Source organism: Schistocerca cancellata, chromosome 8 (genome assembly GCF_023864275.1).
Source record: "Schistocerca cancellata isolate TAMUIC-IGC-003103 chromosome 8, iqSchCanc2.1, whole genome shotgun sequence".
In the NCBI taxonomy this organism is placed as follows: Eukaryota; Metazoa; Arthropoda; class Insecta; order Orthoptera; family Acrididae; genus Schistocerca; species Schistocerca cancellata.
This window is the reverse complement of record NC_064633.1, coordinates 260744847-260889025: the sequence shown is the minus strand read 5'-3', so window position 1 is coordinate 260889025 and position 144179 is coordinate 260744847. Positions and strand designations below refer to the sequence as shown.

Genomic DNA, 144179 nt, shown 5'->3' with positions numbered 1-144179 from the left:
AAAAAATTTTACAAAACGCCTACTGCGTCAAACCTTGGACATACAAATCCTAACTCTGAACATTATCTAACAAAAAACCAATTTTAAATGATTATATATCTTCTCTCATTTACATGCTAAAGTGTGGTCAGGGGCAGCAACCAATCTAACGCTATCACCACACGTCTGCTTCCTCTACGCGCCTAGCTGCTCCTCTTCCCTTAAAGCTGTCTGCACACGTCTGCTTCCTCCGGGCACCTACCTGCGACTCTTAGGTTTTTTACTGCACGCGTCCGGCTCTCTTAATCATCAAAGATCCTCCTACTCAAAGATATTATACTCGTTCCACCTTGCGGTTGGCAACTACCGACTATTTTCTGGAGCTACCCTGATCAGACCTTAGCACATACCTTTCACCATCTCCGGTGCTCATATGGAACAAATTGCGTAAGTGGTAGTTATTAATGAAATCAACATTATGCCTTTCTCACTTGTGAGACCTTTTCTACTTACGTCCCGTTCCTAATCCTTTACAAGTGGCAACATTTCTATATGTCTTTCTTCTATTCACAGCGATAGATTTGCATTTGGTGCCCAAAACTGGAACTTAATTTTTCCCAGCGTAAACTGTTCAACCATTAACGTATCAGAATATCTACCAAGATTCGCTGTCATATAATAATTACACTCCACACTGAACCTCTATAGTTGCTGAAATTTAATCACCTTGTATATTTGAAAACTATATGAATGATGTTGTTGTCATCTGAAGATTGCTATTAATCGCCCTTGATCAGCTCTCTAATACTGCAATCATAGCCGTTGTTTATGAGAACCGTTTCAGGGATCATTCGGTATCAGATGGCAGATAAAGCAGCAAGTACTTAAATATGGGGAGCGGCGCGGGCACAGAGGCAGAGGTGGCACGGGATCAGAGACCATGAAGACTGCCGCTTTACTGGTGCTGGTCCTAGTGATAGCTGCGGAAGGGGCGGTGCCTTGCCGTCGACCTCTTGTGGAGACGCTCGAATACAATGAGGATGCTGACTTGGATACGGTGAGTAGAACTTAAGCTGGATCGACGCAGGTGATACTCTCGACAACAGTAATTGGAAATATGTTGTTGCACTGTAGCTATGCAATAAAATATTGGTTAGCGAGTCCCTGTTATCTAAGACTACAATTGCTCACGATACTACCACCACTCCTTTATTTTTTCATTGCGAGCTACAGGATATATGTGATTACTTCAAGAGTTTTGCGAAGCACGTGACTGGTAACAACTGTTGGTAACAAGTGAATGCAGTGGGTGTTCGAGTATATGGTCTCCTAATGTGACAGCTTCCCGAAAGAAGCTCGATACTGTACCGCTTGTCTATTGAAAACCACAGTATCCAGAGACAGTGGTCATGTGTGTGTAGGTTGTGCTTGTGTGTGTTTTCTACTTCGGAAGAAGGCCTATTGCCGAAAGCTTAACTCTACAGCAGCCATTTCGTTGTGCTTGTCTACTACTCATCGTCTCCTCCATATGGTGAGAAGCAATCTATCCTTTCCATAATACTGTTGTTACTCCATCTTGGAATTCCAATTTTTTATTAAGCAACAAACGGTTGGTGAATGTTTTACGAACAGAAAGCAGTACGTAATACTTGTCGGTGAGGAAAAGAAACGAGTGTCCCATGGTGTCGTAACAGGATTACTATTAGTAGTAGGGGAGACATAGGGCTTGGAACACATTTCGAGCTTTCTCCTCCAGCCAGCCCTTTAATAGAAGTTTAATATACTTTCTTATCCCGTTTCTACTTTCTAATCCCTTTCCTACATTCACACTCATAAATTTAGGATAATTGCAGAATGTGGTGCCACACAACGTGGCACTACACAAAACTGGCGCTAATAACATAGGCACATAGGGAACACACACGACACAGATCTGTAAGTCCACGGTATTGGTGAGAAGTTGAGAAAACCGTCCCGAAACACATGCGCTACAGAACGACACTGTTTCCTGCGCATGTACCCCGACATCAATATGGGATATGATCACCATGCACACGTACACAGGTCGCACAACGGGTTGGCATACTCTGGATCAGGTGATAGAGCAGCTGCTGGGGTATAGCCTCCTATTCTTGCACCAGTGCTTGTCGGAGCTCCTGAAGTGTCGTAGGGGTTTGAAGGCGTGCAGCCATACGTCGACCGAGAGCATCCCAGACACACTAGATGGGGTTTAGGTCTGGAGAACAGGCAGACCACTCCATTCGCCTCATATCTTCTGGTTCAAGGTACTCCTTCACGATGGCAGCTCGGTGGAGCCGTGCGTTATCATCCATCAGGAGGAAGGTGGGACCCATTGCACCCTTGAAAAGGCGGACATACTAACGTAAAATGACGTTCCCATACGCCTGACCTGTTAAGTTCCTCTGTCAAAGACATGCAGGGGTGTACGTGCACCAATCATAATCCCATCCCACACCATCAAAACACGACCTCCATACAGGTCCCTTTCAAGGACATTAAGCGGTTGGTATCTGGTTCCTGGTTCACGCCAGATAAAAACCCGGCCAGAATCACTGTTCAGACTATACCTGGACTCGTCCGTGAACATAACCTGGGACCATTGTTCCAATGACCATGTACTGTGTTCTTGATACCAGGATTTACGGGCTCTCATGTGACCATTGGTCAGTAAAATGCACCTTACAAGTATCCAGGCGAATAAACCATGTCTGTTCAGTCGTCTGTAGACGGCGTGTCTGGAGAAAACTGTTCCAGTGGCTGCTGTAAGGTCCCGAGAAAGTCTACCTGCAGTACTCCGTGGCCGTCTGCGGGCACTGATGGTGAGATATCGGTTTTCTTGTAGCGTTGTACACTGTGGACGTCGCGTACTGTAGCGCCTGGACACATTCTACCCCTAATAACGTCATCAGTATGTGTTCTTTGAGTCATTTTCAACACACAGTCACCATTAGCACGTCTGAAAACGTCTGCACACTTACTCGCTGCACCGTACTCTGACATGCACCAACACACCTCTGCGTATGTGGACTGTTGCCAGCACCACTGTGCGACGACCGTAGGTCAAGTGCACCTCATGGTCATACCCCGAGGTGATTTAAACCCGCAAACCGCCCACCAGAGCGTCGTTTCACCATGTATCAGCATTATCCTTAATTTATGAGCATGAGTGTAGATGATGGCATAAACTTTTTGTTTGGGGAAGACTTTTTCTGAAATTACGAAAGTCAATCCGGAAAAGCAATGTTGTTCCAGGTATGGAATTATGTTCCAAGGTACAGTGTGATATTCTACCTAGGAAGAAATATTCTACTGAAATTTAAAAGTGTTGCAGTCGAGAAAGCTTTGTCAGTAATGTATTTAATAGTTTATCTGTTACATGATTACTCTAATATACACCAGTACTAAGTAAGTGATAGCAAATTAACTAGAACTATTACAGAAACTAATTACCAGCCAAATACATTTTGAAATACACTCATGAGCCAAACATTATGACCACCTGCTTCATAGCCTGGTTGCCCGTCTATAGAACGAAATACATCACTGATTTTGTGTATCAGGGATCCGACAGTTTGTGCAGGTAAGTGGCGCTAGGTGTCTAGCACAGGTCTCGTAATCTGCGAAAATGACGGGACGCTGATTTGCGTACACGGTGACGGCGCCCTATAGTGACTCGCATGGGTTCTATAAGATTTACATCAGGCGAATATGGACACAGAGACATCAACGTGAGTCCACTGTAATGCTCCTAAAACAATTGTAGCACGGTTCTGGCTCCGAGACACGGACAGTTATGCTGGTGAAAGATGACCTCGTCGAGGGAAAAGACATCAAGCGTTGAGGGATGCAGGTGGTTCGCAGCTGTCATCGTGTCTTCCAGAATTACCACAGGTCCCACGCAAGGAGAATGTTTCAGTAGAATAACACTGCTCCCCCAGCCTGTGTCTGTGGCGTGCTTGACGTCTCGAGCTGCGGATCCCGTTCCACATGCTGCAAGACAGATTCCTCAAATTGGAGCGCTCTTGCCGTGCGACGGCGTCCCTGTCCATATAATCTGCTAAATGCCCCGGTCTCACGCAGACGTTGGTACACAGCAGCAAAGGTCGTATGATGCGGGATACGGCGATTAGGATATTGTTGTTGATAAACCCGCCGTGCAGCTCGTCCGTTGTGGTGCGCTACGTAGTACGCACCAACCATATCAGTGTACTCACTCCAGGTGCAACGCTCCATTAGTAAACAGAGACAGTGCACTACTACACAGGTGGACAGCAGTTGCCTACAATTGAAAAGCGTAATACGCCCTCTAACAACTGAAGAGCGTAATACGGCCTCCACCGGTTTAAATAATCCTCATAGGAAAAAATGACATTAGGGAAAATTATTTGTTTTGACCTTCCCGCGGTTGCCCCCGTCGGAGGCTCGAGTCCTCCCTCGGGCATGAGTGCATGCGTTGTCCATAGCGTAAGTTAGTTTAAGTTACACTCCTGGAAATGGAAAAAAGAACACATTGACACCTGTGTGTCAGACCCACCATACTTGCTCCGGACACTGCGAGAGGGCTGTACAGGCAATGATCACACGCACGACACAGCGGACACACCAGGAACCGCGGTGTTGGCCGTCGAATGGCGCTAGCTGCGCAGCATTTGTGCACCGCCGCCGTCAGTGTCAGCCAGTTTGCCGTGGCATACGGAGCTCCATCGCAGTCTTTAACACTGGTAGCATGCCGCGACAGCGTGGACGTGAACCGTATGTGCAGTTGACGGACTTTGAGCGAGGGCGTATAATGGGCATGCGGGAGGCCGGGTGGACGTACCGCCGAATTGCTCAACACGTGGGGCGTGAGGTCTCCACAGTACATCGATGTTGTCGCCAGTGGTCGGCGGAAGGTGCACGTGCCCGTCGACCTGGGACCGGACCGCAGCGACGCACGGATGCACGCCAAGACCGTAGGATCCTACGCAGTGCCGTAGGGGACCGCACCGCCACTTCCCAGCAAATTAGGGACACTGTTGCTCCTGGGGTATCGGCGAGGACCATTCGCAACCGTCTCCATGAAGCTGGGCTACGGTCCCGCACACCGTTAGGCCGTCTTCCGCTCACGCCCCAACATCGTGCAGCCCGCCTCCAGTGGTGTCGCGACAGGCGTGAATGGAGGGACGAATGGAGACGTGTCGTCTTCAGCGATGAGAGTCGCTTCTGCCTTGGTGCCAATGATGGTCGTATGCGTGTTTGGCGCCGTGCAGGTGAGCGCCACAATCAGGACTGCATACGACCGAGGCACACAGGGCCAACACACGGCATCATGGTGTGGGGAGCGATCTCCTACACCGGCCGTACACCACTGGTGATCGTCGAGGGGACACTGAATAGTGCACGGTACATCCAAACCGTCATCGAACCCATCGTTCTACCATTCCTAGAACGGCAAGGGAACTTGGTGTTCCAACAGGACAATGCACGTCCGCATGTATCCCGTGCCACCCAACGTGCTCTAGAAGGTGTAAGTCAACTACCCTGGCCAGCAAGATCTCCGGATCTGTCCCCCATTGAGCATGTTTGGGACTGGATGAAGCGTCGTCTCACGCGGTCTGCACGTCCAGCACGAACGCTGGTCCAACTGAGGCGCCAGGTGGAAATGGCATGGCAAGCCGTTCCACAGGACTACATCCAGCATCTCTACGATCGTATCCATGGGAGAATAGCAGCCTGCATTGCTGCGAAAGGTGGATATACACTGTAGTAGTGCCGACATTGTGCATGTTCTGTTGCCTGTGTCTATGTGCCTGTGGTTCTGTCAGTGTGATCATGTGATTTATCTGACCCCAGGAATGTGTCAATAAAGTTTCCCCTTCCTGGGACAATGAATTCACGGTGTTCTTATTTCAATTTCCAGGAGTGTATATTAAGTAGCGTGTAAGCCTAGGGGCCGATGACCTCAGCAGTTTGGTCCCATAGGAACTTACCAGAAATTTCCAGTTTTGTACGTTTCGAGCTGCCGTTCACCTCGATGACGGCGTTTGTGGAGACAATCAGCGACGTAGTGTAGCAAAAATGTGATTCATACGAAGAGCCGACACGTTTCCATTGGTCGATGGTCCCATGAGTACTGCAATCGTAATTGACGACGTCCCTGGGTCAACAAGTGTACACATAGGGGTGGTCTGCTACGGAGCTTCATATTCAACAATGTAGGAGGAACGATGTACTCAGAAACAATTGTACGTGCACCGGCGTTGTGCTCTTTCGGCAGAGATGCTACGTATCACTATCTATCCTACTTGTCAGAGCAGACGAACCTCTGAACCTCACATTCTGTGAAGAAAAGATGGTTCAAATGGCTCTGAGCACTATGGGACTTAACTTCTGAGGTCATCAGTCCCCTAGAACTTAGAACTACTTAAATCTAACTAACCTAAGGACATTACACACATCCATGCCCGAGGCAGGATTCGAACCTGCGACCGTTGCGGTCGCGCGTTTCCAGACTGTAGCGCCTAGAACCGCTCAGCCACTCAGGCCTTCTTCTGTGAAGAGTCGTCGTCGTCCAACCATCTAGCACGTAGTGGTAGTTCCATTGTCCTACCTCCTTCCATAGATGCTCACGACTTAGCATGTGCACATTCAAAAAAATGGCTCTGAGCACTATGGGACTCAACAGCTTAGGTCATAAGTCCCCTAGAACTTAGAACTACTTAAACCTAACTAACCTAAGGACATCACACACACCCATGCCCGAGGCACGATTCGAACCTGCGACCGTAGCAGTCCCGCGGTTCCGGACTGCAGCGCCAGAACCGCTAGACCACCGCGGCCGGCTGTGCACATTCAAGCAGCTTCGCCATTTTCTGGATGCTCGTTCTGCGTAATAATAATCCTACCTTTGTGAAAGTCATTTATCTCAATGGTTTTCCTCATTTGTAGCCCATATCTTCGCTAGGGTGATACCCTGTCGGTGTCTTCTCCGCTTACATACTTTTGTTACCGTGTCACGTGCACACAACGCCCCCAGGTGGCAACCAACGTCGCGGTGGGCAGTGGTCATAAAGTTTTGTCTCGCAGTGCAGAAGCTACGGGAAAATACCACAAACTTTCAGTTTCAAGACACATAAAGTTGTTAAGAGATGAAAACAACTCATTTCGGTTGCAAATGACACAATTTCCCATGGTATTAATCGTCCACACGTTACATACTCTAACTAGTTTTAAAAATAAACTGAATTTTACTCAACACAAAGTTCTGTGACTGAATAATATATTCCAAATAGGTCTAACGTATTAAACAATACTTGAGTGCGTAGAACTGAAAAATTTGCAAATGATGCACAAAACACAACATGTATCACAACAACAAAAACTATAGAAAATGCCTGAAACTGCTTATGGCTGTCTCTAATGCTTCTTTCTTCATGTGATTCTGAAAACGGTCACCTGATTAAAACACTGATCAGGAAGCATCATTTGTTCCTAGGTGCACTATCCTCAAGGTAGAACATTCTCCCCTATTATCAAAGTGTTTGGTGATACTTCTGCGCCGGCCGAAGTGGCCAAGCGGTTCTAGGCGCTACAGTCTGGAACTGCGTGGCCGCTACGGTCGCAGGTTCGAATCCTGCCTCGGGCATGGATGTGTGTGATGTCCTTAGGTTAGTTAGGTTTAAGTAGTTCTAAGTTCTAGGGGACTGATGACCTGAGAAGTTAAGTCCCATAGTGCTGAGAGCCATTTGAACCATTTTTTTGATACTTCTGCGATCTATAAGAAAGCATCGTCATCCGCCGATCGCAAGGAAATGTAGGAAGAATTAGAGAAATCTTCCACACAAAACGCAGCTTTCTTTCGAAATGGATAAGTGGAAGAATGCTCATAAAATAAAGAATCTGAAGTATCCGGTTACAATGTTGCTGCTCAGCGTTTGAAGAACATGACATTCTTTATACAAGATGTTTCAAAGTCTTGGCGACAAACGTCTAGTGGTGATAGACCCCGTCATAGAGGACAATTTTTGTGATAGACAAAATGTTGACTGATGCTTACCACAGACGCTAGGCCTCCGTTAGTGCTTGCCGTCCCTGAGAAGGCGAGATTTAACCGAACTAGCATAGTCTACCTACCAGGTGTGCAGCACACTCCCTCAAAACATCTACGAGTAATTATCCAATGTGACCTTAAGTAGAATGACCACATAAAACATATAATAGGAAAAGCATGTACCAGACGGATTCATAGTAAGAATGTTAAGGAAACGTAATTCATCCATGAATGAAGTGGATTATAATGTGCTAGTTCGACCGATTGTTCATGTCTAGTATCTTTACCAGGTAGGACTGGTAGAAAACCTACGGAAGGTCCATCGAAGAGCGGTGCGTTCCGCCACGGGTTCGTTTAGTCGGAGGAGGAGGAGGATTTAAAAGTCCCATCGACAACGAGGTCATCAGAGAGGAGCACAAGCTCGGATTAGGGAAGGATGGGGAAGGACATTGGCCGTGCCCTATCACAGGAATCATCCCGGCATTTTTCTCAAGTGATTTAGGGAAATCACGGAAAACCTAAATCAGGATGGCTGGACGCGGGATTGAACAGTTGTCCTCCCGAATGCGAGTCCAGTGAGCTAAGCACAGCGCAAGCTCGCTCGGTCGTTCAGTCGGCTCGAGATCGCTACAGAGATTGCTCAACAAGCTTCATTGGCTGACGCTACAAAAGAGGCGCAGTGCATCACGGAGAGGGTTACTAATTAAATTTCGAGAGAGCACTTGCCGGGGAGAGTTGGGCCATATACTACTTCCTTACAAAAAGACCGCAACGAGAAAATTCGAAAAATTTGGGCTAATACACAGAATTATTAACAACCATTCTTTCCACGCGCCATTCGCGAGTGGAACAGGGCATGGGGGAGGGGGGGAGTCGTTTTGTGCCACGAGGGCTTAAGTCAGGGAAGTGCAGTAGGTGGTATAGCAATTAGCAGCCCCATCAGTCAAACAAATCAGTAACAGTCGTGCAAAATGATGGTCACGTCCTGCAGAAAGTGTCATCACTTCTGTCTCTAAGATGGTCGTAGGTTGTGTTCCAAAAACGAAGAGCATAGAGACAGAAGTGATGACACTTTCTGCAGGACCTGACCATCATTTTGCAGCTCAGTGCTCAAGCATGTACAGTGCAAACTGTTACTGATTTGTTTGACTGATGGAGCTGCGAAGTGCTATACCACCTACTCCACTCCCCCGACTTAAGCCCTCGTAAGTTCAAATCGATTTCTAAACTGAAGGAAACACTTCACGGCATTCGTTTCAGAACTGTTACAAATTCGTCGGGTAACAGACCTCGTCGCTCGAACTGTCAACACAACTGGCACTGCTAAGAGAATCCTGCGACTTCCACACCGCTGGCAACGGGTTATACACAATGCTGGTGACTACTTTGACGGCCAATAAAACTTTGAAACATGTATCTACTTTGTACGAGCTGTAAATAAATAGTTGCCACTATTAAAGTTCCAACCCTCGTATTTGAAGCCAAATTTGTAGATGTAAGTAGTAGTAGTAGTAGTAGTAGTAGTAGTAGTACTTCTAGATCCTTCAGTTTTGAGTTACGCTGAACGTTGTCGACAACAAGGATACTGATTGGCCCCACTACAATGAAGTTGTGGGAGACAACACCCGCTATAATCCAGTTATCATCTTCTATTTTACGTCTGCTCTCATTATTTTTCTCTCTGATGATCCTTCCAGGGCCAATAATTCGTTATGAGATGTCCCAGTAACCTGTTTCTTTTTTCTAGTAAAAGTCTTCTGTAGATTTCGTTTATACATCTGTTCTTTTCCCATACATCTGTCTGGTTTTGAGTGCCAACCTCTTCATCACAGAATGACACTTGCACCTCCAACGTTCTCAGTTATTTGTTGGGTATGTTCCAATCACTGTCTTTCTCTAGATTTTTTACCCTTTACAGCTCGCTCCAGTACCATGGAAGTTATTCCTTGATGTCTTAACACATGTCCTATCACACTGGCTCTTGTTCTCTTACACGTGTTCTCTCCTCTACAATTATGTGGTGAATCTTGCCATTCCTTACCTTATCAGCCCACCTGATTTTCAACATCCTTATACTGCGCCTAATCGCAAACGTCTAGATTCTTTTCTCTTCCGGTTTTCCCACAATCCATCTTCTCTAAAAGTACTTTTTCAGAAATTTCTTCTTGAAATTAACTCCGGTATTTGATACTTGTAGACTTCTTTTGGCCTGGAATGCCTTCTTCATCTGTACTAGTCTACTTTAAATGTTCTCCTTGCTCCGTCCGTCATACTTCATTTTACTTCCTAGGCACCACAATCCATTCATTTCACCCAATTCGTGGTTTCCAATTTTGACTGCAAATCAGTAACCTCATTTCTGCTGCTTCTCATTACTTTCATCTTTCTTTGGATTACTCTCTGTCCATATTCTACACTCATTAGACTGTTCATTCCATTCAGAATGTCCTGTAATTCTTCCTTACTTACACGGAGGACAGAAATGTCATCAGCGAACCTACCATTGATATCCTTTCACCCTGAATTTTAATAGCATTCTCGGCTCTGTCCTTCATTTCTGTCATCGCTTCTTCGATGTCTAGATTCAACAGCAGCGGAAGAAACTACGTAATCTCTTACACACTTTGGATATTATTATTTAGTAATAGAAATCTTTTATTGAAGACATTTTCCTTCACCTATGGCAATCAGATTTTGACATATTCCTCTGTTTGACCATTCTCTGTAAGCTTGTTCCTAGCTATTAAAATTTCTTTACTTCTTCCATTACTTTGTCGTACCCAGTCCTGTGTTAACTAAGTAGTTATTAAATCTTTGACGGAATACAACGTTGCATACGTACGGGAATTCTCAAATAAAGTGATATATTCAGAAAAATCATCTGATGTATAGAGAATTTATATTCTAATTAGACAGCAAAGTTTAAGTTTCATAATGAGCTCACTCAGTTAATATCTGTAGACGAGTCCGACAAAGGATGCGTTCTGCCACCATTGTTATTCAATTTGTTCTTGAGTGGATGGTGTTTATGTAGTTGGTTACATTTATAATATTTGGTCGTAGATCAAGCTTAAAACTAAATCTATATCTACCTGTACATGGATACTCTGCATATCACATTTAAGTGCCTGGCAGAGGTTTCATCAAACCACCTTCATAAAATTTCTCTATTATTCCAATCTCGTTCAGCGTACAGAAAAAACGAAAACTTACATTTTTCCGTGCGAGCTCTGATTTTTCTTATTTTATTATGGTGGTCGTTTCTCCCGATATAGGTCAGCGTCAACAAAATATTTTCACATTCGAGCAGAAAGTTGATGACTGAAATTTAGTGAGTCGATTCCCCCGCAATAAAACATGCCTTTGTTTTAATGATGTCCACCCCAAATCCTGCATAATTTCAGTGACACTCTCTCCCCTATTTCGCGATAATACAAAACGTACTACCCTTATTGGATCTTTCTCGATCTACTCCGTCAGTCCCATCTGGTAAGGATCCCACACCGCGCAGCAGTAGTCTAAAAGAGGACGGACAGGCTATGTAGGATATTAGTAGATCTGTTACATTTTCTAAGTGTTCTGCCAATAAAACGCTGTCTTTGGTTAGCCTTCCCATCAACATTTTCTATGTGTTCTTTCCAATTTAAGTTGTTCGTAATTGTAATTCCTAGGTATTTAGTTGTATTTACGGCCTCTAGATTTGACAGATTTATTATGTAACCGAAGTTTAACGGGCTCCTTTTAGCATTCATGTGGATGACCTCACACGTTTCGTTATTTAGGTCAATTGCCAATTTTTGCACCATGCAGAGAGCTTCTCTAAATCGTTTTGAAATTTGTTTTGATCTTCTGATGACTTTAATAGTCGATAAACCACAGCGTCATCTGAAAACAACCTATGACGGCACCACATATTGACTCCTAAATCGTTTATATAGAAAAGAGGAACAGCAAGGGGCCTATAACACTATTTGGGAGAGGCCAGAAATCACCTCTGTTTTACTCGATGACTTCCCGTCATTTCTACTAACTATGACCTCTCTGACAACAAATCACGAATTCAGTCACATAACTGAGACGGTAGTACATAAGCAAGAATTTCACTACAAGCTGCTTGTGTGGTACAGTGTCAAAAGCCTTCTGGAAATCAAGAAATGAGGAATCAATTTTAAATCACTTGTCAATAGCACTCAACACTTCGTGCGAGTAAAGAGCTAATTATGTTTCACAAGGATGATGTTTTCTAAATCCATGTTGACTGTATTTGAATAGACCGTTTTCTTCTAGATAATTCATAATGTTCGAACACAGCATATGTTGCAGAATCCTGTTGCATATCGACGTTAATGATACGGGCCTGCAATTTAGTAGATTACTCCTACTATCTTACTTGAATGTTAGTGTGAACCATGCAAATTTTCAGTCTTTATGTGCGGATCTTTCGAACGGTTGTATACGATTGTGAAGTATGGAGCTATTGTATCAGCTTACTCTGAAAGGAACTTGACTGATGTACAGCCTTGACCGGAAGACTTCCTTTTATTAAGTGATTTAAGTTGCTTCACTAGTCAGAGGATATCTACTTCTACTTTACTCATGTTGGCAGCTGTTCTTGATTCGAATTCTAGAATATTTAGTTGGCCTTCTTCGCGAAAGGTTGTGTTTAGTAACTCTGCTTTGGCAGCACAGTCGTCGATAATATTTCCATTGCTATTGCGGAGAGAAGGCATTGTGTGCAGCTAGCATACTTTACACACGACCAGTACCTCAATGGATTTTCTGCCAGATTTCGAGATAAAGTTTCGTTGTGGAAACTATTGTAAGCGTCTTGCATTGATGTCCGCGTTAAAGTACGAGCTTCTGCAATAGATCACTAATCTTGAGTTTTTGCGTCCGTTTAAATATGGCACGCTTTTTTTCGTTCTTCCTGGAACAGTGTTTTGACCCGTTTTTGTACCAAGGGAGATCAGCTCCGTCATTTGTAAATTTATTTGGACAACTTCTTTGAATTTAAGCCACATCTAGTTTACACCTACACTGTTAATTTGGAAGGAGTGGAGACTGTCTCTCAGGAAGGCGACAAGTGAATTTTTCAAATGGTTCAAATGGCTCTGAGCACTATGGGACTTAACTGCTGAGGTCATCAGTCCCATAGAACTTAGAACTACTTAAACCTAACTAACCTAAGGACATCACACACATCTATGCCCGAGGCAGGATTCGAACCTGCGTCCGCAGCGGTCACGCGGTTCCAGACTGTAGCACCTAGAACCGCTCGGCCACTCCGGCCGGTTGTGAATTTTTATCTGCTCCCCTGAACAGGTATATTTTTCGTTCATTTTTCAAAGATTAGGGCTTACAGTATTCAATTTCACTCCAACAACCCTACGTTCACTAATCCCTGTATCCATTGTGATGCTCGTCATTAGCTCAGAGTTAATTGTTGCCGAGAGGTCAAGCGTGTTTTCGCAACCTTTTGCTATTCGCGTGGACTCATGAATTAACTGCTCAAAGTAATTTTCAGAGAATGCCTCCAGCAGAATTCCGGATGATGTTTTATGCGTACTTCCGGATTTAAACATGTATTATCCCGACATATCGAGGGTAAATTAGAGTCACCACCAGCTATAATTCTATGAGTCGGGTACTTGTTTGAAATTAAACTAAAACTTTCTTTGAACCTTTCAGTAATTGTCTCATCTGAATTGGCAGGTCACTAAAAGGATCCAATTATTATTTTGTTCCGGTTGCCAATTGTGACCTCTGCCCATACTAACTCACTGGAACTATCTACTTTAATTTCGCAACAAGCTAAACTATTTCTAACAGCAACAAACACATCACCGTCAACTGTGTTTAGCCTATCCTTTCGGAACAACGTTACTTTCATCGCAAAATTTCGCCTGAACTTATCTCCGCCTTTAGCTAGCTTTCAGTGCCTGTAACGATTTAAGCTTCAGTACTTTTTATTATCGGTTGGAGCTCTGGTACTTTCCCAGCGCAGCTACTACAGTTTACCACTGTTATACCGATGGTTCCTATATCTACTTTCTTCCTGTGTTCGGCCTGCACCCTTTGAGACTGAAGCTATTTGTGCTTTCCGGAAACCCTCAAATTTAAAAAAAAACGACCAGTCCATACCACTCAGCGCCTGCTGCCAGTGTAACCGGCCCCTTCGTTGGTGGACTCCTGAGCTATCCAGCGAATCCCGAAACCCAACCAACCTTTGCCGCAAGTAGAGGAATCTGCAATCTACAGTGTCGCAGAACCGTCTGAGCCTCTGATTCAGACCTTCTACTCGGCTCTGCAGCAGAGGTCCGCAGTCGGTCCTGCCAGCATGTAGCCATTTTCACACAGAAAGTGTATCTTACTTGTGGAATTAGTGACACATTCTATTCCACGGCGATTTGCCAGGAATACGATCCTTGAGACACCCAAAAACTAAACTGAAGTAACAAAATTAACTGATATTCCTAGTCAAGCAAACCACGTGGCGCACTGTTTTCCTTGTGCAGATGGCACGAGATCGGCTACTACGACCTGCCGGCCAAGATCGACTACATCCTGGCCAAGACGGGCCAGAGCGACCTGTACTACGCTGGCCACTCCCAGGGCACCACTTCCTTCTACGTGATGACGACAATGCGACCCGAGTACAACGACAAGATCCGCGTCATGTTCAGCCTGGCTCCCGTCGCCTTCATGGACCACATGTTCAATCCACTCTTGCAAATTGTGTCGCAGTTCATAGATCAAGTGGAGGTAGGTATCACATTTCACCTTTGCTGGTCTACATTTAATACGTGGTACCAACAAAATGTTTTTGCTGTATATTGTAGTATTAACTGAAGTCTTCTTATTTTAAAGTTAACTAGCTCGCGGAAGCATCACTGAAATTAACATATGAAGTGATCTGAAATTTACATGTCCTTTAATCCTACGAAACAGATTCTCTGATGAACCGTCGTTTCTATTTTTGGCGAAATTCGCATCTAAATTATTTTAGTTTGTAAATGATTAAGACATACAAATGAAGCCTTAGTGCTTTAAAATTGACTGTTAGAAAAAGTGGGTGACTGGAGAGCATTTGACCGGTATGATTGCCTTTGCCAAAAAAAAAAAAAAAAAAAAAAAATAATCTGATGTGATATTCACTCGTTTACCTTCTTTTGGCTCTATTTAAGCTTTCAACACATGACTATGTCTGTTGACAAGCAGCAGCATTTTCTTGCCGGTGAACAGTTCTCCCTGATTTAACTTGTTTCTCGACATCGTTTTTCTTATCTGGCTCAATTCGATAATCACAAAATCTGCAGAATATTGATTTCGCACTTTTGTGGGCATTCACAAACGTGCGATCCATAAGTGACAATGCTACAGATACAGGGAGACAATGATTAAACTACAAGAAATAAAATTGTAATAATTTCTGAACGGTTTTCTTTAGGACGTTCAAACTTTACGCGTAATCGCGGAGCATGATTGGAATTAGTATTCACGGTACGGTTTTATTTAGCGACGAAGCCCACTTTCATTAGTTGAGGTTCGTCAATAAGCAAAACTGGCGGATTTGTGGGACTGAGAATGCGCATTTCGCTATCGAGAAGTCTCTTCACCCTCAACAGGAGACCGAGTGCAACGTCCAGTCACGGAATAGCCGGTGCGATATTCCTTGAAGGCACCGTGACTACTGAACGGCTCGTGAAGGTTTTATAACGAGATTTCATCCACATAATCCAAAGTGATCCTGATTTCGACAAGATGTGGTTCATGCAAGGCTGAGCTCGGCCCCATCGAAACAGTGTTTTTCGCGGCGGAGCATTTTGGGGACCGCATTCTGGCTCTGGGGTACCCAGAGGCCACTGGCGTGGGTCTGGATTGGATTTCATATTCTCAGGATCTGAAGACATGCGACTCCTTTTTTGGGGATGTACTAACGACAATGTGTACAGCAATAACCCATAAAACATTGCTGACCTGAAAACAACCATTCAGGAGGTCATCGATAGCATCGATGTTCTGACACTTGCGAGTAAAACAGAATTTCGCTATTCGTATGCGCCACACCATTGCCAATGATGGCAGGCATATCAAACATTTCGTTACTGAAATCACAATACCTGTAGTAACGTTTACAGGTTGAATAAAGTGTATGCATGCCGTAGTTTGTAACTAACTTACGTTTTATTTTCATGTAGTTCAATTATTGTCACCCTGTACAATCGACAGTGTAAGTGATGCAGAAGTAGAACCGAAAAAAACTCTAATCGGACGTTAGGGGAAGACTTTCGGTGTGATAGAAATACGTTGACAGGTTTTGTTTCCCGATCGCCATGGCGGGAGTTCGGCCACTATAAATTTTCATTACCCCGCGAGCTCTAACGAAGTAGAATTACCAAAATAAGAAAGCAATGAGGATGACACAGCACAAAGCATTCGGTAATGGCTTCCGCGAAATGACTTGTTGATGTTGACAGTGTCGTAAATGAGGCACTCGCATTCAGACCCGACCTATATATGATGCAACCGCAGTTTAACTAGCAGACAAACGTACCCATCTTTGTTCTAAGGTGGTAGTCATAGGTTGCTTTACGCGGCGAGTGCCTTCACAGACCGCTCATACTGGCGTGGCAGCAAAGCATCGAGCGCAGGTATGACTTTGCAATAGTTACTTCTTATTTGGCAAAAATGTTGTTACGCACGTTATCTTTTCCAACTTTTCGTCAGATGATGTGCAATACCAGAAATCGAAAATTGGTTATATTTTCGATATTTATACGTAGAGAATAAGGTTGTTTAAAACAAGTAAAATAGTTCACCGGATACAATTCCTAGCGGAACAGCATTTATCAGATAAATTTGCGTTTTCGCTTTTGAGAAAGAATTACCATCTAACGGATGGTTAGAGTTGTAGTGCAGCCACTTACAGAGGTCCAATGTGGCTGTAATTATTGTACGGCAGCGAAACTTGGTAGATACTTTAATGCATTAACACGGAACCGTTTTATGCTGGAAAAAAACTGGGTTTAATTTTGGCCAGCAGCTGTAAATCCGGCGTTGTGAGTACAAGAAAGACGTATACAAATATTTTCATGTGTAATAGATTAGGAATGAGACGTGGGCAGAGAAAGACAGCTAAAGAAGGTATAATTCGATTTTGCTCTCAACCGCTTACTGAAGTTGTTTAATATGAGCTCCGGAGACGTCAACCAGAGGCTGTACAGTCCCAGACTTACACCTGGTGGCCGGAATTGTAACTATTTTGTTTCCAGTGTAAATCAGTTCCACATTAACGCATTAGGATATCAGCCCAAACATCGTTGGCACACGATATTTACAGCCTTCACTGGACCTTCGTGGGTAGCTACACTTAAATTATAATCACCTGGTTAATTCGCATTTATCGCTAGTACGAATTTCTCAGCTCGCTAGCCAAGACATCGTGACAATGGCCCATCACGATTCTGAATACCATCTGGTGGTGCTGCGGAATCATGGCGGGGTAGGGAAAGTATGTAAGGGAAGCAAAGACGAATCGGAAATTATTCCAACGATGTTAATGCAGGAAATATGCGGAAACAAGCGACTTTGACAAAAGGCAAATTGTTATGGTCCCGTGCCTGGTAAATAACATCTCGGAAACGGCTAAGCTTGTTCGTGTGATACTGTCGTGAATATCTACACTAAGCTGACGGAGTTCATGGGATAGCGATGCTTACATATACAGATGGCGGTATTATCGCTTACACAATATATAGAAGGGCAGTGCATTGGAGGAGCTGTCATTTGTACTCACGTGATGCAAGTGGAAATTTTTCCGATGTCATTATGGTCTCACGACGGAAATTAACATACTTTGAACCCGGAAGTAGACGCAAGGGAAGTCCCATTTCAGAAATCGTTTGGGAAATCAATGTATCCAGATCCACAGTGTCAAGATGTGCTGAGGATACCAAATTTCGGGCATTATCTTTCACCACGGACGAGACAGTGGCCGACGGCCTTCCCTTAACTATCGAGGGCAGCGGCGTTTGCGTAGGGCGGTTAGTGCTAACAGACGAGTAACAGTGCGTGAAATAATCCCATAAAACAATGTGGACGTCCGTTAGTACACTTTGACGTTATTGGGCTATGACAACAGACGGCCGATGCCATACCTTTCCTAACAGCACGACATCGCCTGCAGCGCCTTTCCTGGGCTCGTGACGATATCGATTTCACCGTACACGATTGGAAAAGTGTGGTCTGGGCAGATGAGTACCGACTTTAGTTGGTAAAAGCTGATGTTGGGGTTCAAGTGTGGCGCAGACACCACCAATCTATGGAGCCTAATTGTGAACAAGGCAACGTGCAAGCTGGTGGTTGTTCCATAATCGTGTGGGCTGTGTTTGCATGGAATGGACTGGGTCCTCTGGTCCAACTGAACCTATCATTGACTGGAAATGGTGAAATTCGGCTACTTGGAGACCATTTGCAGCCATTCATGTACTTAGTGATCCCAAACGACGATGAAATTGTTATTGATGACAATACGCCGTATCACAGGGCCACAAATGTTTGCGATTGTTTAAAGAACATCATGGACAGCTCAAGCGAATGATCTGGCCACCCGGATCGCCCGACGTGAATCCCATCGAACATCTATGGGACATAATCGAGAGGCCAGTTTATGCACAAAATCCTGCACCGGCCATACTTTCGCGGTTAAGGACTGCTATAGACGCAGCGTGGTCCAATACTTCTTCAGGAGACTCCCAACGACTTGTTGTGTCCATGCTACGTAGCGCTGCTTCACTAAGCGGGACAGAAAGAGGTCCGACGTGGTACTGAGAGGCATCCCATGACTTTTGTCACCTCAATGTATGTAAAATGGTTCATTGACGATTAAACCACGGCTGCACGACAAGGAGTTGGACATCCACGCCTCATCACAGAACATCGAGGCCGGTAGCTTTTCCGCTCTGTAACTCTGCATTGCGGGCGATCTGTGGCAAATATACTGGTACAGGCACAAGTTATCTAGTGTACACCGCTCAGTACATACTGTTGAACGCGAGACGCAGCAGTAGAAGATCCATACGTGTTCACTTGTTGACCCAACGGCATCGTCAATTATGATCGTTAGGATAATCGAGACTGCAGCGTGGATTAATGGAAACATGTCACCTGGCCACTGAATCACGTTATATCAGGTCTATGGTCGTGTCCAGATATACCGTCAAATAGGCGTACGGCTGTTTCAAACAGCACGGTAATGAATCAGTCCGTGATGAATATCTTTTCCGACAGAAATCGGTGTTATCCATACGAGAACGGAACAGTACAGGGACTCGTTGGTATCTTCCGCCATGGACTATGCAGTCACATAAGCATCTTACAGGTAGATATGCAGATGGTTTTTCCGTAAAACTAACAATAGACTTTTGTTTTTCAGTTAAAAAAACCTAAGAGTTCATATTTACATTGCTTACCTATAAATCAGTGCTGAAATACTTATGCACAATTACTATTACCTGTTTAATGAGGGCTGTCAGCCTGAAATCCTGAAATAATTTCACATGACTCTTAATAAACATCAGGTGTAACAACACGAAGATAATTACACCTTTATCTTCGGACGGTACTTCTTTAAGGGCATTGATATCTGGCAAGAATGTGTGTAAAAGATTTGTGCATCATAATGACATCGATCGTTCCCACTCTCTGGGTCTCGGTTCTCTGCTGTCGACGTTACTGCTGTCAAGAGTAGTCGCAGAAGCGAAGTGTTAAATCCATGAGATTATGACTAAAAGAGTAACCCGTTTTTTGCAGGTGCTTCTTCAGATGATAGGAATGAATGAGTTCAACCCGAACAGTGAGTTCATGCAACTCGTAGGGGAACTCATGTGCAGTGACGAAGTTTTCACGCAGGATATATGCGCCAATATCATGTTCATGATTGGTGGCTTCAACGAAGCAGAACTGAACAAGGTAAGTCTACAAGTTTTGAATAGCGTTAAATTTCTTGAGAAGGTAAAAAGTTCGAGATACGCGCCATTCAAAGGACATTAAGTGTTGTTGTTTTTGTGGTCTTCAGTCCCGAGACTGGTTTGATGCAGCTCTCCATGCTACCCTATCCTGTGCAATCTTCTTCATCTCCCAGTACTTACTGCAACCTACATCCTTCTGAATCTGCCTAGTGTATTCATCTTTTGGTCTCCCTCTACGATTTTTACCCTCCACGCTGCCATCCAATAGTAAATTGGTGATCGCTTGATGCCTCAGATCATGTCCTACCAATTGATCCCTTCTTTTAGTCAAGTTGTGCCACGAACTCCTCTTCTGCCCATTTCTATTCAATACCTCCTCATTAGTTATGTGATCTACCCACCTAATCTTCAGCATTCTTCTGTAGCACCACATTTCGAAAGCTTCTATTCTCTTCTTGTCCAAACTATTTATCGTCCATGTTTCACTTCCATACAAATACTTTCAGAAACGACTTCCTGACGCTTAAATCTATATTCGATGTTAACAAATTTCTCTTTTTAAGAAACGCTTTCCTTGCCACTGCCAGTCTACATTTTATATCCTCTCTACTTCGACCATCATCAGTTATTTTGCTCCCCAAATAGCAAAACTCCTTTAAGTGTCTCATTTCTTAATCTAATTCCCTCAGCATCACCCGACTTAATTCGACTACATTCCATTATCCTACTTTTGCTTTTGTTGATGTTCATCTTATATCCTCCTTTCGAGACACTGTCCATTCTGTTCAACTGCTCTTCCAAGTCCTTTGCTGTCTCTGACAGAATTACAATGTTATCGGCAAACCTCGAAGTTTTTATTTCTTCTCCATGGATTTTAATACCTACTCCGAATCTTTCTTTTGTTTCCTTTACTGCTTGCTCAATATACAGATCTAATAACATCTTGGAGAGGCTACAACCCTATCTCACTCCTTTCCCAACCACTGCTTCTTTTTGATGTCCGTCGACTCTTATATCTGCCATCTGGTTTCTATACAAATTGTAAATAGCCTTTCGCTCCCTGTATTTTACCCCTGCCAGCTTCAGAATTTGAAAGAGAGTATTCCAGTCAACATTGTCAAGCCCTTTATACTTCAAAATCACATGTTTTCTGCTCTTCTGGGATGCAGCGTGACCGTGTCACCTGGTCACTCGCCACCGTGTGCCTCACTTCAATGTCTCGAGCACCCAGACGTTGTCGCTTAATTCTAAGATTTCACAGCCACTGGAAACGAGCTTCTAATATCGGTCTCAGTGAGGATACCGATATGGTATTCTACGAACTACACTGAAAGATATTATATCCACATTGAAAAGAATCGTTTACTTGCACTACAGTTCGCAACCGGAACATAAGATACAGGGGATTCACGAACAACTGCTGTCTCAGCGTTCCGTGGGGTCTAACACATCCTTAGGCAGACTGCAGTGACCACATTGCGCTCCGACAGAGGGGATATCGCCTTTAACTGATAACGAACTATAAGAGTTCGAAGCAGTCTGAAAAGGACTCGAAGAAAATGGTTTCGTCATTTAACACTTCAGACTGCTGTCAGTAACAACCATGTCAGAGCTATACACAGACTTAAAGTGAAGGCCCACAGAGTAACGGTAGTGCATCGACTGTTTTATTGGGTTACTTTTGCTCGACCCTGTCAGTACTGCTAGCAGCTGTGGCGGTCAATAAATGGTGAGGACGTTGCTGAAGAGAGCATTTAGCTCATGATGCACGGCTGAATTTATCAGGGAACATAAACTCATTGAACAACCAATGCTGGATATCCGAAAATTCTCAACATTTACATCAAGATCTTCTGCACTGAGTGAAAACAGGAGTGTGGTGTGCAATTAGTGTCTTCGTGCTTGCCCGGACCAGCAGGGTCGCTGGACGTCTCCCCATTTGAGAAAGTTTGCAGCATTTAGGGCAGGGCCCTCAAACCGGCTCGAGATTTTGACAATCTAATGCTCCAATTAGACATCCAACAACTCACCAATCAATGCGAAGCCGAATAACTGCTTGCATGAGAGCTACAGATGGACCAAAGCGTTAATCACTTGCTTAATTAGTGAAGATCTTTCTCTTGAATAAATCGTCCAATTTGTCTGGAACTGTAACCATTTGTTGGCTGAACATGTACATCTTCTGATTTTCTTCTTTCGTGGTGCTCTCGGAGTGCCTTCGTCGCTCTCTCGCCAGTGTGAACACCGTAAGGGATTTGATATTCGGGTGCATCACTGTCTGGACCGGTGCGCTGTGTGAACGCACCCTAAAGCCGTCGGCACACGGTCCGTGCTGTTGAACGTTAACGTTGAGCGTGTCTAGTCCAATGTGCTGCTGAACACTCAGGAAAGATGCGACTTGTGCATACGGAACGTGGGCCCCAACGTGGTATACACGATCGCAACGCACTCCAGCGGCAGTTGAGGGATGTTTCTAGTTCGTAAAACGCACTGTTTACTCAACGGGCGCGCGTAAATTTCCCACGTTAGGTCTTTTAAAACGCACATTTCCTCCATCGTCCACGAAAAGAAAGTACCACGTCCAATCAATAAGGAGACAGTTTTATAAAAGTTCCATTACAAACAGTGCGGTACAAATTTGGAATACTTCTCCTCATAAGATAAACATTATATCATCATTCCCACATTTTAGTAAAACCCGAAGGTCAGTCTTACTTTATCACTGTTCTTACCCAGTAGCAGAATCTTTGTAACATGTGAATTACGAAGCGTAAAAGAAAAAGGAGCAAAACATATTTATACAAGTAGCGCAAGCTGTCCTGTAGGTTAAGCTAACCGAACAAAGTCACCCCTCAAAAAAAGGTGAACTTACATTTACGAAACATCAAATATTATAGTATATACTTACATTAAACTAATAATAAACTATCAGAACCTAGTAAAAACGCGAATGTTAGGAAAAAAATTAGGAAGTGGCAAGACGCTAACCACCGCCCCAACAAACAAATCATTACGGCACAATGACGCTACGCATTACGCTACACAATCATCACACCACTGCTTACTAAACATTGTTTGTTACCCCATGCTGAAAACCTTAATCGTAAATATGTTCTTAATTGAAATTTAATTATAATAAGTTGTACCAAGAACAATGCGTTTTGGGTGGATTTTCAGTGTATCGCTGCCTTCAAATAGCCTACTCTCATAATACGCAAGTTACAATAATTCTTTTGCCACGAATATGATGTTTCTCATTATTTTATTGGAACGAATCTCACAATTAACAACGGGTTTTCCAGTGATTCTCAATTTGCTGGTGCTCAGGAACGGCATATATACATATAGGCTTGAAATGAATTCCAATATGGCGCCTCACAACTCTGTACTGAAGGGAGACGCTGTGCGTGTGACGTAGGTGGCGTTGCCATTGGTCAACGCTCAGACGCACCCTCACAAGGGAACCTCCCCATCGCGCACCCCCCCCCCCCCCTCAGATTTAGTTATAAGTTGGCACAGTGGATAGGCCTTGAAAAACTGAACACACATAAATCGAGAAAACAGGAAGAAGTTGTGTGGAACTATGAAAAAAGTAAGCAAAATTACAAACTGAGTAGTCCATGCGCAAGATAGGCAACATCAAGGCAACTGTGCGCCCAGTAACGTCGTGGCCTCGTGGTTAGCGTGAGCAGCTGCGGAACGAGAGGTCCTTGGTTCAGTCTTCCCTCGAGTGAAAAGTTTTATTTTTTATTTTCAGACAATTATTATCTGTCCGTCCGTCCGTCCGATGCGAGGTAACTGCGCCGTAGTATGGGGACGCTACACCTAAACGGAAAAATTTGAAAACTTTAAAAACATATGTTTTGACAGAGCACAGGGAAAACTGTGCGACTGTGAAACTGTTGCATTCATTTGTTGTAGTTTATGTGACAAACTCTTATGTTTTCATCACTTTTTTGGGAGTGATTATCACATCCACAAGAAAACCTAAATCGGGCAAGGTAGAAGAATCTTTTTACCCATTCGCCAAGTGTACAAGTTAGGTGGGTCGACAACATATTCCTGTTATGTGACGCACATGGCGTCACCAGTGTCGTATAGAATGTATCAGACGTGTTTTCCTGTGGAGGAATCGGTGGGCCTATGACCTTGCGATCAAATGTTTTCGGTTCCCATTGGAGAGGCACGTCCTTTCGTCTACTAATCGCACGGTTTTGCGGTGCGGTCGCAAAAAACAGACACTAAACTTATTACGGTCAACAGAGACGTCAATGAACGAACGGACAGATCATAACTTTGTGAAAATAAAAAATTAAACTTTTCACTCGAGGAGAGATTTGAACCAAGGACCTCCCGTTCCCCAGCTGCTCACGCTAACCACGGGATCACAGCGCTCTTGGGCTCAGAGCATCCTTGATGTTGCATATCTTACACATTGACTACTCAGTTTGTATATTTTGCTTATTTTTTTCATGGTTTCACACAATTTCTTCTTGTTTTCTCGATTGATCTGTGTTCAGTTTTTCAAGGCCTATGCACTGTGCGAACTTATGACTAAATCTGAGGGGGGTGCGATGGGGAGGTTCCCTTGTCAGAAAATCTGACGTGCCAGATATTGCTCTGCACGTTCGGAAAGACTCCCGAACGTGCTATTCCAGGCTATGACGTCAGACACTCGGCAGCTCAACGCTCAACGTTCGGATGCACGGTCAGTGTGCCGACGGCTTAAGGGTAGAAGGCTAGCGTCTTTCAAGGGAAATTTCCACTTATCAGCGCTCGGATTATCTGTTGCTTAGCCAATCAAAGTGATGTGGCGACAGACAAATCCAAAGACACAAGTCTTCCTTGTAAAGCAGACGGGGATCAGTAACTCTTCAGTCGTCTCTTTGCAGGCAGTAGCCATTACAAGACAATTCCTTCGTACGAACCGCCCCTTCCAGATGCCTCTTCGAGTAGACTTTGCGACCTAGGACCTAGACAATTTTTCGGCTGATTCGAACTTAGACGCAGATGTGAGTTTTGATACGAAACTAATTTTGCAGTTACTTCAGTCTTCACATGTAAATTAAAATGGTAGGATCAAAAGCGAGACGAACAGTAGAGTCATTTTTACTGAGATTCAGTAATTTCAAGCTTCATTCTGAAGACTTGCTTCCAATTTAAGGACCAAAATGGTTTCAATTCCGCCCATAGATGCAAATGCATACCATTCTGTAGAGATTTCTGTCTTTACACACCAACTTTTCGACAATGAAAGTATGACCTCCGGAAATACAACTGTTTTCTGCTGATTCGCATTTATTTAAATCAAATTCCAAGTTCTAAGTACATGCTTGCCAAGGTATTAGTTTACCATTCCTCAACATTTGTCAAAATACTTATAATTCTCCTTAATGTAATAAAATGAGTTAATTGTGTTTCGTGTTTAATTTCGTAGGTATCAAATTCTTCTTCGTCTTCCTCCTCTTCCATTCTTCTTTGGCTGGAACATGTTTCCTTCAGTACTTTCCAGTCTACCCTGAGTTTGTGACTCCATCTTTCCCCTGAACGGCCAGTATTTCTTCTAGGCTGGTGATTTGTTTCTTAGGATTTTCGCAATATTCCATTCATCCACACTGACTATGTGTTCGTTCCAGCCATGCTTTCTCTTATGTACTCGTTCATTAAAGGAGTCCACTTATCCTTTACTAATGCTTAAACTACTCTCTCTACTTCTCATTGTGTTCCCTGTAAGCCTTCGCAGAAGTTTCATTTCCATGGGTTCCGAAACTATTCTAGTTTTTGATCGTTCAAGTCTTGTGAAAGCTGTGTTATGTCATAACTGGTCTTACTATTGTTTTTTTATGTTCTTGTCTTTGCATATTTTCCTATATGTTTGTTTTTCCAAATACCTTACCGAAAAAAATTCAACACCAAAAAATAATTAATGTTGAGTAATGAAATCTCGGGAATACTTTTCCCTATTTCAGTGAGTAACACTGCAAGATCACAGGTAAATGTAAGTTCAACATTAGATATTGCAAATGAGAAATGCTGGTACCTTAATAACCGGTTAACCACAAGAATGTTGAATAGAAACATGCAAACGTAAATGCATTACGTTGCAAAGGTGCCAGATGTCAATTTGTGGTATCGAGTTCCATTCTAACACACTTCGTTGGTCTGATGTCCCATATATGCTCCAGAGTAGACAGATCTGGTGATCAAGTAGGCCAAGGAAACGCGTCGACACTCTGTAGAGCATGCTGAATTACGACAGCGTTATCCTGTTGGAAAACACCCCATGGAATGCTGTTACTGAATTGCAGCACAACAGGTCGAGTCACCAGAAAGGCGAACAAATTTGCATTCAGGGTGGGTGGAATAACCACAAGAGTGCTTCTGCTGTCACTCGAAATCGCACCACAGACTGTAACTCCAAGTGTCGGTCAAGTGTAGGAAGCAGACAGGTTGGTCACGTGCCCTCAACTAGTCTCCTTGTGACCAACAGAAGGCCCTCACTGGCATCAATGCAGAACCGGCTTTAATCAGAAAGTGCAAAAGACCTCCAGCCTGCCCTACAATGACCTCTTGCTTGATGCGACTGATGGTGCAAGTGGCAATGGGGTCAATGGAATACATGGTACAGGGCGTCTGGATCGGCCATTGAAATAATCGATTTTTAACAGTTCGTTGCGTCACTGTGGTGCCAACTGCTGCAGCTCAAATTGCTGCAGCAGACGCAGTACTATATGCCAAAGCTCCACGCCGAACACGATGATTGTCTCTCTCGACGGTGCCACATGGCAGTCCAGAGCCCAGTCTTCTTGCAACCTTACATTCTCGTGACCACCATTGCCAGCAATCCATGTGCAGTGGTTATATACCTGTCAGGTCTTTCTGCAGTGTCGCAGAAGGAACAAATTAAATTACAATGAAATGAACCCCCTTAGCTGCTTATAGGCGTTGACATACGCCAACGGGGACAGATGAAAAAGTGTGCCCCGACCGGGACTCGGACCCTGGATTTCCTGCTTACATGGCAGACGCTCTATCCGCCTGAGCCACCGAGGACACAGAGGATAGCGCGACTGCAGGGATTTATCTCTGGCACGCCTCCCGCGAAACCCACATTCTCAACATATTGTCCCGCACTACATTCGTAGTGCCCCCGCCCATTATACTCATTACTCGCGGCGCGTTGCCGATTCCCGTAAGAGTTCGGGCACTGTGTGTGCATTCGCACAGAAGAAGAAGATGGTCAAGTGGCCGGTGAGCCTTAACTATATATTTACTAAGATGGTATCTGTTCTTTCGGACATGTCCGAAAGAACAGATACCATCGGTGACCAAGCAGCTCGTTAGAATGAAATTACAATGAAATGAACATCCAGCTTTTCGTACCCTTGTTACACGACATCGTTCAAACACAGTGAGGTGTTGATAATGGCGTCTTTGTCGCCTTAAAAGCATTCTTGACTAACATTAACTCACCACGTCCTATCTCAAAGGTAAAAAACGTTCACGACCGTTACAGCGTGTATTTAAAGAAAACTTGATTTGCATCCACTTCGTGGTGCTACTAGCGCTACTCATATGCGATTGCCGCGAAATTTCAATAGCCATCATCTTGCAGAAGTAGAAAGACACCTACCAACTTTCAGTTATGTCGCACAACTCGTTCTTGGTATAGCCTTTTTTCCGTCCGTATAGTGCCATCTAAACATCCTGCTACATTGTTTGCTTTTGCTACATGCTTTCTAACTTCTTTTTTGACATTTAAACTGCTGGATGGTTGAGTTTGAAAGATTTAATTACCTGTTGAATAAGTTTTCCTTCCATCTCCAGCATGCGTCTAATCGTTTCCATAAGTATGGTCATATATTTTGAGCTGATATGACGGCATTTAGGTTTTTAACTGCCAAGATAAATATATGTAAAAGCTTATAAAGGTAATCTTCACTATTTGCCAGCAGGACTGCATCGTTAGCATACCAAATGATTTCTATTTCTTCATCCCCAATTCCGTAACCACTACCAAACAATACCTTCTTTGTCACCTAATCCAAGACTATACTGAAAAAAAGTGTTCATTCAGAGTCACTGCCATGCAGCTAGTTATGCTGGAAGTTGAAAGCTGGAAGCACGAACCAATCCCAGTTCTTTATTTTTGAGCGCAACGATTCGATTATGTCAGGTAAACTGAACCACTTTACGTAAGTCTAATTAACTTTGGAAGTATTCACCCCACTATCGCTTACAAGTAGAAAACGGTTTTTATGCAGTTTATCTACGTGGGACGTCAAATAAGTAATTAAACACAATACATACAGGGTGTTTCAAAAATGACCGGTATATTTGAAACGGCAATAAAAACTAAACGAGCAGCGATAGAAATACACCGTTTGTTGCAATATGCTTGGGACAACAGTACATTTTCAGGCGGACAAACTTTCGAAATTACAGTAGTTACAATTTTCAACAACAGATGGCGCTGCAAGTGATGTGAAAGATATAGAAGACAACACAGTCTGTGGGTGCGCCATTCTGTACGTCGTCTTTCTGCTGTAAGCGTGTGCTGTTCACAACGTGCAAGTGTGCTGTGGACAACATGGTTTATTCCTTAGAACAGAGGATTTTTCTGGTGTTGGAATTCCACCGCCTAGAACACAGTGTTGTTGCAACAAGACGAAGTTTTCAAAGGAGGTTTAATGTAACCAAAGGACCGAAAAGCGATACAATAAAGAATCTGTTTGAAAAATTTCAACGGACTGGGAACGTGACGGATGAACGTGCTGGAAAGGTAGGGCAACCGCGTACGGCAACCACAGAGGGCAACGCGCAGCTAGTGCAGCAGGTGATCCAACAGCGGCTTCGGGTTTCCGTTCGCCGTGTTGCAGCTGCGGTCCAAATGACGCCAACGTCCACGTATCGTCTCATGCGCCAGAGTTTACACCTCTATCCATACAAAATTCAAACGCGGCAACCCCTCAGCGCCGCTACCATTGCTGCACGAGAGACATTCGCTAACGATATAGTGCACAGGATTGATGACGGCGATATGCATGTGGGCAGCATTTGGTTTACTGACGAAGCTTATTTTCACCTGGACGGCTTCGTCAATAAACAGAACTGGCGCATATGGGGAACCGAAAAGCCCCATGTTGCAGTCCCATCGTCCCTGCATCCTCAAAAAGTACTGGTCTGGGCCGTCATTTCTTCCAAAGGAATCATTGGCCCATTTTTCAGATCCGAAACGATTACTGCATCACGCTATCTGGACATTCTTCGTGAATTTGTGGCGGTACAAACTGCCTTAGACGACACTGCGAACACCTCGTGGTTTATGCAAGATGGTGCCCGGCCACATCGCACGGCCGACGTCTTTAATTTCCTGAATGAATATTTCGATGATCGTGTGATTGCTTTGGGCTATCCGAAACATACAGGAGCCGGCGTGGATTGGCCTCCCTATTCGCCAGACATGAACCCCTGTGACTTCTTTCTGTGGGGACACTTGAAAGACCAGGTGTACCGCCAGAATCCAGAAACAATTGAACAGCTGAAGCAGTACATCTCATCTGCATGTGAAGCCATTCCGCCAGACACGTTGTCAAAGGTTTCTGGTAATTTCATTCAGAGACTACGCCATATTATTGCTACGCATGGTGGATATGTGGAAAATATCGTACTATAGAGTTTCCCAGACCGCAGCGCCATCTGTTGTTGAAAATTGTAACTACTGTAATTTCGAAAGTTTGTCTGCCTGAAAATGTACTGTTGTCCCAAGCATATTGCAACAAACGGTGTATTTCTATCGCTGCTCGTTTAGTTTGTATTGCCGTTTCAAATATACCGGTCATTTTTGAAACACCCTGTATGTTTCTCAAGCTGCGACATCGTCGCGAAAAACAGTGACCCGTGTATGTAATAAGTTTCCTTGAATTTACGTATATGGTCACAAATTTTTTTGTTAACAAAAAAATTTGTGATCATAGACGTAAATTAAAGGAAACAATACATATGTTTTTGGGTGGGGTCCGCATTTAGCAAAACACAATTTTGTTTTTTTATCCCAAACATGTTTCACTGCGGTTGCAGCATCATCAAAAATGGTTCAAATGGCTCTGAGCACTATGGGACCTAACTTCTGAGGTCATCAGTCCCCTAGAACTTAGAACTACTTAAACCTAACTAACCTAAGGACATCACACACACCCATGCCCGAGGCAGGATTCGAACATGCGACCGTAGCAGTCGCGCGGTTCCATACTGTAGCGCCTAGAACCGCTCGGCCAACAGCATCATCAATGCAATCGCATTGAAACATGTTTGGGGTAAAAAAGCAAATTGTGTTTTGCTAAAGGCGGACGCCATCCAAAAACATACATATTTTTAAAGCAAACACTGACAAAAGAGCTTCAACACCAAGATGATTAATGAAACACATTTTTTTCGTCTGCCATTTTCGATTGAAAAATACGGAATTTGTCGTGGGACTTCGTAGAATATTCACACTTCAGCTGCTATAGTTTCATGAATATCCGATACCTGGCAGTGCTGTATGTAGCCTTTAAAATGACATCTGTGACAGAGGTGGGTTACAAGCAGATAGCTGTCATTGAGTTTCTATTGGTGGAAAACCAGAGCATCGCAGATATTCAGAGGCCATTGCAGAAAATCTACGTCGATCCGGCGGTGAACAAAAGCACGGTGTGTCGTCGGGCGAGGTGTCTCTCATCATCGCTACGAGGTCGCGCAAACCTGTCGGATCTCCTGCTTGCCCACTGACCGCACACAGCTGTGACTCCCGTAATATTGGAACAGGCGGGCACACTCAGTCAAACAGCTCGCTGCACAACTGGACGTCTCCGCTGGTAGTCGTCACACACTCGTCAACGAGTTGGGGAACACAAAGGTGTGTGCACGGTGGGTTCCTCGCCGCCTAACGAGAAACGACTTCAGCGTGTTCGTCGCCACAGGAACGCAGACGAACTTTTCCTTCTCCGTGGCAATACAAGGCAATACTAATGTTATTTAATTTGTCTCTGATAGTTGTCCAACTCCCTTAGGGCAAAAGTCAGTGTTGCAACTCAAGGTGTTCGCCTGCATTTTATCTGATATGTGACCGTATCCTATTACAGACGATGCTGCCCGTGATTCTCGCCCACGCTCCAGCAGGCGGCGGTAGCAGGCAGTTCATCCACTACGGACAGGAGATCAAGAGCGGTGAGTCAACTGCTAGTTTACGTATGAAACTCTCGAGGGGAAGGAGATGGTACGCTGTCAGTAACGGCGCAGCTCGCCAAATATCAAGACTGTAGAACGTATCTTAGAAACCGTTCTGAATCGAGTGTCTTGAAGTGCTTCCTTCACTTTAGGAATCAAGTTGAAGTCACAGGGGCTTAATCTGGGGAGTGTGATGAGCTATACTGCACGTTGCAGCCCCATCCATGGAACAAATCAGTTACAATATACGCCAATGCGCCCGACAGTTGTCCTCCAAAATGATGGGCGGTGGAGCAGAAAATGTCGTTCCTTCTTTCCCTAAACTGGTTGTAGACCGTGTTCCAAAAATGAACAGCTGCTTTCTAGAAGACCTGCTCATCACTTTGCAGAATATGGCGCAATTTGTGACTGATTTTTTCGATCTGTCGGGCTGGTAAGTGCCGTACCACACACCACTGTCGCATGTATTAGGCCCTTGTGATTTCGATTTGGTGCCTAAGGTCAAGGAAGCACTTCATGGCATTCGCTTCAGAACTATTAAAGAGATTCGTCAGGCAACAGACGGCTCCACTCGAACTATCAACACAACTGGCTCTGCTAAGTGTATCCTGCGACTACCATGTCACTGGCAACGGATTATACACAAAGCTGGTGACTACTTTGAAGGATCTTGGATATTAATAAATCGCTTCAGCTGTGTCTAGTCCTTTACTTTTAGATAACTATCGGTTTCACACCACTAAAAGGCACATCTTTAGGTGATCTTCTGTATAACAATAAATCCAGAAGGAATAACGACCCTGAACCTTTCATTGATATGATAAATTATCTAAAGTTATTTTCAGATTTTTTCGAAAAATTAAGAAACTATTAACAACTTTTACATGACTATATTAAAATATTGTACTCACGTAACTAAAACATCAGAGCAAAAATGCTCAGAACTTCGGAATCAACATTCGTTGTCCGTCAAAACAAAACACCGTTAAAAGGCGGTATGTTGTGGAATAAACCAGCCAGATTCCAATATGGTGGAAAGGTCTTAAATAAATTATACCATAGTGAATCACTGTTAGGTGAAAGTAAATGAAAAACTATTAAAGTCTGAATTGCGGATATTTAGAGTAACTAATATCAGTTAAAACACCGAATTTTTATCAAACAAATTACCTGCATTGAGGTATTTCGATTTGGTCATCGGCTGTTATTTAGCTGCTTTAGAATGCCATTTACAGAAAGTGTCGGGAAGCAAGTTGAGCAGTGCTCTCGCATCAGGAATTGCAGTGTTACTTTCTAGGAGTTATCTCCCACAAACCTCTTCTGGCGCTGCGAAGAGGAGGTGGTTTTGACTTCCCGTACATTTAGTAACTCTGGAAATAATTCATAAAAGAGAAACCAAATGCGGAAACGTGAATCACACAAAAAAGCGGACAAAGTAAATATTTGCAAAACAGTGGATATACGAAGAGACTGGTTATACCAAGCAATTTTACGCAGTACAGACAGTTCCTGTCATGTCAGATCAGATTCAGCTTTCATTAAGCAGAAATTTAGGCTCCCTTCGGAACAAACGACTAAGTGTATATCAGGGCTTGCAAACGATCTTTGATTTAGCAATAGAGCGAACGTTTCAGTAGACCTGCATCACAGAGTTGAGAAGGATCCTAATCTTAGCAGTAGTGGAAAACACGTAGGCAGTTAAAAATGATACATTTGTGTTTATGATAAGGGCAAAACTGGAAAGTAAGTTACTTATGTCGCATTAACGGTAAATGTCACGGCAAAATAATTCACTGGAACTTTCAATCTGACGGTAGCGAATCAAAACTTCAGCCTCCCAATAAGATTGTTGTGTAGCAGACAGATCACTATGGAAGTCAACAAGTACAATGCAGTTGAAATGAGGTGATTTATTAAAGAACGATTGGAAAATGAGGAGTAATAAATGAGCTACGCGATTCCAAACATTCCGAACAAATTGTCGGTACGAGTTTGAAGTCCTTACTGTGCCCATCGTCATGGACACACCTCACAGCAGATACAACTGTTAAGAATTAAACTTGTCGCAAATTTATCATGTAAGGAAAGAAATGGTATAAGATCATCAGAGGTGAGACTCTATTGTAGAAGTGTTACGTCCTGAAACAGAAAAACAACGTTCAAAGGCTTAAATAAACCCATTGTATACAGATATATTTGCTGTACAAGGGAGGATTAGCAGCATAACATGTAAGTCGTAGTTTCGTGAAACACTACTGTGATAAGTTGCAGTATGCTTTAATGCCAGCTTCTGTTCTGTCCGCTTTCTGATGTCTTCATCATATTCCCTATTTTGTGAAAAGCAGTGTATTTCCACAAGCAAATGGAAAGAATATGGTGGTACGTAAAGTATGCGTAACTGAACAGGATACCTCAATGTAAGCCGAATTCTTGTACTGTATGATCATAAAATCAATGTAGGAGTGCTATGGTAAAGTAATTTTTAAGGCTGAAGTCTGTTAAGAAATTTAATTTACCCACAGCAAACCCAATAATTCGACAACGGGTGGTTCATATATGAACGCATGGTTTCGCAGCAACATGTCTTGATAAAATTCTCTCGAGCTTCCAGCCGCATAGAGTGGTTTAAAATCTACGAGCTTTCGTCCGAATACTCCTCGCACAGCGTTATGTGATGACTGTTTTTTTAGTCCTGCTATCGTCCTTATGTAGGCAAGCTGTCTTCTGTGACGCCACTGGTAGCCACTCCGACTCCACACAAGGTAATGTTTTCGTTGCACGCCCGCCGCACCCACTTCAACCTTCCGATTGCCGAGTCCCAAGTCCTGCTTAGCTGTTGACCGGCTTCATAAGGGTGTTGCCACAACCTTGTGATAACACCACCAATAAAGACGGCAGCTTACAGGTAAGTATGGCTCGCGGAACTCGGCCATCGGTAGGTTGAAGCGGGCGTTGGAGGGGGAACCAGTGACGTCACAGAAGGCAGCGCTGCTTTATAAGATCGGTAGAGGCAACGGAAAAACTGTCACCAGTTGACAATGATTGATGAGCACTCAGCCGAAATAACGTGGATTTTAAATCACTTGACGCAGCTGGAATGTCGAGAGAATTTTATCCACACAGTCCGTGTCCTATGCCTATGGAGTTCGAAGGACAGAGTTCACACATACGGATATACTGAAATTCTCTTCGAACTCGGACCCACAACGTGTGTATAGGTATTAAGTGAAGTTATTGTTCCCTCATCTGAGCGAAAATTGCACAATAGTCAGTATATATTACACAGCTCACTGATTTCGTTCAATGGCCGTTATCAAGTCGTCTAGTTGCAGGCAAGTTTGTGCCGAAAACGGCATTTTTAATGTTCCGTACCTCAATAGGTAAAAACGGAACCCTTGTAAGATCACTTCGTTGTCCATCTGTCTGTCTGTTAAGAACTGTAGTTGTCAGGTACGAGTAGACGTATCAAGCTGAAATTTATTTCACGTAGTAAGGTTCATGGTCTGCTGGCGGTGAAAAACATTTAAGTTCCTAAGTCAATGAATTCGAAACATAGGGCTATTTATATCACATACTTATTAACTTGCAAACTCACTCATCAAAACCTTTATGATAATAATTCCCATTGATCAAGACTCATAAATTTCGCAAGGAGCAACGCTTTGCAGTACAAGTAAAAGAATAAAATTAGAAAATTGCTAATTTTTCGTTATATCAGACGAACAAAATTTTTTATAATGTTATCCATCTGTCTGTTCATGTGTTAAGAACATTTTTCTCAGGAACGGGTAGACGTATCAACTTCAAACTCATGACACATACTACAGTCGCCCGTCCCTTCGAGGAGTAAAAAAATTAAGCACCTGCGCCAATGCCAGTAAAACGTACGGCCAATTATGTCATATTTTGATATCTTGTCAGTACCGATATCATAAAAAAGCAAAAATCCCAAAAATCGTCTAACTTCTCGATTCCTGGGGCGGATGGACTATCTATATACAATACATAATTAAATATGTACCGAACCATCGGAGCGCGAGTCTGTTCGCACTTACCCGGATTTTATGTCTATTCGCTTTGTACTTGCACAATCTCTCTGCATTTGTGTGTGTGCGTGCTCCGACATTCTGGAAAGGATATCAATGTTATATGTTTTACCGTATTTTCTTTCTGATATCTGGACAAATACAAGATATAATAAAAGTGGATCTATGTCTGTAAGTATGCTCCACATCCCTACCTAAACCACAGGATCGATTTCAACAAAACTTGTTGCACGTATCACCTACTGTTTGAAAATAACCACTGTAGCGATAAGAAGCACCTACCATCGAAAGAAGTGGGTGTGGGTATGAAAAAGAAGCGTGTCTCACGACGAGACGATATTCATCTAGCATTTTAGTACACACGTCAAAAACGTTATGGAAATGGAAGAGGATGTAGATGAAGATGAAATGGGAGATTCGATACTGCGTGAAGAGTTTGACAGAGCACTGAAAGTCCTGAGTCGAAACAAGGCCCCCGGAGTAGACAACATTCCATTAGAACTACAGACGGCCTTGGGAGAGCCAGTCCTGACAAAACTACCATCTGGTGAGCAAGATCTATGAGACTGGCGAAATACCCTCAGACTTCAAGAAGAATATAATAATCCCAATCCCGAAGAAAGCAGGTGTTGACAGATATGAAAATTACCGAACTATCAATTTAATAAGTCACAGCTGCAAAATACTAACGCGAATTCTTTACAGACGAATGGAAAAACTAGTAGAAGCCGACCTCGGGGAAGATCAGTTTGGATTCCGTAGAAATATTGGAACACGTGAGGCAATACTGACCCTACGGCTTATCTTAGAAGCTAGATTAAGGAAAGGCAAACCTACGTTTCTAGCATTTGTAGATTTAGAGAAAGCTTTTGACAATGTTGACTGGAATACTCTCTTTCAAATTCTGAAGGTGGCAGGGGTAAAATATAGGGAGCGAAGGGCTATTTACAATTTGTATAGAAACCAAATGGCAGTTATAAGAGTTGAGGGGCATGAAAGGGAAGCAGTGGTTGGGAAGGGAGTGAGACAGGTTTGTAGCCTCTCCCCGATGTTATTCAATCTGTATATTGAGCAAGCAGTAAAGGAAACAAAAGAAAAATTTGGAGTAGGTATTAAAATCCATGGAGAAGAAATAAATACTTTGAGGTTCGCCGATGACATTGTAATTCTGTCAGAGACAGCAAAGGACCTGGAAGAGCAGTTGAACGGAGTGGACAGTGTCTTGAAAGGAGGATATAAGATGAACATCAACAAAAGCAAAACGAAGATAATGGAATGTAGTCGAATTAAGTCGGGTGATGTTGAGGGTATTAGATTAGGAAATGAGACACTTAAAGTAGTAAAGGAGTTTTGCTATTTGGGGTGCAAAATAACTGATGATGGTCGAAGTAGAGAGGATATAAAATGTAGACTGGCAATGGCAAGGAAAGCGTTTCTGAAGAAGAGAAATTTGTTAACATCGAGCATTGATTTAAGTGTTAGGAAGTCGTTTCTGAAAGTATTTGTATGGAGTGTAACCATGTATGGAAGTGAAACATGGACGATAAATAGTTTAGAGAAGAAGAGAATAGAAGCTTTCGAAATGTGGTGCTACAGAAGAATGCTGAAGATTAGATGGGTAGACCACATAACTAATGAGGAGGTGTTGAATAGGATTGGGGAGAAGAGAAGTTTGTGGCACAACTTGACTAGAAGAAGGGATCGGTTGGTAGGACATGTCCTGAGGCATCAAGGGATCAGCAATTTAGTATTGGAGGGCAGCGTGGAGGGTAAAAATCGTAGAGGGAGACCAAGAGATGAATACACTAAGCAGATTCAGAAGAGTGTAGGTTGCAGTAGGTACTGGGAGATGAAGAAGCTTGTACAGGATAGAGTAGCATGGAGAGGTGCATCAAACCAGTCTCAGGACTGAAGACCACAACAACAACAACAACATCAAAAACGTTTTGCATCACACCAGTTCCAAGAACTCCTGCAGATAGTCGTCGACAGTGAATATTGTATCACAGATACAGTCCTTTATGACTGTTCAGAGATATCACCAAACCCGCCCAACGATGTAAAACACCATATATCAGCAGCGCATATTACACGGAGAGGGTTCGACAGCCGTTCAGTTAAAGTCATTCCATCAGGAAGGAGGCACACGGCTCGTGTTGTCCGTAGTTCAGCCATGCCTGGACTGTCAGTGCCCCGTTTCGATCACGTCCGCATTGTCACTTTGTGCTATTAAGGGCTCACAACAAGGGAAGTGTCCAGGCCTCTCGTAGTGAACCAAAGAGACGTTGTTCGGACATGGAGGTGATACAGAGAGACAGGAACTGTCGATGACATGCCTCGCTCAGGCCGCCCAAGGGCTACTACTGCAGTGGATGACCGCTACCTAGGGATTATGGCTCGGAGGAACACTGACAGCAACGCCACCATGTTGAATAATGCTTTTCGTGCAGCCACAGGACGTCGTGTTACGACTCAAACTGTGCGCAATAGGTTGCATGATGCGGAACTTCACTACCGATGTCCATGGCGAGGTCCATCTTTGAAACCACGACACCCCAGATGGGCCCAACAACATGCCCAATGGGCCGCTGAGGATTGGCATCACGTTCTCTTCACCGATTAGTGTCGCATATGTCTTCAACCAGACAATCGTCGGAGAAGTGTTTGGATGCTGCCCGTTCAGGCTGAACACCTTAGACACATTGTCCAGTGAGTGCAGCAAGGTGGAGGTTCTCTTTTGTTTTGGGATGGCATTATGTGGGGCCGACATACGCCGCTGGTGGTCTTAGAATTCGCTGTAACTGCTGTACGATACGTGAATGCCATCTTCCGACCGATAGTGCAACCAATCGTCAGCATATTGGCGAGGAATTCGTCTTCATGGACGACAATTCGCGTCCCCATCGTGCACATCTTGTATATGACTTCCTTCAGGATAACGAAATCGCTGGACTGTAGTGACCAGCATGTTCTCCAGACATGACCCTTATTGAAAATGCGTGGGATAGATTGAAAAGGGCTGTTTATGGACGACGTGATCCACCAACCACTTTGAGGGATCTACACCGATTCGCCGCGAGGAGTGGGACAATCTGGACCAACAGAGCCTTAATGGACTTGTGGATAGTATGCCACAACGAATACAGACATACATCAATACAGAGCACGTGCTACTGGGTATTAGAGGCACCGGTGTGTACAGCAATCTGGACCATCACCTCTGTAGGTCTCGGTGTATCATGGTACAACATGCAATGTGTGGTTTTCATGAGCAATAAAAAGGGCGGAAATGTTGATCTCTATTCCAATTTTCAGTACAGGTTTCGGAACTCTCGGAACCGAGGTGATGCAAAACTTTTTCCGATGTATGCATAATTTCAAACCTTTGAGAGAGTTCTTATCCCTTACTACATTTTCGCTCTGTTCATATAGCTACTGCCGTGTAGGGCATGGATTTTTAATTTATTATATTTTTAACAATAATTCTATTCGCAACATGTTTTGCTGTACTTGCAAAAATACCGTATATCGTTATGCAACAAATAGTTCACGACATATGACTTAGTAAACACTGGGCTGCGTAAAAACAAATCTGCAGACTCAAATTCCCTAGAGATACAAGTGAAATGATGTAGAAATATCAATGAAATATGTTAAATATACAGTGATGAAAGAAAAAATCGTAGCACCTAGAAAGAGTTGTGTGACCTAATCAAAGTTGGCAGGCGCGTTTCTACATCTGAAAGATGGTGTCCATTCAGATTTCGCAACAGCTGCATAAGAGTGGCGCTAGAGCGCCACTAAGAGTATGTAAACCTTGTTTTCCATTAAATACACGCTGTAACGGTCGTGATAGATATTTACCTTTGAGATTGGACTTGGTGAACTGATGTTAGTCAAGAATGCCTTTAAGGCGACAAAGACACCATTATCAACACTTGACTGTGTTTGAAAGAGGTCCTGTAATAGGGCTACCCATAAGCTGAAGCTTCTTCTTGCGATATTGCTGAAAGACTTGCCAGGAATGTAGCCATTGTACGTGATTCCGGCAGGAATGTAGTCACTGTACATGGCCGCTCGCAGCGGTGGTCACAGGAGTGTTCAGTAGCAAGAAGACCTGGCTCCGGACCACCGCGTGGTACTACCGAGAATGAGGGTCATTGCTTTCGGCGTACGGCTCTGGCGCATCGTAACAACATCTGCAGCAGCAGTTGAGCAGCAGTTCGTACCACAGTCATACGGCCAACGGTTACAAATTGGTTTCTTCAAGTACAGCTCAGATCCAGGAACCATATAGGGAGCATTGCACTAACCCCGAAATCAACGCCAGTCGCGACTTCAGAGGTGTCAATCGAGAGCTCACTGGAGGGCAGGGGTGAGGTCTGTTATGTTTTCTGATGAAAGCTGTTTCTGCCCCGATGTCCGTGATGGCTGTGTGTTGGTTACAAGGAGGCCAGTCTAGGGTTTGCAGTCAACCTGTTTGCGAGCTAGACACCTAGACACAGTGAACCTGCACCTGGTGTTAATATATGAGGTGATATTTCGTGTGATAGCAGGAGCGCTCTCGCCGTTATTCCACGTAACCTGACTACAAGTTTGTACGTTAATCTGGTGATGCGACCCGTTGTGCTGTCATTCATGAACAGCATTCCAGAGGGTGTTTACCAACAGGATAACGCTCGCCCATATACCGCTGTTGTAGCCCAACATGCTCTACAGGGAGCCGACATGTTCCCTTGGCCTGTTCGATCACCGGATCTGTCCCTAACCGAGAACATAGGGGACTTCATCAGAGGATACCTCCAGCGTCGTTTATTAAGCAACCAGGTATACTAGCATGGAACTCGGTGTCACAAACTGACATCCGGCACCTGCGAAACACAATGCATGCATATTTGCATGCTTGCACTCAAGATTCCTGCGATTATACCATTTATTAACGTTCCGACATTTCTCATGTGCAATTGCTCATCTCGCGTTTACATTAACCTTTGAACTTTCAATGTTAACCACTTAAATATGTTACCTAGAAAAAACATATTCTCTAAGTTTCATTACTCAACGTTTTCCTTCGGTGTACGCGAAATACATGTTACATGTACATATGTTTGCAAAGACGTGGGTAAAAAGCTCTTCCTGAACCACTGTATTGGTTTCAGCCAAACTTGGTAGACGTATTACTTAGTATATGGAAAGAAATACGTTGGGGGTAGGACCCAGCAACCTCCTACTTGGATGGGGCTATAATGTGGTGAGAGGTGGTGGGTGGGGGGGGGGGGGAGGTGAAGAGAAGGAGGAGGAGGAGGTGGACAAACAGAGAGGGTGAAGGAGAAGGACGAGATGGTCACAGGTGTGGCGGAAGAGGCGATGGACTAGTAGAAATGGAATAAATACATACCCTGACAACACCAGATACTGAGCTAGCCATTTCATAAGTTGTTAATTGCCTGTGTGGGTTAAGGTGGAACAAATCTATTAGAGTGTTGTTGCTTATCATGCTAAATTTTTGATTTTTATTTCGTCTAAGCCAGGAGTGTCCACCATTTTATATTATCTGGGCCACGGTATGAGGGCGAGAGAGAGAGAGAGAGAGAGAGAGAGAGAGAGAGAGAGAGTGGGCCACGGTATGAGGGCGAGAGAGAGAGAGAGAGAGAGAGAGAGAGAGAGAGAGACGGCAGGCGGTATGGCGGAACGTAGCAATAGTTTCAGATTCAGAATATTCATTGTACCATAACTTTACATAAACAGAACCTGAGGACTTTTTTACTTTACCGATTGTTTGATAGATTCTCACCTCTTGGGCCGCACTGATTTAATCGTTTTGAGATACATGGGGCCCGCGGGTTGAGGGTTGGGCAGCCCTGGTCTAAACTACCATTCATCGTGGAACAAAATTACTGAACTTGTGTCGAATGGATGGCAACATATAACTACCATTTGACTGTATGATACGCTTTATTACACGATCCAGATTTCAGCCTTACGCCATTATCAAGTGACACATATGTCAAAAATCGGCTGATTTGTGTGGAACACAAGTTTTCGTTAAAATGTCGAAGCTGCTCTTGCAAGAAATTTAGTTACAGCCATATTATCGAGAATATGTTCTCTCGTCGCGCTTACTCAGCCTGACAGTACTTGCCGCTTTACGGTACGCGCGTTTTCTGTTCCAGGTCACTTCCGCCAGTACGACCATGGAATGTTCGGCAACCTGGAGAAATACGGCAGCTTCTGGCCGCCAGACTACGACTTGAGCAAAATCACCGCCAAAGTGGCGCTCTTCTACAGCAACAACGACTGGCTAGCGGCTGTGAAGGTAACCTCGTACATCTCTGCTGCGTTCTGTTCACACACCTGCTCTCCTGCGGCTTTTTTGTGTTATCGCAATTGTGGTGGATGCTGTCAAATGGTTTTCAGAGAAAAGGTCCGTTAGCGGACAGTAAATAATGATTATCACCTAGCGAGGTGGCGCTTTGGTTACGATATTGTGCTCCAAATCTCACTCTAATCAATATTAATCATTTCCACCACAATACTCTGAATATTATCATTGATCATAACTTGAAAAGATGATTTTATAACACTTGTTCTGGCGGTAGCGTATCTTGTCGGACCAGCAGACAGTTTTATAAAATCTTTGCACTAGATAATGTTCCAATTTCCGGGAAGGTTCTAAGCTCCGCATGATTTTTATGTCTTTAGACTGAATCAGTGAACAGTTTGAACATTGTTATTTGAAGTATCAATATCTGAAATATCTTCTGAAGCAGATGAAGGATGAATGTCGTCATCACTGGTGTGGTTTTCATCTTCAGAAATATCCTCCTTGCTGTGAAATGCATTTACTAATGGTTCCAATTGCTCATCGGAAAGTACTCGTTTCGTCATGATAAATTACTACGATAGGAACATGAACTGCCTCTGCACACAACAATTGATAAAATTTAACTGTTAACGGCAGTGTGTTATAATAATTTGAACGCAATCAACGACTTGCATTGTTGTGTAATCTTCGCACATTTCAGCAATAAGGGATAAGATATTTACTTTGTCATAAAAAGCCATTATGCATATACCTCAGGCATGCAGAAATAAAAACTGACTATGATGATACTAGAAAGAGTGAAGACAGGGATGTAGTCTTTCGCCCCTACTGTTCAAGAAGCAATGATGGAAATAAAAGAAAGGTTTAAGAGTGGAATTAAAATTCAAGCTAAAAGTTATCAATGATAAGATTCACTGATGACATTACTGTCCTCAGCGGAAGTCATGAAGATTTACATGATGTGATGAGTGGAATGAACAGTCTAATGAGTACAGAAGGGGACTGAGAATAAATCAAAGAAAGACGAAAGTAATCAGAAGCAGCACAAATAAAAACAGCGAGAAATTTAACACCAGGACTGGTCATCACGAAGTAGATGAAGTTACGGAATTCTGCTGCCTATGCAGCAAAATAATTCATGACAGACAGAACAAGGAGGACGTAGAAAGCAAACTAGAACTAGCAAAAAGGGCACTCTTGGTCAAGAGGAGTCTACTAGTACCAAACATAGGCCTTAGTTTGAGGAAGAAATTTCTGGGAATGTTCATTCAAAGCACAGTACTGTATGGTGATAAACATGGATTGTGGGAAAACCGGAAAAGAAGAGAACCGAAGATTTTCAGATGTTGTGCTGCAGCCGATTGTTGAAAACTAGGTGGACTGATAAGCTAAAAAATGAGAAGGTTCTACTCAGAATCGGAGGGGAAAGTAATTTGTGGAAAACACTCACAAGAGGAATGGACGGGGTGATAGAACATCCGTTAAGTCAGCGCATAACTTCCATGGTACTAGAGAGAGCTGTATAGGATAAAAACTGTAGAGGAAGACAGAAACTGGAATACACCCAGAAAAAATTGAGAACGTTGGTTGAAAGTGCTACTGTGAGATGAAGAGGTTGGCACAGGAAAGGAATTTGTGGCTCATAAAACCAGTCAGAAGATGTTGTTTCAAAAAATTGTATTTTTACAGTCTGTCAATCTTTAAGCCCTCCGTGTCATACTGACCTGAGGAGAACAAGTGTAACAAATTAAGGTTTAGCAAGGGGGAGACAAGCAGTTCTTTTAATTTCAGCTGTAAGGTACACAGAATGTTTAGAAAAACAAATTCATCAAGTCTGGGGCAGTACAATTCATATATCAAAAATTATGGAAGAATAAATTCATTTTCGGATCAAGGTTTAAATTTAGATTTTCCACATTTTTCTTTAAGTGGTTAAGGCTACATCAGTTCTTTGAAAAGGACAAGGCCGAGTCTCTTCTCCGTTACTGTCTAATCCGCTTATGTGCTCAGTTTCCAATGTACGCACGACGGGGCAATAAATCCTAAACTCTCATCCTTGACTATTAGAGCCAAAGACTGCAGCAGCCCGATGAACAAAATTAAATTACTCCGAGCTTTCATTTTCAGTTGGCTATGCATCTAAGAGTTTGCGTAGATAGGCATACAATTTCCCTTAAGTGTACAGCAACTGCTATTCAGATGAATGAGAAACTACAACGATCAGTATACACGTATCTCAGTGAATTAATTTCTTATGTACAAACATTTTGCCACACTTAAATTTTTTGTACTTTTGCCAACTCTCTTCCCAAAACCACGGAAAACTTCTTTGATTTCTGCGCATGCGAAATCTGTCTTCACCAATAACTAAACAACTTTTATACACTAAAACAAACGTTTCTCTTATGTATTTTTATTTTTGAAGCAATCTGAATGGCAGTTTCTCACGATCATTTATCACGAATGTACGGCACTGAATCTATTTGTGATTTATTAATAAAATCCGATAGTCAACTTCGTTGTCAATAATTCTCTGTGATTTGGAGACTGCGACTGTTGATTACAAAGAACAAAAAGTAAACAGTTACCTGTTTCAGTTACTTTTATTTTCTTTTACGTCGCGTTTCGAGGGCTTGTACTTTCATATTCAGGTGGATCAATGGATTACATACAAAATTCTGTTCCTGGATATAGTCACTTGACCTGTAATTAAAAAACTGTTATGATTATGTCTCCTTTGGAAAACGATTCCGAATTTTTCTCCTTTCGAATCTCCGGGAGTATTTCCAAGGGAGAGGTGACTATTCGAAAAAGATTAAATAACCAACGATAGGGTAACAGTCTATAAGTCGAAGCGTGGAATGCAAGAGGGCTAAATATGATAGGGCAGCTAGAAAATCTGAAAAGGGAAAAGCAAAAGCCAAGTTTAGATAAATTAGGGATCACAGGTATCAGTGAAGTGAAAAGGAATGAAGATACGGATTTGTGTAAACGGAGTACGATTCGTCACGAATAAGGAGATAGTAGAGGAAGTTTATGAGGACAATCAACGGGTAACACAGTATGTAAAAAGGACGTGAAAATTTAATAATTGTGGCCGATTGGAAGACGTTAGTAGGGGAAAGAATTGAAGAAAGAGTTACGGAACAAAATGGGCTTGGTAGTAGGAATGAGAGAGGATAGAGACCGACTTCTGCAACAAATTTCTGCTAGTAGCAGCGAACACTTTGTTCAAGAATAATAAGAGGAGGAAGTACACTTGGAAAAGGTCGGAAGATACGGGGTGATTCCAGTTACAGTATGTTATGTTCAGACAGAGATTCTGATACTGGATTGTAAGGCATACCCACTTGTAGATATACATTCATATCACAATTATGATGAAGAACAGATTGAAGTACAAAGAATCGTCAGGAAGAATCAATGTGCAAAGCAGTGGGATAATGAAGTACTGAAGAATTATGAGACTTATTTTAAGTTCTGTAAGGCTGTAGATAATGCGATAATGAATATCACACTTCAACTGAAAAGGAATAGACAACAACAAAAAGGGCAATCGGAGAAATTGCACAGAAAATCATACATGCAAGGAAGCTAATTGCGAAGAAACCTTGTCTAACAGAAGAGACGAAAGATGGGAACACAAAAATGTCCAGTGAAAGACAAGAACACAGCAGTATAAGACACTTAGCTATGAAATTAGTAGGAAGTGCAGGGAAGCCGCGGCGAAATGGCTTTAGGAAAGATTTGAAGAAATCGACAAAGTAATAAAAAATGAACATCGGAAGTACGGACTCAGCATACGGAAAAGTCAAAACAACTTTCAGTGAAATTAAAAGCAAGGGCGGTAACATAAGGGATGATTTGGGAATTCCACTGTTAAGCGCATATGAGAGACCGGATAGGTGGAAAGAGCACATCGTTGGCTTGTATGAGGGAAAGGAATTGTCAGATGACGTAACAAAAGAAGAAGTTAGAATTGATGTCTAAGAGATAGGGAATTCAGTATTAGAGTTAAAAAATTTGGGAGACTTGCGATTAAGTAGGGCGGAGGAAATAGATGTCATTTATAAAATCATTTGCGGAAGTGGCAATAAAATTTGTTGTCTAGATCCTATCAGATCGTCAACCTACCAACAATCTTTGGGAGAAACATCGTTCATTCACTCCCGGAGATAGCGAGTGCAGATAATTCCGTGAGCTATCGAAAAGTCAGTTAAACAGCTCAAGCATCAAAGTTGCTGAGAGGAATAATATACAGAAGAATAGAAAAAAATGAGGAAATTTTAGATGACCATCAGCCTGTCTTTAGAAAAAGTAAAGGCACCGGAAGGACGGTCCTGAGGTAGTGCTTGATAATGGAAGCAAGACTGAACAAAGATCAAGACAACTTCACATGATTTGTCGACTTGTAAACAGTGTCTGACAGTGTAAAATGATGCAAGATGTTTCAAATGCTGAGCAAAATAGGTGTAAGCTATAGGGAAAGGCGGGTAATGTACAATACGTAAAAAAAGCAAGATGGAATGATAAGAATGGAAGACTAAGAATGAAGTGCTGTTTTGAAAATGTCGTAAGACAGGAGTGCAGGCTTTCAATCTATATATCGATGAAGCAATGGCGGAAATTAGAGGAAGCTTCAGGAGAGGGAAAGAATATAAATGATGAGATTCGCCGATGACATTGGTATCCTGAGTAAAAGTGAAGGAGAATTAGAGGACCTGTTGACTGGAATGAACAGGCTAATGAGTACAGAATATAAATTGAGGGGCAACTGAAGAAACAAGAAAGAAATGAGTAGGAGATTTGAGATTAGCGATATACTTAATACAAAAACTGATGGCCATTTAGTAAATGGACTTGAAATATGCAGCATTGGAAGCAAAGTAACACGTGACAGATGAAGAAAGGGGGACATGAAAAGCAGACTAGCACAGATAGAGACGGAATTCCTGATCAAAGAAAGTCTCCTAGCATCAAAAATAGAACCTTAAACTGAGGAAGAAATTTACTAGACTGTAGAAATACGTGTGAATCATGGACTGTGGGGAGCCAAAAAAAGCGTTTCACAAGTGGCGCTATAGAAGAATGTTGAAATTTAGGTGGAAACTAATGGAAAAGGTTCTCCGCAGTACCGTCGAGAAAAAGAACGTATTGGAGACCACTGACAACAAGGGACAAGAAAACAGGGCATCTGTTGAGACGTAATGGAATAACTTTCTTGGTTCTAGAAGGAGCTGTAGAGGGTTCTAGAAGGAGCTGTAGAGGGTTACACTGACTGCAGAGGAAGGCAAAGATTGCAATATACCCAAAAACTAAATGAGGACGGTGAACGACTCTGAAGCGAAGACGCTGGCAGAAGATACAAAGTGGTGGAGCGCCGCATTAGACCAGTCAGAAGACAGGGAGGAAAAAGACGCCTGCTGTCTGCCTTACACTTTAGTTGACGTCAGTGAAATAATGCGACAACGAGTGACACAAATACTAATCGCTAGCGAAATGAAGTGCAAGGAGTACAACTGACCTCATCCAGAAAAAGAAATTCCCATAGAAGCCACTGGTCCGCCTGAAGACGACAGTCTATGCCGTGTATAGGAGTCTTGAGAGAAGATAAAAGTGACTAAGATAACTGTTTTAATTTTACTTTTATACCCGGTACTCTCTTGCACTAACGTTCAACTGTCTCAAGTTTCGTTCTTCATTAAAATGTCTTCATTTTGTAGTTTCTTTTAAAATCCTTCCATAGTAACAACTTTAAGACACATTTTCTGAAGTTCCATTTCTGTCGTTAATATTTCTTTTACGTTTATTGTTGTGCTCCCGTACCAGTTTCATAAACTTCGTAAGCGGTGTTTTTTAAACCAGCTGCATTTTATTTTTACTTGAAGCTTACATTTCGTTAGTAAGAAATCAAGACCACTGTGATTATCTTGTATGTTGGCATCTAAAAAATCGTATTATAAGGAACAGCCAATTGAAAACCGAACATTCACCACAACGGGACCATGCAATGACTGCATTTAAAAGTAATATGTACACGCGTTAAGATATTTATCCCAATGGGACACTAGACGATCATTTACTATTTCATGGAACGCGGTCGGCTGCTGGCGGATCCACAATGGCACCCTCTGCTGCATTTCCTGTTCCAACTGAGACGGACGTGCAGGCACGTCTTTCTTCAGCACGCCACCAAATAGGTGACAATCACACGTTGAAGGATCAGGGCTGTACAGAGGATAATGTAGTCATCTCAGCAAAATCGCTGAAGCGTAGTCTTCATCCGATTGACAGTGCGGGGGCGGCTGTTAACGTGCAACAGGATGATTCTGCGACAGCATTCCGAAAGCTCGAGAGCAAACGGCAAGGCCAGCAGTGGAAACATTCCACACCTCTCCCAGCAAAGAAATTCTAATCTGTTAATACATTTTCCAGTAAGATCATGATGACTTTATTCTTGGACTGCAAGGCCCCTCTTCTCGTCAAGTTTCTCGAGCCTGGAACAACAATCAATGCGCAGCGCTATGACGACACTTTCCAGAGATCGAGGCCCGCCGTAGATTCAAAACGTCCTGGAATGCTATCGGAGAGAATGATCCTGTTGCACGATAACGCACGACTGCCCACTGACAATCGGATGATGGCAACACATCAGCGATTTTCTTGGGAAACACTTCAGTATCCTCTGTACAGCCCGGATCTTCAGCGGGTTATTTTCACGTCTTTGGTGAGCTGCAGAAAAACATGCATGGAAGTCGCTTTCAGTCGAACCAGGAAGTGCAAGAGTGGGTATGGTTGTGGATCCGTCGGCGGCCGACCGCTCTCTACGAAACAATAAACGATCGTATCTTCACCGAATGGATAAATGCCTTAATGTTTGTGGTGATTACTTTTGAATGGAGCCACTCAGTTGTTCCGTTTTGGCGGATGTTCGGTTTTCATTTGACTGCCTCTCATAAAATTCAGACAGGTGCTGTAAAACATCCTTCAATCCTTTTGTCAATACAATCGAAATGCACGCTTTCGAGAGCCTGAACAACTACGGCGTTGGTTGCGGGCTATTCACGTCGATATAGAGACTAACTGACACTCTTCTCTTTACCAACTGTGCAGTATGGATGTGTGTCATTAACGACCATTACTTAAAAGTTTTACTTTCCAGTTATTGAATTTTTTTGGATGTGCATTCAGACAATTTCTGTTTATTGTTGCAGGATGTGGACAGACTGTACGACAAGCTACCAAACTGCATAGGCCGCTTCCTCATATCGCTGGATTCATTCAACCACCTCGACTATCTATGGGCCATCCACGCTAAGGAACTAGTCTACGACAAAGTCATTAGCCTCATGCATAGATATTTGTAAATTGCTTCTCTGACGAGAGACGCACGCGTCTACATTCAAGAGCAGATGCAATAAGGATGCCTACGCACACGTTTGTCAGACAGAATATTTTGTTTAATTTCCAAGAAGAATAATTTCCAGTTGTATTGGCTTATGTATTCAGAGGTGTTATACTGTGAATTTAAAGTTTCTTACAAAAAAAATTTCGATATATGTTAAAAATAAATATTCCACTTTCTGTTCGGATGATGTGTCATACTTTCGTTCGCTAGGAGTATGTCACGGACTATTACATCTTTTAATGTTTTAAATCGTTTATCCACATATGATTGTGTTCAACGTAGTAATTATCAACCACTCGAAAACTTCTGATTATTTTACAACCCAGTAACAAATAAAAATTTTGTGTTAGCTGCATCGTCAACAAGATTTCATTTACTGCTACTGTAACCTGACCCGAAGAAATTAGTGGAGCTTTTTTCTACATTCGCAGTTGTCTTGTGAAAAGTTTCCTGAATTCCTCTGCTGTAGTCAATGCACGTTGCTCCCTTTGCAACAGCGATTATGATTAACAGCTTCATAACGCGTGGATTATTGAGCAGGAAGTGAACTTATATTAGCTGTCACCACATGCTTTAATCCAGGGTGTTTTCATGAAGATGATACTAAGTTTCAACGATGATGGAAGAGGGTGAACGTATCTGTTCGACGTAAGGAATCTGGTCATAGAAATAACTGTTTGGAAAGTTTCAAATTCATCGTTGAAATCCTGACTATGTTAAAATCTAAGTCGACACGAGTTCATAAGAGTTTCATTTATCATTTACAACAGCTGCTCAAAATGGCATCGCCATGAATAAACAGCAATAAAGGCTCAGAGTTCCGTCGTACCATTTCGAAGTACCTGGGGTTGTTCGAGCAACTTCGTAAGTAGCGAAAACTATAGACAGATCATTTGAAGGGATCGTTCACGAAACCGTACATTCTCTTTCTAAACATCTTTCAGAGAACATCTGATGTACATTTTTGCGAGGAATACCTGCCGAGTGGACTGGGCTTTTTATCAACCTGGAATCATATACCTGCACGGAAATCAACCGGAATATCTTCAAATAACGTGAGAAAAATGTTCTTCAGAAACGCAATCCACAATCAATCAATCATTGGTAATACCTGTCCACAAATCCACTAGAAATCTGCATTGATGGCTCTTCACAATAGAAGTAAGAGGACCTCCCGCCCATACATGTCTATCGCGACTACTGAGCGCTAACCCCCTACCCTGAAACAGGCCTCATGCAAGAAATATGCAAGTGCAGGAAAATATCAAACATGTAATCTTATATCACCAGTTCGACGGAAGGTTAAAAGGCCTCAAGATAAAGTTTAAGAGAATGGTAGAGGTGTAGCTACTGTTCCTCATTGAACCTCGTGGTACCAATTTCCAGTGCAACTGATCGAATGTTGACTGAAAGCTCCTCAACCCAGCTAGCAAACACACTCTTCCACGTCGGGAATCCGTACTTGCACCGATATTATCCGTTTAACTCCCTACAGATTCAGTTTGTCTAATCATGTAAACTAGGAAGCACACAGAAGACATGCTTGGATGTCAATTTAAGTTCTTGAAACTTCATGGCAGATTAAAACTGTGTGCCCGACCGAGACTCGAACTCGGGACATTTGCCTTTCGCGGGCAAAGTGCTCTACCATCTGAGCTACCGAAGCACGACTCACGCCCGGCACTCACAGCTTTACTTCTGCCAGTACCTCGTCTCCTACCTTCCAAACTTTACAGAAGCTCTCCTGCGAACCTTGCAGAACTAGCACTCCTGAAAGAAAGGATATTGCGGAGACATGGCTTAGCCACAGCCTGGGGGATGTTTCCAGAATGAGATTTTCACTCTGCAGCGAAGTGTGCGCTGATATGAAACTTCCTGGCAGATTAAAATTGTGTGCCCGACCGAGACTCGAACTCCTCGAACCCCCAGGCTGGTAGCGTGTATAAGGGGCATAAACAGCGACAGATGTCCTGAAATCACTGGCAAGGACATAGAGATACCACGTGTTCGTGTGAGACAGGTCAGCACCCGACAATCTGTGCGTCTGTACTTGGACGGCTGACCGGATCGTGTACTACGCAAATATGTGGAGTATTACGATACCGTAGTGGCCCAATGCTGGACTGGTTGGGACCTTGAGGGCAGGAATGCCCGTCTGTAAGCTTCCAGTCTACGGCGTATGGCGACCAGAAAGGAGGAGCGGCGTGCAGTGCACGAAGTACATCGTAGCCCACTCACATCTGCGCCTGCCATTTGAGAATAAATGATGGACTCCCTGCGACATTGTGCCTTACCTCGCACTATTGCTCGGAGACTAGCAGCAGCGAGCATTGGGAATTACCGTCACGTGCTCGGGATGCCGTTGATGCCACAACACAAACGGCTGTGTTTGGAGTGGAAGCATCGACTGCTGTCTCAATGTGTTTAGCGATGATTCGCGGTTTTGCACGACCCTAGATGACCGTTCTTGGCTAGTCTGGCGACGACCTGAGGAGAGAGACAGCGGTGTTACTCCTGGCCTCACAGTGTAGGAAACCATCGAGTATGACTTCAGATCACTGCTGGTGAAGACTGAGGAAACAGTGGCGTCACCGCGGCATGTCATGAACATCTGGGGGCTTCATGTGTTACCTCTCGTGCGACAGTATCGCGGCGATAATTTTCAATGGGACAATGCTAGCCCACACGTGGCATGTGTCTCTGAACCGTCAAAAGTCAATTAATAATAATACGCAATAACATTATTAAACCCTCATTAAATAATAGAGAGAATAAAAATAAGTACTTTAAATCGGACAACGCTGTCACAGTGCCAGTATGTAGACTAGCAAGGACCCGTTACAACAGCCGTGGGCCAGTTTGCTCGGAAGAGAATACAACACGTTAATCACACGCTTCCCAACTGAATCAGTGCATGACTCCAGCCTGGATGGGGTGCAACGTCACACTAATAAGTGCGCTCATACTGCCGAGTTCTTTGCAAATCTGACTCGATTTTGGATTCACTGGCTTAACATAACATACCTTGTCAACTTGTGAGATTTAATTTCGTTTCTTCTTGCCCTTCTCAGCGCTTCAATTTTTTTTTGTAAGTTTGTATATGCAGTTCCTGTCCACTGATTCGTAACTGAGTAGAACGTATTTTCACTAATGCTGACCGACTGTACATTTCAGATTCCAAAGACAGACTTCTTTGTTAGAACTATTGACCAAATATTCACCCTGAGGTAGATATTGGGAAAAACAAGGGAATACAACGTAGAAAGGGGCCAAAGTAGAGAACAGCTCAAATATTTGCTGATTTTAAAGCGGCATAAGACACAATAAAACAAAGTAAGATAACAAAAGCCATGAATGAACTCGACATACCAGTATGTAAAGCAGGTTTGCAAGGAAATTTAAAAACAAGTTTTGAAACTAACTATGGACTGAGGCAAGCTGATATATTCTCATGTAAGCCTTTCTACAAAGCACTAGAGAAGTTAATACACTGAGGTAACAAAAGTCATGGGATGCCTGCTAACATCATGACGGATGTGTAGCAACTCGAGCGGGCGTGGACTCAAGTCGTTTAAGTCCCTGCGGAAATCTGAGCCATGCTGCCCCTGTAGCCATCCATAATTACGGAAATGCTGCCGGTGCACAATTTTGTGCCCGAACTGATGTCTCGATTATGTCCTATAACTATTCGATGGGATTAATGTCGAGCGATCTGGGTGGCCAACTAAATTGCTCGAATTGTCCAGAATTTTTTTCAATCTAATGGCGAATAATTGTGGCCCAGTGACATGGCGCATTGTCATCTATAAAAGCTCTGTCAGAAATAACTGCTTATGGTCTCCAAGTAGGTGAACATAACCATTTCCTTACAATTGTCGGTTCACGTTGACCACAGCATCCAGTCCATTTAGTATAAACCCAACTCATACCATTATAGAACCACCACCAGCTGGCACAGTGCCTCGTTGACAACCTGGGTCCACGGCATCGTTGGATCTACGCTACACTCCAACCCTACCGTCAGCTCCTACTAACTGAAATGGGAACTCATCTGACAACGTCAGGGTTTTCCAGTTGTTTAGGGTCCAACGGATATGGTCACGAGCCCAGGACAGGCGCTGCAGGTTATGCAGTGCTGTTAGCAAAGGCGCTTGCGTCGGTCGTATACTAACAGAGCCCATTACTGCCGAACTTCGCCGTACTGTCCTAACGAATACGTTCACCGTACGTCCCATATTGATTTCTGCGGTTATTTCACGCACTGTTGCTTGTTCAAAATGGTTCAAATGGCTCTGAGCACTATGGGACTTAACTTCTGACGTCATCAGTCCCCTAGAACTTAGAACTACATATACCTAACTAACCTAAGGACATCACACACACCCATGCCCGAGGCAGGATTCGATGCTGCGACCGTAGCGGTCGCGCGGTTCCAGACCGTAGCACCTAGAACCGCTCGGCCACTAGGGCCCGATCTGTTGCTTGTCCGTTAGCGCTGACAACTCTAAGCAAACGCCGTTGCTCTCAGTCGTTAAGTGAAGGTTGTCGGCCACTGCGTTGCCCGTGGTGAGAGTTAATGCCTGAAATGTGCTATTCTCGGCACACTCTTGAAACTGTGGATCTCATAATACTGAATTCTCTAAATATTTTCGAAATGGAATCTCCTATTCGCTTTGCACCAACTACCACTCCGCATTCAAAGTCTTTTAACTACCATGGTGTGGCCATAATCGCGTCGGAAATCATTTCACATGAATCACCCGAGTCCAAATGACAGCTCTACCAATGCACCGTCCTTTTACATGCTGTGTACCTGTTATTATCCCCATCTCTACACATGTGAATATCGCTTTCCCACATCTTTAGTCGCTCTGAGTAAGGACGACCAAGAGTTCGATGCTTGGATGACATTCAAGACGACCTAAAAATATTACCGGTGACAGACGGAGATGCAAGGCGTTGGTCAGGGACGAAGGGAATGATGTTCTAGAGCAGGACAAGGCAATTCAGGGGCAGGAGAGGCAGGAAGAATTTCAATAAGTGTAAGCAATTTGCGTCCGCTGATTTCGTAACTGGGTACGACACCTTTCCACAAAGGATGACTGTATATTCGTACTTCAGTTTACAAGCAGAGACTCCTTTGTTACAGACCGCTGGACCAGAACTGCCAATGTCAGTATATATGTATCACGCCGATCACCCAACCTCCCCCCCTTCATACTGAAGCGGTAGGGGAGCGCTAAGGTACTGGGATTACAAAATTATATACTTGAAGAGCAGTTTATTTTAATAGCAAATAAATTGTTTACAGATGGAAAATACATAACTTAACAGAATGCTGGTGACTAGTGACTAAGGCAGTTAAAACCAAGTCTCCCTATGTTAATAAATATAATTCTTCGAATGTACAAATGTAAGATGATAACTAAAGAAAGACAATCTAGATCACAGCACGTTGGCGAGCACAAAAATAAATTACCAAAATAATTTAAAGTATTAAGCAGTATCAGGAAGACTTATTAATTGCCATCTGATGCGACTCGTTGACAGCAGTTATGGGTTAAGAACATCAATGGGCCAAACCAATAAGTACACTTAGCCACTGCATAAACGGCTTTATGCCCAGTGATAAATGCCTATCACGGTATTGCCACAATAAAAGTATTGACCGGTTGCAGCAAAAGTCGTTAACAGACAATTACAGGTGAAGAACATCAACTGATGAAACCATTAAGTATACTTAACAGACGCACAAACGGCTTACTGCCCAATGCAAAATGTAGTATAAAAGTTTCACTAAGGAACACGATGCCTCGACCATAAAGATCAGTCTGTGGCAGCACTGACCAATCTCAAGTGAACAACAGTACACCATAAAGAACTTCAATAGCGTTTAAGACTGATGCAGAGTAAATGGATCAATGTCCGGCAGCTACGTAAACAAGCTTTAAAATTTGTCAAGACACTTTAGGATTTACGTGAAGTTTGATTAAAGTACCATAAAATCGTTAGTAACTATTTTTGAGGGATCTTAAGTTTACGTGTGAAGATGCCTCCACGGGTATATAGGTTATCAGCCTTATGAAGACAGTGAGCTTTACGGCGTAGTGGTCAATCAGAACACTATATACAAGGCGTGAACCTCAGGTGTGAGATAGAGAAAGCAGTTGCATTGAATCCTAAGGAAATAAACAATAATTATAAAGGTTCCGTTATCGGTACCATACACATTTGTAAGACAGAACATGAAAGTAAAGCAAACGGTTAATACCAAGGTTTACACGTAGGAAATAGCAGCAGTGGCCGACCAAATGTACGCAAGGAATGAGTCAAGCCCAGCGGGCAGAAACGGCAGACAAGCGAATCACAAGATAATTACTACACATGCGGCTGTTTTGGAGAACAGTTAATAAGTTGTAATACGGATAGCCAGCTGTCTTACCAAAATAGAACCCTTTTCCACAGATGTGTGAGGAACTTACATTAAAAAAAGATTTTGTGAATGCCACAAGAAGAACCAAAGCTTAACTGAGGACCCCTTGCGGGTTCGCTTCTGAAATCAGTAGATAAGGCTAATGTGCCCTGTCACACACACAATGGAGCAGAATTAAACACTATTGCAACAAAATACATATAAATAACACAAGTGTATACATTGAGATTCAATTGCCATTCCCTGCACCATGCGTCAATTCGTTGCAGATCCTGCAGCATTTCCGTACAATTTTCCATTGTTACAACCCCTCGATATACTACAGCATCATCCATAAAAAGCCTAAGTGAACTTTCGATGTTATCCACAAGGTCATTTATGTATATTGTGAGTAGAAACGGTCCTACGACACTCTCCTGCGGCACATCTGAAATCACTCTTACTTCGGAAGACTTCTCTCCATTGAGAAAGACATGTTGCGTTCTGTTACCCAGGAACTCTTCAATACAATCACACAATCGGTCTGATAGTCCATATGCTCTTATTTTCTTCATTAAACGACTGTGGGGATCTGTATCAAACGCCTTGCGGTTGTCAAGAAACACGGCATCTACTTGGGAACCCGTGTCTATGACCCTCTGAGTCTCGTGGACGAATAGCGCGAGCGGTGTTTCACACAATCGTCTTTTTCGAAACCCATGCTGATTTCTACAGAGTAGATTTCTAGTCTCCAGAAAAGTCATTATACTCGAACATAATACATGTTCCAGAATTCTACAACTAATCGACGTCAGAGATATAGGTCTATAGTTCTGCACATCTGTTCGACGTCCCTTCTTGAAAACGGGGATGACCTGTGCCCTTTTCCAATCCTTTGGAACGCTACACTCTTCTAGAGACCTACGGTACACCGCTGCAAGAAGGGGGGGGGGGGGCAAGTTCCTTCGCGTACTCTGTGTAAATTCGAACTGGTATCCCATCAGGTCGGCGGCCTTTCCTCTTTTGAGCGCTTTTAATTGTTTTTCTATCCCTCTGTCATCTATTTCGATATCTACCATTTTGTCATCTGTGCGACAATCTAGAGGAGGAACTACAGTGCAGTCTTCCTCTGTGAAACATATAAATAACACAAGTGTGGCAAGCACCGAATGCGTTAAACCCTGTGTTAACGAAATACAAAACACCAAGGCATAAAACAAGTTCGGGAAGCACTGAATGCATTGAACAATATTCTAATAAAATACAAAACACCAATGAATAACAAGGCTGGCGAGCACTATATAGGTACTAGGCGAGAAGAAAAGTTTAGAGCTGACTTTAAAGAAGATACTGACAGAAAGCGTGTCCTGACTATACAAACAACCAAGCCACAGTATACATCAACGTGGGCAATAACGAAAACATGAAACTGTAATCCACGTTCACCAAAAAGCGCTCGTACATGTCCAGGAAACCAGCTAAACACGGCCTGGCAGAAAAATACGATCACCTTCGCTCACAACAGAAAATCAGAGTAACGACCATACGTACAACCTAGACGTGAAATGAACCAGGTAGCAGTGAGTCAACAACAAAATTACTGCCAATTACAAAACACCTCGCCATGTAGTCCATAACATGGGTAACAATGGTTCCCCGAGGAGGTTCGCTTCCTCCAACAGCTGACTAGATGACAGTTAAACTCCAACTGGTATGTTGGCGCCAAGAACACGTCCGCCCGTTGTTGCTACGTTCGGCGCAACAGAGCACCCACATTTCCTAGGGAAAACTAGACCTCTAACTGTCCGCATCGCGGCCAGGAAGTACTTGCCCACTGCTTGCCGAACATGTCCCTATATCACAGTTCAACTCTCACTCGATGGAGACTAATAGACTTCGAACGCGGAATGGTCGTTGGGGTTAGACGCAGGGGACATTCCATTTCGGAAATCGTTAGGGTATTCAAATTCCGGGGTCCACAGCGGCGAGAGCGTCCCTACAATACCATATTTCAGACATAACCTATCGCCATGGACAACGACCGAGAGCAGCGGTGTTTGCGTAGTGTTGTCAGTGCTAACAGACAAGCAAAACTGCGTGAAATAACAGCAGAAACAAATGTGGAACGTACGACAAACGCATTATTTAGGACAGGCGGCGAAATTTGGCGTTAATGGGCTATTGCAGAAGGCGACCAAAGACCGGCGGCAATGTAAAAAAAGCTTTAAAAGTAGTGAAGTTGCTTTAGGATTTACATGAAATTTGATTAAAGTATCATAAAATCATTAGTAACTATTTTTGATGGAACTTAAGTTTAGTGTGAACATACCTCCACGGGCAGGTATTTTACCAAGCTTATAAAAACAGTGAACTTTACGGCCCAATGACTAATCAGAAAGCTATGTTCAAAGCATGAATTTCATGTGTGAGAGAAAAATCAGTTCCGTTAAATCTCGAGGAAAACAAAGCGTAAATACCACATCAAAAAATGGTTTGCATCACCTCGGTTCAGAGAGTTCCGGAACCCTTACAGAAAATTGGAACAACATAAACATCATTTCCGCTCTTTTTATTGCTCGTGAAAACCACACATCGCATGTTGTACCACCATACAGCGAGACCTTCAGAGGTGGTGGTCCAGATTGCTGTACACACTAGTACCTCTAATACCCAGTAGCACGTCCTCTTGAATTGATGCATGCCTGTATTCGTCGTGGCATACTATCCAAAAGTTCATCTAGGTACTGTTGGTCCAGTTTGTCCCACTCCCCAACGCCGATTCGGCGTAGATACCTCAGAGTCGTTGTAGGGTCACGTCGTCCATAAACAGCCCTTTTCAATTTATGGCTAAATGGTTCAAATGGCTCTGAGCACTATGGGACTCAACTGCTGTGGTCATCAGTCCCCTAGAACTTAGATCTACTTAAACCTAACTAACCTAAGGACATCACACACACCCACGCCTGAGGCAGGATTCGAACCTGCGACCGTAGTAGCAGCGTGGCTCCGGACTGGAGCGCCTAGAACCGCACGACCACCGCGGCCGGCTTTTCAATCTATCCCACGCATGTTGACAGGGTTCATGTTAGGAGAACGTGCTGGCCACTCTAGTCGAGCGATGTCGTTATCCTGAAGGAAGTCATTCACAAGATATACATGATGGGGGCGCTAATTGTCGTCCATGAAGACGAATGCCTCGCCAATATTCTGTCGACGTGGTTGCACTATCGGTCGGAGGATGGCATTCACGTATCGTACAGCGGATACGGCATCTTCCATGACCACCACCGGCGTACGTCGACCCCACATAATGCCATCCCAAAACACGAGGGAACCTCCACCTTGCTGCGCTCGCTGGACAGTGCGTCTAAAGCGTTTCGCCTGACCAGGGTGCCTCCTAACACGTCTCCGACGATTGTCAGGTTGAAGGAATATGCGATACTCATCGGTGAAGAGAACGTGATGCCAATCCTGAGCGGTCTATTCGGCTTGGTGTTGGGCTCATCTGTACCGCGCCGCATGGTGTTGTGGTTGCAAAGACGGACCTCGCCATGGACGTCGGGAGTGAAGTTGCACGTCATGCAGCCTATTGCACACAGTTTGAGTCGTTACACGACGTCCTGTGGCGCCACGAAGAGCTTTATTCAACATGGTGGCGTTGCTGTCAGGGTTCCTTCGAGCCACAATCCATAAGTAGTGGTCATCCACTGCAGTAGCAGCTCTTGGGCGGGCTGAGCGAGGCATGTCATCGACAGTTCCTGTCTCTCTGTATCTCCTCCATGTCCAAACGACATCGCTTTGGTTCATTCCGAGACGCCTGGAAACTTCAGTTGTTGAGAGCCCTTCCTGGAACAAAGTAACAATGCGGACGCGATCGAATCGCGGTATTGACTGTCTAGGCATGGGTGAAGACAAGAGGAGGCTTTTACCTCCTTCTTGGTGGAATGGCTGGAACTGATCGGCTGTCAGACCCCATCAGTCTAATAGGCGCTGCTCATGCATGGTTGTTTACATCTTTGGGCGGGTTGAGTGATATCCCTGAACAGTCAAAGGGACTGTGTCTGTCTTCAGGACTTCTGGGAATTTTTTTGATGTGTGTATAAAGGTACCCTTATCGGTACCATACACTGCTGTGACACAGAATAAAGCAAACGGTTTATCTCTATTGTTACCATTAATTACACAACAGCCGTGCTGACTAAATATACAGAAGGAATCAGATAAGCTCAGCGGGCAGAAGGGATAATTAAACAAATCTCAAGATAATCATCACACAGGCAGCTAGTTCGGAAAACATTTAATAACAAGTAATGCTGATATTCTAGAACCAGGTGGTCGAGTGTTCTGCCAAAATAATCCGTTTTCCATACAAGTATGAGGAACTTACATTAAAAGTGAATTGGTAATGCCACAACAGCAGCCAATGGACACAGTGAGGACACCTGTCGAGTTAGCTACTGAATTCAATAAATAAGGCTAGTGTGTCCTGGAACACACATACGCGAGCACAATTAAACACTATTCTAAAAAAAACAAAAAAACAAAAAACTCATGAATAAAACAAGCTCGGCGAACACTGAATGGGTACATTCTATTCTAATAAATATGAAACACCAATGAATGAAACGAGTTCGGCAAGCACTGAATGCACTGAACACAATTGTAATAAAATACGAAACACCAATGAATATAACAAAGCTTGCGAACACTAAATAGGAAACACGCGAGTCAAATAGTTTTGAGCTGACTTTACAGAAAAAGCTGACAGAATGCGCGGTCTTGAGTACACAGACAACCAAGCCACAGAACCTAGTAACATGGGCAGTAAGCGAAAAAACCAAACAGTAATCCACGCTAACCACGAATCCCTCACACATGTCCAGGAAATAGCTAAACGCAGCCAGACAGAAAAATGCAACGAGCGCCTCGCTTAGAACATAAAATCAGAGTAATGACCACAAATACCACCTAGAGCAGGAACGAACTAAGGAGTAATGAATCAAGAACAAAATTACTGCCCATTACAAAAGGCTTCACCATGTAGTCCACAACAGGTTAAGCAACAGTTTCCCGAGAAAGCTCGCCTGCTTCAGTGGTAGAGTAGCCGACAGTCAAACACAAACCAGAGAGGTGGCCAAGCTCTGCCTTGCAGGTATGTTCGCCCCAACCGAGCGCTCACACATGTTAGGCGATTCCCCGAGTAAGACAGGCCGCGGCGGGTACGCCACGCCACGTGACACTGCAGGTCTTACGAGTGTCAGCAGCCGTCCACGGCGGAGAGCAACCAACTATTTCAGAGAATTTTAGTAACAGCTGACTGCGCGTTTAAATGCATGCAAATTCTCGATTGCACAGAAACAGAATTGAGTTATTTAATCGGTGCTTTTTTCAATTAAATATTGATTTCCTGTCCTGCAAGGACACGAGAGTTTCAAACTGTGGCGGAAATGGCTACAAGTGTGACGTATATGTCGTTGGCCCCAGTGCTAAGTAAAACTGCTAGCTGTTATTGCACCGTCCTACGCTGCTCACAAGCTCTCTACCGAGCAGGTGTCCTCCGCTATCGCAGCAGTAGGTCAGAGAGAGGCACAGGGCAGATACAAATCGTTACTGAGTGACAAGGATGTCACGTACACATGCCATATCTTTTATTTATGCATTTATTTTACCTGCGAATATTAGTTCCTTCTTGTCTTTTTTTACGAGCGTTGAATGAAAAGTAATGCCTCCACCTTTGTTAATTGGGTTTGGATGGGAATATTTTACTACATCAAATGTAGAAATAATCCTTAGAATATGATCTTTAATTACCAATATTCACGTTTCCACATAATCACCAGCCAGTTGGATACATTTCTACCAACGATGAACAAGTTTTCTGAAGCCGTCATGGAAGAAGGCGACACTGTTTCCGCTACCACAGTCTCACAGTTCTCTCAATGTCTTCATCAGGAGCATAATGATGTCCCCGCAGATCGTCTTTCATTATGGGGAACAGAAGCAAGTCAGACGGTGCTAAATCTGGACTGTATGGAGGACGCCGTACGGTGGGGAGATTCAGTCTCTGAAGTTCTGCTGTGGCGGCACGTAAAGTAAGTGGTTTGGCGTTGTCACGCGGCAGGAAAACATTTCCCTTTTCCTTTCAGACCCTTGTTAGCCGTCGTTTCAGAGTTCGCAACGTTGTGATGTAACGCTCTGAACTTATTGTTGTTCCACGATCGAGGAAATCAGCATTGATGACACCATTTGCGTCCCAGAACACTGTGGTCATGATTTTTCCTTCTGAGTGTTTCGTGTTGAATTTCTTTTTCTGGGGCGAGTCTTTATGTCGATATTCCGTAGACTGAATTTTCATCTCTGGGTCGCAATGGTGTACCCACGTTTCGCCCCTGGCACAATTGAACGGAGGAACACCTTCATTCTCGTAACGCGAGAAGAGTTCCCGGCAAATTTCAAGTCTGTGCGCCTTCATTTCAGGAGTCAGCATCTGGGGTGCCCATCGTGCACAGATCTTCCGATAACCAAGCCAATCAATAATGTGACCCATACGTTCTTATGAAATGCCGATTGTGCTTGCAGTTTCTGTCTGAGTGATACGACGATCGTCCTGAATCAATCTGTCAACACTTCTCCTGTGAAGATCGGTGGTTGCTGTCACAGGACGTCCAACTCTTTGTTTGTCACGCAAGTCAGCTGTTCCCCTCCTCAACATCTTTAAACTTACTCACCCAGCGACGCACAGTACTCACAGTAACACAATCACCATAAAATGCTTTCATTCTCTGATGAATCTCCTTTGGGGTGACACCTTCTGCTGTCAAGAATTCAATGACTGCCGGTTGCTTAATCGCATTGACCGACCGTCTGCGCAGGGTTCCATACTTTACACCGTAACAACACAATCGTTCAATGCTAAGGCTTCCTGCCAACTGGAGCTGAGAAAAGAGGCTGCGGAACAAGCCAGTACCTGCCGCATATCAATGCTGCAAACTGTTAAAGAATTACGAAGTTGGAGGCATTACTTTTCAGTCAACTCCCGTACATCTAATCAGACAACTTAGAGAGGTAACATATCAGTGAATGCTATAATAATAGTAGTAGTAATAATGTGTGTAGATAACTTTCAGTGAGGTAATAGGAGTTAAGGGGTAACATATGCACATATGCAGATGGACTTGGTATCGCGTACGCAAGATACAAAAGGGTAGAGCATTTGTGGAGCTGTCATCTGTGCTTAGGTGACTCACGTGAAGAGGTTTCCGACGTGGTTACATCCGCACGATGGGAATTAACATACTCTGAACACGGAAAGGTAGTAGGAACTACACTCCTGGAAATTGAAATAAGAACACCGTGAATTCATTGTCCCAGGAAGGGGAAACTTTATTGACACATTCCTGGGGTCAGATACATCACATGATCACACTGACAGAACCACAGGCACATAGACACAGGCAACAGAGCATGCACAATGTCGGCACTAGTACAGTGTATATCCACCTTTCGCAGCAATGCAGGTTGCTATTCTCCCATGGAGACGATCGTAGAGATGCTGGATGTAGTCCTGTGGAACGGCTTGCCATGCCATTTCCACCTGGCGCCTCAGTTGGACCAGCGTTCGTGCTGGACGTGCAGACCGCGTGAGACGACGCTTCATCCAGTCCCAAACATGCTCAATGGGGGACAGATCCGGAGATCTTGCTGGCCAGGGTAGTTGACTTACACCTTCTAGAGCACGTTGGGTGGCACGGGATACATGCGGACGTGTATTGTCCTGTTGGAACAGCAAGTTCCCTTGCCGGTCTAGGAATGGTAGAACGATGGGTTCGATGACGGTTTGGATGTACCGTGCACTATTCAGTGTCCCCTCGACGATCACCAGTGGTGTACGGCCAGTGTAGGAGATCGCTCCCCACACCATGATGCCGGGCGTTGGCCCTGTGTGCCTCGGTCGTATGCAGTCCTGATTGTGGCGCTCACCTGCACGGCGCCAAACACACATACGACCATCATTGGCACCAAGGCAGAAGCGACTCTCATCGCTGAAGACGACACGTCTCCATTCGTCCCTCCATTCACGCCTGTTGCGACACCACTGGAGGCGGGCTGCACGATGTTGGGGCGTGAGCGGAAGACGGCCTAACGGTGTGCGGGACCGTAGCCCAGCTTCATGGAGACGGTTGCGAATGGTCCTCGCCGATACCCCAGGAGCAACAGTGCCCTAATTTGCTGGGAAGTGGCGGTGCGGTCCCCTACGGCACTGCGTAGGATCCTACGGTCTTGGCGTGCATCCGTGCGTCGCTGCGGTCCGGTCCCAGGTCGACGGGCACGTGCACCTTCCGCCGACCACTGGCGACAACATCGATGTACTGTGGAGACCTCACGCCCCACGTGTTGAGCGATTCGGCGGTACGTCCACCCGGCCTCCCGCATGCCCACTATACGCCCTCGCTCAAAGTCCGTCAACTGCACAAACGGTTCACGTCCACGCTGTCGCGGCATGCTACCAGTGTTAAAGACTGCGATGGAGCTCCGTATGCCACGGCAAACTGGCTGACACTGACGGCGGCGGTGCACAAATGCTGCGCAGCTAGCGCCATTCGACGGCCAACACCGCGGTTCCTGGTGTGTCCGCTGTTCCGTGCGTGTGATCATTGCTTGTACAGCCCTCTCGCAGTGTCCGGAGCAAGTATGGTGGGTCTGACACACCGGTGTCAATGTGTTCTTTTTTCCATTTCCAGGAGTGTACATGCATGGGGACATTCCATTTCGGAAATCGTTAGGGAATTCACTACTGCGACAACTACAGTGTCAAGAGTGTGACGATTACAACAAATTTCAGGCATTACCTCTCACCACTAACGACGCAGTGGCCGACGGCCTTCAGTTGACAGGGAGTTAGTGGGTTTGTAGAATTGTCACTGCTAACAGACAAGCAACAATGCGTGAAAGAATCGCAGGAATTAACGTGGACCGTACGACGAGCATATCCGTAATGACAATCCGGCGAAATTTGGCGTTGATGGGTTATAGCAGCAAACGACCGACGCAATTGCCTTTGGTAACAGCAAGACATCGCCTGCAAACCATCTTCTGGGTTTGTGACCACGTCGATTAGACCATGGACGACGGGTTCAGTTGATAAGAGCAGATGGTAGGGTTCGAGAGTGGCAAAGACTCCATCAAGCCAGGACAAAAAGTTGTCAAGAAGGCACTGTGCAAGCTGATGGTGGATTCATTACGGCGTAGGCAGTGTTTACGTGGAATGGATTGGGTCCTCTAGTCCAACTGAACCTATCATTGACTGGAAGTGGTTATGTTCAGCTGCTTGGAGATCATTTGCAATCATTCATGGGCTTCATGTTTCTGAACAACGTTACCATGTCACCGTGCCACTATTATTTGCATTTGGTTTGAAGATCATTCTGGACAATGATTTGGCAACTCAGACCACTCGACATGAGTCCCATCGAGCATTTATGGTACAGAATCGAGAGGTCTGTCTGTGCACAACATCCTGCACCGGTAACACTTTCGCAGTTCTGGACGGCTATGCAGGCCGCAGGGCTCAGAATTTCTCCAGGGACTTCCATCGACTTGTTGAGTCCATTCCACGTCGAGTTACTGCACTAGCCTTGGCAAACGAGGTCCGACACCATATTATGAGGTATCCCATGACTTTTGTCATCAAAGTATGCTATAGCAGTGTCAGTGTTATTAACTTCGTATGAAGCAGCTATGTCGTAACGAAACATGTATGGCGAATGGGAGTACTGATAGACTAAGAGAAAAGCACAGCGGTAGCATGGAAGAATTAAATCTGCCAGTTGGGGTGGCCGAGCGGTTCTAGGCGCTACGGTCTGGAGCCGCGAGACCGCTACGCTCGCAGGTTCGAATCCTGCCACGGGATGGATGTGTGTGATGTCCTTAGGTTAGTTAGGTTTAAGTAGTTCTAAGTTCTAGGGGACTGATGACCTCTGAAGATAAGTCCCATAGCGCTCAGAGCCATTTGAACCATTTGAACCAATTAAATCTGGCAATTTGCCATATGAGTGGTTACACACAAGGCCGCAGGATGTCTGTGTCTTATCAAGAAAGAGAAGTAAATAATAGCGTGGAGGTAACAGACTTCTGTTTGCTGTGCTCCATCTCTAACTCATCTCAGAGTAGCATTTGCAACCTATGTGCTCGATTATTTGATGGATGTCTTCCAGTCTCTGTCTTCCTCTACAGTTTTTACCGTCTACAGTTCCCTCTGGTGCCATAGAGTTTATCCCCTGATGTCCTGTCATCGTCTTGCCTTCTCGTCAGTGTTTTCCACACACTCATATCCTCGCCCTTTCTGCGGAGAGTCTCCTTATTCATTACCTTATCAGTCCACTTAATTTTCAGAGTTCTTCGGTTGTACCCCATCTCAAATGCTTCGATTCTCTTCTTTTCCGATTTTCCCACAACCCATCTTCCACTAGCGTATAATGCTATGCTCCAGACGTACATTCTCAGAAATTTCTTCCTCGAGGCGTGTGTTTGATACATGTAGACTTCTAGCTGCTTTTTATATCCTCCAAGCTCCGTCCGTTATGGAATATTTTGCCGTGTAGTTAGTAGAATTCTTTAACTTATTTTCGTGATTAAAAATTCTGATACAACGGTTCTGGCTATTCTCATTTCTGCTACTTTTCATTCCTTTGTTTTTTTTTTTTCATGGATTTATCCTGAGTCCATATTATGTACTCATCAGGCTAATCATTTAATTTAAGAGAATCTAAGTCTTTTTCGCTTTCACTGAGGACAGCAATGTCATCACCAAATTTTATCATTGATATTGTTTCACTTGAATTTTAATCTCGCTCTTGAACCTTTCTTTAATTCCGTCACTGCTTTATCAATGTATAGATTGAACAGTAGGGGGTAAAGGCCACATCCCTGTCCTACCTCCTTATTAATCCGAAAACTTGGTTGTTGGTCTTCCACTCTTATTCTCTTGGCTTCTGTATATATTGTATATTACCCATCTTTTCCTACAGCTTACTCTATTTTTCTAAGAATTTCGAATATCTTGCATCATTTTACGCTGTCGAACTCCTTTTACACGCTCAAAAAGTCTATGAACATGTGACTAATTTTTCTTCAACCTTGCTTCCATAACTGCATCTCTTCTGCCTTTATCTTTGCGATACACCAACTTGAATAGTTATATTGTTGGCACCTTCCCCAATGATTCTAGAAATCCCGATGGAATGTTGCATACGCTTCTGTCTAATTTCTTGTCAAGTCATCTAAAGCTCTTTTAAATTCTGGTGGTAATACTGGATCTTCTATTTATCCCCTGTCGACTCCTATTTCGTCTTCTATTATATCACCAGAGAAGTCCTCTCTCTAATAGGGGCCTTCAATGAGTCTTTCCACCTATCCGCCCTTTCCTCTGCATTTAACACTGGAATCCCGATTCCACTGTTAATATTACCGCCCTTATTTTTTATATGCTGGTCAATCCTTCCGACAATCGTGCCTATTTCAGTTTCTTCACATTGTTCTTGGAGCCATTTTGCCTTAACTTCGCAGCACTTCCCATTTATTTCATTTCCAAGTGATTTGTTTTTCTCTGAACATTTCTGTTCTTTCTTGTTTCGCCGATCGACTGAAGTATGTCAGCCGTTGTCCACGGTTCCTTCGCAGTTGCCTTATTTGTATCTATGTTTTTTTTCAGTCTCTTTTACTGCCATTTCTAGAAATGTCAATTTCTGTTGAACTGAAACGCACGCTGAGTTATTCATTATCGCAGTATATACACTACTGGCCATTACAACTGCTACACCACGAAGATGACGTTGAGGCAGACGCGAAATTTAACCGACAGGGAGAAGATGCTTTGATATGCAAATGATTGGCTTTTCAGAGCATTTACACAAGGTTGGCGCCGGTGGCGAGACCTACAACGTGCTGACATGAGGAAAGTTTCCAACCCATTTCTCAAACACAAACAGCAGTTGACCGGCATTGCCTGGTGAAACGTTGTTGTGATGCCTCGTGTAAGGAGGAGAAATGCGTAGCATCACGTTTCCGACTTTGATAAAGGTCGGATTCTAGCCTATCGCAATTGCGGTTTATCGGAACGCGAAATTGCTGCTCGCGTTGGTCGAGATCCAATGACTGTTAGCAGAATATGGAATCGATGGGTTCAGGAGGGTAATACGGAACGTCGTGCTGGATCCCAGCGGCCTCGTATCACTGGCAGGCGAGATGACAGGCATCTTATCCGCATGGGTGTAACGGATCGTGCAGCCACGTCTCGATCCCTGAGTCAACAGATGGGGACGTTTGCAAGACAACAATAAACTGTGCGAACAATTCGACGACGTTTGCAGCAGCATGGACTATCATCTCGGAGACCATGGCTGCGGTTACCCTTGTCGCTGCAACACAGACAGGAGCGCCTGCGATGGTGTACTCAACGAACCTGGGTGCACGAATGGCAAAACGTCATTTTTTCGGATGAATCCTGGTTCTGTTTACAGCATCATGATGGTCGCATCCGTATTTGGCGACATCGCGGTGAACGCACATTGGAAGCGTGTATTCGTCATCGCCATACTGGCGTATCACCCGTCTCGGTCACCTCTTGTTCCCATTGACGGGACTTTGAACACTGGACGTTACATTTCAGATGTGTAACGACCCGTGGCTCTACCCTTCATTTGATCTCTGCGAAACCCTACATTTCAGCATTATAATGCACGACCGCATGTTGCAGGTCCTGTACAGGCCTATCTGGATACAGAAAATGTTCGACTGCTGCCCTGGCCAGCACATTCTCCAGATCTCTCACCAATAGAAACCGTCTGATCAATGGTGGCCGAGCCACTGGCTCGTCACAATACGCCAGTCACTACTCTTGATGAACTGTTGTATCGTGTTGAAGCTGCATGGGCAGCTGTACCTGTACACGCCATCCAAGCTCTGTCTGACTCAATGCCCAGGCGTATCAAGGTCGTTATTACGGCCAGAGGTGGTTGTTCTGGGTACTGATTTCTCAGGATCTATGCACCCAAACTGCGTGAAAATGTAATCACATGTCTGTTCTAGTATAATATATTTGTCCAATGAATACCCGTTTATCATCTGCATTTCTTCTTGGTGTTGCAATTTTAATGGCCAGTAGTGTATAATCTAAGAGAACTTCAAGCGGATCTCTTCATTCATTAGTACTTCAGTATCTCACTTCTTAGTGCATTGTTTCTTCCTGACTAGTCTCTTAAACTTCAATCTAATCTTCATAATTACTAAATTGCAATCTTTGTCTGTACCCTCTCCTGGGTACACCTTACAATCCGGTATCTGATTTCGGAATCCCTGCTTGGCCATATAATCTAGCCGGAATCCTCCCGTATCTCCTGGCTTTTTCCAAGTAAAAGAACAGAGTATTCGCTATTCGTGATTGATATTTATTGCAGAATCCAGTCAGTCTTCCTCCTCTCTCATTCCTGCTACCAAGCCGATATTCTCCCGTAACCCTCTCTTCTAGTATTTCCTCTACATCTGCATTCCTGTCCGAAATGACTATTAGATTTTCATCTCCCTTCACATACTGAATTATCCGTTCAGTATCCTCATCGAGTTCTTCCATCTCTTCATCTTCAGTTTGCGATGAACTGTTGTTATCGTTGTTGGTTTGATGTCGATTCTCATTAGAACAAACGTATCACGGAACTGTTCAGAGTAACTCACTCTCTGTCCTGCCTTCCTATTCATAACGAATCCTACTCCATTGAATTTTCTCATTTTGAGGGTTGAAGGAGAAATTTGTTTTACTTGCTAAGAAAATGCAACGGCCTAGATCGCTTAAAATGTTTGTTTAGAAGCAAGGTCAGCACTGGCCGTAATTTTGATGATTTATTAACAGCAAAATCGATTTCCGATCGCATAAAGATCATCTCCAGTGCTGGAAGTTAAACATTATACATAGTGATCAGTGAATAAGAAACAAAAGACCACAAATACACCTCAATATAAACCAACTGTTGGTAAGACCATACATTTAGCGTACTAATTAAAACTCGTAGGCACTGGTGTCTAGTTATTATCAGTAACAGAAGCTATGAGACGATCACGATAACTGAAGCCGCTGTTTACATTCACCTACACAGCAGACCTCGGTGTGACAGGGGCTTGGAATGCCCTCTATGTGACATGTGTCACGTGAAGACTTAACGTTACTCTATTTGGCAAGAGATTAACAAAAAATAAAAAATGTGCACCTCCAAATTATTAATTGAATATTCCAAATTCAAAATTGTACATTAAAAACGTATAGCAAAAAGGAAGGGAGAAATGCACGTCTTGCCAACATACACTGGCTTGTTATTTTCAAAACGAACTTAAAAAAACATCCAAGAATAAAAATCAACAGGTAAATTATAAGGTGTCAGATTACAGGACTAGTAAAAAAGAAAATTATACAAATAACAGGACATCAAATATAACAGAATTCGTTATAGCGCAGTAACCGCCATCTTGTTTGGGAAGTTAGAGGTGCAAGGTTCTTAATTTACGTAAAATATTACGTTGAAACCAAGAATTTAAATACATAAATAGTGGTGATTGGACAATATGTGCCACGATTTAACAGGTGAAAATGTCATGAAACAATATTTTTTATAAAAGAATTTTTAAGGTGCAGACTAACAATTTTTTATCGTATTTAACGATATGATGATGGACACATCTCATTCGTCCCGTCTGGACGTGATAGCACATTATAACCGTTTCTGAGGCTTAATTACAATAAATCATCGTAATTATGAAAATACGAATGATATAAAAGCACGCTGTGGATGCAGAGATCATTTAGCGCACTCATCAGTAAGGACTTCTGTTACAAATTGCAAAGAATTAGTGATATGTTGGCTAGAGACATAACTGTACGAAATAAGCTATCCTAGTAGAAACCTCCAGTACCACACCTATTATTTATAGAAACAATTTCCTCACATGACGCAGACAGAACTTGGGTACAAGGAAACAGTGTTCTCTTTAAAGTATAAAAGCTTTGTCCCAAGAAATACGGTTATAATGTGTTAACATGTCCGGACATGACGAATGAAATGTGTGATCATCACGTCGTCAAATACGATAAAAATTGTTAGTCTGCACCCTAAATTTTTTTTTATAAAGAATATTGTGTTTCATGACATTTGGCTTGTTAAATTGGGGCATATGTTGTTCAATCACCACTATTAATGTATTTGACTTCTTGGTTTCAACGTAATATTTTACGTAAATTAAGAACTTTGCACCTATGACTTCCCACGCCAGATGGCGGTTACTGCGCTATAACAAATTCTGTTATATTTGATGTCCTGTTATTTGTATAATTTTCTTTTTTACTAGTCCTGTAATCTAACACCTTATAATTTACCTGTTGATTTTTATTCTTGCATGTTTTTTTTAAGTTCGAATTGACAATAACACGCCAGTGTATGTTGGCAAGATATGCATTTCCCCCTTCCTTTTTGCTATACGTTTTTAATGTACAATTTTAAAACTGAAATATTCAATTAATGATTTGCAAGTGCACATTTGGCATTTTGTGGTAAGCTCTTGCCAAATAGAGTAATGTTAAGTCTGCACGTGACACATGTCACACAGAGGGCGTTCCAAGCCCCTGTCACACCGAGGTCTGCTGTATAGGTGAATGTAAACAGCAGCTTCAGTTATCGTGATCGTTTCATAGCTTCTGTTACTTCTAATAATTAGCCACCAGTGTCTACGAGCTTTAATTTATACGCTAAAGATATGTTCTTACCAACAGTTTGTTTATACTCGGGTGTACCTGTGGTCTTTTTTTCTTATTCCTTGATTGCTATGTGTAATGTTTAACTTCCAGCACTGGATTGAAAATCGATCTCGCTGTTAATAATTCATCAAAATTACGGCCTATGCTGACCTTCCTTCTAATTTTATTCATCATATGGTCGTTGTGCCCACACCACTCTATGGAGTCGCCAATCAATAAATATTTCTTTGTTTAAGATAACTGGTTTCCGCAGACTTAACTGTCATCTTCAGATCTTAAATATCTGTTTGTTGTCAAACGTGTTCATTTTACGCTGGACTTCACCCTAGGTTGTCAAGGGGATAAAATTCAGCATCCTATAATATTTAACATGCTGATTTTTATCCACTTGACAAATTGGCGTGTGTTAAAATGAACCCATTTGACAACAAAAAGATTTTTAAGATCTGAAGATCACAGCAAAGTCTGTCAATACCAGATGTCTTAAATAAAGAAATACACAGAGGGGGCAAAGAAACTGGTATAGGCATGCGTATTCGAATACAGAGATTCGTGAACAGGCAGAATACTGAGCTGCGATCGGCAACGCGTACATAAAACGACAAGTGTCTGGCGCAGTTGTTCGGTTACTGCTACTACAATGGCAGGTTATCAAGATTTAAGTGAGTTTGAATGGTATTATAGTCGGCGCACGAGCGATCGGACACAGCATGTCCGAGGAAGCGGTTAAGCGGGGATTTTCCGTGCGACCATTTCACGAGTGTACCGTGAATATCAGGAATACGTTAAATATCAGATCTCCGACATCGCTGCGGCCGGAAAAATATCCTCCAAGAGCGGGACCAACGACGACTGAACAGAATCGTTCAACGTCACAGAAGTTCAATCGTTCCGCAAACTGCTGCAGATTTCAATGCTCGACCATCATCAAGTGTCAGCACGCGAATCTTTCAACGAAATATCATCGATATGGGTTTTCGAAGCCGAATGCCCATACGTGTACACTTGATGACTGTATTACACAATGTTTTATTCCTCGCCTGTGCCCCTTAGCGCCGACATTGTACTGTTGATGACTGGAAACATGTTACCTGGTCGGACGAGTCTCGTTACAATTTGTATCGAGCGGATGGACGTGTAAGTGGAGACAACCACATGAATCTATGGACCCTGCATGTCAACAGTGGACTGTTCGAGCTGGTGGAGGCTCTGTAATGGTGTGAGGCGTGTGCAGTTGGAGTGATATCGACCCCTGATACGTCTAGAGACGACTCCGACAGGTGTCACGTACGTAAGCAAGACCTGAATCCATTCATGTCCATTGTGCATTCCGTCGGACTTGTGACACTCCAGACGTCGAGAATTGCTACAGAGTGGCTCCAGGAACCCTCTTCTGAGTTTAAACACTTCCGCTGGCCACCAAACTCCCCAGACATGAACGTTATTGAACATATCGGGGATGCCTTGCAACGTGCTGTTCAGAAGAGGTCTCTACCCCCTCGTACTCTTACGGATTTATGGACAGCCCTGCAGGATTAGTGGTATCAGTTCCCTGCAGCGCTACCTCAGACATTAGTCGAGTCCACGGCACGTCATGTTGCGGAACTTCTGCGTGCTCGCGGGGGCCCTACACGGTATTAGGCATGTGTACCAGTTTTTTTGGCTGCCAGTGCATTCTATCTGATCCAAGCTGTTGAATTGTTTTTTAAGTACTCTCGACACATCATTTTCTGCTGCTGTTGGTATTACCCTATACTTAACTGAGGAGTTTTCCTCTTTCCATTTCACTTCACTGTTCCTCTTTATATCTTGACTGAGCCTCAGCATTTCCCTTTTTCTCTACCACGTTCAAAGTTTCTGACAATCCACGCCCTGACTCGTAGAAGTTTCTCGAGCCGGGAGGTCCTCTTGACCTCTTCATACAGTTATTGATGACCATCAAATTAGCGTGTCTCGCAGTTCTAAAATCTGAATTTGCATACATGCAAATTAATGTCATTTCGTTAACATCTTGCACTGTCACGCAAAGTATGTAATCGAGTGCTACGCACCGACATGTGCATGATCGGGAGTAGGATGCATCCATATCGTAGTTCTGTTCATTTCACATACGAGGTGAGTGGAAACTTTTATGATGTGAGGAGGCCAGCTGCTCACAATAGCAGGAGGTGGGGGTCAATCGGCCACTGGGAACTGCGTAGAGTCCCGACCCGGGGCTGAGGGCTTTCTCTTTTGATGTCGGAGGTCAGGGGCCAGAGCGACGGACACTCGCTATTTTTACAATGGCTGGGAGCAGTTTTATGGGGAAAGCCTCATCTTTTGGGCAGAATAGCTCCAGCTCGGTGCCACGGCTGTGCTGTTGTCTGGGAAGTTTCGGGGAATGGTCGACAAGCTCCATGGGATAGCCGACAGAATGGCGCTACACGTCGCTGGAAGTTAGATTGACTACTCTCAAATCGATACACAGCAGGCAGCACGAGAAGCTGCAGGTATTAAAAGAGTGAACATGATGGGGATAGTACTACATAAGGGAACACCAAGGCTTAAGCAAAATATTTAAGAATTAGCTAGTCAGGAGAAGAAAGCATTACTAAAATATAAAGCCAGTTAAATTCAAGACGATTATACGGAGTATAAGATCATTAAAGTTTAAGTCAAGACGATTATACGGAGTATAAGATCATTCGTAAAGGGTGAAGTTGGATATTCTAAAAATAAAAGATGATTTTTGGAACCGGTAGGCAAAATATATGGAATGAGGCCATTATGGATCACAAGAGAAAGTATGGTGGTTACTCGATAAGCAAATGAAGGATATTAATGAAAGTTCAGATACACAATGAAAGAAAAATTCAGTGAGAAAAGGCGTATCAGTCTGGAACTGCGCGACCGCTACGGTCGCAGGTTCCAAACCTGCCTCGGGCATTGATGTGTGTGATGTCCTTCGGTTAGTTAGGTTTACGTAGTTATAAGTTCTAGGGGACTGATTACCTCAGATGTTAAGTCCCACAGTGCTCAGAGCCATCAGTGAGAAAATTATTTTAAGTTACAGTGTAAGGACGTAAGAAAGGTGGAAACTGAAACGGTTGACCAAATCATAGAAAATGACGACCAGCTAGATTTCTCATTGCGGGAAATATGCTTTTCAATCAAAATACAAAATAGAAAATTTCTAGAGCCAGATGGCATATGTAATGAATTAATAAAATACTGATGGTGGGTGTTATATAACAACCTCATACTTCGTTTAACAGTATCGTGAACGAAGAGAATCGAAAAGAAGTATTACAATTCCTGTGTATAAAAAATGAGATAAGTATACCTATTAGATAATGACCAGGGAATTACCTTAATTGATAACACCTTGAAACTGTTAACTCAACTAGTGTGAGACAGAATGCAGAATTATATAGAAATAGCGTAAGAACAGCAAGGATTCAGACGAAACAGAAGCACAATAGATGCTATTTTCGCTTTCAGACAGATTGTGGAGAAATCCATAGATTTTAATAATCGAAGCTACCTGTGGTTCGTTGACTGGTCAGAAGCCTTTGATAGAATTACACAAAACCTTAATCAACGAGCGAGTATCAATGTGTGTAGTGAAAATCATTAATAAAACGAGAGTTAAAACTAACGAAGGATTCACAGATGAAATTATACTAGATAAAGAAATTGAACAAGGAGACACATCAACCCCACTTCCGTTTAACTTAATAATGGATCGTACATGTCATTGATGACATATGAAAGAACAGGGCTATAAGATTAGAAATAAAGTGGTAAATATTATATGTTATGCTGATGATACTGTGCTGATAGTAAATAATGAGGATGATTTACAAAGTTTACTTCAGCCATTTAACGAAACAGCTAAGCTATATAACATGGAAATCTCATCTAAAAGAACTAAGAGTATGGTAATATCAAAAACACCTATACGATGTAAATTAGAAGTAGATGGCGTGTCAATTGAAAAAGTGATAAACTTTAATTATCTAGGAACTGTTATCAGCAACTATAAAGACTTAACCATGGAACTGAAAAATCAAAAATAATAAAGGTAGCCGGATGGCTGCAAAATACGGCATGGATAAACAAATTTATGACAACTGAGGGAAAAATAAAAATATATAAAACAATGGTATGTCCTGTTTTGACATATACAGCAGAAATGAAATAGATAAAACAAAAGTTAATGGCAGAGAAAATGAAGATACCAAGACAGATCCAAGGAGTAACCGATGGGAGAAAAGAACAAATATGTCAATAATGGTACAGTGTGGAATACAAAATAAAAATAAATGGATGAAGACAAAAAAACAGGTATTGAAAGGCTCATGTAGAATGAGTGGGCAGCACAATACAGTTAAAATTTGTAAAAATGGACAACAGCGAGGGAAACGACTACCCGGACGACCACCCAAGAGATGGGACAACAGTTGGTCGAGTATATCCGCGGAAAGAGACAGACTAACAGGGCAACCCTAGTAAGCAGAAGACGACGATGATTGTACACTACCGACCAGGAATATATGTCTAGAGTGTAACTAAATTTATCTGGCTGTAGTTCCGTCAGAATCGGAAAGTGAAGGTGGGGTAGATGCCGGTATGGCAGGAGAGGTAGAGCAGGAAGTAAACAGAGATGAAGACCACCAGGGATCAGTAGCAGAACCCACATTGGAAGAAGTTAAAGTTAGTATTAAGACTCTTAAAAACAATAAAGCTCCGGGAGAAGGCAATATTACAGCAGAAATGATACAATATGGTGGAGAAAAACTGGTAAGGGTTTTGCATGAGATTATAGTGGAAATATGGCGGAAAGAAAATATGCCGAAACAGTGGAGTACAGCAATACTCTGCCCTATACATAAGAAACATGACAAAGCTGACTGCGGGAATTGTAGAGGAATTGCACTACTGTGTATAGTATAAACAGTATTAGGAAAAATCGTGGCTAGGCGGTTACGAACATACGTAGAAGAGTATTTAGGAGACTACCAGTGTTGTTTCAGAACTAATAGATCCATTACAGACCATATTTTCACTATCAGACAGATCCTTGAAAAATGATATGAGTACAACGTCGATGTCCACCAGCTGTTCATTGACTTCAAACACGATTATGATAGTATCAAAAGGGATCAACTTTGGAAGGCAATGCAAGAGGCATGATTCTCTAATAAACTGATAAGATTGGTTCAAATGACTTTGAGAAGAACAGAATGCAAAGTAAAGATCGAGGGCATTTTATCAAAGGCATGTGGCAGGATGATGTGCTCTCCACTAATCTGTTTAATGTCGCCTTGGAGAGTGTAATGCGAAAGACATGAAGCAACAACCCTGGGGGAACACTGTTTAATAGAGTGACTCAGGAGCTTGCATATGCGGATGATATTGATTTGTTATCCAGGAGGAAACAAGACCGGGAATAAAAGCTTGAAAAAGTAGAAAAATATTGTACGGAGATGGGGCTGACCGTTAATCAATCAAAGACCAAGTATATGCTTACATCTAGGAAAGGATATAGTGAAGAAGTAAGAAGCATGACTTTGAATGGAAAAGAGTATGAACGCTGTGAGAGCTTTAAATATCTTGGGTCACTGGTAACTAATAATAATGATATGAGAGAAGAAATACATGCAAGGATTGCAGCTGGTAACAGGAGCTGCTTTGCACTGGTTGAAGTGTTTAAAGCAAGGAGCCTGAGTATCTGAAGATGACGGTGTACTGTACAGTAGTTAGACCTGTGGTGATGTATGGTTTGGAGACCTGGACTATGGCAGAAAACGATGAGGAGTTGTTGCTGAGATGGGAAAGGAAGATACTTAGAAAGATCTACGGGGCAGTGAATGATAGCAATTTTTGGAAATTATAAATAATAACGAGATCAGAGAGCTGTACAACAAACCAGATATCGTGACTGAAATAAAGAGTAATAGACTACGTTGGTTGGGACATGTGGAAAGAATGGTGGAGAGCTGCACAGTTATGAAAGCTTTCCAAGGAAAACTCGATGGACGTCGTATAGGGGCAGAGCAAGAGCCAGATGGCTAGACAACATGGAAGAGGACTTGAGAAGGATGGGACTGAGAAGATGGAGAGCCACGTCAGCCAGCAGAGAAAAGTGGGCGTAGGTTGTCTGGGAGGCCAAGGCCCTACTAGGGCTGTAGCGCCAAGGAGTAGTAGTAGTAGTAGTTCCGTCAGCAGGTGGGAGTATGTCAGAAGTGTGTTTTCGAAGCGATACCACCCTGCAGACACAAAGATCCATGGTCCAGTGCAGAGTGTTAGCGAGCAAAAGGCCCGATTTGCAGATCTCTACTATAATTAAATGCACCACAAAAGTTCCAAAAAAAAGCACTTTCTGCAAAAATTTCTGCATCCTACTCCGTTGCCAGTTCGTGCAGCTGGATGACGTATACTATGTGAGCAAAAGTATCCGGACACCTGGCTGAAAATGACTTACAAGTTCGTGGCGCCCTCTATCGGTAATGCTGGAATTCTATATGGTGTTGGCCTACCCTTAGCCTTGATGACAGCTTCCACTCTCGTAGGCATACGTTTTATCAGATGCTGGAAGGTTTCTCGGGGAATGGCAGCCCATTCTTCACGGTGTATTGATGTCGGTCGGTGAGGCCTGGTACGAAGTCGGCGTTGCAAAACATCAGTTCAGTTCAGGACTCTATGCAGGCCAGTCCATTACAGGGATGTTATTGACGTGTAACCACGTGTACGGACAGGTGCTAGACCGTCTTGAAAGATGCAGTCGCCATCCCCGAATTGCTCTTCAACAGTGGGAAGCAAGAAGGTGCTTAAAACATCAATGTAAGCCTGTGCTGTGATAGTGCCATGCAAAACAACTAGGGGTGCGCGGTTCCAGACTGTAGCGCCTAGAACCGCTCGGCCACTCCGGCCGGCCATCATGGTCTGCAGCAGTGTTTTGAATTTGCTCTTCGGTTTCTGCGACGGATCGAAATTGATGACATGTGGCCTGGGAATGTTCTTTGGAGTAACGAGGAACGTTTTACACTACAGGGTGCAGTGAATACGCAAAACTACCGGATGTGGGGTACTATTAATCAGCGTGTTGCGCACGAAGAGCTGTATGTGACTGTGTAGTGTGGATTCATAAGAAAATTTATTCTCGGTCCGTTCTTTTATGAGAATACAACCAGAGTTTCCTGTCAGGTGTAGTGTAACGCCTCTACGTTATCGAGACCTCCTTGCAGCACGTGATTCATGGTTTGGAAGAGCGAAATTGTGTGGAAACCATTGTTTTCATGCAAGATGAGGCAACACCTCTTGTCTCTCGCCTAGTGAAAGATCTGCTTACTGCAACCAACCACGAACGTGTTATCTCTAGAGGTTTTACAGAGGCATGGCCTTCAAGTTTACATCTGAATCCTTGTGACTTTTGATTCTGCGGATATCTAAAAGAACCCATTTACCACGGACACGGTTGGTCTCTACCTTATCTGAAGGGCAGTATGCAGAAACATGTTGCTCAGATCCCGCCGGAACTGCGCGAGCAGCTATTGATCACGTCGGATCAGATCGGATGCAGCAAGTGCCGCCATCTCCGGTGCTTATATGGAACAAATTGGGTAAGTGGTAGTTATTAATGAAATCAACATTGTACCTTTTTCACTTGTGTGACCTTTTCTGCTCATGTCCCGTTCCTAATCTATTACATAAGGCAACGTTTCTATACGTCTTTCTTCTGTTCACAGCGACAGATTCGCACCTGGTGGCCGAAACTGGAACTTAATTTTTTTCCAGAGTAAGCTTACTTTTGCCCAGCGTAAATCGGTCCCGCATTAACACATCAGAATATCTACCAAGATTAGCTGTCATACGATAATTACATTCGACACTGGACCTCTATGAGTAGCTGCACTTTAATCGCCTTGTACATTTGAAAACTATATGAATGATGTTATTGTCACCTGAAGATTGCTATTAGTCGACCTTGATCAGCTCTTGAATATTGCAATCACAGCCGTTGTTGACGAGAACCGTTTCAAGAAGCATTCGGTATCAGATGGCAGATAAAGCAGCAAGTACTTAAATATGGGGGGCGGCGCGGGCACAGAGGCAGAGGTGGCACAGGATCAGAGACCATGAAGTCTGCCGCTTTACTGGTGCTGGTCCTAGTGATAGCTGCGGAAGGGGCGGTCCCTTACCGGGCGGTCCCTTACCGTCGACCCCTTGTGCAGACGCTCGAATACAATGAGGATGCTGACTTGGATACGGTGAGTAGAACTTAAGCTGGATCGACACAGGTGATACTCTCGACAACAGTAATTGGAAATGTGTTGCTCCACAGTAGCTTCAAAATAAAATATTGGTTAACTAGGCCCATTTTATCTAACGCTACTAGTGCTCACGATACCACCGCCATTCCTTTATTTTTTCCCATTGTGAGCTTCAAGATATATGTGATTGCTTCAAGAGTGTCACAAAGCAAGAAATTAGGTAACAAGTGTTGGTAACAAATGAAAGCAGTTAGTTTCCGAGTATATAGTCTCTTAATTTGTTAGATTAGCAGAAGACGCTCGACACTGTACTGCTTTGTCTGCTGAAAACCACACTGTCGAGAGACAGTGGCCTCGTGTGTTTAGGTTGTGCTTGTGTGAGTTTTCTACTGTGGAACAAGGCCTTTTTTCCGAAAGCTTATCTCTGTAGCAGTCTTTTCGTTGTGCCTGTCAACTACTAATCGTCTCCTCCATAAGGTGAGCAGCAACCTACCCTTTCGATACTACTGTTGTTATTTCATCTTAGGCCGGCCGCTGTGGCTGAGCGGTTCTAGGCGCTTCAACCTGGAAGCTACGGTCGCAGGTTCGAATCCTGCCTCGGGCATGGGTGTGTGTGATGTCCTTAGTTAGGTTTAAGTAGTTCTAAGTATAGGGGACTGATGACTTCCGATGTTAAGTCCCATAGTGCTTAGAGCCATTTGAACATTTCATCTTGGAATTCCCATTGTTTGCTTGGTGAATGTTTTATGAAGAGAAGGCAGTACGTAATACTTGTCGATACGGAAACGAAACGAAAAAGAAATGCGGTGTGCCCCATAGAATCGTAACAGGATTAGGATTAGATAGGCTCAGTAGAAATGGAGATTTATACCTTGGAACACATTTCGGGCTTCAGCCTCCATCCAGTCCTTTAATAGAAGTTTAATGTACTTTCTTACCCCATTTCTAAATGATGGCATACACTTTTGTGTGCTGAAGTCTTTTTCTGAAATTCAAAAATTACTCCGGAAAAGTAAGGTTTTTCCGGATGTTGAATCATGTTCCAAGTAACAATATGGTTTGGTTACCTAGGAAGAAAAGTTCTATCAAAATTTAAAAGCGTTGCAATCGAGAAAACCTTGTCAGTATTTATTTAATAGCTTATCTGTTACATTATTACTCTAATATACACCAGTACTAAGTAAGTAATAGCAAATTGAGTAGAACCACTACAAAAACCAATTACCACCTAAATACGTTTGGAAATACACTGAGGGGCCCAAACATTATGGCCACCTGCTTAATAACTTATTTGTCCTTCTTTTGAACGAAATACGTAACAGATTCTGCGTATCAGGGATCCGACAGTATGTTGAAAATTTGTGAAGGTATATGGCAGTAGATATCTTCGCACAGGTCGTGTAATTCGCGAAAATAAGGGCCACAGATTTGCGTACGCGGTGATGGGGCGTAGTAGAGACCCGATGGGTAACCATAAGGTCTACATCAGGCGAATTTGGTCGCCGAGACATCGACGCGAGTTCACTGTAACGCTCCTCGAACCACTGTAGCACGGTTCTGGCACCCAGACACGGACAGTTACGCCGCTGAAAGATGACATCGCTGTCGGGAAGGGATGCAGGTGGTTCGCAGCTGTCAGCGTGTCTTCGATTACTACCGCAAGTCCCACGCAAGCGCAGTAGAATGTCTCCCATAGTTTAATACTACTACTACCAGCTTGCGTCGTTCACCTCGATGACGGCGTTTGTGGAGACGACCAGCGGCCTAATGTAGAGCCGACACATTTCCATTGATCGACGGTCGAATCACGATGGTCCCATGATCACTGCAATCGTAATTGACGACGTCTTTGTGAACATTGTGAACGTTTAGGGTGCTCTGTTGCGGAGGTCCATATTCAGCAATGTAGGGTAAACGATATACTCCGAAACACTTGTGCGTGTTCCAGCGTTGTGCTCTTTCGGGAGATCACCACCTATCCTACTTTACAAAACAGACAAGCCTCAGAATCCCACGTTCTGTGAAGAGTCGTGGTCGTCCAATCATTTAGCGCGTAGTGGTAGTTTCACTGGCCTTCTACCTCTTTTCATAGATGCCATAGATGCTCACGACAGTAGCACGTGAACATTCGACTGGCTTCGCCGTTTTCGAGATACTTATTCACAGGCTCTTCGTAATAACTGAGATTACAAATTACTAGCATTTTGACAGACTTATTTTCTCTGAGGACAATATTCGTTCTTGGTTTCCACAAAAATCCTAATACACTCCTGGAAATTGAAATAAGAACACCGTGAATTCATTGTCCCAGGAAGGGGAAACTTTATTGACACATTCCTGGGGTCAGATACATCACATGATCACACTGACAGAACCACAGGCACATAGACACAGGCAACAGAGCATGCACAATGTCGGCACTAGTACAGTGTGTATCCACCTTTCGCAGCAATGCAGGCTGCTATTCTCCCATGGAGACGATCGTAGAGATGCTGGATGTAGTCCTGTGGAACGGCTTGCCATGCCATTTCCACCTGGCGCCTCAGTTGGACCAGCGTTCGTGCTGGACGTGCAGACCGCGTGAGACGACGCTTCATCCAGTCCCAAACATGCTCAATGGGGGACAGATCCGGAGATCTTGCTGGTCAGGGTTGTTGACTTACACCTTCTAGAGCACGTTGGGTGGCACGGGATACATGCGGACGTGCATTGTCCTGTTGGAACAGCAAGTTCCCTTGCCGGTCTAGGAATGGTAGAACGATGGGTTCGATGACGGTTTGGATGTACCGTGCACTATTCAGTGTCCCCTCGACGATCACCAGTGGTGTACGGCCAGTGTAGGAGATCGCTCCCCCCACCATGATGCCGGGTGTTGGCCCTGTGTGCCTCGGTCGTATGCAGTCCTGATTGTGGCGCTCACCTGCACGGCGCCAAACACGCATACGACCATCATTGGCACCAAGGCAGAAGCGACTCTCATCGCTGAAGACGACACGTCTCCATTCGTCCCTCCATTCACGCCTGTCGCGACGCCACTGGAGGCAGGCTGCACGATGTTGGGGCGTGAGCGGAAGACGGCCTAACGGTGTGCGGGACCGTAGCCCAGCTTCATGGAGACGGTTGCGAATGGTCCTCGCCGATACCCCAGGAGCAACAGTGTCCCTAATTTGCTGGGAAGTGGCGGTGCGGTCCCCTACGGCACTGCGTAGGATCCTACGGTCTCGGCGTGCATCCGTGCGTCGCTGCGGTCCGGTCCCAGGTCGACGGGCACGTGCACCTTCCGCCGACCACTGGCGACAACATCGATGTACTGTGGAGACCTCACGCCCCACGTGTTGAGCAATTCGGCGGTACGTCCACCCGGCCTCCCGCATGCCCACTATACGCCCTCGCTCAAAGTCCGTCAACTGCACATACGGTTCACGTCCACGCTGTCGTGGCATGCTACCGGTGTTAAAGACTGCGATGGAGCTCCGTATGCCACGGCAAACTGGCTGACACTGACGGCGGCGGTGCACAAATGCTGCGCAGCTAGCGCCATTCGACGGCCAACACCGCGGTTCCTGGTGTGTCCGCTGTGCCGTGCGTGTGATCATTGCTTGTACAGCCCTCTCGCAGTGTCCGGAGCAAGTATGGTGGGTCTGACACACCGGTGTCAATGTGTTCTTTTTTCCATTTCCAGGAGTGTATGTTCAGCAAAATGACTGACGTATTCGAAATAACCGAATACTATCTTTTTATTTTTACACTACTCCAAGTATCACCAATTGACGGAAGTATTATTCCACAAAACACGAACGCCTGTGAGCTTCTCTTCTCTGACAGCCAGCTGAGGAGACATAAGAGACGGCAATATGTCTAGCAAGAAGGGTGAGTCTGGGACAGATCAGTGTCACTGCAGGAAGAAGAAAATGCCATTCTGCCCACCTAGACATGTCAGCTAGGCAAACAATTGATACAGTGAGGCTTTACTCACATTTCATAATTTTATGAACGGCTTGAATTAAGTTTTACTATACTATTCAGTGCAGTCTGAGTTAAGAAGATGCGCTATCGTAGCAGTGAGGTTGGAAGTGAACTGTGGCTTGTAACACCATCTCTAGGACATAAGCAGGTCAACTGCAGCCCAAAGCTGCTGTCTGAAGCCCACGGGATAGGCTGATGTGATTAGCCCTCCCACCCACCCCCCTCCATAAAACTGTGATTTGTGGTTTGGACAAGTGGAGGACATGTAAGGGGCATTGATATCGAACTTGGTGAGTCAATTGGATTCGTCCGGCACCGACTATTTTCGAGGACTTCAAATCATAATAATTATTACCTTATGCATATCCACAGATTTGTGTAATAAATTACAGCGAAATAATCGGGTAACAACTAGTAGGATAATGCCCTAACTTACATTTTTTTTTTATTTTTCCTGGGGTTGGGGTTAGTGTCCGACCTCTGCTGCTGGCAGTTCATGATGATTGCAACATAGTGTACAGAACAAGAGCGATGGATCTGTCTGATGGTCAGTGTGCCGGAATAAACCAGTTAACCATGCAGGCTGCCCCAGATTTCCTGATCAATAATAGGGCCTAGAGAAGCGAGAGAGAGAGAGAGAAAGAGAGAGAGAGAGAGAGAGAGAAAGGGGGGGTGGGGGACAAGAGAGCTGTCAACCAAGCACACTGTTACAGAAGCTGCTTTGTTCTAGTACTTCCGATTGCCGCCAGTTCACATTAAATGAACAAATTAAAGCAGCTCAGACGCACGCTATTATATCTGTCACGATCTCTTCAATAAAAACGTGAGCGATACGGAAAAGCTGAGTGAACTGAAATGGGAATCCCTGGACAAAAGAAGTTCTTTTCGAAAAACACTATTGAGAATGATAAAAATGGTTCAAATGGCTCTGAGCACTATGGAACTTAACATCTGAGGTCATCAGTTCCCTATAACTTAGAACTCCTTAAACCTAACTAACCTAAGGACATCACACACATCCATGCCCGAGGCAGGATTCGAACCTGCGACCGTAGCAGTCGCGCGGTTCCGGACTGAAGCGCCTAGAACCGCTCGGCCACCGCGGCTGGCCAGAATGATTAGAAAACTAGCATTTGCGATTAATTACAATACGATTCTATAGCCACTTACATACATCTCTTGTAAGGACCGCGAAGACAAGAGAAATCAGGGCTTGGAAGGAAGCGTATAGCGAGTTGCTTTTGCAGATGGGGCTAGCTCTGGTACAAGGTACTTTCAGCCCTGCACCCTATGGTGGCTTGCGGATTATATATGTAGATATTAGCTATGCTACAGAATTCGTTGAGTCAATAGCGTCCTGAAATTTCACGTAAGGTGGTTGCACCGTTCTGTAATTTCATTCTTTACAAGTACAGGGTTATTACAAATGATTGAAGCGATTTCACAGCTCTACAATAACTTTATTATTTGAGATATTTTCACAATGCTTTGCACACACATACAAAAACTCAAAAAGTTTTTTTAGGCACTCACAAATGTTCGATATGTGCCCCTTTAGTGATTCGGCAGACATCAAGCCGATAATCAAATTCCTCCCACACTCGGTGCAGCATGTCCCCATCAATGAGTTCGAAAGCATCGTTGATGCGAGCTCACAGTTCTGGCACGTTTCTTGGTAGAGGAGGTTTAAAAACTGAATCTTTCACATAACCCCACAGAAAGAAATCGCATGGGGTTAAGTCGGGAGAGCGTGGAGGCCATGACATGAATTGCTGATCATGATCTCCACCACGACCGATCCATCAGTTTTCCCATCTCCTGTTTAAGAAATGCCGAACATCATGATGGAAGTGCGGTGGAGCACCATCCTGTTCAAAGATGAAGTCGGCACTGTCGGTCTCCAGTTGTGGCATGAGCCAATTTTCCAGCACGTCCAGATACACGTGTCCTGTAACGTTTTTTTCGCAGAAGAAAAAGGGGCCGTAAACTTTAAACCGTGAGATTGCACAAAACACGTTAACTTTTGGTGAATTGCGAATTTGCTGCACGAATGCGTGAGGATTCTCTACCACCCAGATTCGCACATTGTGTCTGTTCACTTCACCATTAAGAAAAAATGTTGCTTCATCACTGAAAACAAGTTTCGCACTGAATGCATCCTCTTCCATGAGCTGTTGAAACCGCGCCGAAAATTCAAAGCGTTTGACTTTGTCATCGGGTGTCAGGGCTTGTAGCAATTGTAAATGGTAAGGCTTCTGCTTTAGCCTTTTCCGTAAGATTTTCCAAACCGTCGGCTGTGGTACGTTTAGCTCCCTGCTTGCTTTATTCGTCGACTTCCGCGGGCTACGCGTGAAACTTGCCCGCACGTGTTCAACCGTTTCTTTGCTCACTGCAGGCCGACCCGTTGATTTCCCCTTACAGAGGCATCCAGAAGCTTTAAACTGCGCATACCATCGCCGAATGGAGTTAGCAGTTGGTGGATCTTTGTTGAACTTCGTCCTGAAGTGTCGTTGCACTGTTATGACTGACTGATGTGAGTGCATTTCAAGCACGACATACGCTTTCTCGGCCCCTGTCGCCACTTTGTCTCACTGCGCTCTCGAGCGTTCTGGCGGCAGAAACCTGAACTGCGACTTCAGCCGAACAGAGCTTTATGAGTTTTTCTACGTATCTGTAGTGTGTCGTGACCATATGTCAATGAATGGAGCTACAGTGAATTTATGAAATCGCTTCAATCATTTGTAATAGCCCTGTAAGTGGTCCCTTGTGTTATATCCATTTATACAAGTTCGTTGATTCATCTGAGTAACATCCAATACTATTTGGTCTGCAGTTATTAATTATTTTTGGAAATGTCTTGTACAATACTTACTGAAGAGTGATAGGTCTATAGTTTATATGCAAATAGGCATATAATTACTGATTCTCTCAGGGCTCATGTATAAATCTTCACATACATACAACGAAGAATGTTTGTACCATGCACTACAAGATATTTTTGTAATGTAGGTATACACGCATATGCAAATAGCCTCACGGTATCGTGAAACATTACTGGTCGAGGAAACAAATGAAATTTAGTAGGTGTCGTAGTTGTAGTTTCTCAGAGACATTCAGAGCGTCGGTGACTAATTTTAAATTTAAATAATTTGTCAGTTTATAAAATGAGTAGAAACTAAGCGTAATTACAGCTGCCAGGAGAATACGCCGGTATTTACAAAGAAGAATGGGGAGAATTAAAAAGATATTCTGAAAGAAGATAAGTGGAAAAAGGAAAACAAGCAGTTTCTTTCTTTTCTTTCTTTCTTTCGCTTACGCCAGAGTCCCGCAGCGATCGCAGGGTCGGCGTGGTGACATCGGATTTGGCAATGTTAGTTTTAGGGATGGCTGGATACCCTTCCTGCCGCCATCCTGTAGCCCCCAGGACGGAATCAGTGTACCCCAACTGTCTGCGTCTAGTGTAAATCGAGAAATAGTGCGGACGTATTGCAAATGTCTGCGACGCGTGGAACTGAGGCGGAACTTGGCGATCAGCCCGGTATTCACCTAGCAGGATGTGGAAAACCGCCTAAAAACCACATCCAGGCTGGCCGGCACACCAGCCCTCGTCGTTAATCCGCCAGACTGATTCGATACGGGGCCGGCGCGCCTACCCGAGTAGAGGAAGCAGCGCGTTAGCGCTCTCGGCTACCCTAGCGGGTAAAAAGGAAAACAAGCAGTATTATTATATAATTTTTTTAACTGAGTCTAAAGATAAAATAACTACACACAACTGATTTCTTCTACACACAAATGATTTACTCAAGTCATTGTAGGAGAAACGTGAGTTTTATTTGCCAGCACAGCAAATACAGCTTTAAGCGAATCATATCCTCTGATTCAGTAAACGGACACGAAATAGCAATACTTAATTTGAATTTGTTTATATTATCTGGACAGCCTCCAGATGCTTCTTTCTTACTAATAATATAAGAGATTGTATCTTACGGCCAGCACTGCAGTTCAAATCCTGATCGTGGGTGTAATATGTTTGTGAGTGTAAGCACAGAGGTATTATTTGAGTCTGACAGGAAATTTGATCCATTTCGCTGTTAGAAGTAAATTGATCGTGGTTGTTTAATGGCTTCGAATAGAGTGAAAAATATCACGCTAGAAACTCTTAGTATTTCGGTTGTTTCGATTTTTATTTGTAGATACTTCGGGAACGTCTGTTGACACTAGACCAGAATCTTTAATTTCATCAATGCTTGGTGCATAAACACGCCATTTTACTTGAATTTTCTTCCTGTAATTATTTCTGGCATTTACTGTAATCACTGTCTTCGGAACACCCAACGGCAGATAACATCTTGTATGAAAACAGCAATTAGTGTGTGATGAATGTTATCACTGTAAAATCTAACTCGCTTGGAAGAATTTTCCACGCAAGAGAAGATAGCCATAATCTCTATATTATCTTGAACTTAATATTCTCACAAGACTGGAGGGCACAGAGATGTATGTATAGATAAAAGTATAAACCAAAATCTCTACGTCTGCTCATGTGATAAAATTACAAACAACATAAGAAGAGGGGGTGTGTCGGACTTGTAGCACTTTCTAAAACTCGACTATGAACTGTAATGATTATTCAGGCCCGAAATATTACATGTCTTCTTGGGTTGAATCGTGTCAAAAAGGAAAAGCAATGGGCGTTATGTCAGAGCCAATTCTCATGCTGTGAAAGAAATATGAAATCACTGTATCGCCATTTCCTGTTTATTTTGAATTAACATGTAATTCGAGATTAGAACGTGATTTCTTAAATTTTATCGGCATAAATGTCAGTTTTAATGCTATCAACGAATGGTTGAAGTATCTGGTAGAAGACATGGAGAAATAATTTTGTTTTCCTGATATATTCAAAACGCTGTTCCCCGTTTCATAAACTAAAAACAAAATAAAAAATTCGAAAATATTCAAAATTACAGTTGAATTTTAATTTTTAACATCAATTAGTTTCTAAGTTAGACCAAAAGTATTGCACACTGTGGTTTCATATTCAGTTTATGATGCTGACTAAGCTACTAAGTATCTAGGAAACCTAAACCTCCCACGTACCTCTTTTGGTGTTAAAATAAATATCTGTCAATAAAAGAGGTATACAGCATATGCATCTAAGTTAATTCTTTCTTTCCTTGAGATCTTCAATTGAGATTTTAAGCTCTTAACTTTTCAAATAAATAAACTTGCAGCACTAGGAACAGATCGAATGAAAAAGGCTTGTCTAGACCGATATATTCCAATACTTTGAACAATCCATTCCCTAACATTTATGTGTTTCACCCTCAATCACTGATCAGCCAGAATATTATGAGCAGCTACCTAACAGCCGGTATGTCCACCTTCGGCACGGATAAGAGCGGCGACGCGTCGTTTCATGGAAGCAGTGACGCCACGTTCATTCACATTCCACATGTATTCGATAGGTTTCAGATCTGGTGAGTTGGGTGGCCAGGGCATCAACTGAACCTTACTACTGTGTCCCTCGAACTACTCAATCACAATCCTAGTCTTGTGACATGGAGCATTATCTTGTTGAAAAACGCCATTGCCGTAGAGATACACGGTCGTCGTGAAGGGGTGTACGTTGTCTGCAACTACTTGTACAGTAGTACTCCTTGGCCGTCATGGTGCCTTGCACTAACTCCACTGGACTCATGGATACTCGGAGCATAATGGAGCCGCCACCAGCTTGTCTTCGTCCCACAGTACAGGTGAGAAGAAGCTGTTTCCCTGGAAGACGAAGGATTCGCACCCTCCCATCGGCAAGATGAAGAAGGTGTCGGGATTCATCAGACCATGCAACGCCCTGCCACTGAGCCAACGTCCAGTGCTGATGGTCATGTGCCCATTTCAGTCGTAGTTGCTGAAGTCGTTGTGTTAATGTTGGCGCATTCAAGGGTCGGCGGCTTTCCCGAAGGGAACATGTTCCTATTTCTACGTGATTAATCGTATTAGACACTTTCAGAACGTAATATGTAAGTCAGAGTAATGGAAAAATTTGTTGATCCTCCTTTAGCGCACCAGAACGGTGCAATCAGTCGTGGAACCTGCACATATAACTCGTGAATTAATGAAATGTCTTTCGTGCACAGTGAATCGAGCATTGCGTGTATAGTGAACTGAAACAGATTTACCCGCCTTTCACAGGCAGTGTACTGCCGATTGCACTATCTTTGCTCGCTTTACAGAGAAACTGGGAACATTTTCTATCGTCCATATCATTCACCGCGCAGTACAGCATTTAGCGTATACAGCGTCGTCAGTCTACTGTTTCCAAGAACAAAACTAAAATACTATCGCATCTGCTTATCTGTCTGAACACGCCAATCTCCAAACCTACTAGACCAATTTCCATGGGGTTTTCACAGGTAGCTTGAGCGTAGTTCGAGGCAACATACACGCTTGATTAAATCAAAATCGGATCACGAAAAAAAGATATGGTAATTTAAAGTTTTACCTGGTGTCTGTCTGTTTGAACTCGCTAATCTCCAAAACAAAACTAAAAGACGATTTTTCTCGCAATTTTCACAGATATCTCGATCGTAGGTTGGGACAACATATGAACTCTTTTTCATCAAAATCGGAACACGAAAAAAAGTCCTAACTAAAATTTAATCCAAATGTCCAACGGTCTCGCAAATTCAATTCTGGATGGGACTTCACAGTTTAGTAGTACACCTCAAGGATGTCCACCCATAAAAGTTGTAAAGCGCACTAGCCAGCATATTCCCAGAAAAAGGGCTCAAAAATTTTACGTGTAGCTAATGTAGCGGTCACTTTATATACTATGGCAGCACTGTGAAATGGCTACGCCCGAAGCGGACTCGCTTGCCACGTGGACACCCCAGCTTTGATTCTCTCTTGCAATAATATTTGTTTTGTTCTTTTTTATTTGTTTTAAAAATGATGGCAACTTTTAAACAAAGTTAATGACCTAAAACATTATCAATGAAATCATAAGGATTTTATAAAATGATTGTTACAGCTAATAACATAAATGTTAATTACAAATGATATATTTTTTAAAAGAGTTGAATAATTTCAAATGTTTTTGTTTTGATGGAGGTAAATTAAAGCTTTAATTACTATTGTCTTAAGGGGGGTAGGACGTCAAACGGGCCGACTTGGAACAGGAGAGGCACCACAGGAGATTTTAATTTCCACTGTCTATACTTATACAAATAAATTCATGAAACTTTGTCAGCATGACCAGGAAGGATTCAGGATTCACGGTCATAGCAAGGTTAGAAAACATAGCAAAATAAACTTTTTTTTACATGCGAAATTTCATAATTTTTTTCACTTACTATTGGCTGCATTTGTTGCTATAGGTACACTTTTCTTCATAAGTAAGAGAGAATTTTGCACAGGATACAGGCGTATGAAACTCTAGAATTTATTTTATTTATGAAAAAATGAATGAGCTGCCACATTTTAAACTTCATGTTTAGAAAAACCTCAAATTTTATAGTTAATTACCTCAGTTTTTACCACAGTTTTTAATAGATTTGGAAAATTCTAGAGTTTTGCATTAATGAGTTTGTGTTTAATAGGTATACCAAGTTTGAAAGTAATAGGATATTATGGATATTACACATACCTAACTACAGAAATTTGTGTTCTGCGGAAAATGACTGTTAAAGTTTCTGCTTGCATTTGGCATTCTTTTAGACCTGTCCAGTACCATAAGCAGGTTTTTTTCATTTTCTAAACCAGTTTTCTTCTTTTTCACATTCGTATCGTGAGCTCTTCTTGATTTTATCACCTCCAAAAATGATTTATCTGCTTTCACTGTACGCTCTGTGCCTATCACATACAAAGCTATGATGCAGTTCACTCCGGGCTTAATTCCCATTTTCTCTAAAATATAATTCCTGCTTTGCACAACATTATTAAAACATGAAACTGCATCATAAACACCAATAACAAGCGCATTTCTACCCTCAAAAATGGTTTTTGGCAATATTTCCCATACACAGTGGTTAAAAATTTCACTTGGGTTTTGGGTACCGACATGAAGACATTTCTTCAGTAGGTTTTCGTTTGCAAGGGTCCTGAATACGGGTTTGATGACTTCGATTACAGCAGTTGGTAGAGAATTCCTGTGATGATATTCTTCACTTACGAATGACAGAAGAATGCTGTGCAAAGGGGTGTGGCGCTGCAGCTTGGTACACTTAAGTCCAAACAACGTGCCTTATAATCTCTCAAATGTATATGTTTTATACATCAAACTATTCAGGATGATGTGCGCTACAAAATTTAAAATTTTTTTAAATCGAATTTTTTTTTAGACGTCCTATCCCCCTCAAAACGTTATTGCAAATCTGACGATATTCTAAACTGTGCACAGATTAAACATACTTGTTATAAATCTGGGGAACTAGTTTTTTACTTGGAAGACTTTATGACCACTTCCCTTAAACTTAAATTTTCGATTAAGCTTAAACGAAAAATGTGAAACAGTCACAGAATATGGAAAAAGACTTCATTAAAGACAATCATCATTTATTGCCTTATCGGGCCTTTAAGGCCTACAGCAAGAAGAACAAAAGGAAAAGTAAAGACAAAAAGACTTACAAAAGTACTCTATACAGTAGTAAAGTTACATATGTACATTACAGCTTAAAGAAGAAACGAAAAAATAAACAGGGCATTCAATCAAAGGTTTAAAAGGCAAGAGGGATACATTACAGAAACAAAAAACAAAAAAAAAACACACACGCAGTGTCTGTCAATTACACGAGAGGAGGGAGCTGTTGCAGATGGCAGTCCATCTCATCCGGTCGTTGGCGTCCTCCTCCACGGCTGCTGGTTCCACTTCTTTCAGGATCGTTGTTATCCTATCCTTCCATCGAGTTCTTGGGCGTCCTCTAGGGCGTTTTCCTGTGGGTTGAGAGTGGAGGACTCTGTTTGGAAGGGATCCGTCTGCCCGTAGGATGTGGCCAAACCATTGGAGTCTCTTCTGTGCCAATATTCGTCCAATGTGTGGCTTTCCATACCGCTGGTATAAATCTTCTTTTTTTCTTCGTTCCCATTTACCTTCCATGGCATTGTAGATGGGTCCATATATCTTCCGAAGTACCTTCCTTTCAAATGCACATATTGCTTCTTCTGCTGTTGCTGATGTTGCCCAAGTTTCACAGCCGTATAAAAGTACTGGTCTCACCAGTGTCGTGTATAGGTGGATCTTGTTCTTCTGCGATATCAGCCGAGATCTGAAAAGATTGTTCAGGCTAAAGAACATGCGATTAGCATTTGTTATACGTTGCTGTACTTCTTTCGTTACTTCACTTCTATTTGTTAGTATGGAGCCCAGGTACTTGAACTCTTCAACTCGTTCGAAGGTATGCCTGTCGACATCAATGGAAGGAGGGAGATCTCGGCGGCGTGATACAACAAGATATTTAGTTTTTTCCTCGTTCACCACCAGCCCAATTTTCTCTGCATTGTGGAGGAATCGGGAAGTATCCCTGCGTACCTGCTCTAGAGTGTCGCCAAGGATCACAACATCATCAGCAAATGCCAAGATTGTGTCTGCTCCCACCATCTCCATCTCTCTGGTTCGACAAGTGTCACGGCTTACTTTTTCCAGGGCCAAATTGAATAATATTGGCGCCAATGGATCTCCTTGTCTCAATCCATTTTGTATACTGAATGATGGTGATAGTTGATTACCAAACCGCACTTGGGCCGTAGACTGAGAGTAGCAAGCAGCAATTAAGCGGATGTATTTTGATGGGATGCCAAGTTCCTCTAACGTTTCCCATAACGTGGCGCGGTCAATGCTGTCATAAGCTTGTCGAAAATCGATGAAGATGAGGTGTAGATCCTTATTGAATTCGTAGAATTTTTCTATCAACTGCCTCAGAGTAAATATGTGATCAATTGTCGATCGTCCAGCAACGAACCCACATTGATAGGTCCCTACAATTCCTTCAGCCAGTGGTTTCATGCGGTTTAGTAGCAGTGTTGTAAAAACTTTGTAGCCAATTTCAAGTAACGAAATCCCTCGGTAGTTGGATACATGAGTAGCATCTCCCTTCTTGAATATGGGACATATGATTGCTCCCTTCCATTCCTCAGGAATAACTTCTGCTTCCCAGATGGTAGAAATTAATCGTTTCAAAGCACCCACCAGTGTTTCCCCTCCCAAGCGAAGCATCTCAGCTGTGATACCACTACCTCCTGGAGCCTTGTTGTTCTTGAGTGCTTTTAGGGCAACACTGATTTCTTCCTCAGATGGTTCAGGGACTTCAACTCTGTCAAAACGGGCATCCGTCTGTGTTGCCCTTACTGGTGGGTTGTCGGGATTCAATAGGTTTTCAAAATGTTTTTTAAATAGGGTTGCTTGCTCTTCTGGCGGTACAACTTCACCCGTCTCATTCGTTAGGACCAATGTACGTTGTCTGTATGCGCCTCTGGCGAATCTTGAGGCCTGGAAAAACGAGCGTGACGACTTTGCTTCTTCGACTGCAATCAACAGACTTTTGTGGTGGTCCCGTTTCTTCTTTCTCATGAGTTGGTCCGTGTTACGCCTCGCTTCGTAGTAAGCTACCCTTGCTTCTTCCGAGAGTTGCTGTAGCCATTTTATCCTCTTCGCTGATCTAATCTCAACAGATTCTCGACATTGTTCATCGAACCAAGGTTTACTTCTTCGTTTTGCATCGCAAACTAGTTCTTCATTTGCACTTTCTAACACTGCATTCCTCAGCAGCATCCATGCGTTCTCCACACTGGTAGGGTTCTCTGTTATTGTGAGATGTTCTGCAATTTTTTCTTGATAGCGCTGTCTCACTTCTACATCTTTCAACTTATTCTTGTCGAAGCGGACCATCATTAAAGACAATAATTACTTTTTACAAAATTTTAAAAAATAAAGTATATGAGTAGATTTCAATATTTTCAGAAGGTGGCCATAAAGTATCCCTCCCTCAGTATTGAGAGGGTTAATGGATATTACGTCATTAATCTCATTTAAAAGTTGTTACAATTTTTAATCAATTAAAAAGAAAAATAAAAAGTTATCAAAAAGTAGGATCTAACCTGAATCGCCCACAAGGCAAGCGCTGTCGCTACAGGCATGGCCATTGCGCTAGCTGCCGTAGTGTGTTAAGCGTCCTGTACATGCGCTGCATGGAAAACTTTAGAGCCCGTTTTCTCGGAATCTCCTGGCCAGTGTGCTTTACAATTTTTATGGTGGACTCCCTTGTGGTATACTTCTTACCTGAGAAGTCCCATCCTGAACTGAATTTCCGAGACCACAAGGTCCCCTTATTAGTAGTTCGGAAGTTCACCTCAATGACACGATCATCACGGCGTAGTACACCAAAGAACCGAGAACCGACAGAAGGTACAGTTAGTCTAGTAAACCAAAGAACCATTAGGTGGCGCTATTAGTTTATTTTTAACTCAGTGACAATGCATTGAATCTAACACAAATTACTGAAACATATTTACACATTGAAAAAGTTATTTCCTCTTTGAGTTTTGAACTTTTACATGTTTGTGGAAACCCTTTTATTACTTGACACACTTAACATAATACAGTTCAGTTCAATGAATTCAATGCTAATACAATCCTCAACGTCTTTAATCCGCACTTCGATGCCAATATTATTGAATGAAAGAGTAACTGCGTCTGCTACGTTTACACACTGAACCGATTTCGATGAAATTTGATACAGTGGCAGCTTGAACCCTAAGGGGTGCACGGGCGAGGCAGAGTGGGCAGGTGCACGTCACGAGCTACGATTACCCGAACTGTCGCACACATGAGGGCAGCTGACGTTATTGCGTGGAGTCCAGCTTGTTTACTCACCATAGCTCATCATAACAAAGCTACTGATATGAGAGTGCAGCGAGAATCTGAAGAAGAAGATGGATGAGTTGAAGTTGGATATAGTGATAATTCGTGGAGTGCTGTGGTAAAAGGTACAAGCCTTCTGGTCTAGTCAGTACAAGCTTATCAACAGAAAAGAAATGAGGGTAATTCATCAACAGATCTGGTAGTGAATGAGATAATAAGAACGCGATTAAGCTGGTACGGACAGCGTAGTGAACGCAATATCGTACCCAAGGTAGACACGAAGCCAACACCCACTAAACAAGTACAATTTTATACGCCTATAGCCGACTAGATCCGCCGGTGATGAATGAAATTTAATGATGGGAGCTGGAAATCGATAACAGGAAAAAGGCGAGAGGGAAGAGTGGGTAGGAAGACATGCACTGGGGAAGATGAATGAGATGGGGTGCCGGTTGGTGGAAATTTGCTTGGATGATAATTTAATAACTGCTAGTAATTAGTTTAAGAATCATAAAAGAAGGTTGTGTACATGAAAGATGCCTGGGGTCACTAAACGGTTCAGATAGATTAGATGATGGTAAGACGGAGAATTCGAGACCAGACCTGGACACTCACCATAATTAATTGGTTTTGAACTATAGATTAAAACTGAAAAAACTGTAGAAAGGTAGGGAATTAAGAAGATATGACAAAGATACATAGAGAGAAACAGGAGGTTATTGAGAGTTTCAGAGTGAGGATTAGGCAACCAGTGAGTGACGCAGGAGAAAGAAATACATTAGAGGTCGATCACATAGCTTTGAGAGATAACATTGAAAGGGCAAGACCCAGTAGAAATTCTTGGGAAACACGCTAGATATTGAATTGGCAGTGGTAATCTGAACAGAATTATAAGCATTAAAACTTGCTGCAAATACTCGATAATGTTCAAATAAGTTGCATGACTGCTCACAAGTGCAAAGAAATTTTGAGCCCAACGTCGACAGTCACAGTATACAATATAGTGTGGAACAGTAATGGTTTTTATAATTGGCCATGACCTTTCACTCGTCTAAAGTAATGTTAGGAAAATCACAGGGGGCCAAAACTAAGTGTTCGAGATTGTTTATGCATACGTTTAAACACACTTGTGCAGAGAGAACAATGTGAATGGTGCATGGGGTCATTGCATTATATTTCGAGTATATTTCATAATAATTTATGTTCTCGGGGAAATTAGGTTATCTAGTTGTTTCCAAACAGCTCGAAAGGAAATGAATGGTCACTGCCTGTCGGCAAACTGAGTGATACACGTTTCTGCACAACCAGTACAAAATTAGGACTCTGGACACATCTTCATGTCAAAGGCATCAAGAGACTGAGGTTGTCTCATTCCGAACAGGATTATCACTTACGTAGACACTGGAAGAAGCAATAAGTTTCTTCTACACCGACTGGAGTGGATTTCAGAGAAGTAATTATTCGATACTCCCCACAGATACATGGACTCTTCCCAAATGGAGTGATTGGCGTGCCTCTAAGATACAGATAACCATACTGTAGATGCAACGACATCAGAGGCGTATCTGTAAAGAGGCCAGAAAACCATATAGTGCCTAAAAAGGAACAGCAGCTGTTTCAGTATTTGCAGCGGCAATAGTCTAGTTGTTTAACTGATCGCGTGTTGCAACATTTCTGCGATCGTCTGAACGCAGTGAGAAACTGCAGCCGTTATATTTCCTGAGACATGCAGCTGTACTGTATGCTATTAAGATGATAACGTCCTATTTGGTAAAATATCCCAGAGATAAAATAGCTCCTATTCGGACCCCTGGGCGAAAAATTGTCTTCAGGAGAAACGAAACTGCTGTTCTATACGTCGAAGTGGGGAATGTTGGATTCTTTAACTGGGTAGGAAGGTCGGAGAATCTGAAGAAGAAGATGGATGAGTTGAAGTTGGATATAGTGATAATTCGTGGAGTGCTGTGGTAAAAGGTACAAGCCTTCTGGTATAGCAAGTACAAGCTTATCAAGAGAAAAGAAATGAGGGTAATTCATCAACAGATCTGGTAGTGAATGAGATAATAAGAACGCGATTAAGCTGGTACGGACAGCGTAGTGAACGCAATATCGTACCCAAGGTAGACACGAAGCCAACACCCACTAAACAAGTACAATTTTATACGCCTATAGCCGACTAGATCCGCAGGTGATGAATGAAATTTAATGATGGGAGCTGGAAATCGATAACAGGAAAAAGGCGAGAGGGAAGAGTGGGTAGGAAGACATGCACTGGGGAAGATGAATGAGATGGGGTGCCGGTTGGTGGAAATTTGCTTGTATGATAATTTAGTAACTGCTAGTAATTAGTTTAAGAATCATAAAAGAAGGATGTGTACATGAAAGATGCCTAGGGTCACTAAACGGTTCAGATAGATTAGATGATGGTAAGACGGAGAATTCGAGACCAGACCTGGACACTCACCATAATTAATTGGTTTTGAACTATAGATTAAAACTGAAGAAACTGTAGAAAGGTAGGGAATTAAGAAGATATGACAAAGATACATAGAGAGAAACCGGAGGTTATTGAGAGTTTCAGAGTGAGGATTAGGCAACCAGTGAGTGACGCAGGAGAAAGAAATACATTAGAGGTCGATCACATAGCTTTGAGAGATAACATGGAAAGGGCAAGACCCAGTAGAAATTCTTGGGAAACACGCTAGATATTGAATTTAGCTGACGAAGGAGAAAATACAAAACGCAGCAAATGAATCGCGCAGAAGGTATTACAAACGCCTAAAAATGAGATTGACAGGAAATGAAAAAATGGCAGCGTAGGAATGAGTGACGTGAAATGTAAAGCTGCAGACGCGTGCTGTGCCACCAAAGCCTTGGAATATAGCACAGATTTCGCAAGCCCAGATTGCCTAAATAAAAATAACTTGAACCAGTTTGCGGACGAGTTAAATGTTACTTAGGATTTTAGGTTGATTTCCAATAAAGAATTCGACCGAATGAGTCAGCAGCGTTCCTAATGGCAGGGGATTCCGGATATGTCTGGATTCTGAGGATATGTGGTTTCACCAACACTAGTAGTTAAAAGATTTAAGACAAATATGAACAGAGATTTATTCTGAAATCAGAATGGAACGCTATTAAGGCAATGGCAGCCTTCACTGACTATACACAATGAAACAAGGACACAGAGAATGAAATCTCGACGTAAACAACTGAGATGGAATCGGAGAGAGAGTGCCGGACCATGAGAAGAGAGAAGAGAAAATCAAGATTATAAAAACGGGTGGGGGGGGGGGGAGGAGGGGAGGCTTGACAAACCCTACTGAATGGCTGGTGCCGTTGTTTTGTAATCGAAGTTTCAGCTCGTCACGCTCACCAAGCGAACGAAACAGCAGTAAATCCAACAATATTGCTATGTCATGTTCAAAGAAATGAATAGTTAAACTGTATATGTCTATAACAAGATGTGGTCGCGAACTGTGACGAAGCTGCAGCTGCTGTTCTGTCCCGGAGCTCAAACGGAATGGAGATGGACTGACCTTTTCTGGTCTGAGTGGCAAACAGAATGCGGCGGCCACATTTTTTAAGAGCTGCCTAGCACCACACTCCGGTAAGCTTCCGCTTTGAAAAATACGTAGCTCTATAGTAAGGAGGACGAAGGTGTGAGGCCTACTCGCTGGGCCATAGTGACTGTCCGTATTCTTTTTGCCACACTGGTTTCCTATCACGACAGAACCCCCACCGTCCAAACGGCGGGTTCCACTGTATTTTTTACGATCCACGAGCGAAAAGGCGCTCGTTTAACTTCTACATGTTTTCAACCGTTGACACCATCTTCAGTAAATTATTAACTCCTCTGATAAAGATAGCAACTAAAATTCGTTTCCAGATTTAGGTTCATCAGTACGTGACGAATCATTATCGTAATGGTTTAATCCGTAACTAGCATACAAAACTTTCGTTAGACCGATGTTGAACATTGCTAGTCAGTCTGGCACCCATTCCAGAGCAGATCCATAGAAGAAAAGCGCTTTTCGACACCGACGGATTCGTTTCATTAGCTCCGGGAGATTAGCGGAGACGTTCTCCAACTTAAGAGAGCGTTGTGCATTATCGTATGGTTTACTGTTAAAATTCCGAGATCGCACGTTTCTACAAAGTGTACTACCCCTTCCTATGTATATCTTGCGTAAAGGCTGTGAAGGTAAAATGAGAGAAATTCGAGCTCACGCCGAAGCTTACAACAGTCGTTCTCCCCATGAACCATTCGCGACTGGAACAGAACAAGGGGGAAATGACAGTTGTTCAAAGAGTACCCTCCGCCGTACACCATGAGGAGTGCAGATGCAGGTGTAGATGTAGACCCATTCACATTTGCAATTATATTTTTATTTATTTGATACCCTGTGTGGGACGAAAAAACGTAAAGAGACATAAAGAGACTACTTTTTATACCGCTTTTATTTCCCCGTTTCGTATTCCAGTCAAGAATGATTCGCAGGAAGAATAGCTGATGGTAAGCCTCCGTCCGGGCTCGAATCTGTAATTTTACGTTCGTAGTCATTCCTCCAGATGTACATAGGAGTAAGCAACGTACTTGCTGGTTCTTCTAGGAACGTAACCTGTTGGAGTTTTATCAGTAAACCACAAGGTGATGGAGAGCGCGTGTGTTTCCGTGTCTGAGCGTCCGTGACGATTTCGTTTTTGCTGAATGACCGTGTAACTAAGGGCGGTGTTATTCTTGGGATCTTCTTCAAGTGCTCGATCAGTCCTGTCTGGTACGAATCCCAGACAAGCAATATTCAAGTACTGGTTGAACGAAGCGTTTGTAAGTTGCATCCTTTGTATGTGGACTACACTTCTTGAGGATTCTTGCAGTAAACCTCAATCTGACATCGGCCTTACATACGATTAGTTTAATGTGTTCGGTTCTCTTTAAATCGCTCCGTACGTATATCCCTGGATACTTCATGGCTGCTTCCAGCTATTGTTCAACAATAGTGTAATCGTAAAATAAAGGATCTTTCGCCTTTTAGACTCAATACGTTACATTTGTCTGAGTGAGAGTCAAATGCCCTGTCCCTGCAACAAGCACAAATCATCTGCATGTCTTCTTGCAAATCGGTACAATCTTGTAGCATTGCAACTTCTCTGTATGCAGCATCATGTCACGAAAAGCCTCATAGAACTCTAAGTGGTCTATAAATATTGTGTTATAACTCTCCCTTGGGGAATGTTGACCTTACTTTTGCGCTTGAGGAATTCTCTCCATTGAGAATGGCATGCTGTGTTCTGTTTGCTAAAAACTTTTCAGTCTAGTCAGACAAGTCACGCAATTGGCCTCCTATTTTGTTCATTAGGCGGCAGCGCGGAACAGTCTTGCGAAAATCAACGAACACTGCATCAACTCTGACACCGGTGAACGAGCTGGATTTTATACTTTTTTCTGGGCCCATATTTATTCCCAGAGAGGAAATTTTCGGTCTCCAGTAGTTTCACAATATTGGAGCAGTAAACATCTTCTAAAATTCTACAGAGATGAAGGGCCCACTGTTTTGTCCGTCTGTTCAACGAACCTCCATGACAACGAGAATGACCTGTGCTGATTTTCCAGTCACTAGGAACGCTCTGCTCCTCCAGCGACCTACGGTACACTGCAGCGAGAACAGGAGCACGTTCTCTCGTATATTCTACGTGAAATGGTATCCGTATTCCATCAGGCCCACTGGCATTCCTCTGCTGAGTGATTTTCTATCCTGTGGTCATTTGTTTCAATAGCTGCCATTTTGAGGTTTGTGAGACAATTTCAAAAAAGAATTATGGTACTACATTCCTCAGTGAAACTGTTTTGGAAAAAAAGGTGTTTAATATTTCAGCCTTCTTTCTATCACCCTCCGTTTGGATGCCATTATGGTCAAAGACTGTTTGGGCAGATGGATTGTATCCATTTACAGTGTTGATTGAACGTAAAACCATAACTTCTTTCGATTTACCGTCAATTCGATAGTAACTTTCAAATTAGTCGAACGCTTCACGCATGTCCCTTCTTACCCCAATTTTAGTATGGTTCACTTATTGTTTATCTGTAAGGCTTTCGGTGCATTTAAATTTGCAGTGAAGCTCTCTTTTCTTTTGGAGCAGCCTTCTAGCACGGCTATCGATCCGTGACGGGTATTTCTCATTCCTCAGAACTTTGCTCGGCGCATATCTATCTAAGACGTAGTGTGGAATATTCTTGAACTTTTTCTATTGAAGCTCAGTATTCTCGTTCCTGTTTTGTGCTGACCGTTCAAGTAATCTGAAACCTATATTTGACACAAATGGTTCAAATGGTTCAAATGGCTCTGAGCACTATGGGACTTAACATCTGTGGTCATCAGTCCCCTAGAACATCACACACATCCATGCCCGAGGCAGGATTCGAACCTGCGACCGTAGCGGATGCGCGGTTCCAGACTGAAGCGCGTAGAACCGCTCGGCCTCACCGGCCGGCTTCCAGCTGTATTTGACCCTTTAAATATAGGAATACGATCGATTTCGTGATAAGAGATCACGTCTTCAGGTGTACATAAGTCGCTATACAGCAAGCCCAAGAATGTGGAGGAGGGTACTCAATCTTCGTAAAATAAAATTCTGTTATCCACATCAAGCAGGGGTCACGAATCAAATTCATCGACTGGGAAACCTGACATGTTAAAACCGCATTAATATCGTATCAGGAAGCGGCGGAAATCATCCCTCCAACCTCTCGCCGTACAGGGTCACATTCCACGCCGCTGTGTCAGGCAAGAGCACCTAAGGATGTGATTTGCTATCACGAAACCGTTCGTGTTCCCGTAAATAAAGTTCATACACAGCTGGAAGCGGCTTATGTTGAAATATGGATCACGTCAGCTGCAAATGCCAACAGTAAAAAACTATTTGTAAATCTGAAATGTGTTGTTTGTCGCTCTTGCCAAGCAGAAATGTCTTCCTGTATTTGCGATACTACCAACAGCCGTACTCAGTGATGCTGTACCGGCGTTATTACTGATTCCCTGTTCCACTTTAAGAGAGTCAAAAACTTCAAGCCTACTGATGACCAGGAGATCTAATACGTTGTCTTCACGTCTCGCGTAAATCCTTTTCCCTTTATCGACTCTCGAATGGTGTTTCATGACCACAGCTCCAGGCGGCCAGTCTATTGTGGCGAAATGTTTGCATGGAGCTGTTCTCTGGGGTTGTTCAGCCGGATAGAGTAAATATTTCTATTTGACACCACTTTGGCACCTTGCACAACATCGCGATGAAGATGAGAGAGGATTACAAAAAGACAAACACCTATTCCTCGATAGAAGAGAATCTTCGACCCTGGATCTAGAGGCTAACTACTTTTTTCGTATTCTTTCTTTCGGTTTGTCTCTTCGTCTTCCTTTCGTCAATGGTTCTGCGTGGATGTCGCATGACACCTTTCAAATCGAATCGATGAGAACTTCACCCAGCTTTTTTTTCACTACACAGAGTGGCTAGCCTCCTGAGAGAACACGCCGAGCTACCATGGCGGCACACCGCAAGATGTGAACGGCCATTTGTGACAGCGACGTGCAACAACACTTGCCCGCCTTCAGCTCCATACTGATTGGTGTTATTTTCTCAGTAAGGTTGAACGGCATCGGGAATGCATCAGAACGCTGACACCACTGCGGTTTTGATTTTCTCCTGTGACCTAAGGACCCTGTACGTTGTTGGTTGCAGCCCGAGCTGATCCGGAAGTACGGCTATCCAGTGGAGGAGCACTTCGCGACGACGAACGACGGCTACATTCTGCGCATGTACCGGATCCCCTCCAGCCCCAAGGCGAAGGATCCGTCCGGCTACCCCATCCTGCTCGTGCACGGCCTCGAGTCCAGCGCCGCGGACTGGGTGGTCATGGGGCCCGACAAGGCTTTTGGTAAGGCGCCGCATCAGCAACAACGCGCAGAAACTATTGCTGAAAGAAAAGACCTTTTAGCTGTTTAGACGTTATTATCTTATGGTCTCACGAAATCTGCCTTTTAGGGGAAGCAGTCACTAGTTAGGAAAGCCATATGATAACTACTTTGAGTTAATTTTAATAGAATATTCAATTTATGTTGAAAGCTGTCATGAGAAACAAACTATTTACCCTGGTGAACACAGAATGAGCTTTTGTCATTGTGTGGGGATAGTATTTTAAATAAAATCTTGGAAGAAAGCCAGGAAGCTCTGGTTTTTCATTTATTTGCGATGCTATTTCAGTTGTGTCTAAGACCAAGCCGAAAAGCCTGATTTTAAGGTTTTTATTGACAAAGAGGAATACAGATTGGAAATTCATAAATCGATTCATAAATGGATTTTCAGAAATCGTAGATGCATTTAACAAGCATGAAACTGATTTACATCACTGTCGTGGTCAGTGCTTTGATAATGGATCGGGCATGGCTGGGCCAAAAGAAGTTGTATAAGCGAAAGCGAAAGCGAAAATTTTATCTGCTGGCAACATTTGCTACCTGTGTAGCTCGTACTCTGAACTTAGTACGATTACATGCTACAAATAGTAATGAAGTACGTTATTCAGTTAGTTTACAGGCAGATGTAAGGCAAAACTGCGAAAAAAGTTCGAATTTTTTACTATGTAATGTATTAGATAGAATCTTTAAGACTAACGTTTCAAAGTTTGATAATCGAATTCTGGCTATAAATATGTTTAAATAAATGTTGTTTGGGAGTCTGTGCATACCACGTCCCCTCTTTATATGCTGTCATCCACGCAGTCTCTACGCTAGAAATTTTTTGTGCGTTAATTTTTCGATTACACAATCGAAGCGAACTGCAGATGAGTCTAGAAGGCTGTGAGAAAGATTATCTTTGCTTCTTCCTTCGTTTACAACGTGTGTTTTTGAATAGTGTGTGCTACAAACTTGTTTAAGTTTTTAGTTTTGCGTATCTCAAACAGTTTTGCTCGAAATGGGTCATAACAATCTACATCTACATCTACATCCATACTCCGCAAGCCACCTGACGGTGTGTGGTGGAGGGTACCATGAGTACCTCTATAGGTTCTCCCTTCTATTCTAGTCTCGTATTGTTCGTGGAAAGAAGGATTGTCGGTATGTGTCTGTGTGGGCTCTAATCTCTCTGATTTTATCCTCATGGTCTCTTCGCGAGATATACGTAGGAGGGAGCAACATACTGCTTGACTCTTCGGTGAAGGTATGTTCTCGAAACTTCAACACAATCCCGTACCGAGGTACTGAGCGTCTCTCCTGCAGAGTCTTCCACTGGGGTTTATCTATCATTTCCGTAACGCTTTGGCGATTACTAAATGATCCTGTAACGAAGCGCGCTGCTCTCCGTTGGATCTTCTCTATCTCTTCTATCTACCCTGTCTGGTACGCATCCCACACTGCTGAGCAGTATTCAAGCAGTGGGCGAACAAGCGTACTGTAACCCACTTCCTTTGTTTTCGGATTGCATTTCCTTAGGATTCTTGCAATTAATCTCAGTCTGGCATCTGCTTTACCAACGATTAACTTTATATGATCATTCCATTTTAAATCACTCCTAATGCATACTCCCAGATAATTTATGGAATTAACTGCTTCCAGTTGCTGACCTGCTATTTTGTAGCTAAATGATAAGGGATCTATCTTTCTATGTATTCGCAGCACATTACACTTGTGTACATTGAGATTCAATTGCCATTCCCTGCACCATGCCTCAATTCGCTGCAGATCCTCCTGCATTTCAGTACAATTTTCCATTGTTACAATCTCTCGATACACCACAGCACCATCTGCAAAAAGCCTCAGTGAAGTTCCGATGTCATCCACAAGGTCATTTATGTATATTGTGAATAGCAACGTTCCTATGACACTCACCTGCGGCACTCCTGAAATCACTCTTACTTCGGAAGACTTCTCTCCATTGAGAATGACATGCTGCGTTCTGTTATGAAGGAACTCTTCAATCCAATCACCTATCCAAGTGCCAGCAAGCCCGAAAATCTTAACTTAGGGTATCTGACAGGAACCGATGTTACCTCTGCGGCAAGACCGCTGACTCTGATAGCTTTAGGAGGACAGATATTGGTGTAAGTGTAGGTAAGCTTGCGAGGATTGAACGGTTCTGACATGGTGCCCCATCGCTTCTGGTCTTTTTGTGCAGACCACACCATGAGTTGCTACCGTCAAAAAGGCTGAACAGAACGTCGGGCGCTACTAGAAGATCTGGGCGATTCAAAATATTGTTAGTGACTCTCTAGTTCTATTGCTATAATTGGCCTCTGTCACATACGTATTTTGTAGAAACGATGTCTTCCATCTGTTCTTGTACGGTGTAGATAGCTATGAGCTACTTTACAAAAACTACGCTTTAATATTCGTCTTTCAGTAATGAAAAATTTAAACGTAATGATAAAACACAGCAAATCAAAACTGTATGCACCATTAATTTTATACCGTAGGTTTTGTAATCTGTGACAAATACTGTAAATATCTTTACTCTGTATTCAAATAATCGAACGACATACTCTTTTCCTAGTGTTGTACGTGTAAAATATCTCACAGATGTACGTACTAAAGCACGGGGAGGCAGGTAAAATTTTTGTAGTGAAAGGATACAAGTGAAACCCCAATTTATGTTGCTCTATGGTAAACGAAAAGGAAACTAGTTACAAGATGTCACCAAACAGTTATGTTCATGCAGGGTGAGACTGCTTTTTATGTTGTATATTATCTAAATGGCCTTTTATGATACGTGAGAGAAAAGGGAAGCGACCCAAGCGGTGTGAGATATTTTCAGTAGTGAAATAATGCATTAAACAGTATTATTTCTTCTTAAGTTTCACTAGTGTTACCCACTATACATAAATGTTTTTACACCTCTAAATTTTATGATAATTGAATTAACAATAACCAATAGTAAATCACTATAGAGAAAACATAAATCACATTCTTCTTAATTCACAGAATTTTTGATGCCAAGAGATCACGAATTGTGATATAAGAGTTATCATTTATATTAACCTGTTATTCCAGCATGCGAACAGAAAATGCCACAAAGTATTTTTGTGTCCAATACACACAAACATTGGAATGCTCATTTTACGATCTCAAGATAGTTCTCAAAACCACAAGAAGTGCACTCGTGTCCTTTTGCTTCTGATCCTCTCCATTATAATCCTAAGTAACAATCGGAAATGGGCCTAAACTTTAATAACAAATTTTATATCAAAACAGTATACTACCCAGCGGTTTCATTTCGAAATCGCCCTTAAAAGCGGTAGTACGATCTCAGATTTATTTTAAAATAACTTTAGATATACTTACTTTCACTTTCAGTGATCACCTCAATATTATCACTGTAAAAATAACTGCATGTCACAACATACTACAATCACATAGCACAATCTCCGCGCCGACTGTTCCTTTGATATTCCTCTGAATCCTAAAAGTGGTTTCTTCAACATAAAACATTCTTATCGCTACCAGAGTTTACCACTTGATGCCTTGTTTCAACATCCGTGTTTCGGGCAGAAATCACTAGAACTCAGAGGGTTAAACTGGAAATTTACGGTGCAGGCTTAGTATACGCCTAGAATAAGGTAGTTGAGAATGGCTGCATATTGTCTAAATGTTAATTAAACAGGGGATTACATTTTACTAAGTATTCTAGTTAAATTTAATAATAGTCACTGAAAAGTTTTTGATTAATTTATTGAAATTAGTCGTAAAAACCAGAACATCAAATAAATTCCTGTTTACAGAGTGAAAACAGTTGACCTACCAGCTGTATTCTTTAAATAGGAGTTTTGTAGTAGTTTGTATAACGTTGTACTTTTTCGCAGCATACATTTTGGCAGACGCTGGCTTCGACGTATGGCTTGGAAACGCACGTGGCAACAAGTACTCCAGGAACCATACTACCATTAATCCGGACGACAGCGAGTTCTGGCAATTCAGGTAAGCTGTAAACTGAGGTGTATTGTTACGTTCTACGACTTTCGTCTGCCTCACCAGTACTTAACAAGGGCAAACCATATAATGTTCTGGCGTCGTAAGCGCTTATTCGCAACAGATATGATTAAGAAACGCCTTAAAGAATCCTTCCAACTTTCATGGGTCACTACTATCCTTTATCCTTTATCCTGACGATGACACAATTTTTGAACGTATTATTCATTACTATTGTAAAGGAATAGTAATGTTCATAATTACAGAACTAAAATGAAGAATGGCTTTCATTACCCGTCGCTAAAATTTAAAAGTAAATCGAAAAAGTTATTATAGGCAATTCATTGTCTTCAACAGACCAAAAATGTACATTATTGTTATTAAACTGAAGTATGTGTTACTATTGTGTATACACATCTGAACTGGTGCTGCATGTACCCACATATTGAAATTAATTGTCTGGAAGACACATGAACTAATTTGTTCCACTTTGGTTGCAGGAATCAAGGAAACAATACCATCTAAATAAACAATATAAAGATGTTCCACGTGTTAGTTGGCGTCCCAGAATTTATCCGCATTGAGCACAGATAGGAAAAGTACGAAATCTCTTGCTGTTTAGGATTTAATCATCATGATACGGAAGAAAAGAAATTTATATTACAATGGTAGAGAAAGGTATGATTACGCATTATAAACTTCTAAGTGCACCAGTTAGTAAATCAGTTGTATTTGTCCTTGACGATTTCAAGGTTTTACCTTGTTTAGGTCACTGAGAAAATTTAGCAATCTCTTTGTGCTTTATAGCTTAGCAAGCATATGACCCCTTCAGTTTTCGAAGCTCATGACTGTAAACATTTACTACGTTGAGTTCACACATTTTAATTTCAAGCGTCATTTCGTTCAACTGCTTTTGTTGAACTCTGTAAGATTCACTGTAGGCTGTTCTACTATTCATCTCTACACAAAAAATGCTCTTACCTGTATAGATGAAGATGTACTTTATTTATTTCTTCGTTATTAATGTTTTCCAAGAACTTCGTGGTCGGCCATGTAGATACTGGCGGGTTTTTCATTCCATTAAATACGACACAAATCGACACTCTGGTTGTCAATAACATCATATAAAATCACGACATGCAGTCACAGTTCGAATATACACTGCATTTGAATGTATAATAATAGTGTGAGCAGTACCAGCTGCGCTTTTAATGAGAGGGTACTGAAACGAAACCCACTGAATTTTTATGTAAACTTTTAAAGCTTTTTAAATAAAGAAGTTATTAATATTCTACATCTTTATTCTTCATGCCTACATATTTTCAGCCCTCTGTCGCTAGAGGGCTCTTAATTGTAGCATGGAACTTGGTGGTGTGTATCGTAACTATATCGGTGCGTGAGACTGCTGTAATCAAGTTTCGAATTCTAAGAATTTGTCCACGCATGGAGCACACGCTCCTTGAGCATGACAATGTCAGACTCCACACGAGCGCTGCGACATCTACAAAAATCCGACACCTTAGATATACGGTCACGAATCAACATCCATACAGTCCCGACTTGACCCATCCGATTTTCAGCTGTTTCCATAACACCTTCGAAGACTTTACTTTTGTGGTGAAGATGCTATGCAAGTAGAGGTGAGGTTGTGGCTCCGTCAACGAAGTCCAACATTCTGCAGTGACGGTATCAATCAACTGGTCTCTCGTTGGGAGAAATGTGGTCGTCGCCAGGATGACTATGTTGAGAAATAAATATGTAAAAATGAAGATATAAGATGTAGAATGTTAGTGTTTGTTATATGTAAAAAGTCTAGAGAGTTTTCACGTAAAAATTCCGAGGCTTTACTTTTCAGCCTATTACATCCTCATCTCGAAAATATGAACTAGTGAAAAACTGAAGAAATTTGACGTGTAATGTACACACATCAAAAACAGTTTGGCATCACCTTGGTTAGAGAGTTCAGAAAATTGGCAGCTGTTCTTGATTCGAATTCTGGAATATTTACTTCGCGTTCGTTGGTGAAGGAATTTCGAAAGGCTGTGTATAGTAACTCTGCTTTGGCAGCACTGTCGTCGATAATATTTCCAATGCTATTGCCCAGGGCAGGCATTGTCTGTGTCTTGCCGCTAACATACTTTACATACTACCAGTACCTCAATGGATTTTCTGCTAGGTTTCGAGATGAAGTTTCGTTGTGGAAACTAATGTAAGCATCTCGCATTGATGTCCGCGTTAAATTACGAGCTTCTGTAATAAATCACCAGTCTTGAGATTTTGCATTTGTTTAAATATGGCATGTTTTGTTCGTTCTTCCTGCAACAGTGTTTTGACCCGTTTTTGTACCAAGGGAGATCAGCTCCGTCGTTTGTTAATTTATTTGGACAACTTCTTTGAATTTAAGCCACATCAATTTTACACTTACATTGTTAATTTAGAAGGAGTTGAGATTGTCTCTCAGGAAGGCATCAAGTAACTTTTTATCTGCTCCTCTGAACAGGTATATTTTTCGTTCATTTTTCAAGCATTAGGGCTTACAATATTCAATTTCACTACAACAACCCCTGTTGACAAATCCGCGTATCCGTTTCTATGCTCGTTATTAGCTCAGGATTATTTGTTGGTAAGAGGTCAAGCGTGTTTTCGCATCCATTTACCATTCGCGTGGACTCATGAATTAACTGCTCAAAGTAATTTTCAGAGAATGCCTCCAGCACAATTCCGGATAATGTTTTATACGTACTTCTGGATTTAAACTTGTATTATCGCCGACATATCGAGGGTACATTAGAGTCACCACCAGCTATAATTCTATGAGTCGGATACTTGTTTGAAAATAAACTAGAATTTTCTTTCAACCTTTCAGTAATTGTCTCATCTGAATTGGATGGTCAGTAAAAGGATCCAATTATTGTTTCGTTTCTGACCATACTAACTCACAGGATATCTACTTCAATATCGCAACAAGATAAACTACTTCTAACAGAAACAAACACATCACCCCCAACTGTGTTTAGCCTATCCTTTCGGAACAACGTTAGTTTCATCGCAAAAATTTCGGCTGAACATATCTCCGGCTTTAGCTAGCTTTCAGTGCCTGTGACGATTTAAGCGTCAATGCTTTCGATTAGCGCTTGGAGCTCTGGTACTTTCCCAACACAGCTACCACGGTTTACAACTATTATACCGATGGTTCCTGTATCTACGTTCTTCCTGTGTTCAGCCTGCACCCTTTGAGACTGAAGCTATTTGTGTTTCCCGTAGACACTCTAATTTAAAAAAACGACCAGTCCACACCACTAAATCCCTGCTGTCCGTGTAACCGCCTCCTTCGTTAGTGGACTCCTGAGCTATTCAGCGAAACCCGAAACCCAACCACCCTACGGGGCAAGTCGAGGAATCTGCAACCTACACGGTCGCAGAACCGTCTGAGCCTCTCATTCAGACCTTCTGCTCTGCTTTGTATCAGAGATCCGCAGTCGGTCCTGCCAGCATGTATCCATTTTACTTGTGGTACTAGTGAAACATTCTATTTCATGTCGAGCTGCCAGAAATATGATCCTTGAGACACCCAAAAACTAAAGTAACAAAATTAACTGGTATTCCTCATCAAGCATACCATGTGGCGCACTGTTTTCGTTGTGCAGTTGGCACGAGATCGGCTACTACGACCTGCCGGCCAAGATCGACTACATCCTGGCCAAGACGGGCCAGAGCGACCTGTACTACGCTGGCCACTCCCAGGGCACCACTTCCTTCTACGTGATGGCGACAATGCGACCCGAGTACAACGACAAGATCCGCGTCATGTTCAGCCTGGCTCCCGTCGCCTTCATGGACCACATGTTCAATCCACTCTTGCAAATTGTGTCGCAGTTCATAGATCAAGTGGAGGTAGGTATCACATTTCACCTTTGCTGGTCGTTCTACATTTAATGCTTGGTACCAATAAAATTTTGTCCTATATGTTGTAGTATTAACTAAAGTCTTCTTACTTTATTGTTAACTAGCTCGAGGAAGCATCACTGAAGTTAACATGTGAAATGGTCTGAAATTTACATGTCCTACAATCCTAAGAAACAGATTCCCTAATGAGCCGTAACTAGGGATCTGAAAATGTAGCACGTATTTTTGGCCAAATTCGTGTCTATTTTTGGCGAAATTTGCATCTAAATTATTCTAGTTTGTAAATGATTAAGACGTGCAAATTAAAAAGATAGTCACGCCACATGCCTCAAACGAAGGCTTAGTGCTTTAAAATTGACTTAGAAAAAGTGGGTGACTGGAGAGCATTTGACCGGTGTGATTGCCTTTGCAAAATATAAAAAAAAAATTTCTAAAGTGATCTTCTCTCGTTTTCCTTCTTTTGTCTCTATTTAAGCTTTCAACACATGACTATTTCTGTTGACAAACAGCAGAATTTTCTTGCCGGTGAACAGAGTCCGTCCCCGATTTAAGTTGTTTCTCGACATCGTTTTTCTTAACCGGCTGAATTCGATAATCACAAAATGTGCAGAATATCGATTTCGCCCTTTTGTGGGCATTCAAAACGTGCGATCCATATGTGACAACGCTACAGATACAGGGGGGCAATAATTAAACTATATTAAATAAAATCGTAATAATTTCTGAACGGTTTTCTTTAGGACGTTCAAACTTTACGCGTAGTCGTGTAGCATGATTGGAATTAGTATTCACGGTACGGTTTTATTTAGCGACGAAGCCCACTTTCATTAGTAGAGGTTCGTCAAGAAGCAAAATTGGCGGATTTGTGGGACTGAGAATGCGCATTTCGCGATCGAGAAGTCTCTTCACCCTCAACAGGAGACCGAGTGCAACGTCCAGTCACGGAATAATCGGTGCGATATTCCTTGAAGGCACCGTGACTACTGAACGGCTCGTGAAGGTTTTATAACGAGATTTCATATACATAATCCAAAGTGATCCTGATTTCGACAAGATGTGGTTCATGCAACGCGGAGCTCGGCCCCATCTAAACTGTGTTTGTTGCGGAGGAGCATTTTGGGGACCGCATTCTGGCTCTGTGGGATACCCAGAGACCACTGGCATGGGTCTGGATTGGATTTCATATTTTCAGGACCTTAAGACACGCGACTCCTTTTTTTTGGGATGTACTAAAGACAAGGTGCGCAGCAATAACCCATAAAACATTGCTGACCTGAAAACAGCCATTCAGAAGGTCATCGACAGCATCGATGTTCCGAAACTTGTGAGTCATGCAGAATTTCGCTATTCGTATGCGCCACACCATTGCCAATGATGGCAGGCATATCAAACATTTCGTAACTGTAATCCGACTATCTGTTGTGACGTTTACATGTTGAATAAAGTGCGTGCACGCCGTAGTTTGTAACTAATTCTAATTTACGTTTTATTTTCATATAGTTCAATTATTATCACCCTGTACAATCGACAGTGTAAGTGGTGTAGAAGTAGAACTGAACAAAAACTACACTCCTGGAAATGGAAAAAAGAACACATTGACACCGGTGTGTCAGACCCACCATACTTGCTCCGGACACTGCGAGAGGGCTGTACAAGCAATGATCACGCGCACGGCACAGCGGACACACCAGGAACCGCGGTGTTGGCCGTCGAATGGCGCTAGCTGCGCAGCATTTGTGCACTGCCGCCGTCAGTGTCAGCCAGTTTGCCGTGGCATACGGAGCTCCATCGCAGTCTTTAACACTGGTAGCATGCCGCGACAGCGTGGACGTGAACCGTATGTGCAGTTGACGGACTTTGAGCGAGGGCGTATAGTGGGCATGCGGGAGGCCGGGTGGACGTACCGCCGAATTGCTCAACACGTGGGGCGTGAGGTCTCCACAGTACATCGATGTTGTCGCCAGTGGTCGGCGGTAGGTGCACGTGCCCGTCGACCTGGGACCGGACCGCAGCGACGCACGGATGCACGCCAAGACCGTAGGATCCTACGCAGTGCCGTAGGGGACCGCACCGCCACTTCTCAGCAAATTAGGGACACTGTTGCTCCTGGGGTATCGGCGAGGACCATTCGCAACCGTCTCCATGAAGCTGGGCTACGGTCCCGCACACCGTTAGGCCGTCTTCCGCTCACGCCCCAACATCGTGCAGCCCGCCTCCAGTGGTGTCGCGACAGGCGTGAATGGAGGGACGAATGGAGACGTGTCGTCTTCAGCGATGAGAGTCGCTTCTGCCTTGGTGCCAATGATGGTCGTATGCGTGTTTGGCGCCGTGCAGGTGAGCGCCACAATCGGAACTGCATACGACCGAGGCACACAGGGCCAACACCCGGCATCATGGTGTGGGGAGCGATCTCCTACACTGGCCGTACACCACTGGTGATCGTCGAGGGGACACAGATTAGTGCACGGTACATCCAAACCGTCATCGAACCCATCGTTCTACCATTCCTAGACCGGCAAGGGAACTTGCTGTTCCAACAGGACAATGCACGTCCGCATGTATCGCGTGCCACCCAACGTGCTCTAGAAGGTGTAAGTCAACTACCCTGGCCAGCAAGATCTCCGGATCTGTCCCCCATTGAGAATGTTTGGGACTGGATGAAGCGTCGTCTCACGCGGTCTGCACGTCCAGCACGAACGCTGGTCCAACTGAGGCGCCAGGTGGAAATGGCATGGCAAGCCGTTCCACAGGACTACATCCAGCATCTCTACGATCGTCTCCATGGGAGAATAGCAGCCTGCATTGCTGCGAAATGTGGATATACACTGTACTAGCGCCGACATTGTGCATGCTCTGTTGCCTGTGTCTATGTGCCTGTGGTTCTGTCAGTGTGATCATATGATGTATCTGACCCCAGGAATGTGTCAATAAAGTTTCCCCTTCCTGGGACAATGAATTCACGGTGTTCTTATTTCAATTTCCAGGAGTGTATATTCGGACGTTAGGGGAAGGCTTTCGGTGAGATCGAAATCCGTTGACTGGTTTTGTTTCCCGATCACTATGGCGGAGAATTCGGACACTATAAATTTTCATTACGCCGCAAGCGGAAACAAAATAGAATTACCAAAATAAGAAAAAAAATGAGGATCACACAGCAGAAAGCATTCGGTAATGGCTACCGCGCAATGACTTGTTGATATTGCCAGTGTCGTAAATGAGGCACTCGCCATTCAGGGCCGACCACTACCTATACAGGGTGGTCCATTGATCGTGACCGGGCCAAATATCTCACGAAATAAGCGTCAAACGAAAAAACTACAAAGAACGAAACTTGTCTAGCTTGAAGGGGGAAACCAGATGGCGCTATGGTTGGCCCGCTAGATGGCGCTGCCATAGGTCAAACGGATATCAGCTGCGTTTCTTTTTAAATAGAAACCCCCATTTTTTATTACACATTCGTGTAGCACGCAAAGAAATATGAATGTTTTAGTTGGACCACTTTTTTCGCTTTGTGATAGATGGCGCTGTAATAGTCACAAACATATGGCTCACAATTTTACACAAACAGTTAGTAACAGGTAGGTTTTTCTAAATTAAAATACAGAACTTAGGTACGTTTGAACATTTTATTTCGGTTGTTCCAACGTGATAAATGTACGTTTGTGAACTTATCATTTCTGAGAACGCATGCTGTTACAGCGTGATTGCCTGTAAATACCACATTAATGCAATAAATGCTCAAAATGATGTCCTTCAACCTCAATACATTTGGCAATCCGTGTAACGACATTCCTCTGAACAGCGAGTAGTTCGCCTTCCGTAACGTTCGCACATGCCCTGACAATGCGCTGACGGATGTTGTCAGGCGTTGTCGGTGGATCACGATAGCAAATATCCTTCAAATTTCCCCACAGAAAGAAATCCGGGGACGTCAGATCCGGTGAACGTGGGGGCCATAGTATGCTGCTTCGACGACCAATCCACCTGTCATGAAATATGGTATTCAATACCGCTTTAACCGCACGCGAGCTATGTGCCGGACATTCATCATGTTGGAAGTACATCGCCATTCTGTCATGCAGTGAAACATCTTGTAGTAACATCGGTAGAACATTACGTAGGAAATCGGTATACATTGCACCATTTAGATTGCCATCGATAAAATGGGGGCCAATTATCCGTCCTCCCATAATTCCGCACCATACATTAAACCGCCAAGATCACTGATGTTCCACTTGTCGCAGCCATCGTGGACTTTCCGTTGCCCAATAGTGCATATTGTGCCTGTTTACATTACCGCTGTTGGTGAATGACACTTCGTCGCTAAATAGAACGCGTGCAAAAAATCTGTCATCGTCCAGTAATTTCTCATGTGCCCAGTGGCAAAACTGTACACGACGTTCAAAGTCGTCGCCATGCAATTCCTGGTGCATAGAAATATGGTACGGGTGCAATCGATGTTGATGTAGCATTCTTAACACCTACGTATTTGAATTCCCGATTCTCGCACAGTTTGTCTGCTGCTGATGTGCGGATGGTTATAATTAAGGTGCAGCTACTTACAGAGGTCCAGAGTGGGTTGTAATTATTTTATGAGAGATAAACTTGGTAGATATTCTAATGCGTTGACACGGAACCGATTAATGCTGGAAAACAGTTAGGTTTAATTTTGGCCAGTAGCTGCAAATCAGGTGCTGTGAGTGGAAGAAAGACTTATACAAATGTTTTCATGTGCAATGGATTAGGAATTATACCCTGGCAGAGAAAGTCAGACAGCTAAGGAAGGTATAATTCGCTTGTTCTCTTAACCGCTTACTGAAGTTGATCGATATGAGCACCGGAGGCGTCGACCAGAGGCTGTACAGCCCCAGATTTGCACCTGGTGGCCAAAATTATAACTGTTTTGTTTCCAGCGTAAATCGGTTCCACATAAACGCATTAGCACATCAACCAAGCATCGCCGCCATACGATAATTACAGACTTCATTGGACCTCAGTGGGTAGCTGCACTTTAATCACCTGGTAAATTCACATTTATCGCTGGTACGAATTTCTCAGCTCGCTAGCCAAAAGATCGTGACAATTGCCCATCACGAGACTGAATACCATCTGGTGGTGCTGCGGAAGCATGGCGGGGTAAGGTGAGTATGTAAGGGAAGCAAAGACGAATCGGAAATTATTCCAGCGATGTTATTCCAGCAAATGAGGAAATATACGGAAACAAGCGACTTTGACAAAAGGCAAATTGTTACGGTCCCGTGCCTGGTAAAGAACATCTCGGAAACGGCTAAGCTTGTTCCTGTGATACTGTCGTGAATATCTACACTGAGGTGGCGAAGTTCATGGGATAGCGATGCTTACATATACAGATGGCGGTAATATCGCTTACACAAGATATAGAAGGGCAGTGCTGTGGCTGAGCCGTCATTTGTACTCACGTGATTCAAGTGGAAAGCTTTCCGACGTCATTATGGTCTCACGACGGGAATTAACAGACTTTGAACCCGGAAGTAGACGCAAGGGACGTCCCATTTCAGAAATCGTTTGGGAAATCAATGTATCCAGATCCATAGTGTCAAGAATGTGCTGAGGATACCAAATTTCGGGCATTATCTTTCACCACGGACGAGACAGTGGCCGACGGCCTTCACTTAACTATCGAGGGCAACGGCGTTTGCGTAGGGCTGTAAGTGCTAACAGACGAGCAACAGTGCGTGAAACAACTGCAGAAAACAATGTGGACGTACGACTAAACGTATCCGTTAGGATAGTTTGACGTTATTGGGCTATGACAACAGACGGCCGATGCGATACCCTTCCTAATAGCACGACATCGCCTGCAGCGCCTTTCCTGGGCTTGTGACGATATCGATTTCGCACTAGACGATTGGAAAACCGTGGTCTGGTCAGATGAGTCCCGACTTTAGTTGGTAAAAGTTGATGTTGGCGTTCAAGTGTGGCGCTGACACCATCAATCTATGGAGACAAATTGCCAACAAGGCAACGTAAAAGCTGGAGGTTGCTCCATAATTGGGTGTGCTGTGTTTACATGGAATGGACTGGGTCCTCTGGTCCAACTGAACCGATCATTGACTGGAAATGGTAACATTCGGCTACTTGGAGACCATTTGCAGCCATTCAGTTCAACGTGATCCCAAACGACGATGAAATTTTTATTGATGACAGTACGCCGTATCACAGGGCCACAAGTGTTCGCGGTTGTGTGAAGAACATCCTGGACAACTCAAGTGAATGATTTGGCCACCCAGATCGCCAGACATGAATCCCATCGAACATCTATGGGCCGTAATCGAGAGGCCAGTTTATGCACAAAATCCTGCACCGGCAGCACTTTCGCGGTTAAGGACGGCTGTAGACACAGCATGGTCCAATATTTCTTCAGGAGACTTCCAACGACCTGTTGAGTCCATGCCACGTCGCGCTGCTGCAGTAAGTGGGACAAAAAGAGGTCTGACGTGATACTGAGAGGTATCCCATGAATTTTGTCACCTCGGTGTATGTAAAATGGTTGATTGACGATTAAACCACGACTGCACGACGAGGAGTTGGACAGCCACGCCTCATCCCAGAACATCGAGGCCGGTAGCTTTTCCGCTCTGTAACTGTGCATTGCGGGCGATCTGTGGCAAAGACACTGGTACAGGCACAAGGTGTTTAGTGTACATCGCTCAGTACGTACTGTTGAACGCGAGGCGCAGCAGTAGGCGACCCATACGTATTCACTTGTTGACCCAACGACATCTTCAATTACAATCGTAAGGATAATCGAGATTGGAGCGTGGATTAACGGCAAAATGTCACCTGGTCACTCAAAATGGTTCAAATGGCTCTGAGCACTATGCGACTTAACATCTATGGTCATCAGTCCCATAGAACTTAGAACTACTTAAACCTAACTAACCTAAGGACGTCACACAACACCCAGTCAACACGAGGCAGAGAAAATCCCAGTAGTCATGGGGGACATGCAGGTGGGCTTTCATGGGTTCTGTTATACTAATCGAAAGCACCAGGACCGTTGTGGACTAGAGGAACGTCATTGCAGAATACTAGTAACCTTCCGTGGTGGATGTCTTTTCCGACGGAAATCGGTGTTATCTATACGAGAACAGAACAGTACAGAGAGTCGTTGGTATCTTCCGCCATGCACTGTGCTGTCGCATAAGCATCTTATAGGTAGATATGCAGATAGTTTTTCCGTAAAACTAACAGTTGATTGTTGTTCTTCAGTTCAAGAAACTACATAAGACATCATATTTATATTGTTTACCAATAAATCAGTGCGAAATAATTATGCTGACTTTCTATTACCTGTTTAATGAGGGCTGTGAACCTGAAATCCTGGAACAAGCTCACGTGACTATTAATAAACATCAGGTGAAATAAGACGAATATAAGTACACCTTGATATTCGGATAGTACTTCTGTAAAGGCATCGCTATCTGGCAAGAATGTGTGTAAAGGATTTGTGCATCATAATGACATCGAACCTTCCCACTCTCTAGGTCTCGGTTGTCTGTTGTTCGACGTTGCTGCTGTCAAGAGTACTCGCAGAAGCGAAGTGTTAAATCCATGAGAATATGACTAAAAGAGTAACCCGTTTTTTGCAGGTGCTTCTTCAGATGATAGGAATGAATGAGTTCAACCCGAACAGTGAGTTCATGCAACTCGTAGGGGAACTTATGTGCAGTGACGAAGCTTTCACGCAGGATATATGCGCCAATATCATGTTCATGATTGGTGGCTTCAACGAAGCAGAACTGAACAAGGTAAGCATACAAGTTTTCAATAGCGTTAAATTTCTTGAGAAGGTAAAAAGATCGAGATACGCGCCATTCAAAAGACATTAACTAGATATCATTAACAAGTGAACTGTGACCTTCCGTGTTGTTAGATGTGGAGGCTGTATCAGTAACAAGAAAAATATAGTTTGTAAACTACCCCTCCCCGCCCCCCCTTATACTTCTGTGAATAAGTAAAGCGTTTACTTAAATTTCCGGCAAATGTATGAATAAAGATATCAGATATGCTGACAGCTGTTAACTGAACTGTGTATCTAAATTGACATGTCCACTGAATCCTATATACACTGCCAGCCACATTCATGTGATCATCGCCTATATTCGATTTCAATGTGCACTAACCACTCACAGGCGGCAAGTGGCACCACCAGCAGTGGGGGGTACATAATACGTGTTGGTGGAACGCTCACAACAATGCAGTAGTCGTATTGTGCGACCGAAGGGATATATCTGACGTCATTAAGGGCATGATCATTGCCTTTGGGGCCAGGGGTGGAAGCAGTTCCGAAACAGCTAAGTTTCTAAGCTGTTGGCATGCCGCCATTGTTAAATTATACCGATCATGGCAAAATGGCGCTATCAGAAACCGGTGCCAAGGAAACTGTGGTGTACCACGGGTCACACTTGATAAAGGTAAACGATGGCTGTTGAGATGTGTACGGGCGAATAGATCTACAATTGTTGAATAACCCATCGCCCAGATGAACCAAGGGTCAACCAACAGTGAACATTGCTGTGTACGGACCTCTGCAGCAGGCGCCTGTTTCATGCGTTCCTGCTGAATGCCGTTCGTCAACGACGGAGGGTGGAATTTGCACTTGGACGTCAGATGGGTGGCGACAGGTGGCCTCTACAGGTGAATCACGTTGTACGTCCACCGGACAAAGAAAACGCCCTACAACAATCGTCCGAGTTGTTCAGGCCGGAGGAGGGAGCGTTATGGTCTGGGGAATGTTTTCAGCCATTCCCTGGGTGATCTCATCACTCGGAAAGGCCCAATGAATCAATATAAGTACGCACCTATCCTTGGGGACCATGTTCACCACTACATGAAGTTTGGTTTTCCTCAGAATAATAGCAACTACTACAGGACAATGCCACGTGTCACACAGCTCACGGCGTACCTGTCTGGTTCGAAGAACACATTGCCACCAGACTCCCTGGACTTAAATCCAACTTAGATTCACCATGCGTCTAATCGTTTCCATAGCTGTGGTCTTATATTTTGAGTGGATATGACAGCGTTTAGGTTTTTAGCTGCCACTATAAATATATGTAAAAGCTTATAAAGGTAATCTTCACTATTTGCCAGCAGGACTGCATCGTTAGCATATCAAACGATTTCTATTTCTTCATCCCCAATTCCGTAACCACTACCGACCAATACCTTCTTTATCACCTAATCCATCACTATACTGTAAAACAATGTTCATTCAGAGTCATCTTGTCTGATACCACCAGTATTAACTGATATGCAGCTAGTTATGCTGGAAGTTGAAAGCAGGAAGCAAGAACCAATCCCAGTTCATTATTTTGGAGCGCAATCATTCCATTATGTCAGGTAAACAGAGCCACTTTCCATTAGTCTAATTAACTCTGGAAATATTCACCCCACTATCGCTTACAAGTAGAAAACGGTTTTGATGCAGTTTATCTACGAGGGACGTCAAATAAGTAATGAAATACGATACATATGTTTTTGGATGAGGTCCGCCTTTAGGAAAACACAGTTTTGTTTTTTATCTCAAACATGTTTCATTGCGGTTTCTGCATCATCAGTGGAATCGCAGTGAAACATGTTTGGGGTGAAAAAGCAAATTGTGTTTTGCTAAAGGCGGATCCCATCCAAAAACATACTTATTGGTAAAGCAAAAACGGACAAAAGAGCTTCATCCCCAAAATGTTTGATGAAACACAATTTTTTTCCTCGACCAATTTCGATTGAAGGATATGGAATTTGCCGTGGGACTTCGTGGAATATTCACGCTTCAGCTCCTAAAGTTTCATGAATTTCCGATACGTGGCTGTGTTGTATGTAGCCTTCAAAATGAGTGAGAGAGGTGGGTTCCAAACAGATAGCTGTCATTGAGTTTCTATTGGTGGAAAACCAGAGCATCGCAGATATTCGGAGGCCATTGCAGAAAGTCTACGTGGATCCGACGGTGAACAAAAGCACGGTGTGTCGTCGGGCGAGGTGTCCCTCATCATCGCCGCGAGGTCGCGCAAACCTGTCGGATCTCCTGCTTGCCTATCGACCGCACACAGCTGTGACTCACGTAATACTGGAACAGGCGGGCACACTCAGTCAAACAGCTCGCTGGACAACTGGACGTCTCCGCTGGTAGTCCTCACACACTCGTCCACGAGGTGTGTACACGGTGGGTTCCTCGCCGCCTAACAAGAAACGACTTCAGCTTGTTCGTCGCCACAAGAACGCCGACGAACTTTTCCTTCTCCATGACAATACAAGGCATTACAAATTTTATTTAATTTGCCTCTGATAGTTGTCCAACTCCCTTAGGGCAAAGTTCAGTGTTGCAACTCAAGGTGTTCGCCTGCATTTTATCTGATATCTGTCCGTATTCTTTTACAGACGATGCTGCCCGTGATTCTCGCCCACGCTCCAGCAGGCGCCGGCAGCAGGCAGTTCATCCACTACGGACAGGAGATCAAGAGCGGTGAGTCAACTGCTAGTTTACGTATGTTAAAGAGATTCATCAGGCAACATACAGCTCCACTCGAACTATCAACACAACTGACACTGCTAAGTGTATCCTACGACTAACATGTCACTGGCAATAGATTGCACACAAAGCTGGTGACTACTTTGAAGGATATGTGTCTAGTCCTTTATTTTCAGATCACTACAGATTTCGTGGCATTAAACGACACATCTTCAATTGAACATAAATCCAGAAGAGATAACAGTCCAGAGACATACACTGATATGATAAATTTTCTAAAATTATTTCAAGCTTTTTCTTTAAATTTAAGAATCTATTAACAAATTTTACAAGAGATTATTAAAATATTTGTACTAATATACGTAAATCATTAGAGCTACAAAGCTCCGAACTTCGTACCCAGCATTCGTTGTCCGTCACAACAGAACACCGCTAAAAGGTGGTATATCGTACAGTCCAACAGCCAGATTCCAATATGGTGGATGGCTTCTAAAGAAATTGTACCATAGTGATCCACTGGTAAGGTGACAGTAAATTGAAAACTATTAAGATCTAATTTGCGGATATTTCGAAAAATTAATATCAATTAAAACACCGACTTTTTATGAAACAAATTACCTGTACTGAGATCGACTTGGCGATCGATTGTGATTTAGTTGCTTCAGAACGCTTGTTAAAGGAAATGCCAGAAAGCAAGCTGAGCAGTGCTCTCACAGGGTTAGTTCCTAGGGGTTATCCACCACAAACGTCTTCTGACACTGTGAATAGGAGGTGGTTATGACTTCCCATACATTTTAGTAACTCTGGGAATAATTTATAAAAGAGAAACCAAAAGTGAAAAGCTGAATCGCATGAACAAAGCTGACAAAGTAAATATTTGGTAAACAATAGATATGCGAAGAGGCGGGTAATATCAGGCAATTTTATGTAGTAGCGAAAGTGTCTGTCGTGTTAGATCAGAACCAACTTTCATCAAGCTAGAATTTAGGCTATAGTGAATAAAAAACTTCCCTTCCGAACCACTCGACTAAGTGTATATCAGTGCTCGCAGTTGATCGTTGATTCAGTAGAACTGCATCACAGAGTTGAGAAAGATACTAATCTTAGCAGTAATGGAAAACACGTAGTTAGTAAAAAGTGATACATTTGTGCATGTGATAAGGGCAGAAGTGGAAAGTAAGTTACTTTATGTCGCATTGCTGATAAACCTCACCGCAAAATAAAACACTGGAACTTTCGATCTGATGGCACCGAATCAAAACTTTATCCTCCCAATAAAATTGCTGTGTAAGAAACAGTTTACTACGGATGTTAACAAGTACAACGCATTATAAAATTAAATGATTTATTAAAAACCGGTTACAAAATGAGGAAAAATAAATGAGCTACGCGGTTCCAAACATTCCGAACGGATTGTCGGTAGGAGTTTGAAGGTCTTACTATGACCATCGTCACAGTAAGACACACGTCAGAGCAGATATAACGCTGAACGAGTAAATTTTATCACAAATGTATTATGTCAGGAACCAAACCGAAGAATAAAATACCCATTGCTTGTGGTTGAAGCTTAGGTCGAAGATCAGTTCCCGTGTCACGTACGTGGCCTCTGGACCGTTTTCGTTGTTCTAATAACGCGCGAAAGATCGATACTATTACGAGAAGATCCGAAGTCAGGAGCATAACGGTAATACCAAAGAGCTGTAACACACGCACTTACATAAGGCCTTGTGCGACTGGGCTTATTCCTTCCTAGGCACTCTAATACTGATAAAACGTGATTAGAAATTTTGGATAAGATTATCACAGGTGACAGTCTAGTAGCTTAGGGTAAGGTCCTGAAACAGAGAACCAAAGTTCAAACGTTTAAATAAAACCATTATATACAAGTAGGTTTGATGAGAAATAGGAGGATTATCAGCACAACATGTAAGTTGTAGTTTCGTGAAGCCCTTCTGTCATAAGTTACAGTATCTTTTCATGTCAACATTGTTCTGCCAGTTTTCTGATGTCTTCGTCATTTTCCCTATTTTATGAAAAGTAATGCATTTCCACAACAAAACAGAAAAAATATATGATGGTACTTAAAGGCTGCGCAATTGAACAGGTTACTTCAATGTTAGCCGAATTCTTGTATGTATAATCATAAAATCAATGTAGGAGTCAAATGATTACGTAATTATTAAGACTGAAGTCTGCTAAGCAATTTCATTTACCCACAGCAGCGAAGTGCTAATTTGCACTAGTCCATATATGAATGCATCATTTGGCAGCAATTATGTACTGATAAAATTCTTTCGAACTCTCAGCCGCATACAGCTTTCGGCCAAATACTCCTCGGCCAGCGTTATGCTTTGATTGTTTTTGGGTTCCTGCTACCGTCCTTATACAGTCACGCCGTCTTCTATGACGTTACTGGTTGCCACTCCAACTCCATACAACGTAATGTTTTCGTTGCACGCCCTCGGCATACGCGTCAACCTCCCGATAGCCGAGTCCCAAGCCATGCTTAGGTGTAGGTTGGTGTCTTTATAAAGGTGTTGTCACAACTTTGTGATAACAGCTTCAACAAAGACGGCAGCCTACAGGTAAGCACGCCTCGCGGGACTCGGCCATCGATAGGTTGAAGTGGGCGTTGGACGGGGAACCAGTGACGTTACAGAAGGCAGGGTTACTTTATAAGAACGATAGAGGCAACCGAAAAACAGTCACCACTTGTCAATGATTGATGAATACTCAGCCGAAAGCTCGTGGATTTTAAACTACTTGACGCAGATGGAATGTCGAGAGAATCTTATCAACATAGTCCATGCTCTACGCCTACAGAGTTCGGAGGACAGAGTACACGCATACCAAACTATTGTAAAATACATCCTTTCTGTAATTCTCTTCGAACTTTGACCCACTACGTTTGTATAGGTATTAAGCGAAGTTAGTGTTCCCTCATATCAGCGAAAATTACACAATAGTCTGTATATATTACACAGCTCGCTGATTTCGTTCAATGGCCATTGTCAAGTGGTCATTGGTTGCAGGGAATTTTGTGCCGAAAACGGCGTTTTTAGTGTTCCGTCCTTCAATAGGTAAAAACGAACACTTATACGATCACTTCGTTATCCATCTGTTTGTCTGTGTGTTAAGAACACTAGTTGTCAGGCAAGAGTAGACTATCAAGTTGAAATTTATTTCACATAGTAAGGTTCATGGTCCGTTGGCGGCGAAAAACATTTAAGTTCCTACGGCAAACAAATCGAAACATTTTTTTAATGTCACATATTTTAGAACTTGCAAACTCACTCATCAAAACCTTTATGATACTTCCCACTGATCAAGACTTATGAAATTTCACAAGAAGCAAGGGTTTGCAGTACACGTAAAAGAAAAAATTCGAAAATGGCTAATTTGTCATTATATTAGACGAACAATATTTTTTATCGTGTTATCCGTCTGTCTGTCCATGTGTTAAGACCTATTCTCTCAGGAAAAGGTAGACGTACCAAGTTCAAACTTATGTCACATATTATACACTACTAGCCACTAAAATTGCTACACCAAGAAGAAATGCAGATGATAAACGGGTATTCATTGGACAAATATATTCTACTAGAACTGACATGTGATTACATTTTCACGCAATTTGGGTGCATAGATCCTGAGAAATCAGTACCCAGAACAAACACCTCTGGGCGTAATAACGGCCTTGATACGCCTGGGCATTGAGCCAAACAGAGCTTGGATGGCGTGTGCAGGTACAGCTGCCCATGCAGCTTCAACACGATACCAAAGTTCATCAAGAGCAGTGACTGGCCTATTGTGACGAGCCAGTTGCTCGGCCACCATTGACCAGACGTTTTCAGTTGGTGAGAGATCTGGAGAACGTGCTGGCCAGGGCAGCAGTCGAACATTTTCTGTATCCAGAAAGGCCCGTACAGGACCTGCAACATGCGGTCGTGCATTATCCTGCTGAAATGTAGGATTTCGTAGGGATCGAATGAAGGGTAGAGCCACGTCCACTGTTCAAAGTGCCGTCATTGCGGACAAGAGGTGTAACCAATGGCACCCCATACCAAAACGCCGGTTGATACGCAAGTATGGCGATGACGAATACACGCTTCCAACGTGCGTTCCCCGCGATGTCGCCAAACACGGATGCCACCATCATGATGCTGTAAACAAAACCTGGATTCATCCGAAAAAGTGACGTTTTGCCATTCGTGCACCCAAGTTCGTCGTTGAGTACACCATCGCAGGCGCTCCTGTCTGTGGCGCAGCGTCAAGGGTAACCGCATCCATGGTCTCCGAGCTGATAGTCCATGCTGCTGCAAACGTCGTCGTACTGTTCGTGCAGATGGTTGTTGTCTTGCAAACGTCTCCATCTGTTGATCCAGGGATCGAGACGTGGCTGTACGATCCGTTGCAGTCATGTGGATAAGATGCCTGTCATCTCGCCTGCCAGTGATACGAGGCCGTTGGGGTCCAGCACGGCGCTACGTATTACCCACCTGAACCCACCGATTCCATATTCTGCTAATAGTCATTGGATCTCTACCAATGCGGGCAGCAATGTCGCGATACGATAAACCGCAATCGCGATAGGCTACAATCCGACCTTTATTAAAGTCGGAAACGTGGTGGTACGCATTTCTCCTCCTTACACGAGGCATCACAACAACGTTTCACCAGGCAACGCGGGTAAACTGCTGTTTGTGTATGAGAAGTCTGTTGGAAACTTTCCTCATGTCAGCACGTTGTAGGTGTCTCCACCGGCGCCAACCTTGTGTGAATGCTCTGAAAAGCTAATCATTTGCGTATCATAGCATCTTCTTCCTGTCGTTTAAATTTCTGTAGCACGTCATCTTCGTGGTTAGCAATTTTAATGGCCAGTAGTGTAGTCACCAGTCCCTTCGCGGCGCAAAAAATTTAAGCTCCTGCGTCAATGCCTGTAAAAGGTACGGCCATTTATGTCATATATTTTGATATCTTGTCAGTACCGATATCAGAAACAAGCAAAATCGTCTAACTGCTCGATTCCTGCAACGGATGTACAGAACCAGCGGAGGGCGAGTCTGTTCATACTTACCCAGATTTTATGTCTATTTGATTTGTAGTTGATATATATATATATATATATATATATATATATATATATATATATATACCTGTGTGCGTATGTGTGTGTGTGTGTGTGTTTGTGTGTGTGTGTGTGTGTGTGTGTTCGTTATTGTAAATACAGAGTCAAATGTTCAAATGTGTGTGAAATCTTATGGGACTTAAGTGCTAAGGTCATCAGTCCCTATGCTTAAACACTACGTATCCTAAATTATCCTAAGGACAAACACACACACACCCATGCCCGAGGGAGGACTCGAACCTCCGGCGGGACCAGCCGCACGGTCCACGACTGCAGCGCCTGAGACCGCTCGGCTAATCCCGCGCGGCAAAGTCAGTGTCCCCACCGCCTTTGAGAAAACAGTCAAGTTATCAGAAGACGCCGTGTATCGAAATCATCCTCCGACATACTGGAAAGCATTACAATATTACATGTTTTACCGCATAAACTTCGTGATATCCGAATCCATACACGTTATAATAGAAGTGGATGTATGTCTGTAAGTACGTTCCACAGCACTACCTAAACCACAGGATCGATTTCAAGAAAACTTAGTGCATATATCACCTACTGTCTGAAAAGAACCACTGTGGGATTAAGTATCACCTACCTTTGATAGAAGTGCGTGTGGGAATGAAAAAGAAGCGTATTTCACTGCGAGACGATATTCATCTAGCATTTTTGCAAAATTTCAAACTTTTACGAGACTTTTTCTCGCTCACGCCCCCCCCCTCCCCAGAAAATGATGAAAGGAAAAAAAAATTTTTATCCCTTACTATATTTTTTCTCTGTTCATATAGCAACTGCCGCAACGGGCATGACTTTTCAGTTAGTTATATCTTTAACACTAATTCTGTTCTTAACATGTCTTGCAGTACGTGCAAAAATACTGTACATCGTTGTGCGACAAATAGTTCAGGAGATACGACATAATAAATACCCAGCTGCTTAAAAACAAATATGCAGAGCCAAATTTCCTAGAAATACAGGTGAAATATGTGTAAAAATGTCAATGAAATACTTTAGATATACAGTCATGAAAGAAAAACTCGTAGCACCTAGAAATAGTAGTGTGACAAACGAAAGTTGGCAGGCGTGTTTCTATATCTGAAAGACGGTGTCCATTCAAATTTCGCAGCAGTTGCATACGAGTTTCCGTTAAGTACACGCTGTAACGTTCGTGTGAGGTAGTTACCTTTGACATTGGACTTGATGAACTGATGTTGATCAAGAATGCCTTGACAAAGACGCCAATTTCAACACTTCACTGAGTTTGAAAGAGGGCGTGTAATAGGGCTACCCATAAGCTGAAGCTTCTTCTGCGATATTGCTGAAAGACTTGCCAGGGATGTAGCCACTGTACATGATGCTGGCAGGAACGTAGTCACTGTACATGACTGCTCGCAGCGGTGGTCACAGGAGTGTTCAGTAGCAAGGAGACCTGGCTCCGGACCGCCGCGTGGTACTACCGAGAGAGAGGATCATCGCTTTCGGCGTACGGCTCTGGCGCATCGTAACAGCATCTGCAGCAGCAGCTGAGCAGCAGTTCGCACCACGGTGACACAGTCAACCGTTACAAATCGGTTTCTTCAAGGACAGCTCAGACCCAGACGCCATATAGGGAGCATTGCACTAACCCCGAAACCAACGCCGTTTGCGACTTCAGTGGTGTCAAACGAGAGCTCACTGGAGGGCAGGGGTGACCTCTGTTATGTTTTCTCATGAAAGCTGTTTCTGCCTCGATGTCAGTGACGGCTGTGTGTTGGTTACAAGGAGGCCAGTTTAGGGTTTGCAACCAACCTTTTGCGTGTTAGACATACTGAATCTGCACCTGGTGTTACGGTCTGAGGTGCTGTTTCGTATGACAGCAGGAGCATTCTCACCGTTATTCCACGTAACCTGACTACAAATTTGATTCGACCCGTTGTGTTGCCATTCATGAACAGCATTCTTGTGGGTGTTTTCCAACAGGATAACGCTCCCCCAAGTACCACTGTTGTAGTCCAACATGGTCTACAGAGTGTCGACATGTTTCCTTGGCCTGCTCGATCACCATATCTGTCCCTAACCGAGCACATAGGGGACATCATCGGAGGACACTTCCAGCGTCGTTTATTGACCAACCAGGTGTACTAGCATGAAACTCGGTGTCACAAACTGACATCCGGCACCTGCACAACACAATGCATGCACATTTGCATGCTAGCACTCAAGATTCTGGCGATTGCACTGTTCATCAACGTACCAGCATTTCACATATGCAAATGCTCATGTCGCCTTCACATTAACGTTTGAACTTTTAGTGTTAATCACATAAATATGTTACCTAGAAAAAGTATTCCCCAAGTTTCATTACTCAACGTTAATTATTTTTTGTTGTTGCGATTTTTTTCCTCCAGTGTATGCGAAATACATGTTATATGTGCGTATTTTTACAAAGATGTGAGTAAAAGGCTCTTCCTGAACCCCTAAATTGATTTCAACCAAACTTGGTAGATATATTACTTAATTCATGGAAAGAAACACGTTGGGGTTAACACGCAGCAACCTCCTACTGGGATGGGGCGATAATGTGGAGAGAGCTGGGTGGGAAGGGGAGGAGGAGGAGGAGGAGGAGGAGGAGGATGAGGTGGACAAACAGAAAGGGTGAAGGAGAAGGAAGAGATGGTCGCAGGTGTGGCGGAAGCTGAGATGGACTAGTAGAACTGGAATAAGTACACACCCTGACAACACCGGAAACTCAGCTATCCATTTCATAAGTTGTTATTTGCCTGTGCGGGTTAAGGTGGAACAGATCTCTGAGTATTGTTGCTTAGCATGCAGAATTTTTGATTTCTATTTCGTCTATACCAGGAGTGCCCAACATTTTATATTACCTGCTCCACGGTATATGGGCGAGAGAGAGAGGAGGAGAGGACGGGTGGGAGGGAGGGAGGGAGAGAGAGACAGAGACGTCAGGCGGTATGGCGGATGGGTAGCAGGAGTTTCAGAGTCAGAAGATTAATTTTACCATAACTTTAGATAAACGGAACCTGACGATCTTCCAGCAGCAGCTTGAGAAAGTTGCAGTATTTGGACGGGTTACTCCTGTAACCGAAATATCAGATCTGAAGATGGTTCTAAAGGAACCGAAACCGGTCATTTGAATAAACATTTTGCAATCAAGACGGATTAAAAGTTACATCGTCTGATTTGTGTGGAACACAAGTTTTCGTTAAAATGTCGAAGCTGCTCTTGCAAGAAATTTAGTTACAGCCACATTATATAGATTATGTTCTCACGTCGCGCTTACTCAGTCTGACAGTGCTTGCCGCTTTACGGTACGCGCGTTTACTGTTCCAGGTCACTTCCGCCAGTACGACCATGGAATGTTCGGCAACCTGGAGAAGTACGGCAGCTTCTGGCCGCCAGACTACGACCTGAGCAAAATCACCGCCAAAGTGGCGCTCTTCTACAGCAACAATGACTGGCTAGCAGCTGTGAAGGTAACCTCGTACATCTCTGCTGCGTTCTGTTCACACACCTGCTCTCCTGTGGCTTTTTTGTGTTATCGCAATTGTGGTGGATGATGTCATATGATTTTCAGAGAAAAGTTCCATTAGCGGACAGTAAATAATGATTGTGCGGTAGCGTTCTCGCTTCCCACGTCCGGGTTCCCGGGTTCGATTCCCGGCGGGGTCAGGGATTTTCTCTGCCTCGTGATGGCTGGATGTTGTGTGCTGTCCTTAGGTTAGTTAGGTTTAAGTAGTTCTACGTTCTAGGGGACCGATGACCATAGATGTCAAGTCCCATAGTGCTCAGAGCCATTTGAACCATTTGAACCAAATAATGATTATCACCTAGCGTGGTGGCGCATTTGTTACGATATTGGGCTCCAAATCTCACTATAATCACATAAACTGCTATCTTCCTTAAAAAAACTACTCACTTATGCTTGAGTCATACTGATAAGGTATATTACGTAAAGGACATGATGAAAAATTAATATAATTTAGATGTTGGTTTACTTGTTACAATTTAAACAAATTTTACATTATTACATACATACTGACAGGTTTCAGATAGATTATATAATGGTAAGACAGAGATTTAGGACCAGGTTTTAAATTGTAAGACATTTCCAGGGGCATATGTGGACTCTGACCATGATCCATTGGTTATGAACTGTAGATTAAAACTGAAGAAACTGCAAAAAGGTGGGAATATAAGGAGATGGGACCTGGATAAACTGACTAAATCAGAGGTTGTACAGAGTTTTAGGGAGAGCATAAGGGAACAATTGACAGGAATGGGGGAAAGAAATACAGTAGAAGAAGAATGGGTAGCGTTGAGGAATGAAATAGTGAAGGCAGCAGAGGATCAAGTAGGTAAAAAGACGAGGGCTAGTAGAAATCCATGGGTAACAGAAGAGATACTGAATTTAATTGATGAAAGGAGAAAATACAAAAATGCAGCAAGTGAAGCACGCAAAAAGGAATACAAACGACTCAAAAATGAGATCGACAGGAAGTGCAAAATAGGTAAGCAAGGATGGCTAGAAGATAAATGTAAGGATGTAGAGGCTTATCTCACTAGGGGTAAGATAGATACTGCCTACAGGAAAATTAAAGAGACCTTTGGAGAAAAGAGAACCACTTGCATGAATATCAAGAGCTCAGATGGAAACCCAGTTCTAAGCAAAGAAGGGAAAGCAGAAAGGTGGAAGGAGTATATAGAGGGTCTATAAAAGGGCGATGTTCTTGAGGACAATATTATGGAAATGTAAGAGGATGTAGATGAAGATGAAATGGGAGATATGATAATGCGTGAAGAGTTTGACAGAGAACTGAAAGACCTGAGTCGAAACAAGGCCCAGGAGTAAACAATATTCCATTAGAACTACTGACACCCTTGGGAGAGCCAGTCCTGACAAAACTCTACCATCTGATGAGGGAGATATATGAGACAGGCGAAATACCATCAGACTTCAAGAAGAATGTAATAATTCCAATCCCAAAGAAAGCAGGCGTTGACAGATGTGAAAATTACCGAACTATCAGTTTAATAAGTCACAGCTTCAAAATACTAACGCGAATTCTTTACAGACGAATGGAAAAACTGGTAGAAGCCGACCTCGAGGAAGATCAGTTTGGATTCCGTAGAAGTGTTGGAACACGTGAGGCAATACTGACCCTACAACGTATCTTAGAAGAAATATTAAGGAAAGGCAAACCTACGTTTCTAGCATTTGTAGACTTAAAGAAAGCTTTTGACAATGTTGACTGGAATACTCTCTTTCAAATTCTGAATGTGGCAGGGGTTAAATACAGGGAGAGAAAGACTATTTACAATTTGTACAGAAAGCAGATGGGAGTTATAAGAGTCGAGGGACATGAAAGGGAAGCAGTGGTTGGGAAGGGAGTGAGACAGGGTTGTAGACTCTCCCCGATGCTATTCAATGTGTATACTGAGCAAGCAGTAAAGGAAACAAAAGAAAAATTTGGAGCAGGAATTAAAATCCATGGAGAAGAAATAAAAACTTTCAGGTTCGCCAATGACATTGTAATTCTGTCAGAGACAGCAAAGGACTTGGAAGAGCAGTTGAACGGAATGGACAGTGTCCTGAAAGGAGGGTATAAGATGAACATCAACAAAAGCAAAACGAGGATAATGGAATGTAGTCGAATTAAGTCGGGTGATGATGCGGAAATTAGATTAGGAAATGAGACACTTAAAGTAGTAAAGGAGTTTTGCTATTCGGGGAGCAAAAAAACAGATGATGGTCGAAGTAGAGAGGATATAAAATGTAGACTGGCAATGGCAAGGAAAGTGTTTCTGAAGAAGAGAAATTTGTTAACATCGAGTATAGATTTAAGTGTCAGGAAGTCGTTTCTGAAAGTATTTGTATGGAGTGTAGCCATGTATGGAAGTGAAACATGGACGATAAATAGTTTGGACAAGAAGAGAATAGAAGCTTTCGAAATGTGGTGCTACAGAAGAATACTGAAGATTAAATGGGTAGATCACAGAACTAATGAGGAGCTATTGAATAGGATTGGGGAGAAGAGAAGTTTGTGGCACAACTTGACTAGAAGAAGGGATCGGTTGGTAGGACATATTCTGAGGTATCAAGGGATCACCAATTTAGTATTGGAGGGTAGCGTGGAGGGTAAAAATCGTAGAGGGAGACCAAGAGATGAATACACCAAGCCGATTCAGAAGGATGTAGGTTGCAGTAGTTACTGGGAGATGAAGAAGCTTGCACAGGATAGAGTAGCATGGAGAGCTGCATCAAACCAGTCTCAGACCACAACAACAACATACAAAAAAATCTCTACAATGATGTATGTTCCGGCCATTAGTGAGCTATTGCGCTTTGGCGTTTTACTTAACGTATAAACTGACACCTCCGGAAATCATTAGCCTAGAGTTTTGCTTAGAATACAAAAATTTGGACTGTGGTATCTAACTGAGATTTACAAGTACATTTGTTACAGTTTGAACACTTCGTTAGTGTCTTGCTGTCACAACCTGATGGGCATAGTTTGCATCTGGCACGATTGCAGTTTTGGTTGTATCACTGGAGCTTGCTGTTGACGGACTTCCTGTTTGTATCTTTCTAACCGTGGCCGCTGACTACATTTCGTGACACCATTTTTTAGTTTAAATGTAAGGAGTAACTGGGGGTCCCTGCAATTCATCGAGAAATATTCTTCTTATGTAAAGAACTTTTTTCCACCCTGGATTGACGCGCGTAGTAGCCGCTCGGTCTGAGGCGGCTTGTCACCGTCTGACTCCTCCCCCCTCGTCAGAGGTTCGAGTCCTTCCTCGGGCATGGATGTGTGAGTTGTCCTTAGCATAAGTTAGTTTAAAGTAGATTAAGTAGTGCGTAAGCTTAGGGACCGATGACCTCAGCAGTTTGGTCCCATAAGATATTTCCACCCTGGATTTTTTTCCCTCCACAGCATTGTGGTCAGAATTATCAATAATATTGTGTTAGATGATTATTGACCATCGGTTGGTTTTCCTCTTGTTCGTGTAGGAGCCAATAACCTTCTCTAATGTGTAAACTGCTCCCTTTACTTACATTGTAGTGCAATATCATTTTCGGTTTCTTGTCTTCTCTATTGCTTATTTACTCACTGTTCTACATTGAGCTCATCACGACAACCTCTTTGTCCTTCCGTGGAACATTGTTCATAGCAAAAAAGAACTGTGAAGTGCGAACATCATCTTTGCTTGATATATTATTAGGGAGTTCAGGTTTATTTTTTCTCACCGAACTCAGCATTGTGAGTTATCTTATGAGATGTTCTTGACCTAATGCATATGATGCGAAGAAAATGTCACATTTGACATTATGCCCGTTTCTCCATGACCACCCTCATACCTTGATTTTTGCCAGGTGCTTATCCAGGTAATTTTTCTGTATAAATTTGTGTCTTCATAATGTAAGAAGTAGTACTACTGGACAGTGTCCATATTTTTAACACAATATTTCAGTTTTTTTTCTGTATATATTGTTTGAATAGACAACGTCCTCGAAAAACCACCAATTGTTTATCTACGGTGTGACAACTGGGAGTTTACTCTTCGCGTTCTTCCATCAAACTTGTCATCGAAACGAAACACACGTGAGATGCAAAAGAACCGTTTCAACGACATTGCGGCAGGGAATGGCTCTACCTGTTTCTGTATCCAATAGGCTCTTTGTTGAATCGCCAAATGATTTGTATCATACCAGCCAGTAATAAAAGGCCATTACAGGCTTCAAGTGCAATTTCAACTAATGCTTCAGAGCTATGCCCATAAACTCTTCGGCCCTCAATATTATCATTTCCACCACAATACTCTGAGTATTATCGTTCGTCATAACTTGAAGAGATTATTTTGTATCACATGCTCTTGTCGGATCAGGGGTCAGTTTTATAAAATCTTTGCATTACATACTGATCCAGTTTGCGGGAAAGGTTCTAAGCCCCACATAATTTTTATGTCTTTAGACTGAATCAAGTGAACAGTTTATACGTTGTTATTTGAGGTATCAATATCTGAAATGTCTTCTGAAGCAGATGAAGGATGAATGTTGTCATCACTGGTGTGGTTTTCATCTTCAGAAATATCCTCCTCGCTGTGAGATGCATTTACTAATAGTTCGAATTCCTCATCGGAAAGAACTCGTTTTGTCATGATAAATTACTACCATAGGAACATAAACGGCTTCTGCACACAACAATTAATAAAATGTAACTGTTAACGATAGTGTGTTATAATAATTTGAACGTAATCAACGACTTGCATTATTGCATAACCTTCGCGCATTTCAACAATAAGGAATAAGATATTTACTCCGTCATAAAAACCATTATGCATGTACCTCAGGCGTGCAGAAATAAAACTTGACTATGATCATACTAAAAAGAGTGTAAGGCAGGGATGTAGTCTTTCGCCCCTACTGTTCAATCTATACACTGAAGAAGCGATGATGGAAATAAAAGAAAGGTTTAAGACTGGAATTAAAATTCAACCTGAACGGATATCAATGATAAGACTCACTGATGACATTGCTATCCTTAGTTAAAGTGACGAAGATTTACAGGATGTGTTGAATGGAATTAAGAATCTGACGAGTACAAAAGGGGACAGAATAAATCAAAGAAAGACAAAAGTAATCAGAAGCAGCAGAAATAAAAACAGCGAGAAACTTAGCGACAGGATTGGTGATCACAAAGTAGGTGAAGTTATGGAATTCTGCTACCTATGCTGCAAAATAAGTCATGGCAGAGAGAGCAAGGAGGACGTAGAAAGCAGACCAGCACTAGCAAGAAGGGCATTCCTGGTCAGGAGAAGTCTACTAGTATCAAACATAGGCCTTAGTCTGAGGTAGAGATTTCTGGGAATATACGTTCAGAGCACAGTGTTGTATGGTGGTAAACATGGATTGTGGGAAAAGTGGAAAAGAAAACAACCGTAGATTTTGAAAACTAGTTGGACTGATAAGCTAATAAATGAGGAGGAGAAAGTAATTTATGGAAAACACTGACAAGAAGAGTGGATGGGGTGATAGGACATCCGTTAAGACAGCGCATAACTTCCATGGTACTAGATAGAGCTGTATAGTGTAAAAACTGTAGAGGAAGACAGAAATTGAAATACAACCAGAAAAAATTGAGAACGTTGGTTGTAGGTGCTACTGTGAGATGAAGAGGTTGGCACACGAAAGGAATTTGTGGCTCATAAAACCAGTCAGAAGACGATGTTTAAAAAAATTATATTTTCACATTCTATGACTCTTTAAGCCCTATGTGTCACACTGACCTGAGGAGCAGAAGTGTAGCAAACTAAGGTTTAGCAAGGAGGAGACAAGCAGTTCTTTTAATTTCAGCTGTAAGGTACACAGAATGTTTAGAAAAACAAATTCATCAAGTATGGGGCAGTACAATTCAAATATCAAAAATTATGGAAAAATAAATTCATTTAGGGGTCAAGGTTTAAATTTAGATTTTCCACATTTTCCTTAAGTGGTTAAGGCTACATCAGTACTTTGAAAATGATAAGGACGAGTCCTGTAGGCAGTATCTATCTTCCTGCCTACAGGAAAATTAAAGAGACCTTTGGAGAGAAGAGAACCACTTGTATGAATATCAAGAGCTCAGATGGCAACCCAGTTCTAAGCAAAGAAGGGAAGGCAGAAAGGTGGAAGGAGTATATAGATGGTTTATACAAGGGCGATGTACTTGAGGACAATATTATGGAAATGGAAGAGGATGTAGATGAAGACGAAATGGGAGATAAGATACTGCATGAAGAGTTTGACAGAGCACTGAAAGACCTGAGTCGAAACAAGGCCCCGGGAGTAGACAACATTCCATTTGAACTACTGATGGCCTCGGGAGAGCCAGTCATGACAAAACTCTACCATCTGGTGAGCACGATGTATGAGACAGGCGAAATACCCTCAGACTTCAAGAAGAATATAATAATTCCAATCCCACAGAAAGCAGGTGTTGACAGATGTGAAAGTTACCGAACTATCAGTTTAATAAGTCACAGCTGCAAAATACTAACGCGAATTCTTTACAGACGAATGGAAAAACTGGTAGAAGCCGACCTCGGGGAAGATCAGTTTGGATTCCGTACAAATGTTGGAACACGTGAGGTAATACTGACCTTACGACTTATCTTAGAAGAAAGATTAAGAAAAGGCAAATCTACGTTTCTAGCATTTGTAGACTTAGAGAAAGCTTTTGACAATGTTAACTGGAATACTCTCTTTCCAATTCTGAAGGTGGCAGGGGTTAAATACAGGGAGCGAAAGGCTATTTACAGTTTGTACAGAAACCAGATGGCAATTATAAGAGTCGAGGGGCATGAAAGGGAAGCAGTGGTTGGGAAAGGAGTAAGACAGGGTTGTAGCCTCTCCCCGATGTTATTCAATCTGTATATTGAGCAAGCAGTAAAGGAAACAAAAGAAAAATTCGGAGTAGGTATTAAAATTCATGGAGAAGAAGTAAAAACTTTGAGGTTCGCCGATGACATTGTAATTCTGTCAGAGACAGCAAAGGACTTGGAAGAGCAGTTGAACGGAATGGACAGTGTCTTGAAAGGAGGATATAAGATGACCATCAACAAAAGCAAAACGAGGATAATGGAATGTAGTCAAATTAAGTCGGGTGATGCTGAGGGAATTAGATTAGGAAATGAGACACTTAAAGTAGTAAAGGAGTTTTGCTATTTAGGGAGTAAAATAACCGATGATGCTCGAAGTAGAGAGGATATAAAATGTAGACTGGCAATGGCAAGGAAAGCGTTTCTCAAGAAGAGGAATTTGTTAACATCGATTATAGATTTAAGTGTCAGGAAGTCGTTTCTGAAAGTATTTGTATGGAGTGTAGCCATGTATGGAAGTGAAACATGGACGATAACTAGTTTGGACAAGAAGAGAATAGAAGCTTTCGAAATGTGGTGCTACAGAAGAATGCTGAAGATAAGGTGGGTAGATCACGTAACTAATGAGGAGGTATTGAATAGGATTGGGGAGAAGAGAAGTTTGTGGCACAACTTGACTAGAAGAAGGGATCGGTTGGTAGGACATGTTTTGAGGCATCAAGGGATCACAAATTTAGCATTGGAGGGCAGTGTGGAGGGTAAAAATCGTAGAGGGAGACCAAGAGATGAATACACTAAGCAGATTCAGAAGGATGTAGGTTGCAGTAGATACTGGGAGATGAAGAAGCTTGCACAGGATAGAGTGGCATGGAGAGCTGCATCAAACCAGTCTCAGGACTGAAGACCACAACAACAAACAAAGGACGAGTCTCTTCTCCGTTACTGTCTAATCCGCTTGTGTGCTCAGTTTCCAATGTACGCAGGATGGGGCAATAAATCCTAACCTCTCATCCTTGACTATTGGAGCCAAAGACGGCAGCAGCCCGATGAACAAAATTAAATTCCTCCGAACTGTCATTTTCAGTTGGCTATGCATCTATTTAAGAGTTTGCGTAGATAGGCATACAATTTCCCTTAAGTGTACAGCAACTGCTATTCAGATGAATGAGAAACTAAAACGATCAGTACACACGTAACTTAGAGAATTAATTTCTTATGTACAAACATTTTGCCACATTTAAATTTTTTGTGCTTTTGCCAACTCTCTTCCCAAAACCACGTATAACTGCTTTGATTTTTGCGCATGCGAAATCTGTCTTCACCAATAACTAAACAACTTTTACACACAAAAACAAACGTTTCCCTTATGTATTTTTATTTTTGAAGCAATCTGAATGGCAGTTTCTCACTATTATCTATCACGAATGTACTGCACTCAGTCTATTTCTGATTTATTAATAAAATCCAATAGTCAACTTCGTTGTCAATAATTCTCTGTGATTTGGAGACTGCGACTGTTGATTACAAAGAACAAAAAGTAAACAGTTACCTGTGTCAGTTATAGTCACTTGACCTGTAATTAAAAAACTGTTATGATTATGTCTCATTTGGAAAAAGATTCTGAATTTTTCTCCTTTCGATTCTCCGGGAGTATTTCCAAGGGCGAGGTGACTATTCGAAAAGATTAATCAACCAACGAAAGGGTAACAATCTATAAGTCGAACCGTGGAATGCAAGAGGTCTAAATATGGTAGGAAAGCTCGAAAACATGAAACGGGAAATGCAAATGCCAAGTTTAGAGAAAGTAGGGATCATACGGATCAGTGAAGTGAAAAGGAATGAAGATACGGATTTGTGGTCCGTTAGGTTTATATCAACAGCAGCAGAAAATGGTGTAAACGGAGTACGATTCGTCATGAATAAGGAGATAGTGGGGAGAGTGAGTTACTACGAACAGTTCAGTAATAGACAGAACATATATGCCAACGTCACAAGCGTAAAACGAAGAGATAGAGGAAGTTTATGAGGACAACAACAGGTAACACAGTATGTAAAAAGGACGTGAAAATTTAAGAATTGTGGGGTATTGGGAGACGGTAGTTGGGGAAGGAATTGAAGAAAGAGTTGCGGAAGAATATGGGCTTGGTAGTAGGAATGAGAGAGGTGAGAGACTGACTTCTGCAACATATTTCTGCTAGTATCAGCGAACACTGTTCAAGAATAATAAGAGGAGGAGGTATACGTCGGGGATGATTCTGATACTGGATTGTAAGGCATACCCAGTTGTAGATATAGATTCATATCACAATGATGTTGAAGAACAGACTGAAGTACGAAGAATCGTCAGGAAGAATCAATGTGGAAAGCAGTGGTATAATGAAGTACTGGAGAATTATGAGTCTTATTTTAAATTCTCTAAGGTTGTAGATACTACGATAATGAATACCACACTTCAATTTGAAAAGGAATAGACAATTACAAAAAGGGAAATCGGAGAAATTTGCACAGAAAATCATAGATACAAGGCAGCTAATTGCGAGGAAACCTTGTCTAACAGAAGAGAAGAAAGCACGGAACACAAAAATGTCCAGTGAAAGACAAGAATACATCAGTATAAGACACTTAGGTATGAAATAAGTAGGAAGTGCATGGAAGCCAAGGCGAAATGGCTGCGGGAAAGATTTGAAGAACTCGAAAAAGAAATAAACAAATGAACGTCGGAAGTTCTGACTCAGCGTACGGAGAAGTCAAAACAACCTTCAGTGAAATTAAAAGCAAGGGCGGCAACATAAGGAGTGATTTTGGAATTGCACTGCTAAGCGCAGATGAGAGACCAGATAGGTGGAAAGAGTACATCGTAGGCCTATATGAGGGAAAGAAATTATCAGGTGACGTGACAAAACAAGAAGTTAGAACTGATGTCTAAAAGATAGGGAATCCAGTATTAGAGTTAAAAAAAATTGGAAGACTTGCGATAAAATAGAACAGAGGAGACAGATGACGCTTATAAAATCATTGGCGGAAGTGGCAATCGAAGTTGGTGTCTAGAACCTATTAGACCGGTGACCTACCAACAGTCTTTGGAGAGACATCGTTCATTCACTCCCGGTTATAGCGAGTGCAGATAATTTCGTGAACTATCGAAAAGTCAGCTAAACAGCTCAACCATCAAAGTTGCTGAGAGGAATAATATACAGAAGAATGGAAAAGAAAATTGAGGAAATTTTAGATGACGATCAGCCTGTCTTCAGAAAAAGTAAAGGCACCGGAAGGACGGTCCTGAGGTAGTGCTTGATAATGGAAGCAAGACTGAACAAAGATCAAGACAACTTCACATGATTTGTCGACTTGTAAACAGCGTCTGACAGTGTAAAATGGTGCAAGATGTTTCAAATGCTGAGCAAAATAGGTGTAAGCTATAGGGAAAGGCGGGTAATGTACAATACGTAAAAAAAAGCAAGAGGGATTGATAAGAATGAAAGACCAAGAATAAAGTGCTCTGTTTGAAAATGTGAGACAAGAGTGCAGTCTTTCGCCGCCACTGTTCACACTGTTCATTCTATATATCGAAGAAGCATTGGCGGAAATTCAAGAAAGGTTCAGGAGAGGGAAAGAATGTAAATGGTAAGATTCGCCGATGACACTGGTATCATGAGTAAAAGTGGAGAAGAATAAGAAGACCTGTTGACTGGAATGAACATGCTAATGAGAACAGAATATAAATTGAGGGTAAACTGAAGAAACAAGAATGAAATGAGTGGCAGATTTGGGATTAGCGATAAATTAAATACAAAAACTGATGATCATGAAGTAAATGGACTTGAGGAAATATTCAGCATTGGAAGCAAAGTAACACGTGACAGATGAAGAAAGGGGAACATGAAAAGCAGACTAGTGCAGATAGAGACGGAATTCCTGATCATAGAAAGTCTCCTAGCATCAAAAACAGAACCTTAAACTGAGGAAGAAATTTGCTAGACTATAGACCTAGGTGTGAATCATGGACTACGGGGAGACGAAAAAAGCGTTTCACAAATGGCGCTATAGAAGAATGTTGAACTTTAGGTGGAGTAATATGGTAACTAATGGAAAAGGTTCTCCGCAGAACCGTCGAGGAAAGGAGCGTACTGGAGATCACTGACAACAAGGGACAAGAAAACAGGGCATCTGTTGAGACGTAATGGAATAACTTTCTTCGTTCTAGAAGGAACTGTAGAGGGTAAAACTGACTGTAGACAAGACATAGATTGGAATATACCCAAAAACTAAGTGAGGACGGTGAGTGCAAAGGCTACTCTGAAACGAAGACTGGCACAAAATACGAAGTGGTGGAGCGCCGCATTAGACCAGTCAGAAGACTGAGGGAGGAAAAAGACGCCTGCTGTCTGCCTTACACTTTAGTTGACGTCAGTGAAATAATGCGACAACGAGTGACACAAATACTAATCGCTAGTGAAATGAAGTGCAAGGAGTACAACTGACCTCATCCAGAAAAAGAAATTCCCATAGAAGCCACTGGTCCGCCTGAAGACGACAGTCTATGCCCTGTTTAGGAGTCTTGGGAGAAGATAAAAGTGACTATACAGATAACTGTTTTAATTTTACTTTTATACCCGGTACTCTCTTGCACTAACTTTCATCTGTTTTACGATTCGTTCTTCATTACAATGTCTTCATTTTGTAGTTTCTTCGTTAATATTTCTTGTACGTTTGCTGTAGTGCTCCCGTACCAGTTTCATAAACTTCGTAAGCGGTGTGTTTTAAACCAGTTGCATTTTATTTTTACTTGAAGCTTACATTTCGTTAGTAAGAAATCAAGACCACTGTGATTATCTTGTATGTTGGCATCTAAAAAATCATATTATAAGGAACAGCCAATTGAAAACCGAACATTCACCACAACGGGACCATGCAATGACTGCATTTAAAAGTAATAAGTACACGCGTTAAGATATTTATCCCAATGGGACACTAGACGATCATTTACTATTTCATGGAACGCGGTCGGCTGCTGGCGAATCCACAGTGGCACCCTCTGCTGCACTTCCTGTTCCAACTGAGACCGACGTCCAGGCACGTCTTTCTTCAGCACGCCACCAAATAGGTGACAATCACACGTTGAAGGATCAGGGCTGTACAGAGGATAATGTAGTCATCTCAGCAAAATCGCTGAAGCGTAGTCTTCATCCGATCGACAGTGCGGGGGCGGCTGTTAACGTGCAACAGGATGATTCCGCGACAGCATTCCGAAAGCTCGAGAGCAAACGGCAAGGCCAGCAGTGGAAACATTCCACACCTCTCCCAGCAAAGAAATTCTAAGCTGTTAATACATTTTCCAGTAAGATCATGATGACTTTATTCTTGGACTGCAAGGCCCCTCTTCTCGTCAAGTTTCTCGAGCCTGGAACAACAATCAATGCGCAGCGCTATGACGACACTTTCCAGAGATTGAGGCCCGCCGTAGATTCAAAACGTCCTGGAATGCTATCGGAGAGAATGATCCTGTTGCACGATAACGCACGACTGCCCACTGACAATCGGATGATGGCAACACATCAGCGATTTTCTTGGGAAACACTTCAGTATCCTCTGTACAGCCCGGATCTTCAGCGGGTTATTTTCACGTCTTTGGTGAGCTGAAGAAAAACATGCATGGAAGTCGCTTTCAGTCGAACCAGGAATTGCAAGACTGGGTAAGGTCGTGGATCCGTCGGCGGCCGACCGCTCTCTACGAAACAATAAACGATCGTATCTTCACCGAATGGGATAAATGCCTTAATGTGTGTGGTGATTACTTTTGATTGGAGCCACTCAGTTGTTCCGTTTTGGCGGATGTTCGGTTTTCATTTGACTGCCTCTCATAAAATTCGGACAGGTGTTGTAAAACATCCTTGAATCCTTTTGTCAATACAATCGAAATGCACGCTTTCGAGAGCCTGAACAACTCCGGCGTTGGTTGCGGGCTGTTCACGTCGATGAAGGGACTAACTGACACTCTTCTCTTTACCAACTGTGCAGTATGAATGTGTGTCATTAACGACCATTACTTAAAAGTTTTACTTTCCAGTTATTGAATTTTTTTGGATGTGCATTCAGACGATTTCTGTTTATTGTTGCAGGATGTGGACAGACTGTACGACAAGCTACCAAATTGCATAGGCCGCTTCCTCGTATCGCTGGATTCATTCAACCACCTCGACTACGTATGGGCCATCCACGCTAAGGAACTAGTCTACGACAAAGTCATTAGCCTCATGAATAGATATTTGTAAATTGCTTCGCGTTCGAGGGACGCAAGCGCCTACATCCAAGATCGTACGCAATGAGGATGCCTACGCACACGTTTATCAGACATAATATTTTGTTTAATTTCCAACAAGAATAATTTCCAGTTATATTGGCTTATGTATTCAGACGTGTCATACAAGAAAAATTTCGATGTATATTAAAAATATAAATACTCCACTTCTGTTTCCATGCTGTGTCATGCTTTCGTTCTCAAGGAGTATGTCAAGGACTATTACATGTTTTCATATTTTAAATCGTTTATCCACGTATGATGTGTGTTCAACGTAGTAATTGTCAACCACTCGAAAACTTCTGATTATTTTACAACTCAGTAACAAATAAAAATTTAGTATTAACTGCATCGTCAACAAAATTTTATTTGCTGCTGCTGTAACCTGACCTCAAGAAATTAGTGGAGCCTTTTTCTACATTCGCAGTTCTCTCGTGAGAAGTTTCCTGAATTTCTCTGCTGTAACATATTATAGTCAATGCAAGTTGCATTGACTATACTGGCATACTTCTATTAGCTGTCATTCAGGGTGTTTTCATGAAGATGATACTAAGTTTCAAAGGTGATGGAAGAGGGAGAATCTATCTGTTCGACTTAAGGAAACTGGTCGCAGAAATAATTGTCTGGAAGGTTTAAGCGAAAAATACAAAAATGTCAAATTCATCGTTGAAATCCTGGCTATGTTAAAATCTAAGTCGACACAAGTTCATAAGAGTTTCATTTATCATTTACAACAGTTGTTCAAAATCGCATCGCTGTGAATATACAGCAATC

The 144179-nt window shown here is 42.9% G+C and overlaps 2 protein-coding genes across 2 annotated transcripts; both read left to right on the top strand.

Annotated features, from left to right (window-relative positions):
- The first annotated feature begins 919 nt into the window (after positions 1-919).
- Positions 920-49081, top strand: LOC126095501 (lipase 3-like). Its single transcript, XM_049910288.1, has 6 exons — positions 920-1036; positions 14507-14791; positions 19841-19999; positions 31122-31206; positions 41426-41568; positions 48792-49081. Exons 1-6 carry the CDS (start codon positions 920-922, stop codon positions 48942-48944), a joined length of 942 nt encoding a protein of 313 aa, XP_049766245.1. The 3' UTR covers positions 48945-49081.
- Positions 49082-79300: 30219 nt separating this feature from the next.
- Positions 79301-143721, top strand: LOC126094694 (lipase 3-like). Its single transcript, XM_049909219.1, has 8 exons — positions 79301-79445; positions 103003-103198; positions 107114-107228; positions 110867-111113; positions 118757-118915; positions 121542-121626; positions 130082-130224; positions 143227-143721. Exons 1-8 carry the CDS (start codon positions 79314-79316, stop codon positions 143377-143379), a joined length of 1230 nt encoding a protein of 409 aa, XP_049765176.1. The 5' UTR covers positions 79301-79313; the 3' UTR covers positions 143380-143721.
- Positions 143722-144179: the final 458 nt, after the last annotated feature.

What these genes read in the sequence shown, in the direction of transcription:
- LOC126095501 (XM_049910288.1), top strand. Translation starts at nt 920, where the DNA reads ATGAAGACTGCCGCTTTACTGGTGCTGGTCCTAGTGATAGCTGCGGAA. An exon ending in AGGATGCTGACTTGGATACG is followed by an intron (nt 1,037 to 14,506) that starts GTGAGTAGAACT and finishes TGATATTCCTAG; the next exon opens with TCAAGCAAACCACGTGGCGC. An exon ending in ACGAAGCAGAACTGAACAAG is followed by an intron (nt 20,000 to 31,121) that starts GTAAGTCTACAA and finishes ATCCTATTACAG; the next exon opens with ACGATGCTGCCCGTGATTCT.
- LOC126094694 (XM_049909219.1), top strand. Translation starts at nt 79,314, where the DNA reads ATGAAGTCTGCCGCTTTACTGGTGCTGGTCCTAGTGATAGCTGCGGAA. An exon ending in ACGAAGCAGAACTGAACAAG is followed by an intron (nt 118,916 to 121,541) that starts GTAAGCATACAA and finishes ATTCTTTTACAG; the next exon opens with ACGATGCTGCCCGTGATTCT. An exon ending in ACTGGCTAGCAGCTGTGAAG is followed by an intron (nt 130,225 to 143,226) that starts GTAACCTCGTAC and finishes TTATTGTTGCAG; the next exon opens with GATGTGGACAGACTGTACGA.